The sequence below is a fragment of the Rhipicephalus sanguineus genome, chromosome 5 (genome assembly GCF_013339695.2).
Source record: "Rhipicephalus sanguineus isolate Rsan-2018 chromosome 5, BIME_Rsan_1.4, whole genome shotgun sequence".
NCBI classification, from domain to species: Eukaryota; Metazoa; Arthropoda; class Arachnida; order Ixodida; family Ixodidae; genus Rhipicephalus; species Rhipicephalus sanguineus.
In genome coordinates, this window is record NC_051180.1 from 131,032,165 (window position 1) to 131,152,103 (window position 119,939).

At 46.4% G+C, this 119,939-nt stretch overlaps 1 protein-coding gene across 2 annotated transcripts; it reads left to right on the plus strand.

Moving 5' to 3' along the window:
• The first annotated feature begins 8,301 nt into the window (after window positions 1-8,301).
• On the plus strand, window positions 8,302-102,584 carry LOC119394256 (cuticle protein 10.9). 2 transcript variants are annotated; one of them, XM_037661544.2, is made up of 4 exons: window positions 8,302-8,510; window positions 62,904-63,047; window positions 64,349-64,486; window positions 102,232-102,584. In XM_037661544.2, exons 1-4 carry the CDS (start codon window positions 8,481-8,483, stop codon window positions 102,445-102,447), a joined length of 528 nt encoding a protein of 175 aa, XP_037517472.2. In that variant the 5' UTR covers window positions 8,302-8,480; the 3' UTR covers window positions 102,448-102,584. The 2 variants fall into 2 exon arrangements, with proteins under 2 accessions (XP_037517472.2, XP_049271684.1); XM_049415727.1 differs by lacking the exon at window positions 64,349-64,486 and having other exon boundaries at window positions 8,314-8,510; window positions 102,094-102,584.
• The last annotated feature ends 17,355 nt before the right edge of the window (window positions 102,585-119,939 follow it).

The window sequence follows — 119,939 nt, forward strand, 5'->3', positions numbered from 1 at the left end:
CATTGTGCCATACTATGTCAAAACAGTACAAAGCTCGGATAAAAACAATGATTGTGGACTATGAAAAATGTCAAGATCAAGAAAATTAACATTATAGAGACTTTGTATTCTGTGAACGGTAGAGTGTTGGAAGAAGCAGGCGGGTACATGAAACGGTCTGTTCTCTCTGGTTAACTTACGCGGAATTCGAAAATTAACACAATTGAGAAGTACAGGGCAGGATATGATACCGTGGACTAGCTTGTAAAGAAACAAGAGATCAGAACGATTTCGTCGGCAGTGAAGTGATGGCAATGATAATAATAATAATAATAATAATAATATAATAATAATAATAATAATTTCTGTGGTTTTACGTCCCAAGAGCACGATAGGATTAGACACGACGTAGTGTAGGGCCCCGGAAATTTCGACCACCTGGTGTTTATTAAAGTGCAATGACCTCGTACAGTACACGGGCCTCCAGCTTGTGGCAAACATCGATATGCGGCTGGCGCGGCCGGGATCGAATCTGCGAACTTCGGGTAAGCAGCCGAGCACCGTAACAACTAGTACCACCTAGGCTGGCAACGAGCCCCCCCCCCCCCCCCGCCCCCCCTGGTCCTCCACGAAATCATGTAAGGGGGTATCAAGCCTGCCCATAGTTTAAGTCAGTTGGGCGGTCTCAGACTGTTCGATCAAAGTTGCTGTGGACCCCAGATATTGAATTCCGAGAACTTTCATTCGCACCTTTACTCCTGTAAAGCCGGAAACCGAAGGCCAGCCGTTCTGAGAATCACGTTATCGCTCCATCTACAGTTTCCTACCCATCACGAAGCTTGTTTCTTTCGGACTTGATCAATTGGGGAGTGGGGAGGGGGCGCTTCGATGAAAATTCATCCCCTACCCTACGCGCGCCTATGCTCTGAGTGATTTGAATCACGCGCAGAAAGCGTACAGAGAAAAACCCCGTTCATGCGGCGCCACCTCGGGGTGTGCCTTGAAAGCGAGCCCGTCATCGATGAGGTTGTGTTTTCCGGGCGTTAGGCGGCACCACATCCCGAGAGAAATCTTGGCGCCACAGTTCGAATTACTTAGCTGAATTCCATTAATTTTTCTTGTTTACTCAAATACTACGTCACGTTCTTACATCCTTTATATGCAGCATAAAGATTTTTGTAGCACTAAGTGAGAGCTCTGCGTGGCGTTCAATATAATACAACAGTTTTTTGGACTGAGAACACTGCAAAATATATTAACGGAAACATTGTGTACGATCACTGTATGGAGTAAACGTTGCCACAGCATGATATAAGAAAAATATTATCAGATTCCAACGTAAAGCTGAAAGAGGGAACACATTCTGCAGTAAAATCATCGTACATTTTGTCGAAAGCAAGCACGAATAGACTACGTTTCCCAAGGACGAACAGACGCACAGTGATAGGTAACTGCATATGATAACAATCAAGGTATTATCGACTCTAGTACACAACAGACAGCTCACATACTGGTGGGAAGAAGGGCGTGAGGGAGGGGGGGTACAACCCCCTCCCACCCACCCCCCGGGGGGTAGCCAGGGGGAAGCGTCGTAGCCAGGGGGAAGCGTTGTTCAAACCCGCCGAAACTGTTCAGCTTTGCAAATGAATATACCGGGTGTTTCACGAAATATGTCCAAAGCCATAAAAAACAGGAAAATGCGATATAGCTTGCTCCCTTCCCGTATTGCTTTTCCTGTAGCTGCAGGTATCTTAAGATGCCTAAATACATCTTTAGGGACAGTAACTCATAAAGCTAGATACCTTAACTTTTTACTTAGTGGAGTTAGGTGGTTGTGTCAAATGGGAGGATTAAAATTCTTCATGGGAAGAACCCATCGCAGCTTTGAGATATAGACGCCAAACTCCACTTATTAGAAAGTTAATTATTTAACTTTCTTAATTACTGTCTCAAATGATATGTAGCCACCTTATTATGCCTGTATCTACGGAAGAAGCAAGTGTGAAGGCCTCGAACAAATATCGCCTTTAGCTGATTTTACAGCGAAAGATGTTATGAGATCACTACAAGGGCCGTTTTGGGTGCCGTAGTTGTCCGCCTACGCCGCCGCCGCCGTAGCCGCCGCTGGTGTCCGTAACCACTATCACGCGAAATAAAAAAAAAAGCGAAATAAGAAAAAATTTCGAGGATGGAACGAGGCTTGAGCCTGGGCACTCTGCGTGGGAGCCCAGTGTTCAACCTCAGAGCCATGCCGGTGCTTCAGACTGCTTTGCAAAAAGACACTATACAGGCTTCATGTCGGGAAGGAACCATATTAACGTATGTAATGTAGCGTGGTAGAGATAGAATAAACGTTTATTTGGAGCAAGCGCACTGTGCGCCCAAGGTGGGCAGCCTCCTTATTCCAGGTAGCCGCGGGCCTTCGCCATCTTTTGCGCCCGTTGAACTAGGCTTCGCTGATTCTTGAGGTCTGGATCCGATAGCTTAGCCTCCCACTGCTCTTCAGTTAGTGTAGCGGTGCTAGGGTTTTGTACGCATCCCCACACCATATGGCATAGGGTGTCCGGGACATCACAGTACTTGCAGATGTATCAGTGCTCAGTCGGTGAGATACAGTGAACTAATATACCGTGAACGTAAGTGTTTGTTTGCAACTTCCTGAGGGTTACTGCCTCTTCCCTAGTTAGGCTGGGGTGAGCGGGCGGATAAATTGTTCGGCCTAGCCTGTAGTGTTGTAAGATGTCGCTGTACTTTTTGGGTACATCATCTTTCTTCCTAAGTGCACCCTGTGGGAAGGCCGGTGAACATGAGCTCGAGCGGAAGCGTCGGCTGCCTCATTTCCCATCAGGGACTCGTGACTTGGAGTCCAAACGATGTACGTTTCTGGTAGGTTCTTCTTTGCTGTAGCTGTGAGTATTTCTTAGGATTGCCTGGAAATTCTTCCTTTCTGAAAATTTCGACAAGCTGCTCGTGAATCGGTAGAGTAAAATAACAACCAGGCATCACACAACGCGAATCTGTAACCAGGCGTCACACAATGCGAATTGCGCAACGAGTAGGTTGTTGAATGCTTCCAGCCCATTACATAGGCCTGTGTCATAATTTTTCATTGTCATCAGCCACAGCATCAAAAAAGTGCACATAATGCCTTACAGGTGTTTAGCGGGTACCACGGTTTTCCGCAGAATGGCGAAAAATTGAATACATTATTAATGAGAACTAACAGACAATAATGCCAAACGAAGTATAGGAGATGTTATTTGTAATAATTGAATAGTGGATGCTTCCCTACTTCACCAAAATTATGATTTATAGCGTAGTGGGTTCCTCGCAAATTCACTTCTTTTGGTTACCAAGGAAGCCCATAAGGATCCCATGATCCATTTCATCTGGGTCTCAATAAAGTTATTTCCCTGTCTCTCTCTCTCTATTTCTTTCTCACGTTAACGTATGTTATAAAGCATGGTGGGAGAGTTAAATAACGACGGGGAGTCACACAATGCAAATTACGTAACTGGTGGGTCGTTTAAAGATTCCAACCTATTACAAAGGTATCAGCCATAATTCTTCATCGTCATCAGCCGTCGCATCAACAAAGTGCACATAATACCTCACAGATGGTACCTCGCTTCACCGCAGAATGACGAATAATGTCGGGGTGGGTGCTTGCCAACTTCACAAAAATTATGATTCGTGCCGTAGTGGGTACGTTGCTAGTGTAATGTTATTAGTAGTCACAAGAGAGTTTATAACGGGCTCTAGAAATGCAGCTCTTCCAGCTTTCGCTCTGACTGTGCTGCGCTGTCCGCGCAGGCCTGGCGTTTTTTGAGTATTTTGGACACATTTCTTCAAACACCCTGTATATACATGCACAGAGGGCAAATGCAGGACCGCATATATATATATATATATATATATATAGTCAAGTAGATCCTCCGTGAGAAGTCACAACGTTGTTTATTTCGACGTTTCAGCCAGAGTCCGGCCTTCATCAGGAATGAGGGTACAGTTTGTTGGTGCTCAGCTTTATACAATCTTAAAGGACAGAGGATACGTGGAGGAAAAAAAAAAGAAAAAAAAAACAGTGAGAACATGAGGTAGACCACCCCCCCTCTCCGGTCGCCCCCCCCCCCCTTCCACCCCTGCCCGCGGCCTGCATATCCTTCCCTCCATTAACGTATTGTTCCCGACCAGGCTACGCCGCGTGGCTCCGGCGGTGCGGTGTGGGGAAAAAAGGAGTTTTTTAAGAAAGTTAAGCCTTTAACTACTCAGTGCCACGTGGACGTCTCGTCCCCGAAAGTGGGGCGCCGCGTATTGCCGCAAAGGTTTGCAAGCGGGCGCAATGTCAATTTTGGCCCGCTCCTGGATTCCGCAGTCGGGGGCTCCTGATTGTGCACAAGGGTGCTGTCGGACATGTCATGCTTGGCACAATTGATTGATTCGTAAGATAGAAACAGAAACATACGACAGCTGTACTTAGAAAGAGTAGTTACACTTGGAAGTATTTTCAGTTGTCCAGTGACCGTCGGAGCTGCAGTGCCGTGAACTCTTCAGTTATTATTGTCATTATTGCCGTTATTGTTTTCTAATGCTTTAATTGCTGCAAGTGTACCCGGATTCTCATTTATTCCTCTTTTGACGGTGTTATATATATATATAGTCTTCTTCTTTCTTAATTTTTTATTTATTTATCACATTTGTTATATTAACATCCAAACGGAAAGGGGTGTCCGTTGCCATTAATGGTGACAACTCCTTAATTTATTTCCTATTTCAATAAAGAAGTATAAAGTATTGTTGAATCCCCCCCCCCCCCCGAATAAAGTTTCTGACTACCCCTCTGGCGAACATTAATGTGTCCCTACCTTTGTTCTTGCTCACGTAAAAAATATGTATATGGCACGCTTCTAAGTCGGTTTGTTCAGGAGAGAAATCGGAGACATTTAAAGTGCTGTGTACTACACTATGTAAGAGCTATGCAGCTTTCCTTATTACAGAGTTGGTACAGGTGTAATTGGCTAAATCTTTGTTTAGGAAAGAAAGAAGATAAACGACTGAGAGTACTAAGCACTCTACAACCCGTCAGCGGTAAGTTGTCCCTTTAAATGTTCTTGAGGGTGTCTTTAAAACAAAAGGTGGACAATTTAGAGTACGAAGCACTCTACTATGTGAGAGCTATACGCAGCTGTCCCTGACGATGACAAACAGCAGGACAAAGTCTGATAAGGCTGCGCTCGTACTGGAGGGCTTTTCTTCTTGAATATTGATAATACACCAGAGCTCAGACTCAAACGTCGTATGGGTTTTTGTCGCTGTTTCTTTGAACACCGAGTGCCTCTCGCATATATCACTTATTGGACTCGACCGATCCTCACTAGCGCCAACACCAGTATAGGATACGATTTCTGAAATAAATATTTATTAAATTCATTCTTTCAACGTGAGTTATTGATGAGCATGTAGAAAAATTGCGCTTGAGCTCAAATGGTATAATATTTCGCTTGCGATGTTTGTCTTTTAACAGAATACTGCTAAAGTTAACGAATTGTTCCAGAAAGCGTTTTTCTTCGTATTGAAGTTACATCACTACGAAAAGCAGCAGCAAAGCTAACTGCCGGTAACTCCTAGACAGCATTGGACGTCATGAAGCAAAACAAAAGCTGCAACAAGAACAACTTGGAAGACTCTTGAGCTTCGCCTACAAGAGTAGAATATATGCGAAAGCAATATGAAACCCCGTGCGCATCGCCTTTTGTCTGAACCCTTTGTAATCGGTGTGCCTTTAAAACACCCACTCTTTGCGCAATTCACCTGTTTTGACACCTGGCACGATTCTACGCTTTTGCCATGCAATATTACATGCGGTATGGAGACTCCTCTCACTACAAGACATTCGTATAGTGTTTTTTTTTTTTTAAGCTGTTTCAAGCGGTGGCGTGGCTCTGTGGTTGAACACCTGCTTTCCATGCAGAAGGCCTAGGTTCGATTCTCACTCAAACCGAAGATCTTTATTATTTATTTCTCGATATTTCGGTCGCAGACAACGACGCCAGCACCGACGCGGACAGCTGAATTTCTGCGAAACAAGCTCTTTGACACTATCGCGTTCAAATATAAAGCGATAAGGAGCCCATTGCGCGCCAGTCGCGTCTGTCAGGACAGTTTAATAAAGTTTGACAAACCAACCAACGTTAACAATTTTAGGTTTGTGACTGAATAAACTTGTGCTTTTAGGAGCATCTAGAGGTGACAAAGTGAAATTCATTAGGTCGCAATCGCTCTGTCTATATATCGATCTTTCCCCGTACGTCTTAATGAACGCCGTCATTTTATAGTTACCAACACATTAGTTTATTAGTACACCGTATTTTTGTATAAGCGTCATGATACTGCGTTCGTAGCCTTTCTTGTATAGCGAGTTTACACATGCTGTGAATGGACCATAAGCAACAGAAACTTATCAGGCCGTGATTTAATTACTGCTTTAAACCAGGGTTACAGTGCAATATAACCCTGGACACGGACTTATCGAATTCACTCTTAAAGAATAAACAGTCAGTCTACATTGACATTTGGCTGTCGTTGCAGCATGAAATTTCCTAAAACGATGGTATTCTGCTCATAGGATGCTGAACCACCCCTAAGTAAATTCATAAATATTTCCTATTACAGAAGAACTGCATTTGAGAACTAGATAACCTATCTGCCCTTCTCTCTATGTCTTGTTGCTCCTCCTGACGACAACAAACCATGGCCGCAATGCAGAGGCATGCGGGGCTCGTCTGCGCGCCTCTCCAGCACAGCCACGGACAAATCAGGCATGACGGGAGACACCAGGCTTCCTTAAGCGTTGTTCGAAGAAGGCACGGAGCAAAGCTAACACCCAGCATTGTTATCACGACCATTTGGCTGTCGTGGGAACGTGTAATTGCATAAAACTATGTTGTTATTCTCACACGATGCTGAACCATATCTAATTAAATTGATAAATATTTCCTGTTAAGCAAGAACTGCACCTGACAAGATTTTTAAAAGTTACATTACTAATAAACTTCTTTATAACCCTGCTACACTTCGCTGACGCCAAATGGTACTGCAGATAAATTAGATGTAAGGAAACCCGATTTTATGAAGTTCCCGATCTAACGAAGAAATTTGCGATATGCGACATGATTTACACGACGAGGTCTTCATTCTCTCAGAGGCGTATCATTAACATGACATTTGCCCAAATTGCATGACATGCCATGAGTGTAAGACAAATATAAATGATAGGTTATGACATGAAATAATGTCATGCATGCCATGTAGGGCAGGATCTGCATGCCACGGTCCTCGCGCTCTCGCGGCCGCTTCATTCACGATACACGCGAAAATCAGTAAAATATCATTAGTGGCATTAGTGAATGACCAACGTGAATAATAGGTGATGGCATGAGTAGCAGAACGTGCGTGTCGTACGTCATGGCATATATGACAAGGTGCCATCGTGATATCATGGTGGTCGTCTTATCCCCTTGATATACTAAAATGTACATGAAGTGGCATCCGTGTATGAGGAACACGAACTCCAGATGACAACAGGAATTTTCATGACGTGCATATCATCTGCATATCAACATGACTGACACAAATTACGTGACACAAACGTCGTGAAGCTGTCACGGCCGTTTCATTCATATGATATATACCAAGATGTAGATGCATGCATAACAAACATGTGATAGCGAATGACATGTTATGACATTAATGCTTTGATTCTCTCAAAGCCAAACAGAGTGGTGTATGGAGTTCCTCACTGATTGCTTCACATTACATGTCCCACAGTGCGTGGGATGAGCCGGTTATTTTTTTCAGAATCTTTTTTAAACATTTGTTAAGTTCTACAGAGACATATACTAATAAAATTATTTGAACTGTACTTCTGGATTTACATCATAAAATGAATGATACCATTTCTTTCTAAAAGCTTTAAATCAGTGCAGGCATGTAACCGTTAATGAGACACAACATAAATGCTAGTCACGTCAGTAAGACGAAGTAATTTTTTCCGCATGATATCACTGTTTCTCATTCTTTGCTGGAATCCGTTTCCCGGTAATTAACCAACATAGAGCCGGTCGATTCCCCTTTCTCTGTTTCATTATAAAACAAGGCCTTTGCGGAATCACCGCAGTTGATATGAAGAAAGCGGCAGCACCATGAAGAAAGCAGCAGCAACAAACAGAAGAAGCGTGAGGCCCGAGTGGCAGAGGTTACAACAACAAGAACGCGTGTCAAGGAGGCCACACGCAAGCGCCGGCCACATAGCGGCCGAGAAATCGCAGTATAAAATGCTGGACCGTGCCACAGCGCCTCAGTAACACATTGTGCCTTCTACACCTCTGTGCACGCTCAGCGCAAACGACACGTTGCGGTAGCACGTCTTGGAAGCAAGAATCTGCAGACCTGTGCGTGAACGTTTCCGTGCGGAAGAGGTTTACTCGCTCCCTCCAGTCACCATGTGTTCGGCGGCCGCTCTTCTCGCTCAGGTAAGCGCACCGTGCTCGAAATCACTTGCTAGGACTGCGGTCGAGAAGTGTGCACAACATACAATTATTGTCAGTGCTGACCTAACATGTCCAGCTGTTTACCTGCTAATTACATTTCGTGTTTAAAAAGCGGACCTGGAAATTCTACAAATCAATTTGAATTTATGTAAGCTAGGTATCCAGCCAGAAGCTTTTGTAGCGCGCACAGCTGCGGATTGCGCAGTTTGCCAATTGGATGTGACGACATCGAAGTGGCCCACCACTTTAACAACTGCATTTTAGTGACAATACAATGGTAGGCTATGCAGGCACTATTAGGTAAGCCAAATAAGCCCACGTCTCATTTCAGTTTCGTGGCGTAATGTCAAGGCATGTGGCGTAGCATCAAATCATTCCTAGTTCGCTGAATGGGGTTCGAATCGCGTGGTTGATAGGACTGCGTTTTCTCTCTCATTTCAATTTGTAACTATTGCTTCGAAATTCAAGGTTTGCCTGCTTGCAGCGTTTATCTCGAAAGCGCCGTAACTTCGCTTTCAAACATACATTACCAGCGACGGGCCTACCGGGCACCCAACCTCAAGCAGTACTGATGTAAATTGACTAGTCAGAGGACCAAAGGAGGATCGAGAATTGCAAAGATTTTGTTTGTTACGATCTGTAGTTCTGGAGAATCCAGTATATAACTGTCGCTTCGCCATTCAGGAATATGTCGCTTTATCCCAGGGCACGTTTCTTTCATAACAGTGTAGCTTACAACATACAGAATAGACCGAAGTTATGGAAAAAGCGCCTGCATACTTGATAATAGCGAGTGGTAACGCACGTTTTTTTTTTCGTAGAAAGAGAAAACATGTATGATCGCAATCTGTATGTTATTGTATGTTGCCCCTACTCGTGCATTCCTCCGCGGCGAAAGCTACCGGACCTGGTTATCCAGCCATCCTTAGCGAAATTGGTCGATGAAGCCAATCACATCGCCACGCAGCCTTTTCGCCATCCAGGGCAACTATCTGCAAATGGCGGCATTTTCTGGAACCAGCACAAACAGATGCCCTTTCGTGCTGGGTATAATGGCAAGACGTCACAAAACTTTGCTTTAACCAATGAACGTTTAAACATTCTTTGTTTGCGCAAATTACGACGTAAAAGTTGTGAACAAGCACACAAGGCACCATGCTGCTTCCTCTGTGTAGGATCCTTATTTTGTATTTCCTAGTTTGCGCCCACAAACGAACTAGATCAAGAACTTATTCCGTTGAACACAGGGAACTGTTCTCTCTGAGGTACCCAACATTTTCTGAAACGCTGGCGCATCATGGCAGCTAAAACGCTGTCGAAAATCGGAATTCACATGGCTAGACAAATTGGCGCCAGTTGTGCACACGTTATGTGCAATCCAATATGATGCGTCATTGTTTTATTCTAGCGACTAGTAATTCGGCATAATCGGCGCGAGGACACCCAACCAGACAACTGCAAGTGCAGTGTAAATAAACTACACTAGCTTTGTGTAACTTGACATTTTAGCGCTCTGGCAATGATAAACAGCAATAGATTACTTTTATACTTAAGTCTGCTTGTATTGTACTCTGCAGTTGTGCAGATTAGCCCGCCTTGTAGTAATTTGCCTTCGCTAGCCTTTGCTCGGCTGCACTGTAGTAAAGTGCACGGTTTAACACCATGCTTAATGGTGTACCTAAAAGTCCAGATTAGGCTATACTTAATTACCCCTTTCCTATAGCAATCAACGGGTCGCACGAATAACGATGCAAATTGTGTCAAGTATCGCGCTGTTTCTTTGCAGGCACTCGCGCTCTGCGTGGTCTCCATGGCTGCAGCCGGCGGTCAGTTCGGATTTGGTGGACCTGGAGGTGGATATGGCGGTGGACTTAGTGGGGCCTTCGGCCCTTCTTTCGCTGCAACATTCGCACGTCAGGAACAGTATTACGTGAGTACATTTGGATACATTTGGAGGCGTGATAGAAACTTGTACCGCAAAATGATACACAGCGCGCATGACAAGGCTCGAAAGCGGCGGAAATACGGCTCGAGTGAAACCATTGATGCGCTAATTGCAATATTTATGAGACATTTTTGCAGAAAGTAATGTACCCAAGCTCAGTCAGAAAATATTGTTCTCATGCTATGCACCAGATTACCATTTCGGAATCAGCATCGACCTTAATGAAATCTGAACGGATGTAATGCCGGTCGTTAGACCTAAACGGCGCAGTTTTACCGTACAAATGTTCTCAAAGTATTTGTAATACCACAAGTACGGAAGACGCAGCAATGATAAAGTTTCACGAACACGACTGCGACGGAGATTAACCCTCGCATGCTCCCGCAATGAAAAATAAAACTCAACTCAACCTGTACATTCCTGCAGTATCACGTGCTTCGTTACCTGTAAAAAGAAACAGAAAGGAAACCTGAATATTGACTTGTTTAATGCGTGGACAAAAAGCGCCAGGTGAATGTCAGTTATAACGTTTCCAGCCCTTAGACCTGTGATTATGAACATTGCGCACATGCGATCGTAGTATCTTACTCTCGGAACTAACGAAAACTCATCGCTGTTCATTGGTTTGCTTGAATAAAGACTGCGCTGCAACAGAATCATTGGTGTCACTAGTACTCAACGTGAGAATAAAGATTCCGTGTGTCGCGAGCTTCGGGGGAAGTACATTTCATTTTTGAAACAAGCATGAAAATCCTTAATCTTTTCTTTCATATTGAGTCATGCATTTGCATTCACATGCATAATGCAATTCGGCAGATCCCACGCCTTGTGAGAATCGGTATCACGCGAAGCAGTCAGCGAGTAGTTCTATGCTGCATTTTTTTTTGCTTTGAGCCAAGTGTTACGAGATGGAGCGTCGTGTTTTTTGTAACTGTAGTAGTTGTGCGCACATCGTGGGCTTACCAGGCACGTCGACAGCACTGGCGTTTACAGGGTAACTAATGGCGTGACGGAACGTCAGCATTCACTTTAGAGCATGCACGTCTGTAATATGAAAACGAAGTGCATTTTACGGTGCGATGATGTGAATATCATGCATAGCTTTCGCTAGCGTATTCATCCGGGGTCGAGCAACGCTTGAATTTAGCTTGGTGAATCACAGGAATACAAACGTAGTAATGTTTATTACACTGCTATAAAACCCGAGCCTACACTTGAACCACAGACGCCAACCTGACATTACGCCTGTGTCATAGGAGTATATATGCAGCTGTTATAGCTTTGTTATGAAATTAGATATCCAGCATCACAGCCACAATTGACGTGGCACCGACATTACGCCTGCATAGGGTGTTTTTCTAAGGCACTTTCTGGACCTGGCGTAGCTCTGTGGTAGAATACCTGACGGCCACCCAGAATCCCGGGGTTCGATTCCTGCTGGGATCGTAATTTCTAATCTTTGCATTAGTCAGGTCAACGCTTCCGATGTCCGATTTTCTTAACGCTCTCGAATTTAATTACCAATGTCTGTTTTCGCCGCTCCTGGGTAGATATAAACTTTCAATCACCTGTGGCGCATACCCGTACACAGCGGCCTTTGGGTATGTGCCACAATCCACTGGAGGAAAGGGTTTGACGACGTACTCGACAAGATTTTGACGTTATTCATGTCATGATCAGACAGTCATATTGGTCAAATCCTCTTACCCTCCCATTCCAATTTTGGACTACACTAAGTTGAGGAGGCGATCTCGAGAGCACCCAGACGTAGATAGATAGATAGATAGATAGATAGATAGATAGATAGATAGATAGATAGATAGATAGATAGATAGATAGATAGATAGATAGATAGATAGATAGATAGATAGATAGATAGATAGATAGATAGATAGATAGATAGATAGAAACGCTCAAAGTGCCAAAGGTTCGCTAAGAAATACTTCGCCTTTAAAATACTTTGTTTAAATAATTGTAACCAAACAGTAATTTGAGAATAAGTGTGTAGCTGTTGCCCTTCATAATTAGGAATCGTTGGTAATATGTACCGAGAAAGCACTAATTATTCCTCGTTGAACTCAAAACCCAGCAACGCTGTGCCACATTTCTTCTGAAAGACGTCGAGTGGAAAGCAGCCGTCTGTAAGCCTAAGAAAAAAAAAACAGACGTTAAAGAACAGGGTGCATTAAGACAACCATCGAAAGCAGTTATTTTATTGCTTACATCGTTCGTACACTAATGAAGGCTGTCGTACTGAACTGTATTCTCTAATGCAGCCACCGCAACCGTACAGCTTCGGCTACGACAACCAAGACCAGTACGGCACCAAGTCCTACCACAAAGAACAAGGCGATGCCTCGAACACCAAGACCGGCATGTACGGGTATTCGGACGCCAACGGCATCTACCGCCAGGTGAAGTACATCGCTGATGCCGGTGGATTCCGCGCAAAGATTGACACCAACGAGCCCGGAACTGCCCCTGGTGCTAGCGCCGACGCAGTGTACAACGCTAACCCACTCCCCGCTGGTCCGCAGTACCGTATCATCGGTGGCTCGTCCCCCTTGTCATCTCCCTACACGAGCGCGTCAACGTACGGCTTCGGATATGCCCGTCCTTGGTCTGGATAAGCATGCGTGTGATATAGGGAGCAGTTTATTGAAGAACTTCTACGACTTGTGACGCTGTTATTTAGTCAATTGAACAGTCAAGCAAGCCATTGTAGAGGTTGAGCATTTCCTTGGACTACTATAGGTATCCTAAATGCAATAAACATTTTATTTTTCATGTATGACCTCTAACCTCCATTTCCTTTCGCCTCTTGATTCAGCCGATAGTACGGGCGATAGAGAATAAACAAGTAGTACTGAGGATCACCATTGCAAGAGCAAACATTGTAAGAGTCGCGAGCGTAAACTCAGCACGCGCCCCCTTGAACAACCAATCCTATAACGTTGTTACCTACATTACAAGTAATTAATAATCAGGAACTGTGATAATGTAATGCATTGCAAGAGAAGAAACACAGACATTCGTTTATTGTGGGCTAGAATTCTGCAGGTTTATTATAACTCTGTTTGCTAGCAGAAAATGCATCCCGAGTATTACGTCGCTCAAGCATTCTGGAAGTACGACGAAGTCAGCGACGTATGTAGCACCTTGAATTCCGATTCTTGCGGTGCATCTTCCCAAAGGTGTGATGAGATGGCCCCCCAGCCGTACGTATGTGTGGTTCACTCCAAGGCGTCAAAACTGTCTTTATCATTTGCGCTAACGTAGCAGACGACTGAATAATCCGCACCTGTGTCGACTCAAACGTTTAATTCACACACGTCTACGGTAACGTGCAAGTCTGAAGGTATATTTTTTAAACCTATATTAGTCGTCATGTTCTCCTCGACGCAGCTGTGCTGGGGCCTTGACAGTGGACCTCCGCTTTGTCGAATTTCAGCGGCCTTCTCTCCCCAAATTTATGGTTTAAGTTTTCCAGGCGGGAACTCATATAGCGACGCCTTATTGAGCTTGAAGGTGGTGAACTTGAACGCCGAGGGCTTGGCGATCATTAACGAGCAGGTGCTGGTGATCATAGGCGTGCGCGCAGGGGGGGGGGGGGGCGCCCCCCCCTAGTCACATAAGAGGGGAGGGGCGCGAAATCTGCCCCATACATTGACCCCCCCCCTCTAGTCACCTAAGGGGGGGCGCAAAATCTGCATCGTACATTGACGTCGTAGGGGGGGGGGGGCTGTGATGAACCTTCGCCCCCTCCCTCCCTGATGGGGAACCTTGCGCACGCCTATGCTGGTGATCTTGGCTGCTGCTGGAAACTGGCAAGAGGAAATTGATGCCTAGACAAGTAATCACCGATTTCTGCGGGTCTTTCGCCATTTCGGGGGCATCGCGCATTTGCAAAATACCCGTGGAGACCGACTGTTCGATATGGGCACATTCTGTAAAGGTGTCCAGTTCTCCGCAGTGAAAGCAGAGCGGCGTCCTGTCGGTTGTGCGCCACACGTCGCTTTTTCGTGGCCTCAGATCTCCTAGAAAGAGCGAGCCGCGCGAAGCCGGTGGGTGGTCACCAGGAGCTGCAAAGGAAGGATTGTGCACGGCAGGTTGGCGTAAAGCGCCGGCGTGCGTTTGTACAGGATGTTCCTGCAATGGTCGTTCGAATCAAACAGGTTGCGCCTCGGGTTCCGCATTGTAGAATCGCGTGAAGAACTTCCCCTCGAATCACAGTGGCGAGAGGTAAAACTGTCGGCGTGCCTTGTGGGTGCAACTCTTCATTTATTATGTATTGTATTAATTCCGTCAGCGTTTCGCTGTTGCTGTCCAGGCTTTCCGAAAGGACGTATGCAGATACGCTGCACTAAACAAAAATAACTACAAAAGGGAGTAAACTGCTTGGCCTCTAGCGCATTCACTTTTCTGTTTTTTTTTAGTACATACCAGTCGAGGTTAAAATTTACTCTTATGGTAACTGAGTTTTTGAAAGCAGAAACGGTAGTAATTTTTACCCCGCTGCGGTTCTCAGCGAGTCTAGTCAGAGTAATGTTTACTGTGTTGACAAAGTTTTTCAGGTGATTTCTGAGAGTTATTTCTCGGTCGACAATTTATTGTGGCTGATGCAGTTGTATTTATGTACTCCCGTAACTCAGTTTCCGCGGTTATTTCTGGTCGTTAAAACAATCAAGGGGTGCTTTTGCATCAAGATCCATCGAAATTAGGATTTAACCAACGTAGAAAACAGAGCATCCCTAACATATACAGAGATAAACACATACACAAACATACACCCACAAACAATGCAGAATAAAACACCACATCAACCGACTTCTCGCGCTGTACCACCGTACACCGGCCACCCGGTATATATAGGCACAGTATCTCGACCTGCCATTTATTACCGGTAGGAGACATATTTTGCGTGGTTGATTAATAGCTTCACAGCGTACGCGTAAACTTTACAGAACACATGGCAAGTCGCCATGAGTCACAGCGACCTTTTAGTATAAAGCCGCCTTATCTCACCTTTCTGATTATAGAATTTTTCGCTGGCACTCCGTGTTGGCCGCACCCGCGTTAGCGCTGCTAATGCACAAACCCGCAATATATACCTGAGGACACACAAACCACGGCCACTCAGTAATTTTTTACTGAGCAGCGGTGCACGAACACAATAGCAGCAGATATCTAGGAACGCCGGCGAAGAGCAGCGCCGCGCCTATATCGGCTTCTTACCGACGGCGTCGTTAGGCCTTTTCGACAAGCACGGCTATATTGAACATCTGGCGAGCACACAATGCATCTCCTGTGCAATTTTCGCCATCGTTACTTTAGACACAAATTTAAAATACGTGTCCGCTGTTCGCGGCGTCTTAAGGGGCGATGCACCCGCAAGGAACGAGACGGCTCGCAGGCCCGGTTTTCACCGTGCTCGAATTCGCAGTGCACCGGCGGCCGCACGTTGATTCCGTCGGCCTCGTATCGGGGCACACCTTCGCGCTATATAGATGTTTAACAGCGGTCGCCGCATGCAGCGCGATACACAGTTCGGACTGTACTTCACTCCAGCAGGCATTGTTTTATATGAAACAAAATCTATGCGACGCTTGTTTCACCTGCTCCTGCGACGCCCTCAAACCGACCGCTGGTCGGCTCTGTGCCGACGACGTAGCGAAGCCTTTTTCTGATCGCATCGAAGTTATAGCCGGTCACTCTCAGGAAGCGACCACGGACGATCACACCAGCTTGATTTTGTTGCCGCTGAGAGTGCTGTTCGTAACTCTTCGCGATTCGGCACGGAAGCGAGGTATCCGCGGCGTCCAGGCTCCCAGGCTTGCGCTCGTACGCGCATGGCCGCTCGATGATAGAAGAAGCACGCTGTGCGCAGCCGGATGCCGGCGAGAGTTGAACTTGCCATCACCGCAACCAGACATATACAGCGCAAGCTTCTTACTCTCGCCTGTCTCCGGGGCCATGAGACGACATGCGCCAACCATATGCGAAAATCTGCAGTACGGCTTTCCAGAAGGTTTTTAGGAGCTGCTCCATATGCTAGGGGCTTGTCCATCGCCGTAGTATCCAGGCGTACCACAGGTAAAGCATAATCATCTCAGCGCACGCTCGCGAAAGAGAACTTTTCTTCCTCTTGTTCTTCGAGCACCTTGATGATGACATTAACGCAGGCAAAGCCACATATAGCATAGCCAAGTGTGGCATGCGGCGCTCGCTCCACTCCGGCGCGTGCGCTAGTTTGATAGGAGACCGCTAGGGTGCCACAACACCGCGCTTTCTCTCTCTTTCTAAAATCAGTGCGCTTCGTCAGTCAGTGCGCTTCGATACTAATAACATGAACGAAGAAGACAAGGCGGCACAGCGGTGGGCTCGCAAGGCACCAGCAACGCGGGCTCGCCGCCAAGACCCTGCAGTGAGAGCTGGCGAGGCTGCAGAGAGACATAAGCGTCGTGCGGACCCCGAGATACAAGACCGCGAAGCCGAAGCAGCGCCGAATCGGCGGTAAGAGAACCTCCAAGAGGTACCGGCGCGGGATGCAGCGGTCAAGCGCCGAAAGCGGTCTGTACCTGATGTTGGTGGCGCCGACGCGCGCTTCAAGCGCGATTTCCTCGACGACACGTTCGGCCACAGCTCCAAGGTCTGCGACCGCTTGTGGTGCGACAACAACCTGGCCGTAATCACTACTATAACAATGTGTCACGTAGAGAACTACACGGGCCTGATTTTTCGGCCCGGGCCCGTTTTATGAAGCCCAAGCCCAGTCCAGGCTCGTGGTTCCAGCCCGGGCCCGGGCGTACATGACCGAACCCCGCCCTAGCCCTGGCGTTCATTACTAAACTTATCCAGGGCGCGCGTGTTCATGACCAGGTCCGGCCCGGGCCCGCTAGAGGATATTAGAAAGTTGACGATGATTATTAATGATGCCTTGCGCTTTGTAGCGGGCGATCGGAAGGAAAATCCGGTGTGTATATGCATCGAAATGTTGCTTTGCCCGCGGTGGTAGCTCAACGGTTAAGCTGTTTCGCTGTTAAGTCCTAGGACGCGGCTGCGATTCCCGCGTGCAAGGGGGTCGCATTTTGATGGGGGCGAAATGCAAGAACACCCGTGTACTTATCTTTAGGTGCACGTTAAAGAACAGCAGGTGGCCGAAATTAATCAGGTCCCCACTACGGCATGCCTCATAATCATTAGAGGCCGGATTTTTAGGCACTAAAAAGCGCGCTTTAGGCGCCAGAAATAGGCAGGCAAAACACCGTTTTAGGCCTCCAAAATCGTAAATATAGGCACAATAATTTTTTACATAAATTCAAATAATTTCAAACAAAGATGTGCCCGACCTGTATCGACGACAGACAAGCCAGAAATGTTGTTTATGATGCCACAAAGACGCCAACGGTTCAACATAGCCATGCAATTGTCCCTTTTCCCGTACAGTTCGCGGAACATGGTCTCTCCTTTTACTGTCTAGCATGGTGAGTCAAGTGCCCACCGCCAAATCAACGCACTCCTGGGTCTCTTTTTTTTCGGCGTGGCTGAGAAGGGCAGCACAGGAGCAGATACCCAGACCGCTAAAAAACCAGAAGGGAGGGATGCCTCGTATTGCGCCAGGGCTAAGCGCATAGGGTCAATTGCTGCCCTGTTGGTGAACACCCCAAAGGGCCCCTCACTAGGTTTTAGCATTTCGAGCTGACAAGTGTAATGCATGCACTGGGCGCTCACGATTACGTCTGCCAAGGTTTACAACGCTACGCGCCGCGAAAAGACGTGAAATTTCAAACTGTCGTCATCAAACGGGTATGTACTATTGTGTGGGCTCTCAGAAAGCAATCATCATCATAAACGGGTATGTGCCACCGAAATTGGGTAAATTCCACTGCTCACTACTGCTCAACTAAACATGAAGAAGGCAACATTTAGCCCGACAAATGGATGAGTAACGATTGCGGCGAGCCGAAGACACCGAGTACGTGCAACGAGAGAATACTAGGGAACGGGAAAGGCAACGGCGGCTGCGAGCAGACCCCGAAACGATGGAAGGCCTACGTCAACGACGACGTGCCCGTAGATCTATGAGAGGTGTGAACGCTTGGTTTCAGCACGAGGTTCTGTCTCGGGAGTTTGGACATCCGTGTCGTGTCTGCGACTACCTGGTATGACTCGAACCTCTCTACACTGAGGATCAACGTAGAAACAACGAAGCATCACCTAGCTAAAGCCTTGCAACGACATAGAAGAAATCTATAAACAACCTGCATCACTTAGCTAAGGCCCAGAAATAACGGAGAAGCAACCAGATGAGTCTTCAGAATCGTCCAGTTTCGCTGTTTCGAGCTTTGCGCGGCTTAGGGCAAGCTTCGCCAATTTCTGTCTTTTTCTTTTTAACTTCTAATCGCAGCGACACGCCAGACTAATCTGCGTCAATTTCGCATGCGTTCGTATTCTCGCCATTCCCGCGTTGTGCTAATGCTAACCCCGACAACGCTTGGCGCATTTTTGGTTTATCACCCCTTACAGCAGTTCTAGCTGTGCGACGCGGTGTATCGCGGTAACGATGCATGATCCGAGCCAGCCTCTCCAAACGTGCGCGCACTGAGGGGTCCATCCCACATAAAAGAACGTCGAAACGACATAACACCGATCACGTTCACGAGCTGGCCCTGGCACGGCATGCGCACGTCACCGTGCGTGCGTATGACGTGTTGATGCGTCTGCGTCATGTGATCCTACGGCTCCGACACTGAAGAGGGCAGGAAAGGGACTTGGCTTGCGAAGGCTACACGGGGCTAGTGGCAAGGGTGTCATGATCGCCTTCTCGCATCACGGTTTCGCGGCTCATAATGAACCAATTTGAAACATTCTTGGGGTAAAACGCTCTTCAGTGGGCACGCAACAACTCCCAGTGTCTAGCTACAATTTCTTATGTGACATCGTGAGCAGCTTTAAGTTCATTACAAAGGAGACAAAAGCCGCATGCGCATCACTTTTTTATTCATTTTCATCTAAACCCTCCTTTCCCCTGACGGCACTCCACGGTTTCGCATTCGTTCTCCAAGTTCCCGCAGCTGCACCGAGGGACCTCCTGTTACCTGCCCACCGCCGAACCCAGGTCTTCAAGGCTGTTCTTGACTTCGTTCGGGACACTAGACTGGACAACCGGCTGCACAAGCCACCCGCCACGTCCTCAGCAATGGACCCCACTCTCCTGTTCTTCTTCTTTCCAATTCCCATCTTTATTTCCCTCTCCCCATTCCCTTGCAGACGCTGAGACAGGCTTCCATTCATGTTTACTGAGGCTAGCGGTTGTTTTTCCGGAAGTTCGTTGAACTACAGGGCTAGGTTGAACCCCATAGAGGTTTAAAAGGCCAATATTGCCCGCTAACATGCATAACGGTTTCGAACTGCAGTCGAAAGGGAAATTTGAGGTTAAATAGTGCTCATACAGGTGCCGTTCTTCAAAATAGGCATTTATAGGCAGTTATAGGCATTTAGGCACGAAGCCCGAAAATAGGCATTTATAGGCACTATAAAAACACTATAAAAGCCCTTCTTAACCTATACCTCATGCTCATAAATCAAAGTGGCACGATAGTAGCGCGAGGAACAAAATAGGCATTTGCCTAAAATCTAGTCTCTAGTAATCATATTGTGGTTTTGGCACGTAATACCAAGGAATTTACATGAAATGTTGCCTATATGGCACAGGGCAAGTCATTAAAATAAGACTATAGTGAAACTAAAAGACACCAACAAATTTTATTTTTTTTAAAGTGTACAACTGACATAAGAAAGCGCATACAAGCACATCCGGGAGATTTCCTTTAGTGCGCTTTTCTACACTGGTGTTGGAAACACTAAAACACAATTTTTTATAAGAGGCTCCTGTTTAATAATTTGTTGCAGGAAGATAAAAAACGTTAACGTTATATATGGTGAACAGCCACCAAAAGCAGATGAAATATAAATCGTTCATACTCTAACGCCATCACTGCAGTGTAATCACCATGTACAATACAATTATATAATCAAGCTTCTACACGCCATACTTTACGCTATTCCAGATAAAAGGTTTCACCCTTCTATGCTCTACTAAGAGCCAGCTCTTTGCACGTGTCACCAGCTTGGCACAGAATGCCTTAGACCATGCAGTGCACAACGTTCGTGTGTGCTCGAATGCCCGACTTAGGCCTTATGAGTGGGCCCGGCCCACAGCTTCAAGCCCTGGCCAGGCCCAGGCCCGCGGCTTCAAGCCCGGGCCCGCCTGAAAACGCTTCGGACGGCACGGGCCCGTGCCGTGCTCTAAGGTCACTTCTTTATATGACAGTGGAGGAATTGTACGGAGCATTCACGATTTACTCGATTATCTCCGAGCAAGCTCCTCTAACATCATTCACTTCGTGGATATGGTACAATCTTTTTTCTTTTTAACTATTCTCGCTCGTTGTGCTTCTGCAGCTGCAGTTCCAGTGAAAGTGCGTAGGCTGAGGGTCAACCATGAGGACCGACAATGCGATACCAGCTCTGAAAGATAAAGAAAAGAAGAAACCATTTCTGGTGTTCGCATACCTTCACTGGAACTGCAAGCGGCCTTCATCGGCGGACAAAAGCCGCTGAAGCAGGGAGAGCGGGGGGAGCTTGAGGTCACATGGTATTACACACTCACACGGTTGTTAAATATACGTGACAGAAAACTCCCCACTTATTACATTTGGATTATGACATCCTTTAACCACGTTCCTCAAAGGTAGTGGTAAAACAATGTCATGTACTACTTTTACTCCAACATGAGGTAATAATTTTATGAGCGAGGGCGTTTTCAGAGGCAATGAGCCGCTAAAACCACACTCTCGACTAACTTTTGCTTATAGTGTGCAGCCATCACGTTTGTAGTGACGAGAGCTCTGCTGCAACGTCCGCTCAATAGCTGTGGCTTCGATGTGGAACTCAACAAATGAACGAGGCGGACTACGAACCAACCCTGTAAATAAGTCCGGTTTGACTCCTCGTATCATGTGTTGCAGATTTTCTCTTCCGCCTTGTTTGGATCCGCGCATCTGAAAACGCGGTACATCTAGATAGACATGCCGACATTCTCGTTCGTTCGCTGGTTCCTGAACTGGAGAGCATTCTTTTCCATTTCTCGATGATCGGTGCTGGCATACTAGCGTCCAAATTTAGTCGAAACTCTTGCCATGTCGGTATTGCCTCTACGCGGTTTTCATATAATGTCCTCGCTGTATCCTCCAACGCGAAGTGCACGAGACTCAGTTGCCTTGCCTCGTCCCATCCGTTGAGGTTGGCAACCCGCTCCAACTGTTGCAACCAGTCCTCTACATCTTCGAACATGTCGCCGTGGAAGGGCTGAGCTATGGAGGGTGAGGACAGGATAAGATAGGATGATGTCACCGCGCAGCGATCGTTCTGTAGGACGCTGCCTGTGCTGCCGGAGCAGTGGGGAGCAGTCCGAAGTCAGGCTGGTCTCCTCGGAGGCGGCGGCTTGTACGCTGGTGTACTGGAGTCAGTTCGCCTGGTTCCAATCGCTGAGGGCCAGGGCACCGCTGTCTTGCACCCAGGAGACTTCCATTCATACCCCGCCACTCCACAAGATTGGAACATATTGCTAGAAGGGAAACACAAACACACGTTTATTGTGGGCAAACCTGTGCCCGGAAAACTAGGTACATAATCAAGGAGTCCGCGATAGCGTTACACAAAATGAAAGTGTCCGTTCGATGAACGCACTTCTCAAGCCCCGCAGGTCAAACCCATCTTTAGTGCCCGTGCACGAGAGGCACGAGTTGCGCTGCAACAAGAAGCGCGAGCAGTCGCGGCAAATTGCGGATGCCGGCCCAGCGGCTCGCTGGCTGTCATGGTATAGAAAACTTATTGTGGGCAGTCTCTGCGGCCATATTAACCGAACTTCAACCGGACACGCCTCGCCGGTAAGGTGAAAAGCTCGAGACTTGACGGCGCGCGTTCTTGCGGCCGCCGCCGTGCACTCTTTTTCCTTCGTTTACTATTTTAGTTGTTTCCCTACATCTGCGATGACGTTTTACTTTATAGCAGAATCGATTCCGTGTATACATGGCTGTGAGAGCGATGTGCGGTAATTCCAGCATATGACATGTCTGATCTCGACGTAGATGCGCCCGCGCGCGCTGGGTGTTTTTCGGGCGCTCGTACTCGCATGTGTTTATCTGAGTATTTAAGGATGGGTTACGTTTGTAAAACAGGCGGTCAGTAACCGCTCACGACGTGCCCTTGACTGCCGGAGGATCCGCTTGGGTGTTGGAATATGCCGGCGCAAAGCCGGACTTATTCTGAAAGCAAATTTTGAAGCGATTTCTCAGAAAAGGAGTGCTTTCATTCGTGCATAGCCAGTGCATATTACGAAACGAAGTTCTCGCCTTCATTTACATGAAAATTTGTTTTCGTTGCGCAATTATTTAAAACGAAGCACTCGTCTCAGATGTGTGTACAGACGGTGTGTTGAACAAAGGGTGGCTCTAAATACAAATAATCAGTGTTTGTGTTGGTTATTCCCAGATACCCTTATTGCTTCTGTCGCCTCTTCACTCCATTTTACAGGCACAGTCGGTGAAACGGCGTCGCTATGGTCTGGCGCCTCACCACTCGTGATGGGAAAATCAACAGAAGCGTTCGCCGTGTCAACGAGGCAGTCGGTCCTACATTTCCTTTGGTTGGACAACAAGACGTAGGAGAAGAGGTGAGTGGCGCCAACGCAAGGGAGCCTAAACCAATTTCGTTTGTTGTTTCGAAGAGGCTCACATCATCTTGTGCTGCGAGTTTGTCGCCAAGTGACATGTTACAAAAGCTACTCTTTGCATATTGTGTTTTACAGGCTAACGGCGAGAAACTTGGTTGCTTACCGTGCCTGTCTGCATTTGTTGTTTTGTTGTGAGCCTTCATTATGTCTGTGTAAATCACTTATTATGTATGTTTTGCAAACTCTTACTACAATGTCGTTTTCTCATCATAACATCACGTTCTGCTTTTCAGGTGCAGTTTATCATGACTGCTCACGTTGAGCAGGAGCGACAACATAGCATGTGAGAAGTCTGATTCCTCCAGCCGTCACCAGTTTTTGATTTATTCATAATCTTAAGGAGTAAATATGGTAAAATGATGCCGATTTCTGCAGTTTATTTTGCAACATATAACACTCAGTACCTCACTGACAAATTTTAGTTGGTATACTCAGAAAAGCACGTAAATAAGGGATACCACAATGGCTGAACTGGAAGTCACAGACCATGTTTTCGCACTTTATTCTTACTGCGCTAGAAAAGGTGTGTTGTTTTGACGAGTTTCATTAAAATAATGATAAAATTGAATTATTCATTTTTGCAGTCGCTGGGCACAACGGCAAGTATAAGTGGACTTGCAAAATATTGGATGGGTCAACTCAGAAACTTAGAATAGTTGAGGAGTCGCTTCACGTTTCGGTGTGTATAATTTGACCCCCGCATGAGTGTTACCTGCAAGAGTCGTCTGACTCCCTGATGACTAGTAACGTGATCCGTCGGATAAGAGTCCTTCAACTCTTCCTAGAGGGTCAGGGCACTCTCCGAGAGCAAGCCGACTCTGACCCACCAAGAGAGTCACCGTGACACTTTAAAAAGAGTACTATACGTGGCAAGTCATAACTCTCAGAAAAGAGCCACCTACACTCTTTTTTTGTCTTGGAGCGCAGGGAAGTACATTTCCACTGCATAATTACAATTCAAATGTCAATAACTTTAGTTCCTCGTTATGCTAGGCCCTAAATGTGAACCATATAATACCCCTCAACTTCACGCATTCAACAAATGCATTTAGTCACCTTTCTCACTAGGGCATATACATTCATTCACGCGTTATACCAACTGATCAAAACGCGCACGACGAACTCCCGCGCAGAGAGTAGGGATGGTCGATTAAAATTTTTAATCGATTAATCGTTAATCGTTAATCGATTTAGGCTTTAATCGATTAACTGCTTTCGGTGGAATCTTTTATTCGATTAATCGATTAATCGACATTTTAAATGGGTGCTTTAAAACCGATATCTCTTTGTTTGAGAGGCATCGTCCGTGTTTAATATGGGCCCAAATCTTTTTATTAGACGCGCTGACGATCCAAGATTCCCACTTTCGAAAGCGTCGACGACGGGCCCCTTGTGTACAGTGTGCGAAAATTCACACTTCCGCACACTGAACACAAGGGGCCCGTCGTCGTTGGTTGATGTCGAGGATTCAAGCATCTGTGGCTATCATCCCTGGACTATTCGGCAGCAGGTCGCATTTTCTCGAAGCCTGCCTACTCGAGCTCATCGAAACCGGCGGCGCGTTAGGGGACCACACTGGTTGGAAAGTCGCAGTTGAAACATGCAGTGTGGCGGAGGGTGAGGAAATCCTGAGAAAGGTAAAAGAAAGACGAGGAGAAATTAAATAAGATGCTCGCTCTAGTAAGCAAGTCATCTTTTCTCGGTTTGTCGGTTAGATATTGTGGAAGCCCTACAGAATACTATAAGTGCGGACTGACGCGATCTTTTTCTTGAGATCACCTATGCAGAGATTACACAGAAATATACTGGCCTCAAACAGATCATCCGTACAGGCAACTGCGGGAAATAGAAGGAAAGAAGATGACATTTAGGGGCTCGTTTTACTTTATTAGACACAATATAAATTAGAACTAAGCGACAATATTGCCAAGAAAAAGTATAGGGGGTGTTATTTGTAATAATTGGGATATAAATCTGAAGAAAGTGAAGTGGACGGAAAGATAACTTGTCGCCGGATAGGACCGAACCTGCGACGTTCGAATTACTTTTAGGGGCTCGTTTTTCTTTGTTAGACACAATGTTAATTAGAACTAACAGACAATAATGCGAAGGAAAGTATAGGGGAGGTTAAGGGTGTATGACAAAGAAAAACGAGCCCTTAAAAGTCACCTTCTTTCCCTCATTCATAGCGAGGGTCTCGTTCTGGCAGACATGGTGCCTTCAGGTAGTATGCGAGGGATTATTGGTCAACTGCCAGCTCGTAAAAAAAGGTCACTTGCAACGTGACGCCAAAAGGCAGAAAAAGAGTGTTTCACACTCGCCGCCATGGCTGTGATCGGCGCTGACTAACACTCCTAGGTTTAAATGCACATGTGTACCCTATGAAGTGGACGGGGTATGACCGCCGCCGTAGCTCAGTGGAGCATCGGACGCGTTATTCGAAGGTCCCAAGTTCGGTCCCTGCCGGCGGCAAGTTATCTTTTCGTCCACTCTACTTTCTTCACATTGATATCCAAATTATTACAAATAACATCCTCTATACTTTCCTTGGCATTATTGTCTGATAGTTCTAATTAATATTGCGGGAAATAGAGTGACATGAGTTTCTGCCTCCCGGCTAGGAAAAACAGCAGCTGCGCCAGTATACTCCGCAGGTTTCATCTTATCTTTGCCGTAACACGGCGCCACTCACACCTTTTCAATTGTGCGTAGATCCTGAACTGTGAGCGCTATCTAGTGTACCAGACATTACAACATAAATTGCGCGACTGTCCTTTCTTGTCACAGCAGAAGACGGGGGCCTCTAGCTGGAAGCTGTATTTCTCCCTAAATATGCGACCATAGAGAATTACTAAGTGCTACAAGGTCACTTCTTCAATAGTAATGGACTGGATGCTAGACGTTCGGTAAACCGACGCGTAATGTTGCGGATTACATAAAGGGTCTATAAGGGCCTTTTCACAATTCGCGAGTGCGCATTCCTGCACTACATTTTCTCTCAACTAATGGCAGCAACTTTCGTGCTTCAAGAGAAGACGAGGTCGTAGTTGCACGTGCTGGCGTTTGTCTATTATGCGTGCTCGTGTCAAGAGAGCTGACTTTGCACTTTCCGCGTCCCAGCGCAAGCAAACCACGCTTGAACACTCTGTTTGAAGAAGTGACTAGCTGCCAATAATTGGGCTGACTGCATCGTAGGAAAGTTAGCTCAACAATCATGAAAATGGTATATATACCCTATAAGACGGACAGTTGGGCTAGTTGGTATACAGCAAATAAAAGATGGTTACTAGCGTCGTTGTCCTCTTTACGCTAGCAAACGTATCTTATTATGTATATACGGACTACCTAATCATCTCCCCATCATCGTACTTCATCACTCTTTTTGCCCCGTTGCGTTTTCCCCGGTGCAGACTAGCAGGCAGGGGCGTACTAGCTCAGGCCACCCTCTCTGCCTTATAATACATTTTATCTCTGTTTCATTGGTAAACAATATTTTATTTGCTAAAGAGTAAAACAGAACGGCACTAAGAACCAGTGAGTAAATAAGCAGCGCATATTACAATGCCGCACTTACACAAGAAACGAGTAAAATCTGAGGGTTGAATAAAATACAAAGAAAGTTGCGATTGACACTACAGATGACGAAAAGTACTCGTTTACCAAATGTAAGCAGACATGCGTTTATGCGGCAACACGATGAAACAGCGATGAAACAAAATAAGCTACAAGACGATGCGCTGGCACGTATGAAATTTACAGAAAACAATAAACTTCTGTTTTGAAAGTTGGCGAATCCACATGCTGCTTACTTTCTCAACAGTCCCCTTTTTTGTTTTGTTTCATGGGGTTGCTGCTCCGAACCACATGCTTTTTTCTACTGAGCGAAGAAATGTCAGTTGCCCGAGATGCTCGGGCGACAACCGACACATCCTTTGGGTCGCCACACATCCAGCATGCGAAAAAAGGTGCTCGGATGCTACTGACGTTGCAGGAATTGGCAAATACTCCATTGCAACGTCAAACACATGATCTAGGCCAGTTCGCATGCTGTGCCAAGTCTCAAGTAGGTTCGAATTGGTGCGGCGATCGACTGCAGGGTTACTATAGTATGTCTTGAACTGAGAAGGCATTTAGTTTATTGGATCGTACTCCAGTGCAACGCAATTGCGTAGAAGTGCGTGATCGACGGCCATCCCAAATAGAACCAGAAAAAGTAGTTGTATTCGGCTTTGCAACTTCCTGCGTCTAAGGATAGCGTTCAGGGTCTGCGTCTCCGGATAGCGCGCCTCGCAGTCATGCGCTCCGGCCAAGAGGTGACGTTGGGGGCGGGAGTGGGGGATGCCGTAATCGATTAATCGAATAGTTTTAATCGATTAATCCGATTAATCGAAAGCCACAAATCGATTATGATTAATCGATTAATTGTGGACCTTTAATCGATTAATCGATTAATCGTTCATCGATTTTACCATCCCTAGCAGAGAGAAAAGTGCCGGTAGCGCCAAGGGGAACTCTGGCGCCGGATAACTGGTCGCGTCGGAGTAACTAAAATTTTTTCCACTTGATCCTCAAACACTACTCCAGATGTAGAAACTGTCTCATGGCGGAGGAATTAGGCGTCTTGGAGCCAGAGGCGTTGAAACGTGGTGCGAAATATGCTCCCTACGGGCGTTTAAGAAGTAAGCTACATGCGCCATGCATGCCGTATTGGCAATCGCAGCCTGTACACCCTCTAAGCGACTCCTGATCTCGCAACTTTTAAGTGAGTGTATGAAGTGAAGTGCTTTATTTTTCTTCATACAATCACACTTGCTGATTTATCTGGACCGATAGCCAAGGAAGGCTGGTTTCCGGTCCAGTGTTTAAAAATCAAACAGACAGGTCAATTACAGAGTTGAAAAGAACGACATTCAATATTAGTTCATAATTAAAACAAACCATATAATCCTCATCAACATTTTGTCATAAAGTACACCTGGTTTATCATTGTAGGTCCGTTAGATATCCTGGTTTTCAATGAAAAAGTATTTACTAGATTCCCTTAATTTGCGTGCGGTTTTAACCTCTACGGGTAGGGTGTTCCAGATTTTTTTTCATTAAGTTCAATCGCTCTTTCTCTGTATACTTTCAAACATCCAGGTAAATTCAGATTGCCTTTTAGAGCGTGTCTCGTACTACGTGTCGGAAAAGAAAAGACATCTCGAGAAATAGGAAAGCTGGTACACAAAATGTTGTTAACTGAAATTGATATTTTGTGATTGCATAGAGCCTTTACCGATAACGCATGCTGAGTTTGGAAAATGTCACGAGTTATATTATTGCTGGTGTTTGGTTTACTAATTATTTTCAGTGCCATTTTCTGTAATCTATGTAAAGGTTATATGTACGTCTTGAAGGTCACGCCCCATGAATCTAAACAATAGCCAATATGGCTATGACAAAACGCGTAGTAAAGGGATTTCAGTATTTCTGGAGGTAAATACTGTGTTGCTTTTATGAGGTGATAACATCCGTACGCGATCTTCTCGCACACGTTTTGAATATGTTCTTCCCAATGTACATGCTGGTCAAATATAACGCCCAGATATTTAATTGAGGCAACTTCTTGTATACGACTGTTATTTAAGGTAATATTTGTTTTATTGGTGTCTATATTATTTCTCCTCGATCGAAAAGCTACATATTTTGTTTTGTTGCTGTTCAAAGTTAATTTGTTTTTTACAAACCACGAGTAAATCCTTTCTAATTCAGCCGTTACACCTATTTGCAGTGCAGAGAGTGTGTCCCCCTGTGAGTAATAAAGCTATGTCATCTGCATCCATGAGGGCGTTTGAACTACACTCTTAATCATGTCCTGCTTAAAGTGGCAGTCTATAGCCCGGAAACGAGACGAAAAATCTAACGCCTATAGACTGTCTGTTTAGCCGGCACAATCTGTAGGCGGTGCCACCCGTAGCCGTCCCTCGGCGTAGTAGCTTTCTTAGCGGCTCATCTCATAGGCGGGACTCAATATAGGCCGGAGATTTTTCGTCTCGAATCCCGGCTAGTTTAAGGCCGGCTATAGACACTTCCTCGTTCCACGTGACCAGCTGTCTTGGCTACGGAGAGTCCTACCTACGTTGCGTCCCAGCTGCGGCGCGTCCTAGCTATAGGCGGTGTACAAAGCGGCGAAAAAAAATGGACTTTTCACCTTTGAAGCTCTATTCTGGGATTTGGAGGCTTATACACACATTTTATGACATACATAATCCATATACACATATTACATTCAGAAGTAAACCACAGAAAATTTCACAGTAAACACACGCGGACTCGATCGCCAAGCGCGTACGCTAACCACTACACCACATCACGCTGCGGCCACTGCGGTAAAAGAACGGGGATTTATATGCACCAATGCGTCGCTACGTGCGCTGGCGTATTCGCGCAGTGGAAGTCGTATTAAAATGTAGCGTTCACTGATACGTAAGGAGACATTTTTTAAATGGCATTCGTGAAAATATATACGGGGTCACTCAAGTTATTTCTGGGAGCATGCTTGAAGCGAATTTGCGTGCTTGGTATAAAAGATAAAACTGTTCCACATATATTCGGCACTGGCGCCTCAGTGACATTTAAAGAATCTTGGTGCGCATAATACCCGAGTTCTATTGATGTTAGCCGTCAGCCTGTTGCCTTTCGTGGATTGAACGAGTTTTCAACGTCAAGATTCGCTTGCCGTGGAACGTGTGCTCGGAATCCATCCGCGGCAATCGCACAGCGACGTAGCCGATTACCGACGGAGAATCGCCGTGTTCTCAGTAACGTCGCTGGCCGCTTCACCGCCGACGGTTACCGGGCCGGTAGCCGATATCGTCACTAAGCCTATTCAGTTTATTTTGAAGCCGTAGTCGACCGTGCTTCAGAACAAACCGCTCACGCTCATATGCCAGGATGTTTTACTTGTTACCGTCGTTGGCTCGACCCTCTCCCCGTAATAATTACACACTGAGATGAACATGCGCTGATAATCTTGGTATTGTCAGCCGTATATACAATATGCGAACACGCCCGAACAGGTGCGGTACGCCGTACACGCACTGCAGATGAACTTCACTTGTAAAGGAACTCATCTTGGCTCTAAACGTTAGAGAGTGCACGTCGCTACCCCTCAAATGAATGACACTACCCAGTAGACATTATTTTAGCTTCAATAAAAAATGTGGGCGACGTTTGCGTCGACCATGGAAGCGAGGAGCTGGCGCTGATTGCATGCAGCTGCGCAGTCGCTCGGCGGACTGCGCCCCGGAGGAAATGCCGTTTATGTTGGACGCCACTCGCGCGACATACGTGACTCGTGAATTGGGCTGTGCACGCTGGAGACGTGGCTCGCGGTTCGCCGTTCTCAGGCACGCAGTGCGCAGTAAGGAATTTGATGCTAACATGGACTGGATCTTATATCCGGCAGCACTTATCGCAGAAATATTTGTGGCGTTCTGTTAGGACTCTATCAGTGGCCATATTTTTGAGAACATCTGGATTCACGCTGAGCGGTCTCGCCGCGCTATTTAAATCACTTCACACTCATCTCAAAGCTACTATATTTTTCACATAAATTTACTTAAACATTTTCTGGAAGCGCGAGTTCATGCAATGTACTAGTATTGGTGCGAAAGGCACTTTCATGAGCATGCAGTGCCTTGTACAAATTTCACGTTTTGATAAATTTTTGACAAATCTCGCCGTGATTATTACGGCGGAACACGCAAACATTTACGAGATACATCCACACAGCTGCATTTGCATGCGCACGCGACTGGGCAATGTTTGTTGTGCTAGAGTGCATGGGATAGCCTTCTGGAGTTTTTTTACGCATACACGCACCTAATTTTTTATGTGCGGATTACCGAAACGCGCCGCGTACAGCAGAAAACCAGAACGTAGCATAGTGCTGCATTAATAGAAAATTAATTTCCCACAATTGAACAGTAGCTTCTAGTGTTGCAGAGGTATGCACAGATGCTAAAAGACAAGGTATGGTCTACGAAGGATGCAACTTTTGGTGCAAGCTGAATTTTTTATTTTTTTTTATTGCGCACATGCAAGGCGGTTGCGCCTCAGTGTGGCAGTCGTCAGGAGGAACTTAAACTGCTAAATTATGACATATCGCAAGAAAGTTAACGTAGACTGGCCATTTGTCGAACATGGAGTGTTCAACGATTTCTGAACTTCTTAAGCCAATGCAGCGATGTTATACGAGGTAAGTACACCCACCGGCGTGCGCGCTTCGCCCTGGCACATATGTACGCTCCAGAGGATGGTCATTTAAATATGCAAATATTGTTTGCCAGACTTAGGCATTGCTTACCGCGGATTTAGGAGAAAAGGGTGAACGGTTTTGCGAAATCTAGAACACCTCGTGGAAGCTCTACTGCGTGCACTTGATTTCGACAGCATGCCGTTACTAATAGCAGAACGTTAAATTAGATATGTACATTTCACGGCAAACGATTCGGGCATTTGTCCAAGGGAGTATTTTGTGTTTTATCACTACCAACCTATCTTATGTCCACTTGAGGACGAAGATCTCTACACTAATCCCCCATTGATCCTATCTAGCGTCTTCATTACTATGTTTGTGCGTTTGCTGCATGCACAAGAACAAAGAAAGCAGTCAGGTTGCGGTATCCCTAATGCGGACTCCCTCGACGTCAAGTGGCGGGCCGTGTAGTGGTTGATTGTTGGCTAACAGAGTTTTAGAACTGTGTACGCACACGTTGCGTTGGCTGGGCACGTACGCTATATTGTATTCGGAAAGTAACGTCCGTATACCAGTGTTTAGTCTTTGACAGATGTGCAGTGGCAACAAACACAAGAAATTGTGCACACGAAGCTCTGGTTACCGTATGCTAATACTACCTCATTTTAACCACTTGGGATGTTTTTTTTAACGTGAACCGATTACATCACATAGGAGAGTTTTCGCGCTCAGTTCCCCCTTGATGGGTATTAACCATTAACAGTGAGCTTGTAAACGATAAGCATGCAGTGTGTTTAGACATGCGTATAAAATTTCGCATCGTTTTTTTTTTAGTAGCGGCGTTTAAAGCATAGACGCACCGCGTTCCCCATAAATGTACCGTTCAGCGGAATCATTTCGGTTGAGAATGACTTCATGGACCATACCAGCTTCATAGTTCAAGAGTACCCGCTGTGTCTAGCGTGTATAAGCATGCGAGAAACAGGTACTGCTCAGGTGTAAAAATAATTATTTATTGTAAAAAAATTCAAACAGCGCTAAAAGAAATGCTCAGCGCTGAAGGAAACGATAAACGTGCCATCCGATGTTTTTTTTTGACAAATATATTTTGGTGCTTAACGAATACCTTTAATCTTTTCAATGTGTCTTCAGCAGCTTCCCGCCGGCAAAACACCTGGGAAACAACTGGGTTCACAATACTCTGCACAAGACGAAGTATTGAGCATACCCATTTGGCTATGTGAGGTCCTTAACATAGTACATCGTCAAGCACCAAATAAGGGCTTTCTCTAGAAGTGTGCCAACCGAAGGTTTCACATTCTCTTGCACTTGATCGCAGTAGAACGCCTTGTTGTCGTACTCCCTCCAAATTCAGCGGTCAGGTGATGGGTGGGCTGCTGGCATGTCATCCTGACGAAAAAAAAAGAAAAGCAGAGGACACATGCGACGTTATGTTCTTAGATCACCTGGTGTTTTCGCCCATCACACAAAAACTTTTACCTAGTAAACGGACGTTTCCAATCTATTATACACCTTGTCGAACTTTGTGTAGACAGCGTCGCAGAAGTTAGAAATATGAAAGTGTTTTCAGAAGTTGCTAATGAAGCTTTCTAATAGTGTTTAAACCATAATCTTACTACAGGTACGAGAGAAAGCGTAGCATGATTTCCTCAGATATACCCATCGATCTCCACGAAATACATGCGGGCATTGCACATCTGACCGAGTATGACTTTGACCTTGTTGAACTTCTCCATGAAACTTCCAGTTTTTCTTAAAAGTGAAGCTCTGTTTCGAATGTCGGCCGCAACTCAAAACCACAGCACAGCCGCAATTTGATGAGAATCACGTACAAGGAAAGCAGTTTAACAATAGACTCACGATTCATTCGTTAAGTAAATAAAGTGGCAGGTAAACTTGGCTTGAAACTTGGTTGCACACTATTGCACAATATTGCAAACGAATTTACTTTAATACCAGGGGAATGTCAGTTACGGCAAATATTTGAATGGTAGGTGCCAATGCATGATTAAAAATTAATTCGCTTCGGCGGGTCAATGCACGGCTGCGATATTTAAATTGGAGTGAAACACACACACACACAAAGAAAATGAATAAAAAACACAAAGAAAGATCGTATGCTCAGTTACGGCATTGTAAACAACAGCACGGCCGGTGTTGCTGCTGCTGCTGCTGCTGCTGGAGACCCTGCAAGGTGTGAGCTCCTGGCCAGTTGCTCGATAAAATTGCGCCTGGCTCTTGCGTCAGAAGGTTTTGTCACCTGCAAACGTATTCAAATTCTGTGTATACTAACACGAGCATGAACGAGAATTATATCCCTTATTACGACTGCTGTACGCACTTCACTTCTCTGTAATAACATTAACAATGAGCAATCCGACATAAATAATAAGCTGCCAACGAAAACAACGGTACTTTTATACAACCACGGGTATATATCGCTGTTGCCTCGCATGAAATGATAGATGAGAGAACAAAAATGCCATCAATTAGCTAACGCCTAAATTACATAAGACGCATTACTTTACCTTCATCGAGATCTGCAGTTTGCACAGGCACCACAGCTGGTGCATGATGCACTGATGTACTTGCGCACACTTGACTTGGCACTGCATAAGACCAATGGGCAAATGTGACCAGACACCACAGAAATAAGTGAAGGGACACAGTAAATACGCACATGTATTCACGAGCATGAATGAGGCTGGCTTTAAAACTTGTTAGAAATTCGGCCGCAAACCGCGTTTTAAAGACTGTCGCTATTCAGAAAGTGAAATTGCTGATTTTGCCTTCTAAAAACATGACATGAAGCTAGTCGCATCTATGAGCGCCTGATCCAATGAAACCTACTAACGTCTTCGGTACTCGTAAGTGCAGTTTCATTACTTTTTGATTGTGGAAAAATTTTTCCGCTTCCTAAAGGTAAAAAAAGAAATGTAAATGCCAAATATAACGCCCTACCATGCAAGCAGATCCTATATTATCGTTCAACTGCTAGCAAAAATATGCTTCTTTTGATTGACGCACTGTATCATTGACCACAAATGCAGAGAACAGTTGCTAGCAGAAAGATAAGAAGCCACGCGAGAGCTAAAATTACACAGCTTGTCAAGCAATACGCACTGATCATCTCGGTGACACCTGTCAAGAGCGACGAAAGCGTCTGAACTGTATGAGAGTTCACAATAAGTGCGACCAGCGCGATAACACGTGCGCGACTACAGAGACGGATGACGATTACAACAAAGATAAGCACTCGTATAAGTTACTCGTACGCATACTCGTATAGTTATTTCAAAAGCCGTCAAAAGAATATTCTGGCGGTTCAATGCCGTCATTCATATACATAACGCAAGCATGCAACAATGTGAATGCTAACAGCACGAACATATATGTGAAGAAAGAACAGCACTCACCCAGGCAGGTATGATGCGCCGGGCTGTGTCCGCAGTGTGCGCACCAGCTAGACAGAAATGGCGCGAAAGCGTCGTGTAGTCCTGAGTCAACAGCTTGCGTGCAGCCATTGCACGTCCAAGGGGATGTCGCTATGTCCTCGCAACACCCCCTTAATATTGAGATAAGAGGACTTTTCCATGGCGGCCGAGTACCGGCTCACGCGGCACGCTCAACAAACCACACCAACCTATCAAACATCCGCCGCTGTCGTGGAATGCGCTACAACTAACCCATGTCGCGCCAAGAATGCAACCCCCTTCCCGTCGCACAATATCTTCGAACTCTCGTTTTTAGCTCCTTCCTTTCTTTTCTCTGCGCAAAAACAGCAGAAGCGGAGTGCAACGGAGAGCGTAGCGGCCCGTATTCCCTTTCACGCACGCAAGAGACAGTGCGTAGTTAGCTCCATGCGTATACCTCCTCGCAGCATTGCTCGCCTTTGCGACTGACGCTGTCGGCGCATGCGTATACACCGACCCTTGCGCCGACAAGTTATAACACGCGGGAGCATACGCTGAGCTGTAGCCAGGATTCTCAATTACGCGGCCCGCACCGACGCGCCACTAATACTGCAGGCCGTCTATAAGGCGGCGGTGAAGGGTGCACGTTTTTTATATACACTTGTCACGGCTAATTCCTTTTCGAAGGCCTACTATAGCCGGGAGTTTTCCTGACTTATGAAGCGTCCCGCCTACAGGGCATGCGTTAGCCAGGATTTGATTAAGAGTGTATGGCGAGCAGTAGGGCGGTCATTAATGTACAGTGACAATAACACTGGGCCGAGCACGGATCCCTGTGGGACTCCGCTAGTGACTGTGCTGTATGTTGAGTAATAATCGCCCATTACTACCATTTGTTTTCGTGAGAATAAATAGCTCGAAAAAAATTTGAGGGATTTATTTGCGATTCCATTACTTTCTAGTTTTGCAATGGTATAGAGTGAGAAACTGTATCAAAAGCTTTTTTAATATCAAAAATATTCCTATAACTACTTTGTTTTGATAAAGTGCGGGATTTATTAACTGCGACAGTGTTAGAACTGCTGTGGATGTCGATCTACTTGGGACAAAGCCATGCTGCTGAGGACAGATTACGTTGTTTTCGTTTAGAAATCTCTTCACTCTCTTGGAAATTAGTTTTTCAAAGACTGTGTTTAGCACACTCAGAACAGATATTGGCCTATAATTATCTGGTTGATCGGAATCTCCGGACTTGAACACAGGAACGACTTTGGCTGTTTTCAATATATCTGGATACGAGCTGGTGGCAAACGCTAGATTAAATACTTGGCATATGGGACTGCAGAGAATCTCAACGTTGTCTTTTAATATTCTAGTAGATATACCATCAAGACCAGCTGCTTTGTTTAAAGGCATTTTATTTATCATTGATATGAGTACGTCATGCGTTATTTCTTCTAAATGAAAGTCGTCGTCAACTTTTCTAGGAAATGCAGGTGCGGTCTTGGAAGATAAGATCTGTTTAGCCAAATTTGTTCCTATGTTAGCAAAATAGTTATTAAAATCATTACCTATTTGCATCGACGGTTTATCCGGTTGAATGGTCTGTATTTCACCTTTGCCTATAACTTCTTTTACGATTTCCCACATTTTTCGTGTTACCGCTTTCGTTCTTAATAAGGTTCGTGTAGTACTGCTTTTTCGATTTTCTGATCATACTGACTGAGCTATTTCTAAAGTACTTAAAGCTTTCCCTGTAATATGAATTCGATTTATTGCGTTTCCATTTTCGGTAAAAAGAGTCTTTGTTTTAATGTTTCCAGTATAGTGTTGGTTATCCAGGGATATACTGGATGTTCGTAATTGTGGCGCTTATGTGTTCGTGTAGATTGCTTAATGGCTTTGCAAATGCGTTGAATAAATGCTTCACACTGAGAATGCACATCACATAAATCAAGCAATTTTCGAAAGTCTACACACTGAAGCAATCGTCGTACTTCTCCATAATTTATAAAAGTTGATCTATCACGAGCATTATCTGTAGAGGACAGGCATTTACGAGGTAAGAAGTGAAACGTTGGGTTATGATCTGCAATGGCAACATCGAAAACACCTGCTAATACACTCAATTCAGAATTACACAAGACGCGCTCAATAAGAGATTCGCAGTGGCTTGTAATGCGCGTAGGTGAAGGTATGACATTTTTTAGATTGATTGATTCTAGTATGATTATGTAGTCATAGCAATTCTGCTTGAAAAGGTCAACATCAAAATCTCCGCAAGCTATAGGGTCATTTGAGGAAACCAAGGATATGATTAGTTTTTTCATGCTTGTGATGAAAGCATTCACGTTTGAAGAAGGAGGCCGGTATACAACTCATACTTTGACACCGCATTTTAAGTGAACAAAGATAATTTCAGCGTGCGATTCACATATTGAGCTTTCTGGCAGAGTAACATACTGAATATCATTTTTAATAAATAGTGCCACTCCTCCACCTCGGGTTTTCGCCGGGCTAGGTTGCGACACAGTAACGTATCCCGGTAACTGAACTGTTTCACCTGTTTTAGGGGCGAAGCTCCTTAAGGCGGCACCCGTTCGTCCCTCGTAGTGGTCGTAGTAGTGAGTAACAAGTCTTACGCTTTGACCTCCAAGGTGGTGCCGGTGGGAGATTTCTCCTGTGCGTTGTTGAACAATAAAAAATTCGCAGCGTGCGCGTTAACTAAAAGCCGAATTCTTCTGTCTCTCATTCCCCATTAGCAGCCATTGGCATGTTCCAGTAGGAAACGTTAGTAGAAGTAGAAGTGTAAGTGTTAGCTAAAAGCCGACTTCTTCTGTCTCTCATTGCCATTAGCAGCCATTGTTTACCTCCAAGGTAGTGCCTGGTGAGATTTCTCCTGTGCGTGATTAAACAATAAAAATTTTGTTCAAAACGCCGTTGATTGATGAAATAAACCAACGAAAGACGCCAGATGTTTTGTAAAAGCAGAACGAAAGAACGCCAGATGTTTTTCTTAAAGTGTAGTAGTAGTAGGGTAGTAGTTGCATGTAGCCACCTCGCCCGATCGTCAACGGGCGAGGTGGACCGGCAACGGCGCGAGGACCCTGCCGTACGAGAGTTAAATCACACTAAAAGACATACTTTGCGGGCGATACACTCTAGTGAGCTTTCAACTTTTCGTCTTAGTGTACATGATAAAGAAATTATTTCTACGAAAAACGCAAGGCACACCTTGAGCAATATGTTTGGTTTTGGGACGCTAAATGGAACCATGAGGCGACGCGAAGCCGGAGCACTTGCACGATCGCGTTCCGTTGGCTTTCGTTGGGCATGCTACCGACCTGGCGTCGTGGAACGCGCGTCCTGTCTTCCCTCTAGCCTTGCCTTTAATTCGCACAGGGCGAGCGGGGAATGCGGTCGCTCTTGGCGCTCTTTCGCTCGGGAGTGGGCTTCTGCCTTGCATTTCGCCGATCACAAGTGATAATGAAGGGACCACGTAAACCAACAGTACAATAAAAGTTTGATGTTTAATATATACACGATGTTTCACACTCTTTATATTATGTACTGGGCGCATTTCACGGAAGAGTTTCACGGTTTACAGATGATTCCCTCCGTAGCTTCGCCCCACTCATCATCATTCACCCCGTGGATATGCTGTGATTTTTAACCATGCCTCGGTAATGGCTATAATGTCATATTTAAAGGTATGCCGCGATAATATGCTGATAGGTGTTCAAGATTTTTTCCAATACTGCGTATGTTACAGTGCAAAACTGAAAAGTTATCTTGCTTACTATGTAAATCTTCAAGTTCATCAAGGTTATAAGCCATTATGACTAAATCAAGTTTTCACCAAGAGTACCTGTTATGTTTGCTTACACAATCTGAGCAAAATCTGCGATGCAAGTAATATGGATCACTCGCGAGTCTTCAGATTTTCTCATCAGAACTTTCCCGTTCGATACCCATGTAAATTTCCACCCTTTTTCTCGTATTGCTTTCAGAGCGAGCCCCAAGAGAACTTTATTTGCTTGGCACAAATGTTCATTATTAAAGATCGGGGTCACCTTACAATCAAAACCTAGGTGGCTTGTGTTAATCCTTTGTTTTTTGCCTTTTTCAGAATTTTGTCCCTTACATTTCGAGAAGTGAGCTTGAGAATGGTGTATGGTGTTGCTGTATTATTTTTAGTTGGAACGCGGTGTATCACATTATGTCAGAGTTTTTAATTTGTACGTTCAAGCAGGTTGAGATGCTCTGCGTTGTATCACAAAGTTTCCCTCCAGCCTGAATTGGAACACGTTTGATTTCCAAGTTACAGCTACGACTGTACTGAGCAAGAGCAGTTGGTACTTGTTTAATATCCTTCATTTCTTTTGACAGGCGGCTGTCCTCCTTTCTTAGTTCAATGTTGTCCGACTTGACTGCATCTACTTCCAGTTTGATTTTTTTCAAAATTCTGATTAATGAAGTTCATTGATGCTTTCGCTGATTCCATTTCGCTCTCAATCATCTTGAGGATATCACGTTTTAACTCTTCATGATTGTTGTCAATTCGTGCAGTCAAATCAATCATTGCTTTAGCCAGTTCTTTCACAGTACTCATTTCAACACATATTCACAACATGCAAGCAGAGAGCAGTCCATGAGCTACAGTGCGCACAACCAGAACGTTTCAAAAATGTATCAGCGGATACCTGCGGCAAACAAGGTTTGCGGTTAAATGCTGTCCTATCCTGCAGCTGCCTGAACTGCTCTCGAATGATGCTTTTCCGCGGTAAGTTCGGTGCTTTTATAGCCTTGGTATGACGTCACGGTTCCATCCTGGGGCGTTTTCCGCAGTTTCCAGCTGTTTCCAACTTGACGGGCGTATCTTGATGCGCCGACACGTACGAGGCAGGTGCCCGTGTTGTGGCGGCGATGCAAAATACACGCACTGGCCTGATACGAACGAGATCCCTGGATGTTGCCGTGGAATTCACTGCTTGAAACAAGGTTTGCGGTTAAATGCCGTCCTATCCTGGAGCTGCCTGAACAGGCTCTCGAACTACTCTCGAACTGTTCTCGTGCCCACGACACCGCGGTCACCCCCCCCCCCCCACACACACACAGGTAAGATGACCGCAGTTGTCATCACGCCGGGGCGTCGCATACCTCCATCACTAATGATGGATTTCCTCACAGCCTGTCCCCCATTGAACATGGAGGATGAAATTTGACGAGTTTGCCGGCATGGGCCTCGCCACAAGCATTCCCCACTCCTGGATGGACGAGTTTGGAAGTATTTGCATCGAGACTTTTTTATGATGCGGAATGGGCTACTGCGCCTTGGTGCCAGCTTTGAAGAGATGCCCCTTGCAGCATTACTGAGTACGTGGATATCCAGCAGGACAAGGTCGCCTTCCTCCAGTGTCGTAGCTCGGCGTCGTCGGTCGTAGTGTTGCTTCTGGGTAGGCCAAGCATGTTGCTGATGCTGCCCTGGAGTATCTATGATCCTTGCCAAGCGGGACTGAACTTCCGCTGCGAATGCATGAGAAGCCGATGCGGCAGGCTGTGCATCTTGTTTGTCTTCAGTAGGTTGCCACAGGCTCAGGAATTCAAGGTCATATCAGAGGAGGGCTGGGGTGTATCCAACGGCAGCCCTTACTGCAGTCCGCATTGCAAAAGCAATCTTGGAAATGGGGTGGTCCCACTTTTTGTGTTGATTGCAGTATCCACGAAGGCCCTGCGTCTCGGCTGGCCTGTAAGGCACAGTGTGGCACTCCGAGATATTCCATCGCCTAAGCGGTTTCTTCCATACCGTACTAACAAAGGGCTTCCCTTTACCGCTAGAAATAGCAGTAGGTACCCCATGTCTGCAGATGAACTCTTCCACACGGCTATCTATTTACTATGTTGCCGCTCGGAGAGGGTAGAGCTCAATAATTTTGGTGAACTTGTGGACAACGGCTAGTATGTGACTGTGACCACGAGGCCTGGTAGATAACGGCCTCATCAGGTCAACACTTAGGTCTTCCGTTGGTGGCGCAGGCCATTGGCTTGCCATAAGCCCCGGAGATTTGCAAAGCTGTGCTTTCATGCTTTGACAGACTGAGCAACAGCGGAAATACTTCGACATGTCGTTGCTCCTGCCCAACCACACGAACTTCTATCTGATGCGCAGCAGTGTCTTATAGAATCCTGCCGTGGAATTGGGTGGTCATGGGCCATTTGCAGGACCAAGAGGCGAAGGTGAGTGGGTATCCAGGCTACTGTACGTTCGCCGCGACATTGAACCGAAAGCCCTGTCGACTCTATACGGGATGTGGATGCCAGGTCCCCCAGACGACTGGTTTCGGCAGTGCCTTTCTGCAGGCATTCTCTCTGCATAGTCCTGGTTATGTCCCACAAAGGAGAATCACGATGTTCCTCTGATAGTTCCACCGCACTGTTTATAACAGTGAGGTCCTCAATAGTGAACAGCAGGCAGCTGTCAAACGTGACGGAGACTTCGCCAGTGGCCGAGATAAGTGAAGATTCTCAGGCAGGCTTTCAGTGGCTGTCTTGGAGTCTCGCTCAACAGGTGCCCGGCTTAGGGCGTCAGCAGTAGCGTCGGCCTTCCCATGACGTGACGGTGCCTAATTCTGCACTTGAACCTTTGAAGGCGTAGCACCCAGCACCGCTCCAAGAAGATGCCTGCACAGTGGTGAACATCCATGCCAATGACGTATCATTACAGTGCACTTGAAATACTGTGAATTTCAATTAGGATAAGAATTGCACTACAGCCCATACAACGGCCAAAACGTTCCACTCCTGGGCTGTTTAGTTAAGCTCGGAATCCGACAAGCCTCTACTGATAAATAAACTGGCTTCAAAATGCTATCCTGATGGTGCAGCAGCACTGCTGCTAGGCCAACACTGCTGGTATCTCTTTCAAATACAAATGATGAGTTCAGGTCTGGCAAACTGAGAACTGCATCTGCTGTCAGCATTGCTAAGAGAGTCACAAATGACCGTCTTCAATGCTCGTCCCCTGCCATTTCTGTTGCTGCTTCAGCAAGTTTTATTGCCTTAGCAGCGAGAAAGAAATGTGGAAGAAAACAGCATATCCATGGAGTGAATTATGATGAGTGGGCGAAGCTGCGGAGGTTCATCGGTAAACCGTGAATCTTCCGTGAATTCTGCCCAGTACATCATCACCGACGTGAGATTGGGCGCGTTTATACTAAAGGTTCGATGAGTTTTATGACGACTTGCAGCTCACTTTAGTTTTACATGTACGCTGTGAATTTTCATTGTTTAATCACGCACAGGAGAAATCGAACACACGCACTACCTTGGAGGTCAAAATCCAGTGCCTATATATACGGGGTGGTCAGTGAACGGTTGCGCAGCGCGAGCGGTCGGTTTTTTTTCAATCAAGACGCTGCCGCGACGCTGCCTCGCGACGCTGCCTGCGTCGGCGCCGCTGCGCCGTGGGAGAGGAGAAACATCTGGCGTCTTTCGTTAAACAGCTGGCGTCTTTTCGTTTTGCTTTAGAAACATCTGGCGTCTTTTCGTTTTGCTTTTAGAAAACATCTGGCGTCTTTCGTTGGTTTATTTCATCAATCAACGGCGTTTTGAACAAAATTTTTATTGTTTAATCACGCACAGGAGAAATCTCACCAGGCACTACCTTGGAGGTAAACAATGGCTGCTAATGGAAATGAGAGACAGAAGAAGTCGGCTTTTAGCTAACACTTACACTCCTACTTCTACTAACGTTTCCTACTGGAACATGCCAATGGCTGCTATGGGGAATGAGAAACAGAAGAATTCGGCTTTTAGTTAACGCGCACGCTGCGAATTTTTTATTGTTCAACAACGCACAGGAGAAATCTCCCACCGGCACCACCTTGGAGGTCAAGATCTGGTACTAGCGTTAAGACTGGTTACGCCCTACGACGGGGACGAACGGGTGCCGCTTTAAGGAGCTTCGCCCCTAAAATTGAGGCCAGAAATACCTGCAGTTGCTTGATCTTGGACGGTTGTGGGCACTCTATTGCTGCGCGCATCTTCTTTGGGTCGAGTGGGCACTCTCCTGGCGAAACAACGTGGTCAAGGAAGGTGAGGGTGGACTGGTGTACGCTGGCGAGAATTGTAAGCCCTGCATTATTGATGCGTTTTCGGACATCGCTGACATATATCAGGTGATCTTCTATTGTTGGAGAGTACACCATGGAGGAATGTCATGGCAAATTATGATTTACACCCTCAAGAACATTTTCCAGCAATGTCTGGAATGCGGCCGGGCCTCTAGCCACACCAAGTGAAGTCCCTGTGAACATAGAAGGTGCCCCTGTGGCATAAGAATGCCGTCTTCTCAACATCTTGTTCCCGCAGTAAAATTTGGAAGAACCCCCGGGACAGGTGAGCGCTTGTAAACCATTGGGCATTACCTAGCTGTGACTATAGCCAATCAGTGTGATGCATTTGGTTCACTGGTGCCCTCGTACCAGAAATTCAAGGGTCTGTAGTCAATAGCCACACGGTAGGCTCCGGATTTCTTACCCACCAGGACCAGTGCATTTGTCGAGTTATTCTTCTCCGCCTGATTAGGCCTGCTCACAGCATCTCATCCAAGCAAGCGTCAGTGGTGCGTTGGTTTTTGGATTGACTGGGTGCAGCTTTGTGCGCACTGGACTGCTGTCGCTGGTGTCAGTAGAGTGCTCAATGGGTGGGGTACAACCCGTCAACTTTGTGAACTGTGCCTTATACTGTCCCAGCAGGCCCCTGTACTCGTTCATTATTACCGCTTGCCGTCCTGAGTTACTAACTGTGTTGCATGCAATCTGGCTCTAAACAGGCGCTAAATTTCAACCAGTTGAAGTTTAGCGCCTGTCTTGTGTCGTTCTCCTCTTTTCTGTCGACGTTCTTTGCGCTTCGCCCACAATGAATCCCCACCAGCTAGCCCAATTTGCAGGTTTGTTAAGCCTTCCAAGGCAAATGACATCCTCCATTCTATCCGGAGCAACAATTTGTCAGGTTTGACAAATGGAACAAACTGTGGGTCCATACCTATAGTGCACTCTCCCAAAGCTATATGCAAGGACATGCAGTTTTTGTAAGGACGTCACTGCCAAGCCCAACATCTTGGCACAGGTCAGGCAGACAAAAAATTTTGAATCGGGGAGCCGCCACCCACTTTGCTCTGCATTTGTTAGCCGTCAAGCTCTGGGACCAACCTGATGCCAATCGAAGTGTTCGAGTTTCCCGTTTCTTCTTTCCTCCAGAAGAGCACGCTGCCCTGGTGACCACTGCACCAATGAAACTGACGCTGGACCCCGTGTCGAGGAAGGCGCAGAACATCTTACTGCCTATTCGAATGCCAAAGAGCGGATCCTTCCCTCCTTCGGCTGCAGATGCAATTTTCGTAGCGGTATTGGTGCAGGCACCCGCCGGACCAGTGCCTACTGGCGCCCGTTTCGCGAGCGCTGCGCCTGAAAGTGCCCTCGTCGTCAGCACTGGAAGCAACGGCGCGATCCTGGCGCGGTCTACTCGCACAGTTGTGTGCAATGTGGCCGGCACCACCACACCGTCGCTAAAAATTTCTTTTGGTGCTTTCTGAGGTCGACGTACCGCTGGTGGTTGGTATGCCGACAGGTCGGGCCTGAATTATGGGCCACTTGTCCCGACGGTACCAAGGTTGTACTGTTGGGTGTGAATGGGCCACTGCGGAGGGTGAATTGGCGCATTCGGCGCGGACATGACAGCTGGCGACTACTGGGGCTCCGCCATTGCGTAAAATATGTCGCGCGCCAAATATGCGAAGTCGCGCGCGACTTGGCATATTTTGTGTGGTGGAGGCTGGTATTGGAGCCGACACCGCGCTCGCTTCATGAGGCCATCGACCGCATCCGCCACGGCATTCAAACATGGATATGTAGACCCCGCTACGAACTCCTGCAGCTGGGTGTGCATATGGCACTGCATTCTGTCGGTCTTGATGTCTTCTACGACCAAATCTTCTCCGATTAGGTTGTAGAATTCGGAGATTACATAAATGAATTATTTGAAGTTCCCAGTTTGTTGGGCGCCTGTCCCCAGCTCTCTTCTTTAAGGCCTTTCTTTTGGTCTACCGACTTGGGATAAATGCATCCCACGTGTCGAAGTGCCCCAGCAAACGGTACCACAGCTTCGCGCTGCTGTCAAGTCCCGCGGCAATGACGCGACGAATCCGGTCCTCTGGAGGTATGCCGTTGATTAAACAAAAGTTGTCAACCTTACTGAGAAATTTCTTTGGAGTATACATCACGCAAACCGTTGAACCTTGTCAGCGGGGTCGCAAAGGGCGATGTCACAGTCTCCGGCATTTGTCTGGCCGACGGACGAACAAAGGCTAGTTGGTGTTCATTGCGGACGGGAACCACGGGCGCGGCCATTAGAGTCTTCCGCAGCTCAGATGGGATGCGCTCGCGTTCAATAGTCGAGCCGTTCGTCTGCCGCGGCGTAAACTGCACAAGGTCGCCTTGAATTTGTCGGCTTCCTTCCGGACGAGCCCCCACTTGGCAGGCTTGTTAAGCCTCACTCCTGTTCCTACGGCTTTCCTCCTTGCATACGATCTCGCGGTCACGCACACACACACACACACCAACACGTACACTGTAAGAAAAAAATGAGTATTTGGGGAATATTTCTGCCATACAGTAATAGTAGTGATCTGGCTTGCTCGTGCTTGCTTTCTTGAAAACCCAGCTCCTCGTCACATTCCTATCAAGAATGTTTTTTCAGGCTGATAACGCGCGCGCCGTTCGTGACCGGGAAGTGCCGAAACTGCCGTGATAACGCGAGGAAAGTACACGAGGTCGATGACGATTATAGTTATGTGGCAGGAAATACTCCCCAAATGCTCAATTTTTTTAAGTGTCAGATGTCAGGAGTTGCCACAACGCCCAGGGGGCGCCACACACACTCATCACAACCGATGGATGTCCTCACACTACTTTTAGATGAAATCCTTCATTTCTTTTCATATTTACTCAAGCACTACGCCAAGTTGATTCGTACTTTAAATGCAGCATAAACACTTCCGTAGCACTAATTGAGAGCTCTGTTCGGCGTTCAATATAATACAACTGTTTCTTGGACTGAGAACGCTACAAAATATATTCATCGCAACACTGTGCATGATCCCTGTTTAGAGTAAACGTCTCCACTACATGAAAATAAGAAAGATATTATGCGGTATTACCATTTATCGCTGATTTTAAACACTTGTTTCAGGGTACGCTTTGCAACAGTGGCAGGCACATGTTTTGGAGCTGAAATTTAGCGGGTGCTGGTACAAATGTACAAAAACTTTGAAACAAAACAATGAATTCAACCTATTGACGTTTATGTTAATAAGTTTAACTAACGCGAAATAAGCGCCAATTCGATGTGTGTGGTCTATGTCTTTACGTTTTGACGTTTTGTTGAATTTGTACTGGGTACTTTCACGTTACTGTTACTTTCACGAGTTGTTTTCCACCGTATAAAGAGCGCACATTACCAAAGAATGTGAGAACGCAAGCGTTACAAATATCGATTCTATTTTTCATACTTGCATCTCTATTACTCGATACAAATAGTCGACGCGACATAGTAGTTGAAAGGGAACTCCTGCAGGAAAATCATCGCACGTTTTCGAAAGCAAGCATAAATAGAGTGTGCGTTTCACAAAGACGCACTGGCGCACTGTGATAGGTACCTGCATATGTTAGCAATCTAAATATTATCGTCTCTAATACACAACAGACTGCTCACATGCTGAAACAGACTGCTCACATACTGGTAGGAGGGATGGGGGGGGGGGTTGTATGTTTCCATATACTGTATACAGTCTGGGGTACTACGTACCGTAATATAAGCGAGCAGCACTGGCGTTTCTTGAACCACCCCTTCCCACCCAAGCCTGCGGGGGGTAGCCAGGGCGGAGGGAACCGCCCGAGATTTTTCAGCTTTGCGTATGCATATACCGGGTGATTGAAGAAATATGTCCGAAATCTTTGAAAAAGTCCGCAGCGGTGGTATAGCGGTTAAGGCGCTCGGCGGCTGACCCGAAGGTCCCGGGCTCGATCCCGGCCGGGGCGGTCGCATTTCGATGTAGGCGAAATGGTAGAGGCCCATGCACTTAGATTTATGTGCAGGTTAAAGAACACCAGATGGCCGATATTTCCGGAGCCCTTCACTACGGCGTCTCATAATGATATCGTGGTTTTGGGACGTAAAACACCAAATATTATTATCAAAATCCTCAAAAATAAAAAAATGCGATATATGCCTTCTCCGTTCCCGTATTGCTTTTTCTGTAGCGGCAGGCATCTTAAGATGCCCAAAGAAATAATTAGGGACAGAACGTGAGAAAGTTAGATCAATTAACTCCTAATTATTGGATAATAATAATGATATCTGGGATTTAACGCCCCAAAACCACGATATGATTATGAGAGACGCCGTAGTGGAGGGCTCCGGAAATTTCGACCACCTGGGGTTCTTTAACGTGAACCTAATTATTGGAGTTAAGTGGTTAAGTCAAATGGGATAATTGAGATTCTTCATGTGAAGACAACATCACAGCTTTGAGATATTGACGCCTAAGTCCACTAATTAGAAAGGTAATTATCTAACTATTTTATTTACTGTCCCAAATGATGTATTTATGTCTATAGAAGAAGCAATTGTGAAGGCCTCTCGCGAGTATTGCCTTTCGTGAGTTTTGTGGCTTTTGGACACATTTCTTGAAACACCCTGCATATACAAGCACAGAAACGAAACGCAGTACTGCAAGGGAACGCCGGCGTCACATCTTTCGACACATTGTAGGGCGTGTGGATGTAAACCGTTCTTCGACGACACTGTCATCTTGCACAAGCATAGAGATAAAAGGGCACGTGAACTTGCGGAAGCGTACTTCATTAAAGATGCGGGAGATGATTGCATATCTGAGCCGTCTGTTTGCCTTCTAGATTGTGAGCTACGTAAGCGTAACGAGTTCTTGGACTACAGGTAACTCCGCGCATGCGTTGTTGGTTTTCTGGCGTTTGAATTTTCTTTCAATAAACTTCAGTTGTTAGACAGCGCTCGTCTTGTGTCCTCTTCTTTGTGCTCGCCCAGTTCGCGCTGAAAAGTTTTCAAGACTGCATATATGTATATATATATTCTTTTTATCTCTTCATTATTTATTTCTTTCTTATATTAACACGAAAGTGTTTGATGCCGGGGCCCACCAAGACTTCAGCGACGTATTTCCGTTACGGAAGTGACGTCGGAAAAATTCACACGATCAGATGGCAAAGAAAAGAAGTTCCGTCAACGGGCATCGAACCCACGACCGCTCGGTCCACAACAACAGATGCCGGGCACGCTATCCACTGAGCCACGGTCACAGACTCTAGAGGCTATACAAACACGCCTTTTGTATCTACCACTTTACCGGTCGGCGGTGTGATGTTGCTCTCTGGGAGCGGTAAAGTAATTCGTCATTACTATCGCCTCCACGATTAGCACCTGCAACGCGATACACGTCCGTCCGATTCGGCGCGTCTTCAATAGAAATTCAATTTTGTCAATGCCTTAACACACCGCGAGGTGGCGACTTAGCCCAAGCGTCGTAAAAGCGTCGGCCTCGCTCATAGTGCCACGCTAATCCGAAACAAAAATAGCTCTGCGACGCGCGCCTGCCTCACCTGGTTGTAACACCGCGTTCCCCACTCACGCGCTCGCTCCGAGAAAAATCGCGGCCAGGCTACCGGGGCGGCACGACGCGCTTCGCGTTTCCCTCTAGTCCGGCCGTGGTGTTCAATCACATTTTCACATGCCGCGGGATGGCGACCAAGTTCTGCGTTCCATATCTGACGCTCTTTCGGCTATCACACCTCGTCCTCTGATTACGCTTTAACCTTTAACTACTACAGCTACCACAAAGGTTTGTTTAATCATTTAACATGGAGGTTGGGCGTCGGGATGGAGATGTACCACCAATCATCAAAGTGGGTGCATCCACGTAAACGGGGCTATAGCTGCCAGACATCAATATATATTGTGCAACCTCTCTTATATCAATGCACAGTAAACATTCAGATACTGCAAGGGCACGCTTTACTTTCGTGTTATTCCGATTCCTATGACGGAGGGATCAACCATCTTTTTTTTATCCTAACATCCAAGCGGAAAGTGGTAGCCGTCGCCACGAATGGTGACAACTCCTTCATTTATTTCTTATTTCAATAAAAAAAAAACCGCCAGGCCTGCGCGGAAATCGCAGCACAGTCACAGCGAAAGCTTGAAGAGCGGCATTTCTAGAGCCCGTTATAAACTATTGTGGCTACTAATACAACACTACACTAGCAACGTACCCACAACGCCAGAAATCATAATTTTTGTGAAGTTGGGAAGCATCCCCCACGACATTACTCGTCATTCTGCGGAGAAGCGAGGTACCATCTGTAAGGCATTTTAACGCGATAGCGTTAAAGAGCTCGTATCACAGAAATTCCGCCGTCGGCGTCGGCACCGTTGGTTGTGAGCGAAAAATCATCATCTTGTCCGTGACCGAAAAATCGAAAAAGCTGCAAATAAAATGAATAATAAAAATGTTGGGTCCGAGTGAGAATCGAACCCAGGCCGCCCGCGTGGTAAGCAGGTGTTCTACCACACAGCCACGCCTCTGCTGGGAGCTGCACTGAAAGTAACTTTCATGCTTCCCAAAAATACGCGTCCTGTATACAGGTATCACAGTACGAGATGTGATATCGCAGTAATATTGCGTGGTACAAGCGTGCATTGTCATCGGGCGTCACACCATGTAAATATCCTAACGATTTGGTGGTTTAGACAGCCATTACAAAAGGCACACACATTACTGCGCGTATTCCCTTAAAGGGGTACTGACACAAAATTTCGCGGCCGAGATAGCCTGCTGGATCGATTTGCGTGTACGTGCGTGTACCATCTGCGAAATATCGACAGCGAATAAAGCTTGGAAGGTATTTTATATGAGTATTGAAGTTCGCGTGCGCGATCCAGCATTATAGGGCGCACCTATTGCATTGACACCCTCGGAGGTGACCCGAGGTGACCCCCCTACTTCCCATACGTAACCGTTGTAGCCGGTACAACAAGTTGTGATGACGTCGTAGCCGCCATTTTTGTTTTGACGCGCTCGCCGCTGCGCTGTTGGTGTCTCAAGGAAATCGTCGCCAACAGACGACGATGAGGAGGACGACGACAACGAGGACGATGATGGCGACGTCATCGCGCAGCACGTGCGGCAAGCGTGCGAATGCGAGGAGACGACGCGAACAGCGCGGAAGTGCGTCACACTTCTGTGTGCTGACGTGATCGAGCGCTGCAGCCGCTAGGTGGTGATAGTTGCACCCAGAGGCTTGTCGTTTTTGAAACCGAAACTGACACTGGTCGGTAATGAGGAGCCTGTAATTAATTATCTGTCGCGCGCTGCAGCAAACGATGTGCCGTGTTATGACTAACAGGCCCGCAGCAACACATTGCAGCAAAAAAACGCGAGGCCAAAGTTTTTGTGTCAGTACCCCTTTAAGGCCACGTAGCGGGTGCATCACAACTTCGAAAAAGTTTCTGGTTTAAAGCATGCTACCCATTACATAAGGCACACACCTTAGTGCGCGCATTCTGTTAAACACTCGTAGTGTTCGAAGTGCGCACTAGGGGCAGGATATCGCTATCGCGTTCAACTCTCAAAAGGCTAAGCTTAAGGGGCCCCCAATTTTTGTGTGCAGTTTCTTGATGCGACGGCTAATGACGATGAAGAATTTGAAGAACGCAATTCGTATTGTGTGACGCCCGGTCGTTATTTCACTCTCCCACCACGCTTTATACCATACGCTAACGTGAGAAAGAGGTAGAAAGAGGGGAATTAACTTTATTGAGACCCTGAGGAAATGGATCATCGGAGCCTTATGGGCTTCCTTGGCCACCAATAGAGGTGCACTTGCGAGGAACCCACTACGCTATAAATCGTAATTTTTGTGAAGTAAGGAAGCAGCCACTACGCAATCTTTCGTGATTCTGCGCAGAACCGTGGTACCTGCTAAACACCTGTAAGGTATTATGTGCACTTTGTTGATGGTGTGGCTAATGACGATGAAGAATTATCGCGGAGCCCTTTGTAATGGGCTGGAAGCATTCATCAACTCACTCGCTGTGCCATTCGCATTGTGTCACACCTCGTTACAGAATTGGCGTTGTATGACACTTGGTTGTTATTTTGCTCTTCTACCACGCTACACAACATATGTTAACGTGGTTCCTTCCCGACATCGAGCCTGTATAGGGCCTTTTTGCAAAGCAGTTTCAAGCACCAGCATGGCTCTGACAATAAAGAAAGAAAAAAAAAACCAGCATGGCTCTGAGGTAGGATACTGGGCTCCCACGCAGAGGGCCCAGGTTCGAACCTTGTTCCATCCTGGAAATTTTTTCCTCTTTCGTTTTTTTTTTCTTATTTCGAGCGGTAGTGGTTACGGACACCCACGGCGGCGGCGGACAACTACGGCGCCAAAAACGGCCCTTGTGATCTCATAACAGCTTTCGCTGTAAAAGAAAGTACTGTTGAATCCGCCCACACCCCTCGACCGAATACAATTTCTGGCTACACCTCTGGCGGACATTAAGGTTCCATACCTTTGTCACTGCACACATGAAGACGATGAAAATGGCACCCTTCTAAGTCTGTTTGTTCAGAAGAAAAATGGGAAACATTTAGAGTGCTGTGTACTATACTATGTATGAGTTCTTCAGCTTTCCATAATACAAAGTTGACACAGGTTTAATTGGCTATATTTTAGTTTGTTTAGAAAAGAAAGAGGATAAACGACTGAGGGTACTAAGCACTCTTCCACTCGAGATGAGTAAGTTGATAAATAAAGTCAGTTTTCCGCAACGGCGAAGCAATGAATGCGATAGCAACAAATTGGAATGTAACGAGAAGAACGGAAAGCAGTTCGAAATTGTCAGCGTGTCGCTCGAGCCGAAAGGACGCACGAAATGAATGCACAAAGGACGAGCGCGAACTATCACGCGTCACAGCTCGATACTTGAAGCGCACTGCTGAAACATAAAGCAGGACGCACGAAACGAACCAACAGGTATACACAAGACTACACAAGACGAGCGCGAACTAAACCTCGCAGTTGTTACTTATTTCTGTTTGAACAGCGCGCTCCTTTCGCAAACGCGGCCGCTGGAGCGAGCGAAGTGACCGTCATACGCTCTGCGGCTTCAGCGCGGACATCGTGGGGAAAGCCCAACACAAACAACCCCCCGCTCTACCCCGCGCCCGCCCTCTTCTGTCCTTGACATAAGCGCGCGAAGGCGACCACGCCCTGTCGGGTAAAAAGCACGGTGTGCTCCTCGCCCAGCGCGCTCCTCGCACCATCTCGCTGGTAATGAAGAAACGCTTATAGGCGCCTGCCGTCTCTGAGTCCGGCCAGCGGTAAAGGGTGTGTATATAACGCTCGCCGTTAGGTACGCGGACGATCTGCGCTCCGTGGCGTAGTGGCTAGCACTACGCGCTGCCTAGCGAGAGGTGCCTGGTTCGATTCTGCGCTTCGGAAGCATTTTTCTGAATTATTTTTCTTTGGGGCGTTTATATATATATATATATATATATATATATATATATATATATATATATATATATATATATATACTTATACATATACGGTGCATGACGGCGGCGACGGGGACGAACAAAAACCAGCCGAGACTGTCCATATAATTGTTATCACAATAAAAGTTCTTGAGTGTGTCTTTAAAAGAAAAGGTTGACAGTTTAGAGTACGAAACACTCAACCATGTGAGAGCTATGTGCAGCGGTTCCTGACGATGACAAACAATAGCACAACGTTCGATAAGGCTGCGCTCGTACTGGGGGGCTATTGTTCTTCAATAATGATAATGCACTAGAGCGCAGTCTCAAACGTCGTGAGCGTGTTGGTCGCTACTTCATTGAAAGCCAACTGCCCCTCATATATATCACTTATTGGATCTGCCCGACCCTCTATAGCACCAAAACCAGTATAGGATACAATTTCCGAAATAAATGTTTGATTAATTAATCCATGCAGTGTGAGATATTGATGAGGATATAGAAAAACTGCGCGCGAGATGAAATTGTAGGGTATTTTGACTGGGATGTATGACTTTTAACAGAATACTGCTGAAAGCTAACCAATTGTTCCAGAATGCGTTTTTGTTCTTGTTGAAACTACGGTCCCTGCCGACGGCAAGTTATCTTTTCGTCCACTTTACTTTCTTCACAATTGTGCCCTAATTACTACAAATAATATCCCCTATACATTCCTTGGCGTTATTGTCTGTTAGTTCTCAATAATATAATGTCTAACAAAGAAAAACGAGCCCTTAAAAGTAATCTTATTTCCTTCATCACTAAGAAAAGCAGCAGTAAGACTAAGTGCGGTTAACTCCTAGAAAGCGTAGTACGTCATGAAGCAAAACACAAACTATAACACGACAAACTTGGAAGACGTTTGAGCTTCGCCTTCAAGAGCAGAACGCGATAGCATTATCGGGTCCTGTGCGCATCGCCTTCTCAACTGCATGCTAGCCTGGATTCTGTTCTCGGTGGATGCCTCCACCGTGCCGCAACCAACGCCGCCAGCACCTTAAGTTCTCCGAAAGGAGCTCTTTGACGCCATCGCGTTAAATTATAAGGCGATAAGGAGCCAACTGCGTGGTAGCCGCTTCTGTCAGGACAGTTTAATAAAATTTGACACACCAACCAAGGCTTACAATCGGTCTGCCTGTCCATAATTTAAGCTTGTGACAAAACAAACTTGTGCTTTTAGGAGCATCTAGAGATGATAAAGTTAGATTTATTAGGTCACAATCACACTATCTCATCTTTCCTCTCACGTGTTAACGAAAGCCGTCCCCTTATATTGACACACACAATTTTATTAGTGCACGTCATTTTTGTATAAGCGTCATATAACTGCTGTCAGAGCCTTTCTTGCATGCCGAGTTTACAATGTTATGAGAGACAATAAAGAACATAATCTTATGAGGCCGTGATTTAATCACTGCTTCATGCAGTGACGCTGCAATGTAACCCTGGACACGGACTTAGCGAATTCGGTCTTAAAGAATAAACAGTCAATTAACATTGACATTTGGCTGTCGTTGCAGCATGTAATTTCCTAAAAATATGTTATTCTGCTCATAGGATGCTGAACTATTTAACATAAATTCAGCAATATTTCCTGCTACAGAAGAACTGCATCTGGGAACTGGTTAACCTTCCTGCCCTTCTGTCTATTTATTCTGCCTCCTCCTGACGACAACAAACCATGGCCGCAATGCAGAGGCTTGCGGGTCTCGCCTGGGCGCCTTTCCAGGCAAGGACAAAGCATGGGACAAAGCCATGAACAAAGCAGGCACGACGGGAAACACCTGGCTTCCTTAAGCGTCGTTCGAAGAAGGCACGATGCAAAACTGACGCCCGACTTCGTTGTCACCACCATTTGGCTGTCGTGGCCGCGTCTAATTTCATAGAACTATGTTGTTATTTTCACAATGGGCCCAGATTGCACGGAACATTATTTTTCACTTCCGTACATGCTCTGGCAATGTCCCGCCTTACCTCAGGGACCTTACCTCAGGGAGCTGAGACTCTGAGTTCCACCACCAACTCAAGCCAGTCCAGAGGGCCCAAGAACTGGCGGAACGCCACCACGTTCCCGCAACGACTCGGGCGTTGCCTACGGTAGCTGCTGCTAGGGTGTCCTCCCTGGATCCCACGGCGGCTTAAACTCCTCAGGACCTATCAATAAAGTTCTTGCCTGACTGACTGACTATTCGCATAGGATGCCGAACAATCCCTAATTAAACTGATAAATCTTTCCTATTACGCAAAACTCCACCTGGGAGGATTCTGAAAAGTTAAATCATTAAAAAGTTACAGTTTCGCCTCAGAGGCAAAGAAATGAATGCGATAGCTAGAAATATGAATGTCACAGGAGGAACGCCAAGCAGCGAGAAACTTGGTGCGCGCTAATCAAGCACAAATGACGCAGGGAAAGAAAACACACAAGGCGAGTGCGAACTAACAACTGTCACAGCTCCACAATTGCTGCGCGCTGCTCAAACACAAAGAAGGACGCACGAAAATAACGCGCAGGTATACATAGGACGAGCGCGAACTGTCAGATTCGTTACTTCCACTAACCCTTACATTAGCTGTTCCAGCTAGCAGATCACTCCTTTCGCGAACGCGGCCGCTGCAGCGAGCAAACTGACTTTCGTGTGGTCTATGGCTTCAACGCAAACGTTGCGGTGAAAGCACAAGATGTACAAAACTCCCCCTCAAGAGATAATCGCGCGAACACGGTCGACCACGCCCTGTATGTCAAAGTACAAGTCGAAGGCACACATCCCAACTCAGGCGAAACAGTAGACAGTTTCAGAATTGGGGATACAAGAAATTTGCGAGCCGCCAGGACGCATGCGCCGAACGCAAGCCACTCTCGGACTCTTGCGCTCGCGTTGAACCAAGACCCTGCAGCGCATTTCTTCGGTAAAGGTCTGCAGGGTCTTGGTTCAACAAAGCCGCAGGGCGCGCGACCTCAACGCAAGAAAATAAAGACGACGCTTGGCAGTTGCATGTGAAGCCACGGCTCGCGTTCCCTACTCCGGCGATTCTGGTCACTAAGATAAAACATGATTTGGCTCTAGTTGGTACATATTCCTGAGGTTAAAATTACAGCGCAAACGCACTTCTTTGTCCCTGCACCATTCTGAATATGATTTCATGTCTTCGCGTATCTAATACACTGTCATCCTCGTTACACGCTTTGGTTTAGAGGTATTGTTGTGCGTTCATTTGCGGTAAGTTTGCCTTGGGCTTATATACGTATTGGCGTTTGAAAGAATGAAGCAAGTGTTAGTCAGCGCTTGTGTCGTACGTTCCTTTTTTTCGTGAATGAGTCGTCCATTTCCGCTATAATTTCAGTCTCAGGATTCTGGTCGCGGTGTAATATATATATAACGTCATTCTGGTTCAGCCATCTCGTTTCTTCCCTCCCGTGGCATAAGACTACAAGACTCAAAGCGTTCCCACTAGCTCGCGCCACCACGAACGACGAGACGCTCTTGTTTTAGGAGCTGGCTTGCCAGGTTCTTAAGCTGGGGCGAAGTCCCGCGCCGTAACCTTAGTGCCAGAGGTGACCGCTACAGGCGCAGCTCGCGCGAAAGAGAAGTCTTCTTCCTTGTGGCGTTTTTTTTTAAAATGAGCTAAATCCAGAAACCGAAACTAGCTCAAATATTGCTCCCTTGGCAAGTACATTCACTCAATTTTCCTCTAAAAGAGTTATCAGAACGAAATGGGTCAAATACCAACATCTACGTGTGCTCACAGATCTCGTTTCAAAACGAAATTGAGCCAGATCCATGCGCTGTATGGATCGAAATGACTCAAATTCAGTATGCCAATAGCAGAGCGCTTCAGGGATCACGTCTTTCAGCAAACATGGAAGCCTCCGTGTGATTTCCCGCCTAGCCTGACTGCTCTGCCTGTTTTCTGGGTGTTTCTGCAAGTTTTTTTGCCCTTTCAGAGCTGGATTATCATGGATTCTGATGGAAGTGAAGAGATCGGCGAGAGTTCTGTCGCCAGACGTCGACGACATCGTGAACAGAAGCGATGTCGACGCCGGCGAAGCAAGAATGTGCCGCTGCCGGAATTTCAATAAAGTTTTTTTCAAAAATACCGCATTGAATTCAATGTCTCGGTTCAATATGAGCCAAATCCAAAGTTATCATGCTAATAATGGTGAAATCCGAGGCATATTTTTAGGGGCGAAGCTCCTTTAGGCGGCACCCGTTCGTCGCTCGTAGTCGTAGTAGTCGTAGTGCGTAACCAGTCGTAACGCTAATACCAGATCTTGACCTCCAAGGTGGTGCCGGTGGGAGATTTTTCCTGTGCGTTGTTGAACAATAAAAAATTCGCAGCGTGCGCGTTAACTAAAAGCCGAATTCTGCTGTCTCTCATTCCCCATTAGCAGCCATTGGCATGTTCCAGTAGGAAACGTTAGTAGAAGTAGAAGTGTAAGTGTTAGCTAAAAGCCGACTTCTTCTGTCTCTCATTCCCATTAGCAGCCATTGTTTACCTCCAAGGTAGTGCCTGGTGAGATTTCTCCTGTGCGTGATTAAACATTAAAAATTTTGTTCAAAACGCCGTTGATTGATGAAATAAACCAACGAAAGACGCCAGATGTTTTCTAAAAGCAAAACGAAAAAACGCCATATGTTTCTAAAGGAAAACGAAAAGACGCCAGCTGCTTAACGAAAGACGCCAGAAGTTTTCTAAAGCAATGGTTTTCTAAACAATGAAAATTCATAGGGTACATGTAAAATTAAAGTGAGCTGCAAGTCGTCATAACTCTCATCGAACCTTTAGTATAAACGCGCCCGATCTCACGTCGGTGATGATGTACTGGGCAGAACTCGCGGAAGATTCACGGTTTACCGATGAACCTCCGCAGCTTCGCCCACTCATCATCATTCACTCCGTGGATATGCTGTGATTTTTTAATTGATTGTGGCCAGAAACTTCCCCTAGCCGATATGTAAAACATATAGAATAGCTCTGACAACGTTGTATTTAGTTTGCATAGCAAATTTTTGCCGTTTTCTCAAATTCTCCTTGGATAGATTTGATTCATTTAAAAAAAGACGCCTGTCTTGTTCTTCGAGGACCTTGATGATGATATTAACGCTGGGAAAAACCACAAGTAGCATAGCCAGCTGTAGCATGCGCACGCTCACGCGAAAGAGAAGTCTTCTTCCTCTTGTTCTTCGAGCGCCTTGATGATGATAATAACGCAGGCGAAAGCACATATAGCATAGCCAGCAGTAGCATGCGGCGCTCGCTCCGCTTCGGCGCGTGCTATAGTTTGATAGGAGACCGCTAGAGATCCCCAACTGCGTGCTTCCTCTCTCTTTCGACAGCCGTCAGTCAGTGCGCTTCGATACTAATAACATGAACGAAGAAGACAAGGCGGCGGAGCGGAGGGCTCGCAAGGCAGCACGCGGGCTCGCCGCCAAGACCCTGCGGTGAGAGCTCGCGAGGCCGCAAGGTCTATCTATCTATCTATCTATCTATCTATCTATCTATCTATCTATCTATCTATCTATCTATCTATCTATCTATCTATCTATCTATCTATCTATCTATCTATCTATCTATCTATCTATCTATCTATCTATCTATCTATCTATCTATCTATCTGTCTGTCTGTCTGTCTGTCTGTCTGTCTGTCTGTCTGTCTGTCAGTCAGTCAGTCAGTCAGTCAGTCAGTCAGTCAGTCAGTCAGTCAGTCAGTCAGTCTGTCTGTCTGTCTGTCTGTCTGTCTGTCTGTCTGTCTGTCTGTCTGTCTGTCAGTCAGTCAGTCAGTCAGTCAGTCAGTCAGTCAGTATGTCTGCCTGTCTGTCTGTCTGGCTGGCTGTCTGTCTGGCTGTCTGTCTGTCCAGCCACCTACGTCTTCGTGATCTCGCATCCCTTTCATTGAGCTTATAAATACGAAAACAGGAATGGCATATCATGAAGTCTGTGTGACAAACATGAAATGGCAGTTCCTACCGTTACATGTTGTGTATGTCGTGTACATGTTATTCACACGTGATTTACATACACCGTCTTTGTGCTCCTTGCGGGCGTTTAATAAATCCACATAAAGCAATATTGGCATGATATGACATGAGTTCATAACGAACATATATAACAGTCAGACCATGAAAACCATGTTAACCATGCAATGGACGATATAATTTACATAATATGGCCTACGTACTTTTGCGACGCTTCATTGACTTGACATATTCTAAAACTGCGTTAGCATAACCAGGTAGTATGACGTATAGAAATTACGGGCGATGGCATGAAAATCATATGTATGCAATATACGACATTATTTACATAACGTGGCCTTGACGCTCTCATAGGCGTTTCATTAACGTGACATTTGCCAAAATTGCATGGCATGACATCAGTGTATGACAAATATAAATGGCAGGTTATGACACGAACAAAATCTCATGCATGTCATGTAGGGCATGATATGCATGGTACGGTCCTCGCGCTCTCGCGGCCGTTTCATTCACCTGATACATGCAAAAAATCGGTGAAATACCATTAGTGGCGTTAGTAAATGACAAACATGAATATTCATGGCCACCATGATATCACCATGATATGGTGATATCATGGTGGCGATTTCATCCCCTTGATATACTAAAATGCACATCAAGTGATGTCCGTATATGAGGAACACGAGCTCCAGATGACAAGGAGAATTTTCATGACATACATGTCATCTGTATCTCAACATGACTAACCCAAGTGACATACATGACACAAACGTCCTGAAGCTGTCAAGGCCGCTTCATAATACGATATATATATATATATATATATATATATATATATATATATATATATATATATATATATATATATACCAAGATGTAGATGCATGCATAACAAGCACGCGATAGCGAATGACATCATCATCATCATCAGCCTGTCTACGCCCACTGCAGGGCAAAGGCCTCTCCCATGTTCCGCCAATCAACCCGGTCCTGTGCTTTCTGCTGCCACGTAATACCTGCAAACTTCTTAATCTCATCTACCCACCTAATTTTCTGTCTCTCCCTCACGCGTTTGCCATCTCTTGGAATCCAGTCAGTTACCCTTAATGACCACCGGTTCTCCTCCCGACGTGCTACGTGTCCGGCCCATATCCATTTCTTCTTCTTGATTTCAACTATGATGTCATTAACCCCCGTTTGTTCCCTGACCCACTCTGCTCTCTTCCTGTCTCTTAAGGTTACACCTATCATTTTCCTTTCCATCGCTCGCTGCGTCGTCCTCAATTTAAGTTGAACCCTCTTTGTAAGTCTCCAGGTTTCTGCTCCGTAGGTAAGTACCGGTAAGATGCAGCTGTTATATACCTTCCTCTTGAGGGATAGTGGTAGATTACCATTCATGATTTGATAATGCTTGCCGAATGAGCCCCAACCCATCCTTATTCTTCTAGTTATTTCACTCTCATGGTTCGGCTCCGCGGTTACTACCTGTCCTAAGTAGACGTACTCCTTTACAACTTCCAGTGTCTCGCCACCTATCGCAAAGCGCTGTTCTCTACCAAGATTGTTCCACATTACTTTAGTTTTATGCATATTAATTTTCAGACCTACTCTTCTACTTTCCGTATCCAGTTCAGTAATCATGAGCTGCAATTCGTCTCCCGCGTTACTCATCAATGCAATGTCATCAGCGAATCGTAGGTTACTGAGATACTCTCCATTGACTCTTATCCCTAGCTCTTCCCAATCTAGGGCCCTGAAAACCTCCTGTAAACACGCGGTGAATAACATTGGAGAGATCGTGTCTCCCTGCCGTACGCCCTTCTTTATTGGGATTCTGTCGCTTTCTTTATGGAGGACTATAGTGGCTGTGGATCCGCTGTAGATTTCTTCCATTATGTTTATATAGGCGAATGACATGTTATCACATTAATGCTTTGATTGTCTCAAAGCCAAACAGTACGGTGTATGGAGCTCCTCACTGATTTGCTTCACCTAACATCGACTCCCACAGTGCGTGAGATATGCCGGTTATTTTTCCGGAATCTTGTCAAAACATTTAATAAATCCTACAGAGGCATATACTAATAAAACTATTTGAACGGTACTTTTGGTTTACATCATCAAATGAGTAATGTAATTTTTTTTCTAAAAGCTTTCACTCAGTGCAGACATGTAACCGTTAATGAGACACAACATTAATGCGAGTCACGTAAGTAAGACTAAGTAATTTCGCCCGCATAATTTTACTGCTTCTCATTCTTTGGTGGACTCATTTTTGCGGTGATTAACCAACATAGAGGAGGTCGATTCTCTTTTATCTGTTTCATTATAAAGAAGGCCTTTGCGGAATCACGGCACTTGATATGAAGAAAACAGCAGCACCATGAAGAAAGCGGCAGCAACAAAAAGAAGAAAAAGCGTGAGGCCCGAGTGGCCAAGGTTACAACAACAACAACAACGACAATTGGCAAGGAGGCCACACGCAAGCGCCGGCCACACAGCGGCCGAGAAATCGCAGTATAAAATGCTCGACCGTGCCACAGCGCTTCAGTAACACTTTCTGCCTTCTACACCTCGGTGCACGCTCAGAGAAAACGACACGTTGCAGTAGCACGTCTTGGAAGCAAGAATCTGCAGACCTGTGCGTGAACGTTTCCGTGTGGAAAAGGTTTACCTGCTCCCCCCAGTCACCATGCGTTCGGCGGCCGCTCTTCTCACTCAGGTAAGCGCACCGTGCTCGAAATCCGTTGCTACGACTGCGGTCGCGGAGTGTTCACAACATACAATTATTGTCAGTGATGCCTTAATACTTCCAGCTGCACTACTAATTACATTTCGTGGTTAAACCCGGACCTGGCAATTCGACCATTCAATTTGAATATATGTAAGCTAGGTGTCCAGCCAGAAGCTTTTGTAGCGTGCACAGCAGCGGATTGCGCATTTTGCCGATTGGATGTCAAGGTTTGCGTGTTTGCCGTGTTTAGCTCAAAGCCGCTGTAATTCCGTTTTCAAACACATAGGGGCCAGCAGCGGTCGTATCGGGCACCTTGCCTCAAGCAGTACTGATGTGGATAGAGGACAACAGACGATCCTCCTTCGGCCGTAGGACCGATTGAGGGTCGAGAATCGCAAACCTTATGTTTGTTGCGATCCTCAGTTCCGAGGAATACAGTAACGATAACTGTTGCTTCGCCATTAAGGAATACGTCGCTTTAACCTAGCGCACGTTTCTGTTATAACTGTGTGGTTTACATCATTCAGAATCAACCGAAATTATGGACAAAGCTCCTGCATACTTTGTAAAAACGGGTGGTAGCGTACGTTTTGTTTATAGAACGAGAAAACAGGTATGATCGTAATCGGTAATTTATTGTATGTTGCCCACAGCCGTGCTTTCCTCCGCAGCGAAAGGTACCGGGCCTACTTATGAACTCCTGCTTGCCGAAATCACTCGATGAAGCCAATTAGATGGCGAGCCAGGCTTTTCGCCATCCAAGGCAACCATCTGCAAACTGTGGCGTTTCCTGTACCCAGCACGAGGAGACGCCACTTTGTGCTAATTAAAATGGCACTAAGTCGCAGAAACTTGCATTATCCAATGAACTTTAAAATTATTTGTTGGCGCAAATTACGACGTAAAAGTTCACAGCAAATACGCAGGGTACCATGTTGCTTCCTCTGTCTGGGATCCTTATTTTGTATTTCTTAGTTTGCGCCGAAAGAGTCTTTAGGAAGCCGCATGATTTAGCTCAAGAAGTTATTTTGTTGAAAACTAAAGACTGCTCTTACCGAGATACCCAACATTTTCTCAAACGGCGGCGCAAAATCGCAGTTAGACGCTGTCGGAAATCGCGATCTCAATGGCTACACAAATTGTCGCCAGTAGTACACACGTCACGTACAACGCAAACTGATGCGCCATTGTTTTATTCTATCGACCAGTAATTCAGCATAATCAGCCCGAGGACACCGAACCAGGCAACTGCAAGTGCAGTGTAAGGAGAATACACTAGCTTTGTGCAACGTGATATTTTTAGCGCTCTGGCAACGATAAACAGCAATAGATTACCTTTATACTAAAGTGCGTTTGCTTGTATTGTACTCTGCAGGTGTGCAGATTAGCCTGCATTGTAGTATTTTGCCTTCGCTAGCGATGGCTAGGCTGCACTCGAGTAAAGTGTACGGTTTAACGCCACGCCTAATGGTCTGCCTAAAAGTCCAGAGTAGGCTACACTTAATTTCCCCTTCCCCATAGCAGTCAACGGGTCGCACGATTAACACTGCAAGTTGTGTCAAGTATCGCGCTGTTTCTTTGCAGGCACTCGCGCTTTGCGTGGTCTCCATGGCTGCAGCCGGCGGTCAGTTCGGATTTGGTGGACTTGGCGGTGGATATGGCGGTGGACTAAGTGGAGCCTTCGGCCCTTCTTTCGCTGCCACATTCGCACGTCAGGAACAGTATTACGTGAGTACATTTGGATACATTTGGAGGCGCAATATAAACTTCTACTGCAAGATGAGACACAGAGCGCATGGCAAGTCTCGAAAACGACTAAAATACGGCTCGCGTGAAACCATAGATGCGGTAATTGCAACATTTATCAGACATTTTTGCAGAAAGTAATGTACCCAAGCTCAGTCAGAAAATATTGTTGTCATGCTATGCACCAGATTACCATTTCGGAATCAGCATCGACTTTATGAAATTTTAAAGGACGTAATGCCGGTCGTTAGACCTTTTTAGGTAAAATCATCAGCTCTTACTTTAGTGCGCTGTCATTAAAAGAGAATACTATTACTTAAACAGCGCGGTTTCACCGTACAAAGTGTTTTCAAAGTTTTCATAATACCACAAGTACGAAAGAAGCACTAAAGATAAAGTTCCACGAATACCACTGCGACGGAGATTAACCCTCGCGCGCTCCTCTCATAAAAAAGAAACACACCTCACCCAGTACACCTCTGCAGTATCACGTGCATCTTAATCTCTAAAAAGAAACAGAAATAAAACCCGAATATGGACTTGTTTATTCGATGGACAAAAAACGCATGATAAATGCCAGTTACGATCTTTCAAGTCCGTATAGACCCGTGATAATAGACATTGCGTACATGCGGTTGTAGTATGTTACGCTCGGAACTAACGAAAATTGAGCTCTCTTCCTTCGCCTGCCTAAATGAAGATTGCGCTGCCAGTCACTAATATTCGACGTGAGAATAAAGGTTCCGCGTGTCCCAAGGTTCGGGGGAAGTACATATCGTTTTTGAAACAAGGATTCAAATCGTTAGTCTTTCCGTTCAAACTGAGTCATGCATTTGCGTTCGCTTGTATAATACAACATTTCTTTTAAATCAAGCACTACATTCAGAATAAATGCGTCGCTATAGTGCTTCTTAAGTAGAAATCGTTGATAATATGTACCGAGAAAGCATGAATTGTGCCTGGTTAAATCGAACAACATGGTGACAATATGCGAAGTTTCTTCTGGAAGACTTTTAATGGCAAGCAGCCGTCCATAAGCCTTAGGAGGAGGAGGAATAAGCTTTATTGAAAACCAGCAATTTTAGTGGCGCGGCCTAGGCCTCTCACCTGGGAACGTCGAGGTCTTGCCTATGCACCGCCTCGCGGGCTTGCTGGGGAGAAAAAAAAACATTGATTAAAGGTACAGGGTGCATGGGGGCAACCATCGGAATCAATTATTTTATGGCTTACATCGCTCGTAGGTTAATGAAGGCTGTCGTACTAAACTGCTGTCTTTAATGCAGCCAGCCCAACCGTACAGCTTCGGCTACAACAACCAAGACCAGTACGGCACCAGGACATACCAGAAAGAACAAGGCGACGCCTCGAACACAAAGATCGGTATGTACGGGTATTCGGACGCCAACGGCATCTACCGCCAGGTGAAGTACATCGCTGACGCTGGTGGATTCCGCGCAAAGATCGACACCAACGAGCCCGGAACCGCCCCTGGTGCTAGCGCCGACGCAGTGTACAACGCTAACCCACTCCCCGCTGGTCGACAGTACCGTATCATCGGTGGCTCGTCGCCCTTCTCATCTCCCTACACGAGCGCATCCACTTACGGCTTGGGATATGGCCGTCCTTGGTCTGGGTAACTAAGCACATGATATAGGGTACAATATTGAAGAACTTCTGCGGCTTCTGACACTGTTCTTTAGTCAATTGAACAGCCAAGCAAGCCGTTGAAGAGGCTGAGTGTTTCCTTCGACTACTACAGCTATCCTAAATGCAATAAACCTTTTTTTTTCATGTATGGCCTCTAACCTCAATTTTCTTTCGCGTCTTCATTCGGCAGATTGTACGGGCGAAAGCGAAAGAACAAGTACTACTCAGGATAACCATTGCAAGAGCAAGAATTGTAAGAGTCTCGCGCGTAAAATCAGCACGCGCCGATTTGAATAACACAACCTAGAGCTTTGTTACCTACATTACAAGTAATTATTAATGACAAAGTGCGACATTGTAATGTATTGCAAGAGGGGAACACAGGCACTCGTTTATTGTGGGCTAAAATTCTGGAGGTTCAATAAAGCTCCGTTTGCTAGCTGGAAATCCATCCCGAGTATTACGTCGCTCGAGCATACTGGCAGTACGACGAAGTCAGCGACGTAAGTAGCACCTTGACTTCAGATTCTGGCAGTGCATCTTCCCAAAGGTGTAATGCGATGGCCCCCCAGCCGTACGTTTGTGCGGTCCACTCCAAGGTGTCAAAACTTTCTTTATCGTTTGTAATAACGTAGCATACGACTGAATAGTCGGTACCTCTGTGGACAAAAAAGTTTATTTCACACCCATCCACGGTAACGTGCAAGCCCTAAGATGTATTTCTTTTTACTTATATTGGTCATCGTATTCTCCTCGACACTACTATGCTGGGGCCTTGACGGAGGCTTCACATTTCCTGACGGGGACTCATTGAGCCACATCTTATTGAAATTGAACGCCGATTGAAATTGAACGCTGAAATTGAACGCCGAGGGCTTGGCGATCGACAACGAGCAGGTGCTGGTGATCTGGGCTGCTGCTGGAAACTAGCAATTGGAAATTGATTCCTGAACAATTAATCCTCAATTTCTACGGGTCTTTCGCCATTTCGACGGCATGGCGCATTTACAGAAAACCCAAGGAGACCGACTTTTCGATATGGGCGCGTTCTGTAAAGGTGCCAGCTTCTCCGAAGTGAAAACAGAGCAGCTTCTTGTCGGGTGTGTGCCACCCGTCGCTTTTTCGTGGCCTCAGACGAGGTCTGGGTGGGCGGCCACTGCGGGCTGCAAACGAAGCATTGTGCATGGTGGGTTGGCGTAGAGCGTCGGCGTAAGTTGCTACAGGACGTTCCTGCAATCGCTGTTCAAGTCAAACAGGTTGCGCCTCGGGTTACAATTGTAGAATCGCGTGACGAACTTCTTCTCGAATCAGCGTGGTAAGAGGTGACACTGTCGGCTTGGCTTGTGGGAGCAGCTCTTCTTTCACTATGGGTCGTGCCATTTCCCTCAGCGTTTCGCGGTTGTTGTGCGCTGTCCAGGCTTGCCGAAAGGACGTCTGCAAGTATGCGACGGGCATCACGGTTCTAGTGGCGAGAGCGCTGCTGCAATGCCCGCTCTATGGTTGTGGCTTCGGTGTGGAACTCAGTAACTGTACGAGGCGTATTGTGAACCAACTCTGCAAATAAATCCGGTTTGACTCTCCGCATCAAGGGTCGCAGTTTCCTTTCTTCTGTCTTGTTCAAATCCGCGCGTCTTAAAAGGCGGGACAACTCGATATACATGCCGACACCCTCGTCCGTTCGCTGGTTCCTGGACTGGAGAGCATTCTTTGCTATCTCTCGACGATCAGTTCTGGCATACGTAGCGATCAAATGTCGCCGAAGCTCATGCCATGTCGGTGTCACCTCTTCGTGGTTGTCATACAATGTCTTCGCTACATCCTCCAAGGCGAAGTACACGAGGCTCAGTTTCCTTGCCTCGTTCCAGCCGTTGATGTTCGCAACCTGTTGGAACAATTCCAACCAGTCATCTACGTCTTCGAACGTGTCGCCGTGGAAGGGCTCAGGCATGCACGGTGAGGACATGATAAGTTAGGATGATGTCACGGGGCAGCCATCGTTCTCTAGTTAGTGGTGTACCCTGCCTGTGTTGGCGAAGCAGTGGCGAGCGGTGCGAATTCAGGCTGGTATCCTCGGAGGCGGCGGCTTGTACGCTGGTGTACTGGAGTCAGCTCACCAGGTTTCAATCAGTGAGGGCCAGGGCACCTCTCTCTTGCACCCAGGGGACTTGCAATCATACCCGGGCCACACCACCAGAATGTAACGTATTGCATGAGGGGAAACACATATATACATACAAAGTACTTTATTGAAAGACCAGAAGGACTAGTGTACGAAAGTTCTAAGACCCCCTTAACCAGTCGGCGGTTCCACCCAGGCCGGCACCGGAAGGTGAAGACCCTCCGGAGAACCAGTAGTCGCAGACCCAGGTCCGCTCTGTGTAAACTCCGCCGCCACGAGTCCTCGTCACGTAAATCCGCCCCCACGGGGCACTGTCAGAGCATGTGAGTTAGCGAGCAACTCTCGAGGCCACAACGAAGACACTGTTCTTGAAAGTCTGGCTTTATCCCACGATACGTTCTCGGGCAGAGCTATGCAGTCCAGAATCTTCAAAAATGTAGGAAATCTGATATTTGCTAGCTAATTTTAGAAGAACATATTTTATTGCTGCAGACACAATAAGATCACTAACGACCTTAAATAAATAATTAATTGTAAGGATTAACGCGATTATATTTTAATTAAAGGAAATAGGCGTTCGAATGAAATATAATTGAAGTCTTCGCTTGGTAATTTCTACGGAGCTATGAAATTGCCCCAAAATCGCCGATAAACCGAAACCGACGCGCCCAAGAGCGCTACATCCGTGTCCACGCAGATGGCAAGCATGACGTCAAAGTTTCCGAAAAAGATTGCAGGTGTGTTGGTTCCTATGCATTGCTTAAGCTACATGTGCCATGAGCACCGTCTTGGCAATCGCAGACTGTACACCCTCTGTTAGGTTTCGCCGCTCATAAGTCGATCGTGCGGACGGGACGGGACGGCGCGGCACGGTACGTCGTACAAAGCTTCTTTCTCGGCTCTCCCCCTGCCTGGTCTTTGGCTGTGCAATTATCAAGAGAAAGCAAACGGCTTCCTTTGAGCAGCTTGTCTACCCCGATGGCCAGCATGGGTTGCGGTCAAGCGACCGTTCTCAGAGGTCGGCGGCCCGAATGTGTGGGAAAATGAAGAGGACATCCCCTGCTCTATGCCGTCGCTCGAGGCGACAGTATGCGTGACCCCAAAAACGACCGACATGTGCTTTCGCAACAATGCAAGGTCGAATGCGTAGGAGGCAGGGTCACGCAAACGCCTCTTCTTTCCCGGAACCGTTTAACGACTGGCCCCGCGGGTTCAACTCGATGTGTATGGGGAAATGGCGTGAATGCACCAGGGCTAAGATACAGATGTATTTCGACCGTCAGAATCCCTGAGAGCGTGGGATAAAGAGAGGGAGAGCCATGACGGGAAAGAGTGCCAAAACGCCTGTCTGCATTGTAAAGACACTGCTGTCGAGATTAAGGACAGCCCAGTAGGAAGTGACTTAATCTGAGGATAAACGGATTGGATAACGGAATGCCGAGGCGGACCACCAGTGGCCACCTCCCCTTTTCTTTGTTTACCGCAAGGTACTTAAGACTGGACGGAATTCGTTTCCCTTCAGTCTAGGCTGTAATCACTTAACTGATCGATCAGTAAGACTCCGTACGATGCAACTTTCGTCTGGGCCGTAACCACTCGGTGGTCGAACAGTGAGACTCGGTTCTTCGTATTTAGTAACAGTGTTCTAGGCTCTAACTTAAGAAAAGTTAAGTAGAAGAGTAAGATGCTGTTGATGTCTATGTTATCATCAGTGTGCTTCGGCAAGATGTACATATGACTGTAAATATTTCGCTGCAATATACCTTCAAGTTTTCATTACCTCCAACCTGCCTCCTGCTTCATTGACGTCGATCATCTCCTTGACGGGACTTCAATCCACATCAAGGAGAAAACGAACAAGGAAAAACATAACTGGCGCAGTCTGACAGGGATCGGCGAGCTCTACAGCACCATACACTGGACCAGCGCTGAGAAGACCCGAGGGGCAAGGCATCCAACAGCCACCAGCGGCAACGTCGAGACGATCCCACAGCAGTCAACTCCGGCGTCGTGGAGGAGATCCAGGAACGACAGAGCATTCAGCAAAGGGTAAGCAGGATTTCTTACGTCTTTCTCAAGTTGGCATGGCAGTTTATGTGTAGAGCACATGGTGAGAACACGCGGGGGTGCTGAAACAATGGAGTCTAATGGAGATGAAGGGGCGAGTGTGGCGGATATGGATCGGAATCGAGAGCCATCATATGATGGTATTCTAAATTCTGATAAGTCAGATGAGGCGAGAGTGCCTACTCCGAGTCAAGAATTGATGCAGCAGGCATCTCAGGTTTTGCCGAATTCAAGGAATACGAGAATGCTCGAACTTGAAATTCAAAGGCTCAATCTTCAGATTGAGTACGAAAGGCTAGTGCAGAATAGAGTGAACGCTAACCGTCTCATTGGCACGTTGTCCAACCATGGGTCGGGGACGGGTGATCATAGGCGACTGGGTTTTGACTCTATCCAGCAGTGTGCAAAAGTGCTGAAAGGGTTCCGCCTGCCGAGTGACGCGGATGTGCCATTATGGTTTGAGGAATTAGAAAAACTGTTTGCTACTTACAAAGTACCGTATTAGAGTCGCGTGCACTTGGTTATACCAGCACTAACTGAACGAGTTCGTTACCTACTGCGTAACCTCAACCCTGAATAGAGTGCAGATTACGAGGCAGTTAAAGCAGCAGTGCTGACGGAACTGAAGCTTTCTCCGGCAGAGTATCTGCAGAGGTTTGAAAGGGCAGTAAAACGAAAGGAAGAGACGTGGGCGCAGTTCGCGTCCCGCGTGAAAACGTATTTATCCTACTATCTCCAAGTGAGAGAGGCCGACACGGTAGAAGTGATGGCCGAACTCATGGTTGCTGACCGTATAAAATCGGGACTAAGTACGGAAGGTCTGGAGTATGTGAGATTAAGGGAAGGCGAGGGATGGCTTAGGCCAACTGAGATCGCTAAAGTGCTCCAAACTTTCGAACAAGCGAAAGGCAAAGGGCGTGCTTCAAAGCAACCAACTGTAGAAATGGGGCAGAAGCCGGCGACACGGGTAGAGAAAGGGGCTCTGAAATGCCACTTATGTCACGGCTCAGGCCATTTCGCTAAAGAGTGGCCGAAGGCTAGTGATAAGGAGAGCAACCCCAAGAAGGCTACCGAGCCAAAGCGGAAGGTCCAAAAGGTAATTTTAACCGACGAGACGGAAATTGAAATACGTGATGGCGTCCTTAGCGCAAAGGTGAAGTCTCTGAAACACGAGGATAAACTGCAGTTAATTCCTGTATCATGTGCACATGTACCCGCAGATGCGATTTTGGATACAGGGAGTGAAGTAACTGTCATTCGGGAGAGTCTGCTTCCGCGTAGTCTAATAGAGCCGTGTGGCACGGTAAGATTGGTGTCTGCTTTTGGTAAAACGATCGAGGCAAGGCTAGCTACGTTGCCGGTAAAATTGAATAGCCCGCAAGTGGTGACGCAGCCTCAGAGCGTCGACCTACTCTGCGCGTTAACTGATGAGCTCGTCGAGGGCACAGATTGTTTGTTGACCGAGGAAGATTGGAAACTTTTGTTGAAGGCCAGCAGCCCTCTGGCACCATATCGAGCACCGGCCGAGCCTGCTCACGAGGCCGAACAAGCAGTAGAGAAACCAAAAGTAGTGGCCTGCAATCTTACCTTGGAGGAAAAAGACGTTTCCGGGGAAGATGCGCAAATTGATGAAGAAAGGGAGGCGTTGTTAGGCCAAAGAGAAGAGTTCCGCAAAGTGCAGTTGGGTGACACTACGCTAAAAATGCCCCCACCTCCCCGAAGGGAATCGTGAGGAAATGCGAATGCATTTCTTGTGCCGAGAGTACACGGCGCAGTAATTTTAATGGCGTAAATTAATGACGAGACGAGGATTTGTACCGTAACCATTTATTTACATTCATCAGCACCTGTTTGTGTTGTCATTGTACCTGACGGCCATAATCTCAGCCTTGTGGTCGCCGTTGGCGTTTCACAGCGGCGTCTCGAGCACACATTTCGAGAGGCGCCCAGCCAGCGGACGGGAGAGTGGGGCGCAGGGAGGAGAGAGAGCGAACGGCGAGAGAAGGAGCGGCGAAGCACTGCACCCAATGCCACCTAGAAGAGTGGTGCGGAGCCGGCCCGCGCCCGCGCAAACCGCGGTGAGGAGGCGGAGCGCGCGCAGTCAGTTGGGGTGTGACGTCGCTGCGCCGTTGCTACAGACGCTCCTCTCCTTTCCTCGCGCCGTTGCTATGGGACGGCGGATTCAGGGTCGCTTATAAAGTGCATTCGCACTTAAAAATGTTGGGATGATGCTCGTAGTGGGAAATCCGGCATGTTCATTTCAGACGGACTATTATACCACTGCGACTCAATAGCAGGCACTCGAGTGAGTCAGCTAGTTGTCCCCAAAGATAAGCGTACTGATGTAATGCACTTAGCCCATGAGTCACTATGTGGGGGCATCTAGGGCCAAAGAAAACAAAAGCTCGCATTAGGTATAACTTCTTTTGGCCGGGTATGACGAAGGAGATATTAGAGCATTGTCGTTCGTGCAATGAATGTCAAATTCGTTCAGACAGGCGTCGCACGGATAGGGTGCCTATAACTCCGCTCACTAGACCAGAACACCCTTTCCAAGTTGTCAATGTAGATGTAATCGAACCCCTGGATCCACCGTCGGCGAGAGGGCATAAGTACGCGCTGTGCTTAGTGGACCTTTGCACGAGGTGGCCAGAGGTGGTCCCACTGCGCTCTTTGACAGCTAAGGCGGCTTGTGATGCACTGATTGAGATCTTCAGTCGCACAGGAGTTCCGGAGATGATCTGCTCCGATCAAGGCACTAATTTTAAATCTCAGCTCACGCAAACGATGCTGGAGAAATTAGGCTGCACACCAAGATTCTCAACCCCAGAACACCCAGAAAGTAATGGAGTTGTAGAGAGGTGGAACCGAGTACTTAAAAACATGTTGTATCATGTCATTCAGAGAGACTCCAAGAATTGGGACAAATTGATCCCAATGGTTTTATGGGCTTATCGGGAAGTTCCCCATGAGCTAACCGGAGTAGCTCCGTTTCGTCTATTGTATGGAAGGAATCCCACGGGACCGCTTCTAATACTGCAGAGGACATGGACGGGAGAAATGCCGGTGCCGGCAACATTGAGAGAAAGCCCCGCTAAGTATTTACAGCAACTGAAGGAGCAGCTCGAGACTGCCGCTAATATTGCTGTGCTAATGAGTGCAACTCATCAGGAGAGTTATGCCAGTGCGTATAATCGCAGCACCAGGCTCAAAGCTTTTGACGTTGGCGACCAAGTTGTGGTTTTGGACAATGATCGGAATTGTAAGATATCACCTAAATGGCTAGGCCCATTCACAATGGTTGGACGTGAGCGCGAACATTCTTACCGTGTTGAAACATCTGAGGGAAAGGTGAAAAGTTTCCACGCCAACAACATTCGACCTTACTGTGCAAGGGTCAGTCATATTGGGGTCGTCTTCGCTGAGGACCATGATTTTGGGGAGGTGGAATATGCTCCACAACCAACCACTATAAAGCGGGAAGGGCTAGTGCTAACGAGCGAGAAGTTTGCTCGCCTTGATGCTGACGCGCAGGCGGAAATACAGGCGGTGTTTCAAAGACATTGCAAACTCTTTGACGGCAACCCGGGTATAGCGAATGTAGACGAACATAAGATAGAAATAGAACCGGGCCACCAGCCCAAAAAGGTGTTTCCTTATCGGGTGCCGGAACTATTAAAGAAGGAAGTCAGCCGGCAAGTTGACGAACTTTTGACTTCGAAGTTGATCTACCCCACGGAGAGTGAGTTCACACACCCGGTGGTATGCGTCGGAAAAAAAGATGGGACTATCCGCATGTGTGTGGACTACAGGGCGTTAAATGCCGTCACCAAAGTGGATGCGTTCCCTATGATGAATCCTCAGGAATTGATTTTCCGAGTAGGTAGCTAGAGCGCAGTTCATTACGGTAGTGGACCTTAGGCGCGGGTACTGGCAGGTACCGATGGAAGAGAAGAGTCAGAAATTCACCGCGTTTGTAACGCATGAGGGTCAGTACGCATGGAAAGTGATGCCTTTCGGGCTAAAATATTTCGCGGCAACCTTTCAAAGAATGGTGAATAAACTCTTGTCGAAACATCAAATGTATGCCACGCCATACCTTGATGATATTGCTATTTTTTCTAGCACTTGGGAGGAGCACTTAAAGCATTTCGACATTATTCTTAAGGTCTTAGATAAGGCAGGACTGAAAGCCAGTCCGGACAAGTGTCAGATTGCACAATCCCACATACATTACCTGGGGCACATTGTCGGTTCAGGGACACATGCAGCAGACCCTGAAAAAATAGCAGCGATTAAGAACCTGGTACCACGGCGCACCAAAAAGGAACTACGCAGCCTGTTAGGACTTTGCGGCCACTATCGCGAGTACGTCCAAGGATACGCAGAGGTGACGAGCCCGCTCACGCTGTTAACAAAGAAAGCGGTACCTAATAAGATACCCTGGCCGGAGAAAGCCCAGGCGGCATTTGAGATTCTCAAACAATCTTTGTGCGAGGCCGTGGCGCTTAACACTCCAGGGCCATCTCAGCCCTACTGGCTCTTCACAGACGCATCAGCTACGGCGGCGGGAGCATGTTTGGCGCAAATATCAGCCGAGGGGCAAGAGAAGCCTATCGCCTTTGCAAGCCACCGCTTCTCACCGACCCAGATGCGCTGGTCGACTATTGAGAGGGAAGCGTTCGCAATAATATGGGCCTTAAAGAAGTTTGACTACTGGCTTTTCGGTGCCATAGTAAACGTCGTTTCCGACCACAATCCGCTGTCGTACCTTACAACTTCCACTCCGCACGGGGCGAAATTGACAAGATGGGCGCTGGCTTTACAGCGATATCATGTGTCTGTACAACATCGGAAGGGCGTATGTAACGGTAATGCGGATGCGTTATCAAGGCTCCAGAATAGTTTATGGAAGCCATCAGAATAACAGTGTCATGCCAACTGGGGGGGGACGTGAATGTTCCTGCCCACTTGCTGCTGTATATTGTGGACTGTGTGATTGTCAATTCAAGAAACAGACATTAGTGACCATACTGCGTGAAACAGCAATGGTGTGCTTGATTGTTTACCATGTACTTGTGTACATTTCTTGTATTCTCCTATCTTGTTGTCTTGCAATTGTGTTTAATGTTTGTGTAGACTGTTGTATGGTTAGAAAGTCCAGCGACCTACTCGCGGCAGTGCTTTATCGTATCACTGAGCGTAAAACAGCCCAGCGTACTCTTTAGGGGGGACGTGTTAGGTTTCGCCGCTCATAAGTCGATCGTGTGGACGGGACGGGACGGCGCGGCACGGTACGTCATACAAAGCTTCTTTCTCGGCTCTCCCCCTGCCTGGTCTTTGGCTGTGCAATTATCAAGAGAAAGCAAACGGCTTCCTTTGAGCAGCTTGTCTATCCCGATGGCCACCATGGGCTGCGGTCAAGCGACCGTTCTCAGAGGTCGGTGGCCCGAATGTGTGGGAAAATGAAGAGGACATCCCCTGCTCTATGCCGTGGCTCGAGGCGACAGTATGCGTCACCCCAACAACGACCGACCTGTGCTTTCGCAAAAATGCAAGGTCGAATGCGTGGGAGGCAGGGTCACGCAAACGCCTTTTCTTTCCCGGAACCGTTTAACGACTGACACCGCGGGTTCAACTCGATGTGTATGGGAAAATGGCGTGAATGCACCATGGCTAAGATACAGATGTATTTCGACCGTGAGAATCCCTGAGAGCGTGGGATAAGGAGAGGGAGGGCCATGATGGGAAAGAGTGCCAAAACGCCTGTCTGCACTGTAAAGACACTGCTGTCGAGATTAAGAACAGCCCAGTAGGAATGGCTTAATCTGAGGATAAACGGATTGGATAAGGGAATGCCGAGGCGGACCACCAGTGGCCACCTCCCCTTTTCTTTGTTTACCGCAAGGTACTTAAGACTGGACGGAATTCGTTTCCCTTCAGGCTAGGCTGTAATAACTTAACTGATCGATCAGTAAGACTCCGTACGATGCAACTTTCGTCTGGGCCGTAACCACTCGGTGGTCGAACAGTGAGACTCGGTTCTTCGTATGTAGTAACAGTGTTCTAGGCTCTAACTTAAGAAAAGTTAAGTAGAAGAGTAACATGGTGTTGATGTCTATGTTATCATCAGTGTGCTTCGGCAAGATGTACATATGACTGTAAATATTTCGCTGCAATATACCTTCAAGTTTTCATTACCTCCAACCTGCCTCCTGCTTCATTGACGTCGATCATCTCCTTGACGGGACTTCAATCCACATCAAGGAGAAAACGAACACGGAAAAACATAACTCCCTCTATGCGAAGTGCATCGATAGTTGATCTTGCGACACTGGGTAATTCTGAAGTATTTTATAATTTCTGATGCATAGCCAACTGTTATAGAAAATTTCTTCATGAAGTTGCTAGATGTCTTTTCTACTGTCAGGTTTGTTAGGCCTCACTCCTGCTCCCGCGACTTCCGTGCACACGACACCGCGGTCACACACAAACGCACGCGCGCGAACACACACAAGTAAGATGTCCGCAGTTGCCACCACGGCCAGAGGGCGTCATACCCCCTTCACTAATGATGGATGACCTCACAGCCTGCCCACTCCTGAAACGTGAAGCCACCCCGCGGAACATGGGGATGGTATTTGACGAGTTGGCCGGCATGGGTGTCGCTCCGTGGGTGAACGAGCTTGAAAGTGTCTGCACCAAGACTTTTGCCGAGGCGGAATGGGCCACTGCGCCTTTGTGCCAGCTTTTATGAGATGCCCCTTGCAGCATTACTGATTACGTGGATTTCGCGCTGGACAACGTCGCCTTCATCCAGTGTCGTGGCTCGGCGTCGTCGGTTGTAGGGTTGCGTCTGTGTACGCTAAGCATGTTTCTGATGCTGCTATGCAGTAACCATGATCTCTGATAAACGGGACTAAAGTACTGTTGCAAATGCATGAGAAGCCGATGCGGCAAGTTCGGCATCTTGCTTGCCTTCGGTGGGCTACCACAGGGTGCGGATTTCACGGCCATAGCAGAGGAGGGCTGGCGTATATCCAGCGACAGCCATTACCACAGTCCGCATTGTAAAAGCAGTCTCAAAAAATGTTGGTCTGTTTTTGTACTCATTGCAGTATGCACCGAGGCCCAGCTTCACGATGACATTGTGCCACTCAACCATCTGGCCGCCTGGCCTGTAGGGCACAGTGTGGCACTCCGAGATGCTCCATCGCCTAAGCTGGTTCTTCCATAACCTACTAACAAAGGGCTTTCCTTTATCGCTAGAAATGGCAGTAGGCACTCCATGTCTGCACATGAACTCTTTCACATGGCCAGCTATTTACTGTCTTGCTGCCCAGAGAGGGAAGAGCTCAATGAAATTGGTGAACTTGTGTACAATGACTAGTACGTGACTGTCGCCGCGAGGGCTGGGATATAACGGCCCCATCAGGTCAACACATTGTTCTTCCATTGGTGTTGCAGGCCATTGACTTCCCATAAGCCCCTAGGGTTATCAACGCTGTGCTTTCATCCATTGACAGACTGAGCAACCACGGACCTACTTCTACATGTCCTTGCTCATCCCCAACCAGAGAAATCTCTCTGATACGCCCCAGTGTCTTATAGAATCCTGCATTAGCACGTTTTGGGTGGTCATGGGCCATTTGCATGACCATGTGGCGAAGGTGAGTGGGTAGCCAGGTGACGCTGTACGGTCGCCGCGACATTGCACCAAAAGTCCTGAGGACTCTAGACGGCATGTGCATGCCAGGTCCTCCAGACGACTGGTTTCGGCAGTGACTTTCTGTAGGCATTCTGTCTGCATAGTCATGGTTATGTACACCAAAAGAGCATCACGTTGTTGTTCCCACGTTAGTTCCTCCGCACTGTTTATAACGCTGAGGTCTGCAATGGTGGACAGCAGGCAGCTGTCAAACATAACGGAGCCTTCGTCATTGGCCAAGATAAGTGAAGTCTCTCAGGCAGGCTTTCAGTGCCTGCCTTGGAGTCTGACTCAACAGGTGCCCGGCTTAGGGCGTCAGCAGGGGTGTTAGCCTTTCCATGATGGTGCTTAATTTTGCACTGGAACCGTTGAAGGCGTAGCAGCCAGTGCCCCCCACAAGGAGAAGACTGCTCACTGGTAAACATCTGTTCCAATCACGCATGATCACAGTGTACTTCGAATTCTGTAATTCAAAATGAGATCAAAATTTCTCCACAGCCCATACAACGACCAAACACTACCAATCCTGGACTGTGTAATTAAGCTCGGAATCCGACAAGCATCTGCTGATGAATGAAACTGGCTTCAAAATGTTATCTTGGTGTTAGCAGCACTGGTGCTATGCCAGCACTGCTGGCATCCGTTTCAACTACAAATGGTGCATTGAGGTGTGGCAAGCTCAGAACTGCCTTTGTTGCCAGCATTGCTCGAACAGCCGCAAATGACCGTTCTTCAATTCTCGTCCATTGCCATTTCTGTAGCTGCTTCAGCAAGTTGGTCAACGGCTTGGCAGTGAGGGAAAATTGTGAAAGAAAGTTCCTGTTTTGTCCAAACGAGCCCAGAAATACTTGCAGTTGCTTGATGTTAGATGGCCGCGGGTACTCTACCACGGCACGCACCGTCTCTGGGTATGGTGGGCACTGTCCTTGAGAAAAAACGTGAACGAGGAAGGTGAAGGACCATGTGCACTGTTGTACTTTGGCCGGAATAATTGTAAGCCCTGCATTCTTTATGCGTTCTAGGATATCACGGACATGTGCCAGGGGATCTATTGTTGGAGAGTACACGAAGACATCATCGAGGAACGCCACGGCAAATAAGTGGTTTACACCCTCAAGAACATTTTCCAAGAAAGCCTGGAATGTGGCCGGGCTTGTAGACTCACCAAATAGCATGCTTGTGAACTCGAAGGTGCCCCTGTGAGATATGAATGCCGTCTTCTCAACATCTTGTTCCCGCAGTAGTATTTGGAAGAACCCCTGGGACAGGTGTAAGCTCGTAAACCATTGGGCATTACCTAGCTGAGCGAATAAGCAATCAGTGCCCTCGTGCCAGAAATTCAAGGGTCTGTAGTCAATAGCCACACGGTAGTCTCCAGACTTCTTACCCACCAGGACCAGTGCACTTGTTCAGCTACTTATGCTCCGCCTGATTAGGCCTGCTTCCAGCATCTCATCCAAGCAGGCGTCCATAACGCGTTGTATTTAATTGACTGGGTGCAGGATTGTGCTCACTTGGGTGCTGTCGCGGTGTCCATAGAGTGCTCAATGAGTGTGGTACAACCGGTGAACTTTGTGAACAGCGCCTCATATTCTCCCAGCAGGCCCATGTAGTCGTTCATTATTTCTGCTAGCTGTCATCAGCTACTAACTGTGTTGCTTGCCACGTCTGGCTCTTGCTCCAACAGCACTCCAAGGCAATAGGCATCCTCCATTCGACCAGGCACAACCTTTTTGTCTGGTTTGGCAAATGGGACAACAAGCTGTGGGTGAATACCTGTAGTCCACTCTCCCAAAGCTATGCGCAAGGACATGCCAATAGCTGTAAGGATGTCACTGCCAAGCCCAACATCTCGGCGCAGGCCAGGCAGACAAAAAGTCTTGAAACCGGGAGCCGCCATCCCACTATTTTCTGCATTCAAATTTCCAAGTGTGGATTCTTCCCTCCTTCGGCTGCAGAACAGCGCTGTCCTGGCGTGGTCTACTCGCACAGTTTTGTGCAATGTGGCCGACACCGCCCCATCGTCAGCAAAAAAATTCTTTTGGTGCTTGCTGACGTCGAGGTACCGCTGGTGGTTTGATATGTTGGCATGCCGATAGGTTGGGCTTGAATTTTGGGCCACTGGTCCCGATCATACTAAGGTTGCACTGCTGGGGTCAAGGGGCCGCGTGCACCCAGTTGTACAACTGGCCGTGGCGACTGGCGCATTCCGCGCGGAGATGGCAGCTGCGGAGTACTGGGGCTCTGCCATTGCGTCAGGCATGCCGTGCGCCGAATATGCCAAGTCGCGCGAGACTTTGTTTTGGGCGGCGGAGGCCGGTATTGCAGACGATGCTGCGCTCACTCCATGAGGCCATCGCCCGCATACACCAGGGCATTAAAACATGGGTACGTAGACCCTGCTACCAAGTTCTGCAGGTGGGGGGGGGATATGGCGCAGCATTTTGTCGATCTTCACGACTTCGAAAACATCCTCTCCGATTCGGTCGTAGAATTCGGAGATTACATAAATCAATTCTTTCAAGTTCTCAGGGTGCTGGGTGTGTGTGTCGATCTCTTCTTTAAGCCGCTTTCTTTCGTCTACCGACGCAAATTCCCACCGGAAAGCTGTGACAATATCATGCCACATATCGAAGGGCTCTGGGAAACGGTACCCCAACTTCGTTCTGCTGTCAAGCCCCGCGGCAAGGACATGGCGAACCAAGTTCTCTGGAGGTATGAGTTGAATAAACAAACGTTGTCAACCTTGCTGAGAAACTCCTTTTGCATCTGTACATCCCGTAAACCCTCGAACCTTAGCAGCGGGGTCGCAATGTCACAGTCGCCGGCATTTGTGTGGTAGATGGATGAAAAAGGCTGGTTGGCGCTCGTTACGGACGGAAACCACGAGGGCCATTGGCGCCTTCCGCAGCTCAGATTCGATGCGCTCGCGTTCAGTTGTGGAGCCTTTCATCTGCCGCAGCGTAAACTCGACAAGGTTGCCTGGAATTGCCGTTGTCTCCATTCCGGAACAGCGCGGTCACGCGCATACACCTACAGGTACAATCTGAGAAAAAAAATCGAGTATTTGGGGAGTATTTCTGCCACACAACAATAGTCGTCAACTACCTTGCTCGCACTTCTTTTCTTGCAAACCCGGCTCCTCTTTTCTACCAAGAATGCTATATGAGGCAGATAACGCGCGAGCCGCTCGTGACCGGGAAGTGCCGGGCCGCGGTGATAATACGAGGAAAGTACTCGAGGTGGATGGCGATTATTGTTTTGTGGCAGAAGTACTCCACAAATACTTGATTTTTAGGGGCGAAGCTCCTTAGGTGTGGGTCGTTCCCTCCTCTATAGTAGTATGTATGTAGCCAGCTCTAGTTTAATGAATTGCTCACTAGATGGCGTTTCATGTATTGCTTCATGTAACATAGATTTAGGGTAAGGCGGGGCAAAATGAGACGCGGGGCAAAACGCGACATTTTGACTTTGCCGCCCTCTATAGCTAATACAAAAAGTAATTTTTCTTCGTTTCTCTATTTCAGTGATAGTTGCCAGTAGTTTTCGACATTTTATGTGTAAACATTGATGATCGCTCACAGCCTTCGCGCGGAAAAAATTGCGCGGCTGATGTCAGTGTGTTCGTGACCCGCCAAAAAGGGGCGAAATTCTGCTCGGCCAAATTTTCGGACCCATGCATGAAGCTACTCCGGCATCAGTACAACAACGTAAGTATTTATGTTGTTACTTTACACTACTAGCTACATGCCACCAAAAGTTTAGTTCATTTGGTGCCGTGGCCAAAGGGGAAATTTTTTTGAATTCGGGAATGTGAGAGGGGCAAAACGCGACAAAAAGGCATTGAATTGCCTTAGAGAGTGTCTTATTAAGTGAAACAATAATTTACGCTCATTATATATGATATTTTTTGTTAAGGATGGTACGGACGTGCCAGAGAATCTCATCTAGAGTTTTCTGGGAGGAAAACGACATGAAAAAAACGCTGAATGCCTTTCAGGAGTTTCGGGGCAGCACAGCGCCAGGTTCTGTGTGGATTGAATGCGTGGAGTGCCAAGACTGGGAGCATGAAGACTGCGTGGCAGTCCACGGAGTGAATTCGAAGTGCTTCTATAGCAAGAACTGAAAAGATAAAATTTCTTCACGCTGTCTCGTTTTGCCTCACGCAGCGTCTCGTCTTGCCCCGCAGGTTGGGGCAAAATGAGACATGTGGTGCACATTTTGTTTCTTTTTAAAATAATATTTTGAACAGTCGCAGCATGGCCATATTTATGTAGCACATACCTTGTACCCAAAAGAAAGTTTTTGTGTTGACATTTTATTGTAACGACTGAAATAAAAAAAGATATTCACTATACTAAAATTTTTGTCGCGTTTTGCCCCGCCTTACCCTAATCAATGTAGATAAGGTATTAGGCCAACATGAAACAAGGAAGTTTTTTTTTTCTTTTTTGTTCGAGCCTGGTGGCAGACATGTCACCGCCCCGCTATAAAGAGGACGCTCATACCATCCATCCATCCATCCATCCATCCATTCATCCATCCAGAGCCCTAGTTTAATGAATTCCTCACTAGATGGCGTTTCGTGTATTTCTTAGAGTTGCTGTTTAAAAATGAGAGATGGCGCTTGTATAATGCGAATGGCGCATGTCATTGGATGCCTGCGATCGTAAAAGGCGCTCGGTCTTGGCGCACTTTCTCTTTCGCTCGGAGCCGCGGGATGGAGGCAGAAAAGCGCTCGCTCTTGGCGCGCTTTCTCTTTCGCTCGGAGTCAGCGGATGGAGGCAGACAAGGCGCTCGCTCTTGGCGCACTTTCTCTTTCGCTCGGGAGCGGACACTTTCCCTGCATTTCACCGATCACAAAGCGGTGATAATAAAGGGACCACGTAAACCAACAGTACAATAAAAGTTTGATGTTTAGTATATACGCTGTGTTTCACACTTTATATGATGTACTGGGCGAATTTCACGGAAGAGTTTCACGGTTTACCGATGATTCCCTCCGGAGCTTCGCCCCACTCATCATCATTCATCCCGTGGATATGCTGTGTTTTTTTTCTTAGGGTGTGAGAAGTCAGCAGTTTTCACAACGCCCAGGGGGCGCCACACACCCTTATGACTACCGATAGATTTTTATGACTACCGACACTACTTTAGATGACACAAAAAGTATTGAAGGTGCTATGGTCTATGAGGAGAACAATTATTTCATTCCAAGTATTTCCATAGGCCGCTCCAGAACAAGAGGTTCGCTTAATGTAGTGCATTAATGCAGTGCACCTTAATTCAGCGCACCTTGTGCCTTAGAGTTACCACAGACGCCAACGATAACAATAGAGCTCATTCAAAGAGCGCTGGTGTGTGATCTAACAAGTATGAATAAGCCTGACTACAAGACGCACTCCGCAATACTTTCTTCGATACAAACGTAATTTCGCGGTTTCGAGAGCTGATGGGGGCAAGCCTATAATCCAACCGGTAATAAATTGTCTGGGACAACCCAGGAGCGCGGTATAAAACACTTACCGGAGGGCTTCCTTCCGTGGATGACGGCTATGATTAATGTTCCATTCCTTGGGCTTCTCGCGGACTGCTTCATCAGCAGTATGAGCGATGAGCGGGCTGTCTAATTTGTGGGCTTGACAGAAAAATAAATCCTTGCTAAATCTCAAATTGAGTAAATTCAGCGTTCGCGCCAGCACAATAAAAACTCAGAGCGCAGCGCCATCTCTGCATGGGCTCACAGAGCAGCAGTCCATCAGTTGCCATTATTGAGCAAGAGATGGCACTGCATACTGGCATTTTAGACATATTGGTGGTAAATTTCAAGTCTTCAAAAGACGCCGTTTTGAACCTAGAAATAAACAAGTTCATATCGTAATATAATTATTGAACAATAGCTAAGGCTAATATTTACGCAGGAGGCTTCCCGACAAACGTAAAGTTTATTCTTTTACTGTAGAAAACGTTTTCAGTTATCGAGAGTATTTTAAATCAAAACTTAGGCCTTCCACGAAAACTCGTTTGAATATTTGCTTTTATTTGATTAGGATGCGTACTCCATGAAAAAAAAACACTTCTCAGTGGATCAGGACTCATTCAGGCTTATTCCTTGACACTGTCATTACATACTCGCAATACATCTTTTAAATGTTGTTTTGAATATAAAAGCCGACATACTGTCGACCTTCAGTGATAGTGTTGATGTTTCATGTCTTTCTGGTTTCTAGCCCTTCGTTAGGGTGGCATTTCGTTATTGTTATTTTTTCTTGGATTTATGTTATTTTTTCATGGATGTGAACGTGTCGTTGGCTGTACTAATATTTCTGTGCCATGGTCATTCTTATTAACATTGACCCCAAAGTTACACACATCGCCTCGCTTCTTAATAGTTAAGTAACATGGTTGCTGTGACATTTCACGACGGACCATTGCTCAATGAACCGACCCAACTTTCGATTCGTGCGTACGCGGAAAAATATTTCATTTGACTTTTACTTTCGCAACAACAGGAACTCGAAGTTCAGGGGTATAACCCACACGCAGTTAAATTCACGCGCAGTAATATGCACGAAAATGTACATGTGAGCAGGCTTCTTTATGTTCATAAAAAAAATCACTTTCACTGCAATGGTGAAGCAATGATTGCTAAAGCAACAAAATGCAATGTTATATGAAGTAACGCTGGCAGCTAACTCTTACATCCGAGCTCGCGTAACTCTACTAAACGCTGATGTAAGAAAATACGGCCGCTCGATGGCTCGCTGGCTCGATACGGCTCGCCATGAAGTACCGCCTCGTCGGACTGCCGTGTGCGACCCTACAGGACTTGCTCCATCCCACCGGCCACGTGCACCGTCGCCGATCAGCCCTTGCGGCCCTACTCGCTTTTCTCGGGGATGCCGGCCTAGTCGAACGAATTTTCTAGCCGCTCACCACGGTGACTCGGCCTCCCGTTCTCCTGCCCCCCACCCCCCTCACTGTTTTTTTTCCACTCATGCCTTTCTTTTTCTTCTTTTACCATCCTCTTTTCACTCTCACTGTCCCTTCAATCCCCAATCCCCCGTGAGTGTATCGGTTGAGGTGTCCTCACTTGAGGGACAGTTATCGTGCACTCCACACCCAATTTCCATTTTCATTTCCTTCTTCCTTTTAAGAATCAACCCCCCCCTCTCGGAACCTGCTTCGAAAACGCACGCGTTTTATTTCAATATTGAACGTGCTCCGTGCTCGTTAAATTTATTGTCCCTGTAGTTTGATAACTGATGAGCATCTTAGGCCACAAATATTAATAATTTACGGGCTCAAGCGAGCACCGAGTTCGGTTTCAGGCGCCCGCAATATGCACGGGAGCGAGTGGCGCGTCGTCTACTATCTCTGCTCCTTGGACCCCTCGAGAGGGCGCGCGTGTAGTTGTCGCTACCTTTAAAAATATAGGGACCTTAACGCAGGGAGCGCCTCCGCGCCATCTAGGGATCTTTCTGAGAACTAGAGGTGGCTACGACAGCGCCATCTAGTGAACACTCCAAGAACTAGAGGCGGCTACCAACTATTACTACTACTACTACATACTGCAGAGGAGGGACAGACCACACCCAAAGGAGCTTGGTCCCTAACAGACTGCTGACATACTAGTAGGAGTATGTCAGCAGTCTGTTTCCATATACTGAATACAGTCTAGAGTACTACGTACCGTAATATAAGCGAGCATCACTGGCGTTTCTTGAACCACCCCCTCCCACACAAGCTCGCGGGGGGCAGCCAGGGGGGAGGGAACCGCCCGAAATTTTTTAGCTTTGCGTATGCATATACCGGGTGATTGAAGAACTGCGTGCGAAATCCTCGAAAAGGTCCGCCGCAGTGGTATAGCGGTTACGGTGCTCGGCTGCTGGCCCGAAGGTCGCGGGTTCGATTTTTGCCGCCGCGGTCCCATTTCGATGTAGGTGAAATGGTAGAGGCCCGTGTACTTAGATTTATGTGGACGTTAAATAACACCAGGTGGCCGAAATTTCCGGAGCCCTTCATTACGGCGTCTCATAATTATATCTTAGGTATGGGACGTAAAATCCCAGATATTATTATTAAAATGCGATATTTGCTTGCTCCCTTCCCGTACTGCTTTTTCGCTAGCGGCAGGCATCTTAAGATGCCCAAAGAAATAATTATGGACAGTAATTGAGAAAGTTAGATAAATGAACTTTTAATTAGTAGAGTTAGGTGCTTATGTCAAATGGGATATTTGAGATTCTTCATGTGAAGAATCCATCACAGCTTTGAGATATAAACGCCTACCTCCACTTGTTAGAAAGTTAATTATCTAACTTTTTTTACTGTCCCAAATGGTGTATTTAGCCATCTTAATATGTCTTTGTCTACAGAAGAAGCAATTGTGAAGGCCTCGCACGAATATTGCCTTTCGTGAGTGCCACATTTCTTGAAATACCCTGCGTATACAAGCACAGAAACCAAATGCAGGACTGCATATATATATATATATTATTCTTCTTGTCCCTTCCTTACTTATATCTTTAATATATTTTTTATCCTAACATCCAAGCGGAAAGGGGTAGCCGTCGCCACGAATGGTGACACCTACTTCATTTATTTCTTATTTCAATAAAAAAGAAAGTACTGTTAAACCCGCCTCCCCACCCCTCCACCGAATAAAATTTCTGGCTACGCCTCTGGCGAACATTAAGGTGTCGATACCTTTGTCACTGCACACGTGAAGACGATGTAAATGGCACCCTTCTAAGTCTGTTTGTTAAGAAGAAAAATGGGAAACATTTAGAGTGCAATGTACTATACTATGTAAGAGTTCTGCAGCTTTCCTTAATACAAAGTTGACACAGGTTTAATTGGCTATATGATTATATGTTAGTTTGTTTAGGAAAGAAAGAAGATAAACGACTGAGAGTACTAAGCACTCTACTGCTGGAGAGCAGTAAGCTGTTAAAAAGTTCCTGAGGGTGTCTTTAAAACAAAAGGTTGACAGTTTAGAGCTTGAAGCACTCAACTATGTCAGAGCTATATGCGGCTGTTCCTGACGATGACAAACAACAGCACAACGCTCGATAAGGACGCGCTCGTACTCGAGGGCTTTTGTTCTTGAATAATGATAATGCACTAGAGCGCAGACTCAAATGTCGTGAGCGTGTTTGTCGCTGCTTCATTGAAAGCCAACTGCCTCTCATATATATCACTTATTGGATCTGCCCGACCCACTCTAGCACCACAACCAGTATAGGACACAATTTCCGAAATAAATTTTTGATTAATTATTCCAGTCAGTGTGAGATATTGATGAAGATATAGAAAAACAGCGTGCGAGATCAAATTGTATGGTATTTTGATTAGGATGTATGACTTTTAACAGAATACTACTGAAAGTTAACCAATTGTTCCAGAATGCGTTTTTGTTCGTGTTGAAGCTACAGTCCCTGCCGGCGGCAAGAAATCTTCTCGTCCACTTTACTTTCTTCACACTTGTACCCTAATTACTGCAAATAATATCCCCTATACTTTGCTTGGCGTTATTGCCTGTTAGTTCTCATTAATATGGTGTCTAACAAAGAAAAATGAGCCCTTAAAAGTAATCTTATTTCCTTCATCACTAAGAAAAGCAGCAGCAAGGCTAACTGTGGTTAACTCCTAGAAAGCATAGGACGTCATGAAGCAAAACACCAGCTATAACATGAAAAATTGCAGGACGCTTGAGCTTCGCCTTCAAGAGCAGAACGCGACAGCGTTATCGGGCCCCGTGCGCATCGCCTTCTCAACTGCATGCTAGCCTGGTTTCGGTTCTCGGTGGATGCCTCCACCGTGCCGCTAGGAAACCAACGTCTGTGCGCGTAAAAATGGCGCTTTCAAATTATATCCGAAAATGCCTACTGCAAGTGCAGTTGCGCAGTTTCCACTACGCCCTAACCTTTTCTTTTGCGAACCAGCGAAAGGCCCGCTACGCCTGCGTAAGGCAACACGCGAACGTACGCAGCTGCTCGCTTTGTTGATGCTTTTGCTGATGATGATGGTTAAATATATCTCAGCACATTGTAATGGATGGGGCTTTAACACACCCACTCGTTGCCCAATGTACATGTTCTGACGCCGGGTGCCATTCTACGCTTCTGCCACGCAATATTGCATGCGTTAAAGAGACTCCTCCCAATATAAGACACTCATATAGTGTTTTTTTTTTTTCGAGGCTGTTCCAAGCGATGGCGTGGCTCTGGGGTAGAACACCTGCTTCCCATGACGAAGGCTTGGGTTAGATTCTCACGCGAAGCGAAGATTTTTATTCTGTAGTTTATTTGCATATTTCTCGAGGTTCGGTCTCAGACAACGCTGCTTTTTCGCTCACGACCAACGACGCCGACACCTCCAGTTCTGCGAAACGAGCTCTTTGACGCTATCGCGTTAAAATATAAGGCGATAAGGAGCCAACTGCGCGGTAGCGGCGTCTTTCAGGGCAGCTTAATAAAATTTGACACACGAAACAAGGGCAACAATGGGACTGCCTGTCCATAATTTAACTTTGTGACTGAACAAACTTTTGCTTTTAGGAGCATCTAAAGATGACAAACTTAAATTTAATAGGTCGCAATCACTCTACCTCTCTATATATCTTTGCTCCCACGTGTTAATGAACGCCTTCCCCTTTGCTGACACACACAATTTTATTAGTGCACGGAATTTTTTTATAAGCGTCGTATTACTGCGGTCGGAGCCTTTCTTGCATGCCGAGTTTACACATGTTGTGAAGGGACAATAAAGAACAGAATCTTATCAGGGCGAGATTTAATTACTGCTTTGTTGCAGTGACGCTGCAATGTAACCCTGGACACGGACTTGGGGAATTCAACCTTAAAGATTAAACAGTCAGTTGACATTGACATTTGGCTGTCGTTGCAGCATGTAATTTCCTAAAACTGTGGTATTCTGCTCATGGGATGCTGAACTGTTTCAAAGTAAATTCAGGCATATTTCCTATTGCACAAGAACAGCATCTGGGAACTAGCTAACCTCCCTGCCCTACTGTCTATTTCTTCTTTCTCCTCGTGACGATAGCAAACCATGGTCGCAATGCAGAGGCATGTGGGGCTGGCCTGGGCGCCTTTCCAGCCATGGACAAAGCCTGAGACAAAGCCATCAACAAAGGAGGCACGACGGGAAACACCTCGCTTCCTTAGGCGTCGTTCGAAGAAGGCACGATGCAAAACTGACGCCCGACTTCGTTGTCACCACCATTTGGCTGTCGTGGCCGCGTGTAATTTCATAGAACTATGTTGTTATTTTCACAATGCCGAGAATGCACGGAACATTTTTTTTCACTCTCGCACACGCTCTGGCAATGTACCGCGTTACCTCAGGGACCTCTCACCAGTCAGTCCGACTGGGAAGATGGACTGAGAAACTGTGAGCTCCACCACCATCTGAAGGCAGTCCAGAGGGCCCAAGAACTGGCGGAAAGCCACCACGTTCAAGACTCGGGCGTCGCCTACGCTCGCGGCTGCTAGGTGCCCCCTCTGGATCCTTCGGCGGCATAACCTCCTCAGGACCTATCAATAAAGTTCTTGCTTGACCGACTGACGTTTCGCATAGGATGCTGAACCATCCCTAATAAATTGATAAATCTTTCCTACTACGCAAAACTCCACCTGGGAAGATTTTGAAAAGTTACATCATAAAAAAGTTACACTTTCGCCTCAAATGCGAAGCAGTGAATGCGATAGCAAGAAATATGAATGTCACAGGAGGAACGGCAACCAGCTAGAAACCTGGTGCGCGCTACTCAAGCACAAAGGACGCAGGAAAAGAAACAACGTGTTACATCTTTATATGACAGTAGATGGATTGTACGGAGCATTCATAGTTTACCCGATTATCTCCGAACCAGCTTCTCAGTCATCACCCACTTCGTGGATATGCCGCGATCTGTTTCTTCGAGCGCGCTCTCGAACGCTATATAAAACGTTTAGGCTCTCTACTCATGGTCCTAACTTTAGTCTTACGAGGCTGTATGCCGCGCCCATGCATGGAGCAATGAAGGCGGCAGTGGATAGCGCTCTTACGAAGCGGATAGTGCTATGGACAGTACTGGTCGTTTCGCGATTACATGACCCTATCGTCTCCTTGCAACTGTCTGGCTCGGCCTGCTCGCACAGTCACTTCATATGCCTATCCGCATCTCCGCATATCATTCGGCCGTCATTGATTCACCTAACCGTCTTTCTCGTTTGCATCGCTAGGACACGGTAGTAATAAGCTCAACTTCCGACTTTGCCGACTTCCCACTTTGAGTGTACTTTGAGCGCCACTTTTAACGTATCTATCTATCTATCTATCTATCTATCTATCTATCTATCTATCTATCTATCTATCTATCTATCTATCTATCTATCTATCTATCTATCTATCTATCTATCTATCTATCTATCTATCTATCTATCTATCTATCTATCTATCTATCTATCTATCTATCTATCTATCTATCTATCTATCTATCTATCTATCTGTCTGTCTGTCTGTCTGTCTGTCTGTCTGTCTGTCTGTCTGTCTGTCTGTCTGTCTGTCTGTCTGTCTGTCTGTCTGTCTGTCTGTCTGTCTAGCCACCTACGTCTTCGTGATCTCGCATTCGTTTGATGGAGCTTATAAGTACGAAAACAGGAATGGCATAGCATGACGTCTCTGTGACAAACATGAAATGGTAGTTCTTACCGTTAATATCAAGTCTCGCTTGTCCCGTACATGTTATTCACACGCGATTTACATATACGTTCTTTGCGCTCTTGCGGGCGTCTAATAAATTCACATATACCAATATTCACATGATATGACATGAGTTCATGACGAACATAAATGACAGTCAGACCATGAAAATCATGTGAGCCATGCAACAGACGACATAATTTCCATAATACGGCTTACGTACTTTTGCGGACGCATCATTACATTACATATTCCAAAACTGCCTTGGCATACCCAGATATTATGACGTACAGAAATTACGGGCGATAGCATGAAAATCATCTCATGTAGTGATATACGACATTATTTACATAACGTGGTCTGCACGTTCTCACAGGCGTTTCATTAACATGACATTTGCCAAAATTTCATGGCAAGACATGAGTGTATGACAAATATAAATGACAGGTTATGAGACGAAAAAAACCTCATGCATGTCATGTAAGGCATGATTTGCATGCTAGTTCTTGCGCTCTCGCGGCCATTTCATTCACTTGATACATGAAAAAAAAACGATGAAATACCATTAGTGGCATTAGTAAATGACAAACATGAATATTAGGCCACGGCATCAGTAGCATAACATGCGTGTCGTACTTCATGACTTGTCTGGCAAGGTGCCATCGTGATATCATGGTGATATCATGGTGGCCATACTGAAATCTACATCAAGTGACGTCCGTGTATGAGGAGCACGAACTCCAGATGGCGAGAAGAATTTTCATGACGTGCATGTCATCTGTATCTCAACATGACTAACCCAAATGACATGATACAAACGCCCTGAAGCTGTCATGGCCGTTTCATTAAAATGATATATACCAAGATGTAGATGCATGCATAACAAACATGCGATAGCAAATGACATGTCATTACATTAATGCTTTGATTGTCTCAAAGCCAAGCAATACGGTGTATGGAGCTCCTCACTGATTTGCTTCACCTAACATCGACTCCCAAAGTGCGTGAGATATGCCGGTTATTTTAAATGCGAAGCATTTCTTAGCGAACCTCTGGCACTTTGAGCGTATCTATCTATCTATCTATCTATCTATCTATCTATCTATCTATCTATCTATCTATCTATCTATCTATCTATCTATCTATCTATCTATCTATCTATCTATCTATCTATCTATCTATCTATCTATCTATCTATCTATCTATCTATCTATCTATCGATCTATCTATCTATCTATCTAGCCGCCTACGTCTGGGTGCTATCATGATTACCTCCTTAAGTTGGTGTAGACCAAAATTGGCATGGAAGAGTAAGAGGATTTGAGGGATATGATTGTCGGGTCATGACATGAATAACTTGAAAATCCTGTCGCGTACGTCGTCAAACGCTTTCCTCTAGACACGTTTGGCACATACCCGTTTACCACGGGCGGCGGTGTACGGTTATGCGCCACAGGTGATTGACAGTTTATATATACCCAGGAACGGCGTGAACAGACATGGCTAACTCAAATGCGAGAGCGTTAAGCAAAAACAACATCGGCAGCGTTGACCCGAGGAATGGAAATAATGAAAATTAGGATCTCAGCAGCAATCGAACTCGGGCATTCTGCGTGCCAATCAGGTATTCTACCACAGAGGCACGCCAGGTCTATAAACTGGTTTGGCAAAACAGCCTATGCAGGTGTAATATTAATGTAACGTCCGTTGTGCTTGTGGTGGTGGCAATCTAATTTTACAAGAAAGCAATAAGCACTACATATGTACTCCTACGATACAGGCGTCATATCAGATTAACGTCTGTGGTTCCAGTAATGGCCCCGCTTTTATAGCCGTCTAATAAACATTACATTTGTATTCCTATGATTAAGCAAGCTATATTGGAGCATTGCTCGACCCCGGGGAAAACATTTACGAAAGTTACGTGTGATATTCACACCATCGCATCGTAAAGTGCACTTAGTGGTCCAGAACGACGCAGTGTCCCCCTCGTTACTTAGAAGGCTGGGCGATGGCTTCATGCTGACCGAGAATGATGCCAGATTGACGGACAGCCGCCTTGTAGACTAGGCTACGTAGGCCACATATGCCCAGGTAGTCTACGAACACGACAAGAGCCATCCACAGATGTTGTGCTACGTAGCACTATCCAGGCCTACCAGCCTCGACGGCCTATAACTCACCAGCACGAAGGGTGACTTCAGATTCCGACATTTCGCCGGCTCCATCGACGGACAATTTGTCGACGAAATGACCGAGGCATCACGACTTCCAATGGGCGTACTATACATCATACTTCACTACACATGGACCTACACATGGACCGGATCAGATAACAACTCATGACGAGCTGCTTGTGCTCACTGATCACGGTGATGACGACCTTGTTCAAGAAATGTCAAGACCCTCTTCCACACATGCACTCGGGTTCGTGAAACATGCGTGCGTTCTCTATCATAAGGGACAAGTACAAGCACTACATATCATGTGACCGCTTGGGGTGTTGTTAATACCCACGTTCCCGTTGGCAGCTTTACCCAACTGTAAACAACTGGTTATATTACACATATACGGCACTTCAACATATATGTGTGCACATCAAATTTATACAAATCGTGTCATTTTGTAACGTTTAGCTCAGTAAAAAAATTACGCCACAGTCACCTTCCCGCCGCATGCTTCGCATAACATCGACCACCACGGTACGTGGGATCTGCCGAATTTTTTTTTCAGAATCTTGTTACAACATTTAATAACTCCTACAGAGACATACACTAATAAAACTATTTGAACTGTACTTTTAGTTTACATCATCAAATGAGTAACGTAATTTTTTTTGTAAACGCTTTCGCTCAGTGCAGACATGTAACTGTTAATGAGGCACAACATTAATGCGAGTCTTGTAAGTAAGACTAAGTAATTATGCTCGCATGTTTTTAGTACTTCTCATTCGTTCCTGGATCCATTTTGGTGGTAAATAACCAACATAGAGGAGTTCAATTCCCCTTTCTCTGTTTCACTATAAACAAGGCCTTTGCGGAATCATGGCAGTTGATATGAAGACAACAGCAGCACCATGAAGAAAGCAGCAGCAACAAAAAGAAGAAGCGTGAGGCCCGAGTGGCCAAGGTTACAACAACAACAACGACGACGATTGTCAAGGAGGCCACACGCAAGCGCCGGCCACACAGGGGCCGAGAAATCGCAGTATAAAATGCTGGACCGTTCCACAGCGCTTCAGTAACACTTTGTACCTCCTACACGTCGGTGCACGCTCAGAGCAAACGACACGTTGCGGTAGCACGTCTTGGAAGCAAGAATCTGCAGACCTGTGCGTGAACGTTTCCGTGCGGAAAGGCTTTACTCGCTCCCTCCAGTCACCATGTGTTCGGCGGCCGCTCTTCTCGCTCAGGTAAGCGCACCGTGCTCGAAATCACTTGCTACGACTACGGTCGAGGAGTGTTCACAACATACAATTATTGTCACTGCTGGCCGAATATGTCCAGCCGTATACGTACTAATAATACTTATTACTTAAAAAGTGGGCCTGAAAATTTGACCATTCAATTTTAATACATGTAAGCTAGGTATCCAGCCACAAGCTTTTGTAGCGTACGCAGCTGCGGATTGCACATATTTCCGATTGAATGTGACTACATCTGGGTCGCCCACCACTTTACCAACTGCATTTTAGTGACAATAAACCGGTAGGCTATGCAAGTCGTATTGGGTTAGCGAAATAATCCAAGTTGTCATTTCAGTTTCGTGGCGTAATGTCAAGGCATTTGGCGTAGCATCAAGTCATTCCCAGTTCACTGAATGGGATTCGAATCGCGTGACCAATAGGACGGCGTTTCACCTCTCATGTCATTCTGAAACTATTGCTGCGGAATTCAAAGTTTGCCTGCTTGCAGTGTTTAGCTGGAAGGCGCCGTAATTCCGTTTTCAAACATGTAATACCAGCGACGGGCGTACCGGGCACCCTACCTCAAGCAGCCTTGATGTTGATAGAATAGTCAGAGGATCAAAGGAGGATCGAGACTCGCAGAGATTATGTTTGTTACGATCTGTGATTCCGGGGAATCGAGTAACTGTAACTGTCGCTTCGCAATTAAGGAATATGTCGCTTTTTCCTAGCGCACGTTTCTATCATAAAAGTGTAGCTTTAAACCTACAGAATCGACCGAAATTTTGGAAAAAGCTCCTGTATACTTGCTCACAGCGAGTGCTAACGCACGTTTTAGTCGTAGCAAGAGAAAACATGCATGATCGCAATCAGTAATTTATTGTATTTTGCCCCTGCCCAAGCTTTCCTCTGCGGCAGCAACTACTGGTCCTGTTAATGCAGCAATCCGTACCGAAATCGCCCGATGAAGCCTCTCCGGTTGCGAGGAAGCATTTTCGCCATCTAAGGCAACCTTCTGCGAATTGCAGTGTTTTCTAGAACCAGTTCAAACAGACGCCATTTCGTGCTAGTAGAGATGGCAAGATGTCGCAAAAACTTGCTTTAACCAGTGAAGATTTAAAGATTCTTTGTTGGGCAAAGATTACGACGCAAAAGTTAACAACAAGCACGCAAAGCACCATGTTTCTTCCTCTGCGTGTGATCCTTTTTTTTGCATTTCTTAGTTTTCGCCCACAAAGGGTGTTTAGCAGGCCGCACGAACAAGATCAAGAAATTACTCCGTTGAAGAGTAGGAACTGTTCTTACCGAGGTAACCAACATTTTCTCAAACGCTGGCGCATCATAGCAGCTGAAACGCTGTGGAAAATCGGACTTTCAATTGCTAGATAAATTGGCGCCTGTGCTGCACACATTACGTGCAACGCAAAGTGATGGGACATTGTTTTATACCAGCGACTTGTAATTCAGCCTAATCGGCGCGAGGACGCCGAACCCGAAAAATGCAAGTGCACTGTAAGGAACCGAAAGCGGCGTTATGTACACCTGATGTTTTATCGCTCTGACTCTGTTTTATCAACTGCAGTAGACTATATTAAATACTTGTGTCCGTTTGCTTGCATTGTATTTGCACCTGTGCACATTTTCCTACATACCAGTATTTTGCTCCGCTAGCATTGGCTCAGCTGCATTAATGCAAAGTATATGGTTTAACCCCACGCTCGTCGATCTACCTAAACGTCCACAATAGGTTATACTTAATTTCCCCTTTCCTATAAAAATCAACGGGTCCCACGGATACCACTGCTAGTTGTGTCAAGTATTGCGCCATTTATTTGCAGGCACTCGCGGTTTGCATGGTCTCCATGGTTGCAGCAGGCGGCCAGTTCGGATTTGGTGGATTTGGCGGTGGACTTAGTGGAGCCTTCGGCCCTTCTTTTGCTGCCACATTCGCGCGTCAGGAGCAGTATTACGTGAGTGCATTTGGATACATTTGGAGGCTTAATAGAAACTTCTACCGAAAGATGGCATAGAGCGCGCATGACAAGTCTCGAAAGTGGTTAAATTATGGCTTGCGTGAAATCATTGATGCACTTAATCGAAATGTTTATCGCACATTTTTGTTGAAAGTAATGTACCCAAGCACAGTCAGAAAATAATGTTCTCATGCTGCGCACCAGATCAGTATTCCTTAATCAGCAACGACCATAATGAAATTAGAAAGAACGTGAAGCAGGTCGTTAGACCTTTTTAGGTGAAATCATGAGGTCTTTAGTGCGCTTACCTAAAAAAGGGAACGCTAATACTTAAAACAGCGCAGTTTTACTGTACAAAATGTTTTCAAAGTTTCTATAATGCCACAAGTACGAATGAAGCAGGAGAGAGAAAATTCCATGAACACTACTGCGACGGAGACTAACTCTCGCGTGCTCCTGTCAGGTAAAAAACAACAACAACGCAACTCACCCTGTACGTTGCAGCAGTATCACATGATTCGTTATGTAAAAACAAACAGAAAAGAAACATGAGTAATAAATTGTTTAATCGATGTACAAACGAATTCACCGACGATTACGATACTGCCTAATGCGAATCCTGAGCGAAGCTGTTAAATGTTTTGACTTTGCGATAAGTTGAGGCGCGACTGCTTCTCTAACCTGGAGATTACGGAAGGCAGCGCGTAGGCGCGCTCCAGAACAGCCGCCGCAGACAGCCCTCCGTTCATTCAGCGCTTTATTTTCATATATGGTATCGGTGGACGCCCTCGCCGCATACCTTAGTGATGATGTCATCGGCGACCGAGCGATAGCGCGCACTACTGCGGCGCCACGGATGGGCACCGCAGAATCTGTGCTCTCGCCACTGTTGTTCCCTCCTCCTCGCGCTGTCCTCGCTATCGCCGTTTCGTCCTCCGCTGCGCTCCGCGTTCGCTCTCTTTCATCTTCGTTCGCTCTGCTGGTTACGACGACGCTGACGCAGCTCAATGCAGGAACGGGCGCTTAAGAGCTGCGCTCTAAAGCTTGTTTTTTTTTACGGATGAATGTGCGCCCGGAAAACTAGATGCAAAAGCTAAAAGTCATCTTGAGTGCTCCATACACAAAGTTGGTTGGTTGGTTGGTTCCTCAGTACTTTGGCTCAACCCACTGCGGGGGATAGGCCATGAAGCGGACGGTGCTTTGCTTAGAAAACTAATTCACTTGGTGAAGGAAAAAGCTGAAATGAAATGTTTAGCCTTTACATATAAACTCGCAATATTTGAAGAAGAGAAAAAAAGAAAAAAAAACGCCTATATGGAAACAACAACAAGAACAATAAAAAATATATATATATATACACTTGCATATAAGACAACTGAGGCTACACTCAACATTCAATTCTTTTGGATTCTCGTAAAAAATTAGAGACAGCGTTGAAAACGCTCCTGTGGCTAAAACCAAATATGGTTGCCCCAAATGAAAGAATCACCGGAAGTGACAAATTCAAGCCCAACTTCCGCAGGGGTTCTTCTAGTAGTCTTTTTCTTTGTGTTTTAAATCTTCGGCACGTCAAAAAGAAGTGCTCCAGAGATTCCCTCTCATTACAGTGGAGGCATAACGGTGACTGAGCCAGACCCGACCTGTGAAGGTAAAAGTTCAGTGGTGGGACTCGACAGCGTAGCCTTGTAATTAGTATTTCTTCCTTCCTAGATGAACACCATCTGCTCTTCCAAGGAAACTTTAGCTGTGGGAAATCTGATGAAAACAAAGGAGATTTATCGAAGTTATTGGCCGTGGTACGCTTTTCAAATCTCGCTGCTGTGACATACGCTGACGTGGGCAATACAGACAAAATAGGGCCATCATGGGATGATACTGCCAGTGCATCCGCATATTCATTGAGTGCTAGCCCTCTATGGCCTGGTACCCACACTAATCGAACCAGCCGTACATGCCTGGGAATCATCGAATAGAACGTCTGTATGGTACTCGATAAATTAGGTGCACTTAACGCAGAACAGACAGAGAGGCAGTCTGTTAGTACAACCACTGCTGATAGACACTGGGGCAATTTACTCAATGCTAGGACTATTGCCAGCAATTCAGCCTGGTAAATAGGGGTGAAATCCGGTAACCGAATCGAGAATGACCAGTCTAGAGAGAATGATACAATTCCCACACCTGCCTTCTCTTCACAAACGGACGCATCAGTCGCTATCACAGTGTTTGTTTCTAAAGTGGCCAGATGATCTTCCAAAATGCAATTTAGATATTTATGTGGTAAATTTTTCGCGTTCTTGGGATATATATCATCAAATTCAATCCTAATTGTTTCTACAGTGCTGAGTATCTGTACTTCCCAGAGATGAACTTTTAATGGGTCCAAAAGTCTCTGTGTAAAAATGACCTGGGGGCAACGAAATCTAGACCATTGGTGGTTAAAAAATGAGGCTTGCTGGTTAATGAAGACATACTGTGACCTCCTCTGTGGAGAAGTATAGATTTTTAGGAATGTACGTACTGTTAAAATATGAAATCTTTTGATAAGAGACGGCAGGCGTGATTCTTCGTATAGAATATTGTTTGCAACAATTTTTGGTAGCCCCAGACATAATCGTAATAATTCACGTTCTAACAAAACCAATGGTCGAACTTTATAAGCCGGAGCGCCAGAAAACAAAACGCAGCCGAATTCTAGAATTGGTCGAATGTACATGCAATAAATCATGTCGAGCACGTCTCTGCGCAAACCGGCACGTTTATTGCTGAGCCTACGCAGCATTCCTACTGCGCGTGCTCCCTTAGTAGCCATGTTTTCTATATGGGGTCTCCAGTCAAGTTTGTCGGTATAGGTTACTCCTAAATACCTAACTGACTCGACCTGAGGTATCACGGCTTGTCGGTAAAGTAATGAAATTTGCACTGGTACATTTTGTGCGAAAACAACAATTGCACTTTTATTAATATTTAGCGATAAATTAATACCCTCTAGCCAGGTTTCCAGGCTATTCATGTATTTCTGCAGGGTTTGGTAAAAAGTGTGAATGTCTGCTGACGTAGCGAAAAATGCGATATCATCGGCATACACATACACCTGCACGTTCTGCTGTATGGGAATAGAACATAGTAGAATATTAAATAATAAGGGTGATAACACTGAACCCTGCGGGAGGCCTCTCGTTTGCTTATATTTTGAAGAACTGACACCAGATTGCGAGCAATAAAATTCTCTATCCCTCAAGAAAGCATAGACCCATGCCACAAAGTATTCTGGCAGTCCTAAGTTCTGAAGCGAATTTATCAGTTTCACATGCTCCACACTGTCATAGGCTTTGGTGATATCTAAGGTTACTAAAGCTGAATATTGTTTATGATATCGAGCAAGCTGTATTCTACTTTATAGATCAACATGTGCACACCAAATGGAACAACCACGCCTGAAACCAATTTGACATGGGCTCAGTGTCATTTTTTCTGCCATCCAGCGATCTACCCGGCTATGTAGAATTCTCTCGACGAGTTTTACTAGATTTGATGTGAGTGCTATAGGCCTGATATTATCTAAGGTAAAACCCGCGCCTTGCTTTTTTAATAATGGAATAACTTTTGCAACTCTCCAATCAGCTGGGATCCAAGAATTTCTGATTGAGTGATTCACAATTTCGAGTAGGCCAAGGGGGTATATTTTATGTACTGCTTTTATTACCGACGTCGTGATACCATCAGGACCTGGAGCGGAATTAGGCAGCGTTCTTACCACATTTACTAGCTCAGCAGCTGTGACCTCCTCAAAATCCTCACCCCTCTTAGGGGTCTGGGGTTGGTATAAGAGAACAGTCGTAAAGCGACTCTCTAGGCCCTGAGCGATGTCTTCGAGAAAGGACTTCAGTTCACTTGGTGTTGATACTACAGATTCTACGGTTTTCAGTACTGGAAGAACTTTCTTGGTTCTCAGAAAGCGAAATAGTGCTTTTCTGTTTGCTGTCTTTGAGAGAAACTCAGAACGTTCACTGTCAAATTTGTCCTTCGCAATGGCAACGGCTCTTTTAAAACTCGCGGCGGCATACTTATAGTCACTCCAGTTGCGAGGGCACTGGTTGAAACGTAATTTTTTCCATGCAGCTTTTCTTAATCTATACGCCCGCGAACAGTCCGCATTCCACCAAGGGTTGGTCGAAGCGCTTTTGGAGCTGTGTATGGTGAATTTGGACTTATTCAACGATTCTTTTAAGATGTCGCTTAATCTGATAGCGTCTGGTTCCCTATCATCTGCTCGGTTAGATATAGCCGCTCGTAGTAATTTTCCAAATGTACTGAAATTTACATGCGTAACCGATGGTCGAATCATGGAAGTTACTGGGCATACCATCTCAAAAAATATAGGCATATGGTCGCTACTTGTGCCAGAATTAATAGCAGACCATGTTGAGATGGACAAATTAACACTAGAAAAAGTCAGGTCAAGCACAGAATAAGACTGATTATACACAAACGTGGGAGTTCTGGTGTTGATACACATCAAGTTATTCTTATTAGCCCAATCCCACAGACGCTTCCCATTCAAGTCAGTTTTAAAACCCCACGAAATATGGTGAGAATTGAAGTCCCCCACTAATATAATATCTTTGCGGCAATTTGAAGCTACGGTATCTAGAACGGCAGAATTTTGAACACCCGCTGGAAAATATGAATTAATTAACGAAAATGGGAGGTATCCCGGAATAGTAATGTCTAATGCTAGAACCTCGCTATCTGAAGTCATTAACTGATATGTAATTTTCGCTCTATGAGCAATTTTGGAGGATATAAAAATTGCCAAACCGCCACCGCGAGAGGGCCGGTCTAATCTAAATGAGCGGTAATTTTTAATTTTAAAGCACTTTTCCTCTGAAAGCCAAGTTTCTTGTAAAACAATAACATCGGGGGAATAATGATCACAAAGATGGAATAAGTCGGTAGTTGCTGAAAAAATAGAACGGCAATTCCACTGTAGTACTTTTAGACTGCCTATTTTGGTGAAATACCAGCAGCACTCACTGCTTTCTCCAAAATGCTATCCTTCAAGAAATCCTTTTTGATGAGGTTTCCTTCTGGTACTTCTTACTCTTTGCTTTGGAGTTCTGTGAAGACCCCTGTGCTTCAGGGGAAGCACGTCTTTTCATTTTTCTTGAATCAAGGTCCATTTTTTCCGGCATCGAGTCATGGGATCCGGAGTCAGAGCTCCAATCTACCTCGTGTTCAGTAGGTACAATTAGTTTACGGCCTGTGTTCGACGTGCTTGGCTTTGGTTTCGAAGGGCCTGGTTCAGATGAAACCTCAGTAATCTCACCTGGAGAAGGTAGTAAAGGATTCTCAGCATATCGATTACCGCCCTGCAAGATTTGTGTCAATTGAGTATTCACCACTTGTGCCAATGATTCGGTTAGGCTCACAAATAAAGTTTCCATCAACTTCGTCATCGATCTTTCCACCGTTGATGCTATTATATCCGTCAGCGACGAGTCGAGCGTCTGATTGGCCCGGTTGGCAGCGGTGGCATAGCCACGTGAGTGCTCTGAAAGAACAGATCGGGCCTCACGCCGGGAGCATCGTTTCTGTTCAATTATCTCTAGGAGTTGCAACTCCTGTGTCCTCATAGGGCAACCTTCATCATCAGCTGCGTGAAGTCCACTACATAAACAACATCTCACTTCTTGGGTTGAGCAATCATTAGTATAGTGTTGTTCAGCGCATGTACGGCACCTCACCTCCGATCTGCATCCCTTTAAGGTATGTCCGTACCTCCAGCATTTTCTACACTGAAGTGGGCGAGGGGATAGCGCTTCAACACGATAAATCAAAGGCCATGCTTTAATTTCGGTCGGACGAGTCGTGCCGGCAGATTTCACGATCACCGACTCTGTAGGGACCTTCTTGTTCTCAACGTTACGCGAGCACCGGAATACGGACACTGCTCCTGCTACGGCAAACATTTCTAGTATTTCTAGTGGTGTAAGGCTCGAGTCCACGCCACGAACTAGACCCTTCACACAGGCCAAATGGGCCGGCACGAAACAGCTCACCGGATGAGAGGCAAACGTTGTGCATTTCAGAAGATCTGTGATGCAGGCCTGGTCCGGCGAGCAGCACAGAATGCCACCACGTCCAAACTGACGCACCTCGGTGATCAGTTGGAAATGATCAGTTATCTTCCGGAGCTCTTCCTGAATTATTCTCGGGTTTTTCATGCGAATGGATTCCCCATTGGTTGGAACCAGGGCCACAGGAACGCTGTTCAGACCACTGCGCAAAAAAAGATCGATTGGCAGGTCATTGTTAGCAAGGGAAGCCGACCAGGCAGAATATGCCTGGCCGGGAGACGAAAGAGACATTAGGTTGCAATGTCTAAGAGCACCGTCCGATTCCGCCGCACCCCCGCAGTAGGATGCACGTAGACACCCTTGAAGGAACCGCTGAGGGTGAACACGACTTGGAGAAGGAAGCTGAGGGCAGGACCACGGACTGCGGACCACGGGCAGACGATGCCTGCTGTGGACCGGGCGGCACCGCTAAATGTCCCTTCGACCAACGCACGTCTTCTTCTCCCAAGTCTCGCAGGTGAACCCACTTTCTGGTGCCCGTGCGCGAAAGGCATGCGTTGCGCTGTCAAAAGAAGCGCAAGCTAACACAGCGGCTGGCTGCGCCCCACGTTCGCCCTTTTTGTCCTCGTTCAGTTACGCCGACAACGACGACGCCGCTCAACGCAGGAACGTGCGCCTAACATACGCGCTCAAAAAGCGCTGGATAAATGTCAGTTATGTCCTTTCAAGCCCTTAGAACTGTGATTATGAAAACTGTGCGCATGCGATCTTAGTATGTTGAGCTCGGAACTAACGGAAACTCAGCGCTGTTCGTTGGTCTGCCTAAATAAAGAATGCGCTGCAGCAGTATCATTGAAGCCACTAATAGTGAACGTGAGAATAAAGATTCAGTCCGTCGTATGCTTCCGGGGAAGTAAATTTCGGTTTTGACACAAGCATTAAAATCATTGATCTTTTCGTTCACATTGAGTCATGCATTTGCATTCACATGTGTAATAAAATATTTTGTTTATACGATTGTAACATAGCAGTAAATGAGAATAAATGTGTAGCTGTTTCCCTTCATAATTACAAAACTTTGGTAAGGTGTACGGAAAAAGCACGAATTATTCCTGGTTGAACTCAACAATCCGGCGACGCCATGCGAAGTTTCTTCTGAAAGACGTGCAGTGGTAAGCAGCCGTATCTAACATAAGAAAAAAAAACAAATATTAAAAGAACAGTGTGAAATGAGGCAACCATCTAAATAAGTTATTTTACTGCTTACATCGCTCGTAGATAAATGCAGGATGTCGTACTAAACTGTATTCTCTAATGCAGCCACCGCAACCGTACAGTTTCGGCTACGACAACCAAGACCAGTACGGCACCAAGTCCTACCACAAAGAACAAGGCGACGCCTCGAACACCAAGACCGGCATGTACGGGTATTCCGACGCCAACGGCATCTACCGCCAGGTGAAGTACATCGCTGACGCTGGTGGATTCCGCGCAAAGATCGACACCAACGAGCCCGGAACTGCCCCTGGTGCTAGCGCCGACGCAGTGTACAACGCTAACCCACTCCCCGCTGGTCGGCAGTACCGTATCATCGGTGGCTCGTCGCCCCTCTCATCTCCCTACACGAGCGCATCCACTTACGGTTTGGGATATGGCCGGCCTTGGTCTGGATAACCAAGCACGTGATATAGGGTAAAATTAATTGAAGAACTTCCGCAGCTTCTGACACTGTTCTTTAGTCAGTTGAACAGCCAAGCAAGCCGTTGAAGAGGCTGAGCGTTCCTTCGACTACTACAGCTATCCTAAATGCAATAAACTTTTCTTTTATTTTTTCATGTATCGCCTCTAACCTCCATTTCGTTTCGCTTGTTCATTCGGCGGATAATACGGGCGAAAGCGAATGAACAAGTAGCACTGTGGATAACCATTGCAAGAGCAAGAATTGTAAGAGTCCCATGCGTAAAATCAGCACGCGTCCCTTTGCATACCAGATCCTAGAGCAAAGAAAGTAACAGAGCGAATGAAACAAGGACGACAAAGGAACGAAGACCACGGGACAAGTGCTGACTGCCAACTGAATGTTTATTTCAAGAAAAACCAGCCTTTTATACATTCTCAGAATGAACATGCGCACAACAAACACTCGCTAATCACACTCTCAATCTTACTTTTAAGAAGTTTATTTCTCTCTCCGAGAGTAGAAGAGAGGGCGAACTGATACACTTATCACCTTCGTTATGGATCCAAAAGGCCTCTAAAAGTTCCCTTTCCTTCTTAGATTTTCCATTTCCTATAAATTTCGTTTTATCAAACATGGGAACACATGCGCACTTCTTACAGTGGTCAACTAAATGACTGCCATATCCATTTTTTACATTATTGCAGTGCTGACGCGCGCGATCGTTGAAACATTGTCCAGTCTGACATATATAAACTTTTCCACAACTCATGGGAATCACACAAACCACATCACTCGTGCATTCACTGAAGCGGGTTTTGTGTTTAGTGTAGCATGCGGGAGGCTTGTTTCTTGGTTTCATGCGTGCGCATATCGAGGACAGCTTGCAAGGCGCACTGAAAAGCAAGTTAACATTGTGCCTATTTGAAACTTTCTTTAGATTGTGTAACAACTTGTGCAAGTATGGAACTACGTGCACTGGTCTCTTGTCCTGCCCTTTTTCTTTTTACAGTGAAAGCTGTTATGAGATCATTTCACCGGCCGTTTTTGGCGCCGTAGTTGTCCGCCGCCGCCGCCGCCGCCGCCGGTGTCCGTAACCAGTATCGCTCGAAATAAGAAAAAAAAAACGAAATAAGAAAAAAAATTGCAGGATGGAACGAAGTTCGAACGTGGGCCCTCTGCGTGGGAGCCCAGTATTCAACCTCTGAGCTATGCCGGTGCTTGAAACTGCTCTGCAAAAAGGTCCTACACAGGCTTCATGACGGGAAGGAACCACATTAGCATATGCAATATAGCGTGGTAGAAGAGTAAAATAAGCGCCAAGCGTCGCACAACGCGAATTCTGTAACCAGGCGTCACACAATGCGAATTGCGCAACGAGTAGGTTGTTGAATGCTTCCAACCCATTACAAAGGGCTCTGCCATAATTCTTCGTCGTCATCAGGCACAGCATCAACAAAGTGCGCATAATGCCTTACATGCGTTTAGCAGGTACCACGGCTCTCCGTAAAATGACGAAAAATGGCACAGTGCCTGCTGCCCTACTTCTCAAAAATTACAACGATTTATAGCGTAGTGGGTTCCTCGCAAGTGCACTTGTATTGGTTGCCAAGGACGCCCATAAGCGCATGATCCATTTCCTCGGGGTCTCAGTAAAATTACAATGATTTATAGCGTAGTGGGTTCCTCACAAGTGCACTAGTATTGGTTGCCAAGGAAGCCCATAAGCGCATGATCCATTTCCTCGGGGTCTCAGTAAAGTTCTTCGCCCCCCCCCCGTCTCTCTCCCACGTCAAAGTATGTTATACAGCATGACGGGAGATGGAAATAGCGACCGCGGGCGTCACCCAATGCAAATTGCATAACTGGTGGGCTGTTTAAAGCTTCCAACCCATTACAAAGGGCTGAGCCATAATTCTTCATCGTCATCAGTCGTCGCGTCAACAAAATGCACATAATGCCTTACAGACGTGTAGCTGGTGCCTGGATTCTCCGCAGAATGACGAATAATGCCTTAGTAGGTGCTTCCCAACTTCACAAAAATTGTGATTTATGGCGTAGTGGGTATTTTTCTAGTGTACTTGTATTGTAGCCCGAAGAGAGCTTACAACGGGCTCTAGAAACGCCGCTCTTCCAGCTTTCGCTGTGACTGTGCTGCGGTTTCAGCGCAGGCCTGGCGTTGTCTTTTGCCTGGTTCTGTTTTTGCTCTCTGCAGGATTGTTTCGCACACGGACGTGATGACAGAATGAGGAAAGCCTGCGTCTCGTAACCGTCCTAGCTGAATCCTCAGGCTACGCTCGTATTCGTGCTCACATGACTTATTCAATGCCGCCTTAATACAGGTCATGGCTATGCCCCTCTTAATCAATTTGGTCTGTGCGCTGTCATAAGGCATCGAGACGGTTACGAGACGCAGGCTTTCCCTATTCTATCATCACGTCCGTGTGCGAAACAATCCTGCAGAGAGCAAAAACAGAACCAGGCAAAAAATATCACAGCATATCCACGGAGTGAATGATGATGAGTGGGCGAAGCTGCGGAGGTTCATCGGTAAACCGTGAATCTTCCATGAAATCTGCCCAGTACATCATCACCCACGTGAGATCGGGCGCGTTTATACTAAAGGTTCGACGAGTTATGACGACTTGCAGCTCACTTTAATTTTACATGTACGTTGTGAATTTTCATTGTTTAGAAAACCATTGCTTTAGAAAACATCTGGCGTCTTTCGTTAAGCAGCTGGCGTCTTTTCGTTTTGCTTTAGAAACATCTGGCTTTCTTTCGTTTTGCTTTTACAAAACATCTGGCGTCTTTCATTGGTTTATTTCATCAATCAACGGCGCTTTGAACAAAATTTGTATTGTTTAATCACGCACAGGAGAAATCTCACCAGGCACTACCTTGGAGGTAAAGAATGGCTGCTAATGGGAATGAGAAACAGAAAAAGTCGGCTTTTAGCTAACGGTGCGAATTTTTTATTGTTCAACAACGCACAGGAAAAATCTCCCACCGGCACCACTTTGGAGGTCAAAGCGTAAGACTGGTAACGCACTACGACTACGACTACTACGACTACGACTACGAGGGACGAACGGGTGCCGCCTTGAGGAGCTTCGCCCCTAAAAGAAAAAGGGCAGGACAAGAGACCAGTGCACGTAGGTCTATACTTGCACAAGTTGTCACACAATCTAAAGAAAGTATCAAATAGGCACAATGTTAACTTGCTTTTCAGTGCGCCTTGCAAGCTGTCCTCGATATGCACATGCATGAAACCAAGAAACAAGCCTCCCGCATGCTCCACTAAACACAAAACCCGCTTCAGTGAATGCACGAGTGATGTGGTTTATGTGATTCCCATGAGTTGTGGAAAAGTTTATATAGGTCAGATTGGACAATGTTTCAACGATCGCGCGCGTCAGCACTGCAATAATGTAAAAAATGGATATGGCAGTCATTTAGTTGACCACTGTAAGAAGTGCGCATGTGTTCCCATGTTTGATAAAACGAAATTTATAGGAAATGGAAAATCTAAGAAGGAAAGGGAAATTTTAGAGGCCTTTTGGATCCATAATGAAAGTGATAAGTGTATCAGTTCGCCCTCTCTTCTACTCTCGGAGAGAGAAATAAACTTCTTAAAACAAAGATTGAGAGTGTGATTAGCGAGTGTTTGTTGTGCGCATGTTTATTCTGAGAATGTATCAAAGGCTGGTTTTTCTTGAAATAAACATTCAGTTGGCAGTCAGCGCTTGTCCCGTTGTCTTCGTTCCTTTGTCGTGCTTGTTTCATTCGCGCTGTTACTTTCTTTGTTCTAACTATGAACCAACTAGCCCACATCAAGTTGTTACTATTGCAAATATCCTGGAGCTTTGTTACCTACATTACAAGGAATGAATAATGACAAACTGCGATATTGTAATATATTGCAAGAGGGGAAACACAGACACTCGTTTATTGTGGGCTAAAGTTATGCAGGTTGATTATAGCTCCGTTTGCTAGCAGGAAATCCATCTCGAGTATTACGTCGCTCGATCATGCTGGAAGTACGACGAAGTCAGCAACGTAAGTAGCACCTTGACTTCAGATTCTTGCAGTGCATCTTCCCAAAGGTTTAATGCGATGCCCCCCCCCCCCAGCCGTACGTATGTGCGGTCCACTCCAAGGTGTCAAAATTTCTTTATCGTTTGCGACAACATAGCATACGACTGAATAATCGGTACCTGTGTCGACAAAAAATTTATTTGACAACCAGCCACGGTAACGTGCAAGCCTGAAGATATATTTCTTTTACTTATATTGGTCGTCGTATTCTCGTCGACACTACTGTGCTGGGGCCTTGACGTAGGATCTTCGCTTTGTCGAATATCATCGGCCTCGCGTCACCAAATCGTTGGCTTCAGATATCCTGACGCGGACTCATTGAGCTACGTCTTCTTGAGCTCGAAGATGGTGAAATTGACAACGAGCAGGTGCTGAAACGAGCAGGTGATGAAATCGACAACGAGCAGGTGCTGGTGATCTAGGCTGCTGCTGGAAACTAGCGATTGGAAATTGATGCCTGAACAATTAATCGTCGATTTCGACGGCTCTTTCGCCAGTTCGGCGTCATGGCGCATTTACAGAAAAACCCGCGGAGACCGACTCTTCGGTATGGGCACGTTCTGTAATGGTGTCCAGCTTTTTCGCAGTGAAATCAAAGCGGCGCCCTGTCGGGTAGGCGCCACCGGTCGCTATTTTGTGGACTCAGATCAGGTCTGGGTGGGCGGCCACTGGGGGCTGCAAACGAAGCATTGTGCACGGCGGGTTGGCGTAAAGCGTCGGCGTACGTTTGTACAAGACGTTCCTGCAATTGTTGTTCGAGTCAAACAGGTTGCGCCTCGGGTTCCGCTTGTAGAATCGCGTGACGAACTTCACCTCGAATCACGGCGGCGAGAGGCGAAACTGTCGACGTGGCTTGTGGGTGCAGCTCTTCCTTTATTATGGATCGCGCCATTTCTCTCAGCGTTTTGCGGTTGCTGTCCAGGCTTGCCGAAAGGCCGTCTGCTGGTACGCTACGGGCATCACGGTTGTAGTGGCGAGAGCACTGCTGCAATGCCCGCTCAGTGGTTGTGGTTTCGGTGTTGAACTCCGCAACTGTACGAGGCATATTGCGAACCAACTCTGCAAATAAATCCGATTTGACAGCCCGCACCAAGTGTCGCAGTTTTCGCTCTTCTGTCTTGTTCGGATCCGCGCGTCTGAAAAGGCGGGACATCTCGATATACATAACGACACCCTAGTCCGTTAGCTGGTTCCTGAACTGGAGAGCATTCTTTGCCATCTCTTGACGATCGGTTCTGGCATACGTAGCGATCAAATGTCGTCGAAATTCTTGCCATGTCGGTAACACCGCTTCGTGGTTGTCATACAACGTCCTCGCTGCATCCTTCAAGGCGAAGTACACGAGGCTCACTTTCCTCGCCTCGTTCCAGCAGTTGATGTTCGCAACCTGTTGGAACAATTCCAACCAGTCCTCTACGTCTTCGAACGTGTCGCCGTGGAAGGGCTCAGGCATGCACGGTGAGGACATGATAAGTTAGGATGATGTCACCGGACAGCCATCGTTCTCTAGTTGGCGGTGTGCCCTGCCTGTTTTGCCGGAGCAGTGGCGAGCGGTCCGAATTCAGGCTGGTATCGTCGAAGGCGGCGGCTTGTACGCTGGTGTACTGGAGGCAGCTCACCAGGTTTCAATCAGTGAGGGCCAGGGCACCTCTCTCTTGCGCCTAGGGGACTTCTAATCATACCCCGCCACTCCACCAGAATGTACAGAATGTAACGTATTGTATGCGGGGAAACACATACATACATACAAAGTACTTTATTGAAAGACCAGTAGGGCTAGTGTAAGGAAGTCCTAAGACCCCCTTAACCAGTCGACGGTTCCACCCAGGCCGGCACCGGGAGCTGAAGACCCTCCGCGATAGCCCGGGTTCTCCGGAGAGCCAATAGTCGCAGACCCAGGTCCGGGCTGTGTAAACTGCGCCGCCACGAGTACTCGTCACGTAAATCCGCCCCTACGGGGCACTGTCAGAGCATGTGAGTTAGCGAGCAACTCTCGACGCCACAACGAGGACACTGTTCTTGAAAGTCTGGCTCTATCCTACGATACGTGTGCGGGCAGAGATATGTAAACACTCGTTTATTGTGGGCGAACATGTGCCCGGAAAACTAGGTGTACAATCAAGGAGTCCGCTATAGCAATGAAAGTATCCGTTGGATGAACGCACTTCTCAAGCTTCACAGGTGAAAACGACTGTCTAGTTCACTTGCACGGCAGACATAACTTGCGGTGCCACAAGAAGCGCGAGCAGGCGCGAGACATTGCGGACGCATACCCAGCTGCTGGCTCGCTTTCACGGTATAGAAAACTTATTGTGGGTAGTCTCTGCGGCCATATTAACCGAACTTCATTCAAAAATTTAGGAGGAGTGCCACAAGGAAGGACGCTATAAGAAAACTTCTGTTTCAAAAAAAAATGCGGTCCAGAATCTTTAAAAATATACGAAATCTGATATTTGCTGGCTAAATTTGGAAGAACATATTTTATTGCTGCAGACACCTTAAGATCCAACGACCTTATGTATATAATTAATTGTAAGGATTAACGCAATTATATTTTAATTAAAGGAAATAGGTGTTCGAGTGAAATAGAATTGATGTCTTCTTCACTTGGTAATTTTTACGGAGCCATGAAATTGCCCCAAAATAGCCGATAAACCGAAACCGACGCTCCCAAGAGCGCTACATCCGTGTCCACGCAGACGGCAAGCATGACGTCACAGTTTCCTACAAAGATTGCAGGTGTGTTGGTTCTTATGCATTGCTTAAGCTACATGTGCCATGACCACCGTCTTGGCAATCGCAGACTGTAAGCCCTCATGCGAAGTGTATCGATAGTTGATCTTGCGACACTGGGCCATTCTGAAGCATTTTATAATTTCTGATGCATTGCCAACTGTTATAGAAAATTTTTTCATGAAATTGCTAGGTGTCTTTTCTACTGTCAGGTTTGTTAGGCCTCACTCCTGCTCCCGCGACTTCCGTGCATCTCCCGCGAGGGCTGGGAGATAACGGCCCCATCAGGTCAACACATTGTTCTTCCATTGTTGTTGCAGGCCATTGACTTGCCATAAGCCCCTGGGGTTATCAGTGTACTTCGAATTTTGTAATTCCAAATGAGATCAAAATTTCTTCACAGCCCATACAACGACCAAACACTCCCACTCCTGGACTGTGTAATTAAGCTCGGAATCCGACAAGCATGTGCTGATCAATGAAACTGGCTTCAAAATGTTATCTTGGTGTTGCAGCAGCACTGGCGCTATGCCAGCACTGCTGGCATCTGTTTCAACTACAAATGGTGCATTGAGGTCTGGGAAGCTCAGAACTGCCTCTGTTGCTAGCATTGCTCCAACAGCCGCAAATAACCGTTCTTCAATGCTCGTCCACTGCCATTTCTGTAGCTGCTTCAGCAAGTTGGTCAATGGCTTGGCAGTGAGGGAAAATTGTCAAAGAAAGTTCCCGTTTTGTCCAACCGAGCCCAGAAATACTTGCAGTTGCTTGATGTTAGATGGCCGTGGGTACTCTACCACTGCGCGCACCGTCTCTGGGTCTGGTGGGCACTGTCCTGGAGAAAGAACGTCACCGAGGAAGGTGAGGGACCGTGCGCACTGTTGTACTTTGGCGGGAATAATTGTAAGCCCTGCATTCTTGATGCGTTCTGGGTTATCACGGACATGTACCAGGTGATCGATTGTTGGAGAGTACACCAAGACATCATCGAGGAACGCCACGGCAAATTAGTGGTTAACAACATCAAGAACATTTTCCAATAAAGCCTGGAATGTGGCAGCGTCTCTAGACTCACCAAATAGCATCCTGGTGAACTCGAAGGTGCCCCTGTGAGATATGAATGCCGTCTTCTCAACATCTAGTTCCCGAAGTAGAATTTAGAAGAACCCCTGGAACAGGTGTAAGCTCGTAAACCACTGGGCATTACCTAGTTGAGCCAATAGCCAATCAGTGCCCTCGTGCCAGAAATTCAAGGGTTTGTAGTCAATAGCCACACGGTAGCCTCCGGATATCTTACCCACCAGGACCTGTGCACTTGTTCAGCTACTTATGCTCCGCCTGGTTAGGCCTGCTTCCAGCATCTCATCCAAGATGGCGTCCGTACGCGTTGTTATTAATTGGCTGGATGCAGGATTGTGCTCACTGGGGTGATGTCGCCGGTGTCCATAGAATGCTCAATGAGTGTGGTACAACCGGTCAACTTTGTGAACAGCGCCTCATACTCTCCCAGCAGGCCCCTGTACTCGTTCATTATTTCTGCTCGCTGTCCTCAGCTACTAAATGTGTTGCATGCCACGTCTGGCTCTTGCTTCAACAGCACTCCAAGGCAATAGGCATCCTCCATTCGACCAGGCACAACCTTTTTGTCTGGTTTGGCAAATAGGACAACAAGCTGTGGGTGAATACCTGTAGTCCACCCTGCCAAAGCTATGTGCAAGGAAATGCCAGTAGCTGTAAGGATGACACTGCCAAGCCCAACATCTCGGCGCAGGTCAGGCAGACAAAAAGTTTTGAGCCCGGGAGGCGCCATCCCACTTTCTTCTGCATGTGCCAGCCACGGAGCTCTGGGACCAACCTGATGTCAGTCTGTGTTCGAGTTTCGCATTTCTTCTTTCCTCCCGAAGAGGACGCTGCCCTGGTGACCAGTGCAGCAAGAAGACTCACGCTCGACGCCGTGTCGCGCAAGGCGCAGAACGTCTTACTGCCTATTCAAATGTCCAAGTGTGGATCCTTCCCTCCTTCGGCTGCAGAACGGCGCTGTCCTGGCGCGGTCTACTCGCATAGTTTTGTGCAATGTGGTCGACACCGCCCCATCGTCAGCAAAAAATTTCGTTTGGTGCTTGCTGAGGTCGGCGTACCGCTGGTGGTTTGATATGTTGGCATGCCGATAGGTTGTGCTTGAATTATGGGCCACTGGTCCCGGTCGTACTAAGGTTGCACTGCTGGGGTGAAGGGGCCACGTGCACCCATTTGTGCAACTGGCCGTGGCGATTGGCGCATTCCGCGCGAAGATGACAGCTGCGGAGTACTGGGGCTCTGCCATTGCGTCAGGCATGCCGTGCGCCGGATATGCCAAGTCGCGCGTGACTTTGTTTTGGGTGGCGGAGGCCGGTATTGCAGCCGATGCCGCGCTCGCTCCATGAGGTCATCGCCCGCATCCACCAGGGCATTAAAACATGGGTACGTAGACCCTGCTACCAAGTTCTGCAGGTGGCGGGGGGGGGGGGTCATATGGCGCAGCATTTTGTCGATCTTCACGACTTCGAAAACATCCTCTCCGATTCGGTCGTAGAATTCGGAAATTCCATAAATCAATTCTTTCAAGTTCTCAGGGTGCTGGGTGTGTGTGTCGAGCTCTTCTTTAAGCCGCTTCCTTTCGTCTACCTACGCAAATTCCCATCGGAAAGCTGTGACAAAATCATGCCACATATCGAAGGGCCCTGGGATGTGGTACCACAACTTCGTTCTGAGGTCAAGCCCCGCGGCAAGGACATGGCGAACCAAGTCCTCTGGAGGTATGAGTTGATTAAACAAAAGTTTTCAACCTTGCCGAGAAACTCCTTTGGCATCTGTACATCCCGCAAGCCCTCGAACCTTAGCAGCGGGGTCGCAATGTCACAGTCGCCGGGATATGTGTGGGAGATGGACGAAAACGGCTGGTTGGTGCTCGTTACGGACGGAAACCACGGGGGCCATTGGCGCCTTCCGCACCTGAGATTCGATGCGCTCGCGTTCAGTAGTGGAGCCTTTCATCTGCCGCACCGTAAACTGGACAAGGTGGCATGCAATTTCCGTTATCTCCATTCCGGAACAGCGCGGTCACGTGCACACACCTACAGGTACAATCTGAGAAAAAAAAATCGAGTATTTGGGGAGTGTTTCTGCCACACAACAATAGTCGTCAACTGTCTTGCTCGCACTTCCTTTCTTGAAAACCCGGCTCCTTGTCACTTTTCTACCAAGAATGCTCTTTCAGACTGGTAACGCGCGAGCCGCTCGTGACCGGGAAGTGCCGGACCGCGGTGATAATACGAGGAAAGTACTCGAGGTGGATGACGATTATAGTTTTGTGGCAGAAGTACTCCACAAATACTACATTTTTAGGGGCGAAGCTCTTTAGGGTGTGGGTCGTTCTCTCCTCGATAGTAGTATGTATGTAGCCAGCTCTAGTTTAATGAATTGCTCACTAGATGGCGTTTCATGTATTTCTTAGAGTTGCTGTTTAAAAATGACAGATGGCGCTTGTATAATGCGAATGGCGCCTGTCGTTGGATGCCTGCAATCGTAAAAGGCGCTCGCTCTTGGCGCGCTTTCTCTTTCGCTCGGGAGCGGACACTTTCCCTGCATTTCACCGATCACAAAGCCGTGATAATGAAGGGACCACGTAAACCAACAGTACAATAAAAGTTCGATGTTTAATATATACGCGGTGTTTCACACTTTATATGATGTACTGGGCGAATTTCACGGAAGAGTTTCACGGTTTACCGATGATTCCCTCCGGAGCTTCACCGCACTCATCATCATTCACCCCTTGGATATGCTGTGATTTTTTTCTTAGGGTGTGAGAAGTCAGCAGTTTTCACAACGCCCAGGGGGCGCCACACACCCTTATGACTACCGATAGATGTCCTCAGACTACTTTGGATGCAACAAAAATATTGAAGGTGCTACGGTCTATGAGGAGAACAATTATTTCATTCCAAGTATTTCCATAGGCCGCTCGAGCGCAAGAGGTTCGCTTAATGCAGTGCACCTTAATGAAGTGCACGTTGTGCCTCAGAGTTACCACAGATGCCAACGATTACAATAGAGCTCATTCAAAGAGCGCTGATGTGTGATCTAACAAGTATGAATAAGCCTGACTACAAGACACACTCCGCAATGCTTTCCTCGATACAAACGTAATTTCGCGGTTTCGACAGCTGATGGGGGCAAGCCTATAATCCAACCAGTAGTAAATTGTCTGGGACCACCCAGGAGCGCGGTATAAAAAACTTACTGGAGGGCTTCCTTTCATGGATGATGACTATGATTAACCCTGTAATGCCCAGAAGGCGTTCTGCCTTGAGAAAAATTATGAGAAAACACTCACCATATATACTCTTCGTGTAGAGTTCATTTTAAGAAAAAAAAGGGTGAAATTTTATTTCGAACATAACTTAATTACTCTTAATTAAAATTAATTAATTAATTTGATTAAATGAGTAACTCAGTGTACTTTAATTATAACGCATTAAACATCCAATAACGGCTTTTCTATGAAGCTTTGACGGGTTTTTTACCTCTTTTGAGGCATTATATTTAATGTATCAAATATGATACAGTGGGCATTACAGGGTTAATGTTCCATTCCTTGGGCTTTTCGCGGACTGCTTCATCAGCTGTATGAGCGATGAACGGGCTGTCTCATTTGTGTGCTTGACAGAAAAATGAATCCGTGCTTAATCTCAAACTCAGTAATTTCAGCGTTCGCGCCAGCACAGTAAAAACTGAGAGCGCAGCGCCATCTCTGCATGAGCTCACAGAGCAGCAGTCCATCAGTTGCCATTATTGAGCAAGAGATGGCACTGCGTACTGGCATTTTACGCCAACGATTACAATATCGTTGTAATCTGTATACAGCTTTTGAGGGAGATATACCGAGAAAATACAGTTTGCATAGAATGGGAAGGAATGAGTAGCAAAGAGAACGTTGAGATTAGCAAGGGGCTGAGACAGGAATGTCCTTTGTCCCCGCTGTTATTCATGCTGTACATGGTGAATATGGAAAAAGCGCTAGAAGGTAGCAACTTTGGTTTTAATCTGTCACACAAACAGGGCGGCGTGATGATTGAGCAGAAGCTTCCAGGATTATTTTATGCTGACGATATTGTCTTATTTGCTGACAGTCGAGAGGATATACATCAGCTGGCGAATATATGCGGAAGGGAAGGGGAAGCTCTAGGACTAGGATTTAGTGTAAAAAAATGTGGATTGATGGTATTCAATGACCCTTGTGATCAGGCGGTGTCAGTACAGGGCCAAGAAATACCGAGGGTGAGCGAATACAAGTACCTCGGAGTATGGATAAATGAGGGTGACAGGTACATGGAGGTACAGGAAAAAGCCTCAGCAGCAAAAGGAAAGAGGAATGCTGCAATAATGAAGCACAGAGCATTGTGGGGATACAATAGGTACGAGGTGCTTCGAGGTCTGTGGAAAGGTGTAATGGTTCCGGGGCTTACTTTTGGGAACTCAGTGGTCTGCATGAGGGCAGAGGTGCAATCGTGAATGGATATAAATCAAAGGACTGTAGGACGCCTCACGTTGGGTGCTCACGGGAAGACGACAAATGAGGCTGTAAAGGGCGATATGGGATGGGCAGGTTTTGAGGCGAGGGAGGCTCAGAGCAAAATAAGGTACGAAGAAAGGCTAAGGAATATGAAGGAGAGTAGATGGGCAGAGAAGGTGTTCCGTTACTTGTATAGGAAGAGCGTGGACACACAGTGGAGAAAAAGAACTAGGAGGCTCACTAGTAAATATACGGCTGGTAGTGTAAGCAGTATGTCAACAAAGAGCGTTAAGCGAAAAGTCAGAGAGGCGGAGAGGATTTACTGGATGGCAGCTATGGAGAAAAAACCGGCTTTGAGTAACTACCGAAAGGGCAAAAATGAAATAAGGAGGGAGGCATTTTACGACAATTCAATGGGAAGCGCTTTACTGTTTGAAGCGAGATCGGGTTGCCTTAGAACGGGTAGTTATAAAGCGAGATTCAGTAAAGAAGAAGAACAATGCACGTGCTGTGGGGAAGATCAGGAAACGGCGGAGCATGTTCTGATTGAATGTGGAGATATCCGCCCAGGTGTACGTTTGGGCACGAGCCTACATGACGCCTTGGGCTTTAGAGACAATGGAAAGCTGAACACACCCGCGATTGAAATAAGTAAGAGACGGTTAGAGTATTGGTGGCAGAAAACTAGAGAGAAAGGACAAAAATAAGTAATGGGAAAAAATAAGGACATTCTGCCGTAAAGGGCACAGAACGGAGCTGAAAACTTAACGTTTTTTTTTTTCTTCTGGAGTAAAACAGTTTTAATTGAAGTAAAGACACTAGGCCAACGCTAAAAAAAAAGGAAAAGAGTAAAGGTTGTTTTTTTTTTTTTTTCGAGCCTGGTGACACATTTGTCACCGCCCCGTTATAAAGGGGACGCTCATAGCATCCATCCATCCATCCATTAGACATATTGGTGGTAAATTTCAAATCCACAAAAGACGCCGTTTTGAACCTAGAAATAAACAAGTTGATATCGTAATATAATTATTGAACAATAGCTAAGGCTAATATTTACGTAGGAGGCTTCCCGACAGACGTAACGTTTATTGTTTTACTTTAGAAAACGTTTTCAGTTAACGAGATTATTTTAAATCAAAACTTGGCTTTCACGAAAACTGGTTTGGATATTTACTTTTATTTGATTAGGATGAGTACCGTATGGAAAAAAACACTTCTCAGTGGATCAGAACTCATTCAGGCTTATTCCTTCACACTGTCATTACATACTCGCAATACATCTTTTAAATGTTGTTTTGAGACCAATATACAAGCCGACATACTGTCGACCTTCAGTGATAGTGTTGATGTTTCATGTCTTTCTGGTTTCTAGACCTTCGTTAGGGTTGCATTTCGTTATTGTTATTTTTTTCTTGAATTTATGTTATTTTTTCATGCATGTGAACGTGTCGTTGGCTGTACTAATATTCATGTGCCATGACCATTCTTATTAACATTGACCCCAAAGTTTATACACATCGCCTCGCTTCTTGATATTTAAATATCATGGTTGCTGTGACATTTAACGATGGTCAATGAACCGACCCAACTTTCGATTCGTGCGCACGTGGAAAAATGTTTCATTTGACTTTTACTTTCGCAACAACAGGAACTCCGAGTTCAGGGGTATAATCCACAAGCAGTTAAATTCACGTGCAGTAATATGCACAAAAATGCAAATGTGAGCAGGCTTCTTTATGTTCATAAAAAATCACCTTCACTGCAATGGTGAAGCAATGAATGCTAAAGCAACAAAATGCAATGTTATATGAAGTAAGGCTGGCAGCTAACTCTTTTAGATCCGAGCTCGCGTAACTCTACTAAACGCTGATGTAAGAGAATAGGGTCGCTGCATGGAGCGATGCGCTGTTCGCACAGTCTCTTCGCGTTGAGAGCGCAGCACGTAGAAGGGTATACCAGCCCTCCATTGATGCGTCCCGAGATAGCGTGTGCGCCAGAAATGGCGCCAGCGCCCTTAGACTTAAAGTTCACAGTTGCTGCTCGAGCGACCCCCCCCTCCCTCCGCCTCTATTTATGCTCGCTCAAAACGGGCGGGACGTTTCCTCTGCTTATGCAGCATGCGACGGCAGGTCTACCACGCGGGAGGATGTTATCGCATGCACCCTCCTAGCGGCGTGGATAAGCCGGCTCGTTTGATGGCTGCTTCAGCCGCGTTCGTCACTCCCGCTCGCATGCTTTTACTTGCGGGTAGAACATACTTAGACTTTATACGGAACATGTCGGCGACGGCAACGCCGACAGCAAAAACCTGTCGAGATTGTCCATATCATTGCTACAGCAATAAAATAGTTGCAGCAGGTTCGATAGTAAATAAGTGGGTGTTTCTGCGGTGCGATTAATCAGGCCGCTTCAGTTACTCATGGACTTAAGAATGACAAATGTGATGAATTAAATGGCTCGGTGAACTGCACTGCAGTTCATACGAAGAAATTCTACTTGAACACATAAGCTGGCTAAACAAAATCATGCTATCTACTTCGGTTCGAAATGTATAGGAAAAATTTTAACAAGCTTGCTTTTAATGGAACCCTACTTTTCGTGAACCAACTTAAACGGAAATTCGTACAATTTCTCTCATCTGCGTATGCCAGAACAAAGTTCGCAACACTGTGAAAGGGATAGGCTTTAACGTTGCGAAACAAATTGAGTCCACCAGATAATTTCGGGAAAGGTAAATAAACGTGCTGAAGCGGCAACAATTTTTATGCCATGAAAACTGTGCCAGACACCTAACGTGCTTGAAGAGTGTAGGGCCGCAAATTGATCATGCAGAAAGTTTATCCTGCTCGCTGCTCGCAACATTTTGGCTGAGGGCAAGTCTAATTAACTAAAAGTAAACATCCAGACGGGTTGTCATGGAAGTCGTAAGCTTTGTTTCAATATACGCTATCTTTCAATGAGAAAATTTTTTTAAGTAAAACAATAAACTCTACGTCTGTCGGGAAGCCTTCTACGTAAATATTAGCCGTCGCTATAGCTCAATAATAATTTTACAATATGAATTTGCTTATTTCTAGGTTGAGAACGGCGTCTTTTGAGGATTTCAAATTCGCCGCGAGTATGTAACGTTAGTATGCAGTGCCATCTGTTGCTCAATAATAACGACGGATGAACTGCTGCTTTGCGAGCTCGTGGAGAGATGTCGCTGCGCTCTCAGCTTTTGGTGTGCACGCGCGAACGCTGAAATTGCTTAATCTGAGATATGGCTAAGATTTATTCATCATTTGTCAAACAAACAAATAAGACAGCCTGCTCATCGCTCATACAGCTGATGAAGCAGTCGGCGAAAAGCTCAAGGGAGGAACATTAATCAAAGCTGCCATCCATAAAAGCCCATCCTGCAGTAACTCTTTCTTTATACGCGCTTCTCAGTTGTCCCAGACTATTTATTACCGGTCGTATGTATGTGCTTGCCCGCATCAACGCTCGTAACTGCGAAATTACGTTTTTAACGAAGAAAGCATTCTGGAGTGGATACCGTAGTCAGGCTTATTCATACTTGTTTGATACAAATGGAATCACCCGAGAAATCACTCCAGCACTCTTCGAACTGGCTCTATCGTGATCGTGGACGTTTATGGCAACTCTGAGGCACAAGGTAAGAAGATCGCAGGCACTGCATTAAGCGAACCTCTAAGCTCAGGAGCTGCCTATGCAAATAACTGGGAATTAAACAATTGTTTTCTCCAGAGCTCGGAATATCAGCATCCACTTTGGGCTGTCCAGAGAGCCTGCGATGCGGCGGTTAGGCTAGGTCTAACTGTCCCCACGTGGGAGCGGCCCGCGGTGTCACCCTAAGGGGTGGCACTTCTCCGGATCTTTTAATAAAGTTCTTCGTACCGTATACCCCTGGCCATTCAAGAATTGTTGGCATATTTTAAAGTAGTAATTGCATCTAGCAACTTGATCAAAATGTTTTGTAAAACTGTTGTTAACTCCTCCGAAAATACAAAAAAAACTTGGAGGACTCTTGAGCTTCGCCTCAAGAGTAGAACGCGATAAAGTAATCGGGCCTCGTTCGCATCGCCTTCTCAACCAGTAGCGTCGCTTGGCTTTTCGGTGGACGCATCAAACATGCCACAAGGAAAGGAACGTCTGTGCGAGTTACATTCCAGGAACGCCTATCCTGGAATGTCTACCACAAGCACTTTTGCGAATAGCCCACTATGCCATATTTATTCCTTTTCGGAAACAGCAAGGCAACCACTTCGCGTCCGTAAGGCAACATGCGAAGGCACGAAGCTGCTCACTGTGTTGATGCTTTTGCTGATCATTTCTGAGATCTAAATATGTCTGAGAGCTTTGTGATGGATGGGCCTTACAAACCCCTCACTTATTGTGCAATTAACGTGTCTCGTCGCCTGGCGCGAATGTACGCTTCTGCCATGCAAGATTAGTAGCCTACATTACGTACGCTCATGAGACTCTTGGCATTGGATGACATTCGTATAGGGTTTTTTTTTTTCGGAAGCAGTTCCGAGCAATGGCGTGGCTCTTTGGTAGGACACCCAGGGGCGTAGCCACGTTAGGGCACACCCGGGCCCGTGCCTCCACCGAAATTTTTTTTTGCCATAGCATACAGAGCAGAAAATGACACTCGACCACATCTGCCTGCTCATCTCCACTACAGATCAAGGAGGTGCCCCCCCCGAAAAAAATTTCTGCCTACGCCCCTGAGGACACCTGATTGCCATGAAGATGGTCATGGTTGGATTCTCACACGAACCGAAATTTGTTTATTATTTCTTTATTTTCATCTGCCTCAAATTTTCGTTCACAACTAACGACACCAAAGCCGACGCCGGAATTTCTGCGAAACGTGCCATTTGACTCTATCGCTTCAGAATCACCGGGTGACGCAAGAGCAACCATAGATGTACTTCGCTTTGAGGGTGTATGGGCTGCGATTGCCATGACAGTACGGATGGAGCGTGTAGTTTAAGCATAAGAACCAGCACCACTGCAATTGTTGTCGGAAACAATGACATCATTCTGGCAGTCTGATAGGCAACAGATGTTGCGTTCTTGGGCGTTTCGGTTCGCCCT

Coding starts and splice junctions, on each gene's coding strand:
- LOC119394256 (XM_037661544.2), top strand. CDS start 8,481: ATGTGTTCGGCGGCCGCTCTTCTCGCTCAG. Junction 8,511..62,903: donor CGGCCGCTCTTCTCGCTCAG/GTAAGCGCACCG, acceptor GTTTCTTTGCAG/GCACTCGCGCTTTGCGTGGT. Junction 64,487..102,231: donor CCAACGGCATCTACCGCCAG/GTGAAGTACATC, acceptor ATCTACCGCCAG/GTGAAGTACATCGCTGACGC.